This window comes from Gopherus flavomarginatus, chromosome 3 (assembly GCF_025201925.1).
Source record: "Gopherus flavomarginatus isolate rGopFla2 chromosome 3, rGopFla2.mat.asm, whole genome shotgun sequence".
Taxonomy (NCBI): Eukaryota; Metazoa; Chordata; order Testudines; family Testudinidae; genus Gopherus; species Gopherus flavomarginatus.
This window is the reverse complement of record NC_066619.1, coordinates 88,785,568-88,929,746: the sequence shown is the minus strand read 5'-3', so window position 1 is coordinate 88,929,746 and position 144,179 is coordinate 88,785,568. Positions and strand designations below refer to the sequence as shown.

Genomic DNA, 144,179 nt, shown 5'->3' with positions numbered 1-144,179 from the left:
ACGTCCAGCCACTTGAAGGATTAGGGCCCAACACTGTTAGTCTTAAGGGTTTTACAGCTACTGCCTTGGAATTGTCAAGTAGTTGTATGGCCAGAGAAGAGCACTTTGCTTTAATTTTTTTTTTTTTAAGTTTGAGGCCAGATAAATTAAGGAAATGAACACAAGAAATCAAGAACTATATTGGCAAATCTAAAAAATCACCACCACTTAAAAGTTAGAATCTCTCTGACCACTGTTTAGTTAAGTGCACCAACTCAATTCTAAACATGTACCAGGTTAATAAAATGCATGCCATTATAGGCATCAGTTATTAGAAAAACTGAATTCAAGAATAGCAGTCTCTGCTGCAATCATGTTAGATTTCTGAAACATCTGTCCTCATCTAATCAGTTTTTAAAAAAAAAAAATTACTCAAGTCTTAAATACTTTTCCCTCCCTCTCACACTAACAGGAAAAATAGCTCCCCTTCACATCTATATTTTCTGGTTGTGTTGTGATAAGAGGGAGGAGTCTATAGCCTGGGTAATGTTATGAACTACAGAAGCAGGTCAAAATTGAAGATAACTGAATTTGTTGTTAATAGGCACTAAACCAACAGCCTAACATTAAAAAAAATTCAGGAGCATGCCCAATTCACCAAATTTATTATCTGTTAGTATATTATGCATCTCTGGTTATATGCTGCTCAAAAGAAAGGCAAAATAAGACCATGAGACAAGCCTGTTGTATTGTAAGTCAGATAAAACCAATATAAAACATGAGGTGATGAGGATGTGCTGCTAAACTTGCTTTTCGGTTTGTGCTTGAGATCACTAAGCCGTGTTCTGTAACTTCATTTATTTGGGAAAGATATGAAACCACACAATTTAAACACACTTACAACTATCTCTGGAAGCCTAGTTTCTAGTTGAGCAGCAAATATTCTTCTGCAGTGTTTAACTGATAGCTGTACTACACTTAGTGAACACAAACTTGACATCTTATCCTGAAGTAAAGCAATAAGGTGGCTTTATGCAATTAAAAAAAGAATATGGAGGCTTCTATTTGCTAATATTCATATAAAAGCAGAACTTTAAAACGTAGTGTTAGCTAATAAGATTTCTAAATAGTTTACTACAAATCAATACCACCCTGTAAATACCCACTTTATTAACAAAACAAGTGCCAAATCTCATTACAGGGTCCAAAACATCTGAGAAATACTACCAATTGTTACCTTTATGTCTAGACTTTGCAAGGCAAATCATTCATTTTCAAATAAGCCCGACAATGTGCAAAAGTTCCCAACAGCATGTGCTAGGAATAACAAGTGCTACTCAGATCAAGAGATTCTACTGAAATCTCAAGTCTAAAATAAGATAGCGAAGTCAGTCTCATGCTATAGGCAGTCACAGTGAAGATCCTGAACTCTCAGTTTCTACATAACCAGTTTCTTCCCTGCCTCAAGTTAGAACTTTTGCCCTCTTCTCAGTGATACTATGCAAAATATATTTCCATTAAAGACTTGGTTGCATCATTGCTTATTACAGTATTATCAAACATACTAAATGTAATTTTGTTTAAATAGTCAGATAAATAATCCTCCCTGTTACCTGTACAATTCTCCTATTCATATAGCATTATGTTCAGAAAGTGCTTCCTGTGAGAACTGCTTCAAATGAATGAATTAACCTTGCAAAAAATCTTAACTTTCCACAATATGCAATTTGTCAACCCTGCATTGTGCAGTCCCATATTTACAAAATACTTAAAAAACATCACATCTATCTTTTACCATACAAAAAAGTGCAATTCTCTCACCCCATCTTGTGGGGCAACAACATTCTTCATGAATTCTACAGAATAGCAGCCTATGATAAGCAAATAAGGTGCTTAGCTTATGCCCAGGATCTAACTGGTTAAGTACCACCAGGCAGTACATTTTATATACTGGCAGATTCAGTTCCTATGCTACTGTCGCATTGGTGCTCCAGCCAGATTTGCAAGCTCAATAAGAGCCAGTGCACCATGCAGGCGTTCACGCTGCTCCTGAAGGCGACGGCGGGCAGCGGAGGGAGCACTATTTTTTTCCTCCTCATCCTCTTCATCGGACTGAAGATACTCCATGGGATCTTGCTGTTCCTGGTCAGCTTTCTGAGCTGTTTTGCTTTTCAAAGTAGGAGTGCGCTGCTCTCTAGTCTCCCAATATCTGTGAGGTCAAAGTTTTACATATTTTATAAGCATCATCCAGCTTGCACAACAAGTTTCATTGAAAGCTGACAATCTTCCAAACTAGAATCTTAAAACATGATTGGATCATTCATTTCATTCTGATTGCTAATTTCTTAGTCCTTATTTTGTAGCATTTAAGCAAACAAAGCTTTCCACCTCAGGAAGATGATGTATGTGAGGACAGTTTGCTGAATACCATTTGACCTCTACAATGCAAATCCTTCTACATGTTGTTCCTAAACCTCCATCATAGATTCTAAGGCCTGGAAGGACCACTGTGATAATTTAGTCTGATCTCCTTAATAAATACAGGCCAGAGAACTTCCCTGAAATAGTTCCTATTTGAACTAGAGTTTCTTTTAGAAAAACACTCAATCTTGATTTAAAAGTTGCCAGTGATGGAGAATCCACCACAACCCTATGTATGCTGTTCCAAAGTCAGGAAGATAGGGAGTACTGTTATCCACATTTTACAGATAGAAACTTTAATGTCTCAGAAACTAAGATTAAATGACTAGCTTAGAAGTCAGTGGCAGTCAGGAACAGAATTCAAATCTCAAGTCCCAGTCCACTGCAAGACCTCTCTCTCAAGTCAGTCAACTCTTATTACACCTACCACCACCTTCCCTCATGCATGAGTATTCAACAGCATGAACACTGCAGCACTAAAGGACAGCACTGTATTAACAGCTTCTGCAATAAGCACAGAGCCACACAAAGGGCAAATCATATAGAGAAGGGAGAACAGATGAGAAGGCAAAAATCTATCCCAATGGGAGAGAAAGCTGAAGCAACTACCACTAGAGAAGTTAATTCTAACTTCTGGAATTTAAACAAATAGCACACTAGGGAACAGCTGAATCATTCAACCTGAAGAGAAAATGAACAGAGGAAGTGTGTTGTATTGTCTTTAGAGTCCAATGCTTTTATAGAGCATGTAGTAGTACATTCATCAAAATGAGACATCTGTGTAACCATGGAGGGAATCTTAAGAACTTTCTGAGAAACGGTCATGAGAAGTGCCTTGAAGTTTGACTTGGGGCGGTTGTACCAGTGAAAGGTACTAAAGTCAGTTTCTGATACTGATCATTTTAATTCTCTCAAAGGCTCTATGGATTAACCTTTGCTAGATTAACTTTCTCATGGGATAGCTGTGAAGAAATCAATACATTTAAGAACTGCAAGCTAAATACGACCTAGAGAAATAATGAGTCTTTAAAAATTGTTTCACATAAAAGTTGTATTAAAGTATTGTAATTCAAGAGGCATTTAAAAATAGTCTGAGATGACAAAACACCATGAGTGTAAAAGATTTTGGCTTCTACTGAAATTTCAAAAGTCAGTGCTCTAAGCATCTTAATAAATCATTCTAGATGGTCACAGCTTAAGAGAACTTACTTTGCTAGCCAGTCAGCAACAGCTTTATTGTCAGCCGTTTGTTTTTTACTCAGTCTGCCTGTGGGTTCTTCTCTCTTCAGTCTTGCATAGGGATGCTTGGGGCAATGACGGTTTGCATGTGTGAATCTGCTTAAACATCCTTAATAAAAGAGCAAAGACAATAATCTAGAAAAGCAGTTGTCCAACACGTAAGCCCAAAATTTAAAAAACTGTCATTATTAAATTAAACTTTCTTCCCTCTCTAAAATCTGGATTCGATTCAGCATAGAATGCCCTATAATCAAAAACTTTAGTTATACTTTTAAGAACTTTGCTTTTAAACTGACAAACGTTTATGTGGTTGCACACAGATTTATTTTCCCGCTTTTTAAAAGAGTATCTAAAATTGAGATCTAGGGCACATGTGGATGGTAGTACTAATACTATAGCCAAACTTGCCCACACTCTGCTTACCATTTTCTGAGCAGACAAAAGGCTTTTCTCCTGTGTGAAGACGTTGGTGTGTTTTGAGCTGCCCACTCTGAACAAAGGCTTTCCCACAATCTGGATAGTCACACAAATAAGGCCTTTCACCTAAAAAGAAAAAATTGTGTAGAATTTTAAGAGTTATAAATTCAAAAAGTCAGGACACCATCTAGTGATGGTTCATGACTCAGTGTTTCTGCTGAGGATCCCCTAAACCAAAGATGAAAAAACACATTCTTTGTGGAAAGAATTGTAGCCCAGAAACTGCAATAATCCACTTCCACAAGGACATCAAATTGAAATTTAGTCAGTTGAGTTCGTGTTTAAGTAGTCTTAGGTGCTACATGTCCCCTAATTTTCTTAACAATTAGACTTTTACAGTGATATTTTGCAATTTACACAGCCTTTCCAATGTTACTATATGAAAACCCACACAAATGAGAAACAAAGTGACAATACAAAGGAATAATAAACTGAGTTAACACAAAGTAAACAGCGACAAATATTCTCTCAACTTTCAGTTGCAACAATCTAGGTGTTACTTATAACAGGTAAGTAATTTTCAGACAGAAGGGAGATATGAGTGTCCCTATGTAGAACTGATAAATGAAATTGTTTTCAATTGTTCACTTTATTAACATAACTTCTGTTCACCATTCACTACACTTGCCTACACTGTAACTTCTGTTCCATATTGTAATTCAAACCCCATTTTAAAACACTCACTCCCTTTTGTAAAAGCTTCCTCCAACCTTCATTTTTGCAAACCCTGCTGTAATCTTATTAGTTTAGATGTGTGAATGAGGTATGTATGAATGATGGAATCAACCTCCAGCCCCAGCCTGTCCTGATGAGATAAAGTTCAAATACCAACGGCTGAAGACCTAGACAACAGCCCTAAACAAAGTAAGAAGCATCCACCCTAAAAAGAAAAGGACAACAGAAGGAAGATCAAAGCCAGGTTCAAGGCTGAAAGTCACGCCTGCAATTGATGGGTGATCAATCTAAACCCAGAGGCAGCGTGACACAGCAAGACCTATAGACTTTGAATCCAAACTAAAAGCCTATAAAAAAGGGTGAGATGGGTAACATTCTGCTGCCAACATGGAAGAATATCGGTGTCTGCCCAACAGAGATCCAGCTCAGCCTTGTGCCCAGCTTTCCTGGCCAGTTAGCTGCCACAAGCTACGAACTTAAGCTATCTTCAGGACTGGTAACTATGCAGCAGCTGCAGAACACCTGATGAATGTATGTGTGTGTGTATATATATATATATATATATATATATATGGGTAATAGGTATAATGTGTGTGTATAAGAATTAAAATATTAGTTATTAGTCATAAATTGTTATCATAATAAATGTGGCATGTTTGCCTTGCCCCCTTTAGTAAGATCCTGCTGGTTTTTACTGGTCTAGTATAATTGGTACAACACCTAATACAGCAGAAGTGATTATTTTGTGGTAAAATGCAGAAATCCTCTTGGATAATAAGCACAACGGATGTTTATATTATGGGGTGACCGATTTAATTTTTGTCTAGCAGGGGTAGGGCTGGAGGGCTTGCGGAGGCTAGAGCCACTCCAAAATTTGGCTTAGCTCCCTCACCCTTCTCAGAACTGGGCACCTGGCCAGCAGCCAACAATCTCCAGCCACCCAGCTGCTGTCTTGGCTGCAGTCTGCCTTTCTTTGGGAAGCTGATCCATGGCTGGCAGGATGCTGTGGGAGCTTGCCCAATGTTAGAGGTGGCTGTGCCTGAGTGGGTTTCCGCTGAGCTGGGGGAAATAGGGAACCTGTCTGTGCTGGTGCCTCTGGCTCAGGTGTGGGAGCTGCAGCTGCTGCACTGAACAATTGTTCAGGCTCTTGAGTGCTTGGCTTAAAGAGACAGGGCACTGACACACTCAGGTGCACACAATCTCCCATACACTTCTTCCAACACATACTCTCACATACACATGTATGTAGTAGTAGTAGTAGTAGTATTTCTTGGTACTTGCTGTCAAAACGCACCTATATTCTGTCATTTTATTCTTTCAAAGTTCATTAAGGATTACAGTACTGTTAGTTTTTTGACTGGACAGTGCATTTCACAATTTTATTTCTCTTATGCTTAAATTTAATTATTTGAGTAGTGAGTTCTAAAATAACTAGCCTGTCCTGGCTGGAGTAATTATCATTACTTTTACCATATTGTGCTTTGTCATTAATTATTTAAAGTGGTACAAACAAGTGAGTGTCTTTCTAGAATGTACGTTTAGCTTATACTCACTTTAGTAGTACAAATTTTAAAAAAATTAGCTAAACAACTTTAAACACTGTGCAGATGGTCACTTATTTTCAATTTGTATTTTTAATTATATTTGTAAAGTAACTTAATGCGTACGAAAATAAATGCAGTTCCAAGTCTGATACTAATAGTAATGGAGTCCAGTGTTAGTGAGTCACATACCTCTACCCCAATATAATGGCGACCCAATATAACCTGGGTTCGCTGTAACGCGGTAAAGCAGTGATTTGGGGGGGTGGAGCTGCACACTCTGGCAGATCAGCGTGTCTGGCTCCGACACGCTGCTCTGAGCGGCGTCTTATGGGTGGGAGGCGGGCAGGCAAGTGGGGTGAGGAGGCGAATGGGGAGGTGAGCGGCAGGCGGGGGCTGAAGAGGAATGTGGGCAGGAAGACAGAGAAAGGCTGTCGGGCAGAGGCGCGCCAGACAGACGATGAGGAGGCAAGTGGCGGACAGGTAGGCGTGGAGAGGAGTGGAGCGGCAGCCAGGCAGGTGGGAGTGCTGGGTGGATAGTGAGGAGACTAGTGGGGAGGCTGGTTTGTCCCAGGCCCTGCATCCCTCTAGGGACGGCTCCGACAAATTGCTCTGAGTGGGTGGCATGTTAAGGGTGCCGGGCCACGGGGTTGGATAAGGGGCTGAGGGTCTCCCAGGGTGGTCAAGGGACAAGGAGCAAGGGGGAGTTGGATGGGTCGGGCATTTGAGAGGTCAGACAGGGGGCAGAAGTAAGTGGTGGGTTGGATAGTGGGTGGGGACAGGCTGTTTAGGGAGGCACAGCCTTCTCTACCTGATATAACAACACAGTAAGATATTTTGGCTCCCAAGGACCGCGTTATATCGGGGTAGAGGTGTACATGATCATGACTGGTAAACAAATGCCAAAATAATTAGAAAAATAAAAAGGAGGGGAAAACCATGTTAAAATTAAGTAAATGTTTTTAGTGGAGGAAAAGATTGACTAAGAGAGAGTAGATAATAGCGGTAACATAGGGTATGTCTGTTAAAGAAAATAAGCATATTTCCTCTCTCTCTACTAAAGACAGAGTTCAGATCATCTAAACTTGTGTTTCGGCTCAAATTTATAGTTCAAGGTTTGGGATTATCTCGCTGTATTATTTCCTGATTGTTCTAAACTTACATATAAACTGAAAATATGGCTTTAATTTGTGTCTTTTTTTAACATAGTAATTAGATACAGTCCTCCTATCAGTTATTTTATGTGATCTCCCCCCGCCCCCTAAAAAACAAACAAACAAACAAACCCAAACAGCCTAGAGTTTTCAGGTGTCTAAGCAGCAACTGGAATCAGAGTAAAAGTTGCCCCCGCACCACCACCAAAATCTGAAATGGCACCCCTGCTTCCTCCCTCTGGTTCACATCCCCAGTGTGGCTCCCTGCCTGCTGCAGCTGCACATGCTCCGGCTCAAGCCAACACCACTTTGGTTTGCAAACTAGCTGGGGCTCAGGAGCCACACAGACCCAGCATCCATTCCCCCCGCCCCTGCCCACTGCCGCTAAAGATTGAGCACAGAGCAGAAGCTGTCCAGGTAATGCCTTCTATAGCACCTATGTGCTCAGTTACCTCTTTCTCGCGCTGAGGCCCCCCTGCTCCAGATTGAGTTTTTGTATCATGGCTCTGAGTCTCCAAATATCTTAATCTGCCACGTGCAAATGGTTAAATTTTAAAATATAATACAGTACTTTCTCCAATTTAAGGTAATTAGCTATTAATATTATTTAACCAGTGATTTTTCTCCAGAAGTTTGCATTTGTTTATTTTATTGGCTTAATTATTTTTTTCCTATTGGTTTTCTGTAAATAAATGTTGCACAAGTGAGCTACTATAGATGAAGTTTAAAACCAATCTGTAAATATATTTATTCCCCTTCTGAGGATAACCTGCACTTAAATTGTGTTTTGTTAAAAAATAAGCATGTATGCCCATAGCACATATAGGGTCCCCTGCCCTCCCAACTTTCATTCTAGCCCACCTCAACCCCGCACTGGGAAGAGGCTGGAGCAGCCCCTGTTGTCTAGTACATGAAGGACGGCACTCGGTTGAAGTTATGTTCTAAATCTGTAGTACAGTTCACAATTCTACCACTAGGTGATACTCAACAAATACAAGACGCAAAATTGGCCAAAAGAAACATGATTGCTAATATTTCAGAAATAAGGCTCTGATTACAATGGAAGTTAGGAGTCTAAATACCTTTGGGGATCTGGGACTAAGTCCTAAGAGAAAAAGGGGTTGCGCAGAGTATTTCCTGGACTCACACAGAAGCAAGAGCTTGATATGGATTTGGAGGGAGTGACGTGTGAATGGGGTTAGCAATATGCTACTCATGTTAAAGGACAGAAGCCTTTTTGGAGCCATTCTACCATTGGTTGGGTTGCCATATGACTGCTTAGTAGTAGCTGCCAGAGGTTTTGGAGAGGCAGGAAATACAACTTTGGACTGTAGCATTGTTTCCCCTAAACCTCCACAATCAAATCTGAAGCAGGGCAAGGTTCACCACCACAATGCAGTTCTAATACGAATAGTAATGAAGTCCAATGTTAGTGAGTCACATACATCTCTACCCTGATATAACACGGGTTCACAGTAATGCGGTAAAGCAGTGCTCTGGGAGGCAGAGCTGCATGCTCATGCTATGTGCTACTCATGCTACCCTTTACAGAGCCCCAATAGCTAGGCAGTTCCAGGAAGATTGCAAAAAGAACTTCAGAATGTCTTCTCTTCCCAGCTATTTGCTGTCTGCTGTGCACAGAAAAGTGTTAAGACCTTCAGTTATACAGGCAAACTACCACTAAAGTCAAGGGGAGTTTGCCTAAGAAAGGACATCAGGATTTAGAGGCAGAATATTAGGTGAGCTGAAGACAAATGTGCAAATAATAAATACAGCTAATAATTTCTGCCTTCCTGTTCTACAGTGAAAATTCAAAAGTAAATAAAATGGGCAAACAGTCTTTTTGTGAGATGTAACTGGCCAAATCTAGTATTGTAGTAAATCTATACTAGTCAATGAAGTGTCATCACCAAGGATAAATCTTACCCAACGAGTTTTCCATCAAGACAATCTGAAGTGGTTAGCACTTCAGGGATGGAAGTTTAACATTAGCAAGGAAAATGAAATACAAAGACATCTTGTGTGTGACCAAAACAGAATAGAGAAATTGGTGTTTAATACTGGCAGGCAGAATTGCCTTATTTGATCCAGAAAAATAGACCACAGGACGCAAGTTATTTTGGAGGTATTATCAAGTATTGTGACATTTTATTGCAGAATACAATGTCATGTATAAAAGAAATCTGTTCAATTATTATAAAGGAAAAATGAATCTCGCTTTTCAAAAGCAAGATGGGTCCAGTTTGTCAATGCATAATGTTTTAGCAAAAAATTAGCCATTTTTCTGTAACACATTATTTTTCCCAAAAAAGATGCAGTTAGGTGCTAGTCATGTGGTCAAAGGTCTGTGTTAAGATAGGAGGAAAAAACTGCTGACTAATAGCTAGAGCTGAGCAAAACAGAGCATCTAGATAAAGAAAGTTTAAAAAAAAACAGAACTGATCTCCCTTAAACTAAATGCATGTTAACTTCATAATTATTAAATAACTAATCATAGGAAGAGATTTTATCCTTAAATTTAAGCCAGAAACATATTTCAGCATCAAATAAATACAAAAAGAAGGGATGGTAATGAAGAAAATGAGTGGGCAGGGTCTATTTAAAGCTAGTCAAAAAAATTAAGCTTAAAATATAGCTGGCCTAAGGCTCCCGACAATTTTTAGATTTATTAACATTTTCCTTCTCTGCACTCACCCTTCCATTGTTGTGTGAAAGACCCACACAAGAGGGAAACAGAGAAAAGAAAGTGAAAAGTACTGTCAGATATATAGAATAAAACTAAGAAAAAAAACCACTACTCTGTCTTTTTCAGTTACTAAGTGTAACATGTAACTAGAGCAGAGGGAAGCCTCTCTAAATGTTTCTTTTTACCATAACAATGCTGGTTGCTCTGCCACAATTACTCCAGTATAAAACACAAGCAGTTATACAAAGATGACATTTTTTTGAATTTTTGACCACACTAACAGGCCTCAGGGAAAAAAAGTAGTCCATTCAATAACTAGACCAGAGTACTAATTGTAAGAATGAAAAGTTCCAAGCTAAAATCTTAACTACTAGATAAATGTTTTCTGTGCACAACATTACATTCCTTTCACTTACCAGTGTGAGTTCTTTTGTGTGCTTGTAAAGATTTCTCTCGTGGAAACACCCTGTTGCAGATGTTACAACGGATTCGGCTGGATGAATGCTCTCCCTCACTTATTAGATCTCGCACTGTGTCTGCTCTTGGTCGGCCACGTCTAATACCATCCTATTAAAAAACCCACACTCTTAAGAAACTGCATAGTTTGTTTAAAAAAATATCAATATAGTACCTGTGGACACAAATGATTCAGTCCAAGGGAAGCTTTTCTAAACAGGAACTACTTTCTTGAAACAAAGTGAATATGTACCAACACATCAGGAAAATACAGTTGTTTAATAGCTTTTATTTTCCTCCATCATAATTATTCACCAAGCATTAAAAGAACCACATCAAGAAATTTAAATCCATAGCAACTATTTTTTCCTGAAAAAAAGTTAATCACAAAGCTCCAGTTTAAAAGGGATTACACAGATTTAACATTAACTCTTTAACCGGTTTGTCTGAACACCCATGAACAATTGTTTAAAAATAAGGACGACATGAGAGCACAGCAAATCTGAAGTCTGCGAATATCTGGCACCCTAAAGTATGTTGTTATGGTAGGAGTCACCAGATGGCCCTATTACATAGTTTAAAAAATAGTTCACTGTGTATGAGCTCTGTTCAGTTTTCAACTAAATGTTACATTGTTTTTAATTCTGTGATATAGTTTCTTTTTGGGGTAGCCACTGCAAGCAGCAGCACAATTTGCTCTCTTCCTTAGTCTCTAAGGTAAGTAAATTCTTGGGACAGAGTTGCTCCCTGGGAACCAGGTATTGGTGTTTGACTTAGATTCCTGAAAAAGAGGATTGCCTGTGCACTACTTGAGTACTCTTGATAAATATAGCGTCAATAAAAACCATCACTGATTTCATCTCCCACGATGAAACCTACTTGCACAGCACTATCATCTTGGCAGAGGGAAGACTATTGTATGATCTAGAATATTTTGGAAAGACTTTTTGTAACTTTTAAAATATATCAGACTAATTAATCTAGCTCCTATCTCAGGGAGCATCAGGATTGAGAGTCCCCACCTGCTAAATGTCTCCCTTTCCCTACTACTGACAGCATGAAATTATTATTGAAAGTATCAAGGCCATTCCAACTTTGGATCAGTTAGACAGCGCATAACAAAACAGGCAACATTTATCAAGACTGAACAGCTCCACTTATGAAAATGAAAGAACTACCACATCATGCATAGTCCTTTTAGCTGACAGATTGATTTGAGCACATTTTTAAACTTCAGGTCCAGAAAAGAGGTGGCAATAGCATTTGTATTAAAACAAATACAAGGAAGTTCTTCTTCACACAATGCACAGTCAACTTGTGGAACTCCTTACCTGAGGAGGTTGTGAAGCCTGGGACTATAACAGCGTTTAAAAGAGAACTGGAAAAATTCATGGTGGTTAAGTCCATAAATGGCTATTAGCCAGGATGGGTAAGTCTTGAAATGCATTGTTCTGAGATTTATACAACTCAGCTAAGTTTCTATTTACATTATCACTGTAATCCACATTTTTAGTAATGCCCACTTTGGAGGATTCCTCTTTTAACACTGGGACATAAAAGATTGTTTTAGAGGGGGCTGACTCTTGAAAGAACTCAGCCAGACAGCTGATTTGTAGAAGAATCATGTATTTAAATATCTACATTCCACCAACTGCAAGCAGGAGTTGAGAGGAAGTTTGAATGCGACAAAATTACCTCCTCACACTTCACGTTTGGCAGGGGTTGCAGTACAACAGAGATTATTAGCTTCCATACAGATTCAGCTGTTACCGAGGCTGGGGGTGGGAAGTAAGGAGCACAGCTGGACTCTCAGGGCCGGGCTGGCTTTGCTGGGTCGGCAGTTTGGAGAAGCATTTTTACTTGGAAGCTGAGCATGTGGTCTGGAATCAGCGAGAACAGCTGGCGTCTCACGGAGCATTTGTACAGAGGCACCGTGCGGGGCGGGCCTGCACTGCAGAGGCTGCAATGGGCCACGTGTTGCTAACAGGTGAAATTCTACCACTGTAACGACCCCCATACCCAGCTTACAGAGGCGGCGTCAGATCACCGGCCCACGTTCCCCGCAGCTCTGCTCCGAGCCCCGCCCCCGGCCGAACCCTAGGCTCACAGGCGGACATTCCGCAGCGCGCCTGCGCACAGGAGCGGAGCCAGAGCACTGTCGCGCCCCCCCAGCCAACATGTGACACAGGCAAACAGCAACCGAGCACAGCGCGGGTATTATTTTGGCGCGAGAATGTGTCGTCACCGGCGCACGAACCGCGCCCGGAAGTGACTTAACTTGAAATCGGGGGTGGTGGCCAGAGATTCACCCTTTAAACCCGACAGACGCTCGGCGCCCGCCCTTCCCAATGCCCACCAGGGCCCCGCGGCGGCAGCGCCTCCCCCATCCCCGCTCTGGCCCAAAGCTCCTATGGTTACTGGTTTAACCCCATCGTGCCCAGCTCCCTGGCATGCTCCCTCCGGACTCACCTTCAGGTGGCTGCCGCCGCCGCCGCTATCTGGGCTGCCCGCCTCCTCATCCTCCCCGCTAGAGGTTCTGACCACCCCCACTCGAGGCTGCTGGACGGAGGAGGGAGCGGTGGCGCTACTGGGGCTGAGGGTCACGTTGTGCGCGTTTTCCCCCCAGCGCCAGGGATACACCATGAAGTCACTGAAGCCGGGGCTGGTGGGGACAGGCGCGGCGGGTGCCGGCTCCTCGCCCCCCCGGGATAGTTTAATCGGGGTGGTTTTGATAACGGAGACTAAGACACGCTTCGGGGAGTCCTGGCAGAAAATCACCGGGGGCGGCCTCTCCGCCATCGCAAGCCCCTCGCAGGCAGCGGGGCGGGCAATCTCCGTGGCGGCTCAGGCCCGCCCTCCCGGGCGCGGAGATCTCACCCTACAGCCGCCCGATCCGCCTCAGCCACTCATCGCCGGCCGGTCCTCTCTGGGTCTCAGTGTCTCCGCTCCCGCTCCAGCCGCCGACCTGCAGACGCGCCGTGTCAGCGGCGACCGCCGGCCATGGCAGCAGCCCGCGGAGAAGCGGCTGTACCTGCACTTCTCTCGTTTGCGGCGGTGTCGGCTGCACAGTGACCTCGGTCACAAGAGAACCCGAACCGCCGCCGCGACCCCTCCGAACCTGCAGGTAGCCCGGCCCCTGCCGAGCCCAAGATTTTCCCGCGTTACATTTCGCGCCTGGGCGGAACCAATCACCGAATCTCGTTGATACATAACGGAGTGACAGCCAAGTCCAGGCAATCACCTGTGAGAAAATGGCCAGTCACGCCCAAGGGGGCGGGATGTGGGCGGGGCTAGGTAACTTCCCGGCCTCGCCGTTGGCTAGCGAGCTCTCCGGCAACAGAATTCGAAACTTCTTGGGATCGCGGGCCAGCGGCGGCGAGCCAAGCGATGCTCCGCCCTGCACTAGCGGCGCCTTTCTGAAGGAGCTGGTCGGGTGCTGATTGGGCCGCAGAAGGTAGGAGGCAGGGCCATCGTGGCGTTATGGTGGGGTGTAAAGAGGCAGGGCTGGTTGCGGAGTTTGGCGCGCGATGTTGTTTTATTGTCTTGGCCAATCATGGACGCAGAATATAGTTTCCCGCGCGCTTTCACCATTTATGACGTCTCTTGCTTTGTGTCACCTGTTCATCTTAAAGGAGATAGGTGGAGGTATTGCTGGGGCTGCTAGCGGCTTCCCCCCCCGACTAGTGTAACTATGGACCGCCCGCTCCAGCCTACACCCTCGCCTCGCTCCGTGCCAGGGTCCCGCTTGCTGCTGCGGGCGCAGCCCTTCTCTCCCTCGCTGGGCTAGGCACCGACTGGCCTCTGGGCCGCTGCAAGCGGCGGTACGTACCCTGTCCGGCGGGCGGCGAGCAGCCCTGCCAGCGCCTGCATACAGCCCTGTGCTGCGGACGTGGCCGCGTCTGCTGACTTCGGGCACCTAGTGTCCCAAGCAGTGTGACAGCGCCCCGCGACAGGAGAAGTAACAAGCACAGCGGGCGCGCTCTTCATCTGATGGTCCCGTACTCCAGCTTTTCTCCGCAACCTGCAAGGCTGAACCTGACTTTCATTAGACAAACAGGCAAGCCGGACCCTCCCATGATTCTCTCAGCTCTGGGAGCCCGAGCTTGAAGAGGAGGTCCTGGCAGGCTCTGATGGGCAGGCCGGGACTGCTGCCTTCTCCGCTCTGCCTAGAAAACAAAGTTCCCCAAGGGGATCTTTATTAACGTTGTGTTTGCCCCGAGACATGGAGGGCGCATTTTACAACGATTCGTTTAAAACAAAATTAAAAATGTTAGCCAGAAGAATAAATAGTTGCCATCGATATATTGGTTGATGCAAACTGCCCAGTCGTTGTAGATACTTCCATGCAGAAGTGAGTGTATGCTTTTCAAGTGTCAGAACCATTGTCCTAGGAAAGCAGCATTATCAAAAGGAAAAATAAAATTTGCCTGTGCTTTGAAGACTCTGTTCTCTCAAATATCTCACCAGAGATTGCATTTTAAAGTTATTCCTGTTCATATTGCAATGGCATCTAAAGTAGGGTGACCAGACAGCAAGTGTGAAAAATCGGGACGGGTGAGAGGTAATAGGGGCTTATATTAAAAAAAAAAAAAAAAAAAGACTCAAATCTACAAAATCGGGACAGCTGGTCACCCTAATCTAAAGGCTCCAATCAGGATAATTTCCTACATACTGCACATCAGATGCCCGGTCTTCATCTGTTTCAATTAATGTGTTTTTTTTTTTAAACGTGTGCAAGTCAGTTTCAGCAACCACAAACAAGCCCTCATCTTGATATACTTGGGAGAACAGTTTGCCACTGGGATGTACAACTCTAGTTAGAGCATCCTAAATAATTCAGAACTCTTATTGTGTACTGTCAGAAGTAACCCATAGCTGCAATGGAATTGTATTAGTGTGCTCCAAGGTGAACGCAGTTTGTAATCTATATCAAGAGAATTATTTGCTGAGTGAGTTAACCTTTCTAGTCTAATCAAATGTACAGACAAGTTTGTTCCATTCTGTGATTCTAGGCATGTAGCCAATTTCTTGCATTGTTATTTTGCAGTGTAATCGCTGCAATTAGTTTCTTGATATTTGTCCATTGAGATGTCTTCCCAAAATAACACAGCATATTGAAGGGTTCTAATCCAATTTGTTATTGATTCAGTTACTTCTTCTATCTTCACAATACGGAGTAATCATAGATGTGTCCAAAATATGAAAAATGTTGTTTTGAATAAAAGTGCTCCAGCATTGATTGAAGTACTTGGGATCTTTCTTTCATATGTATAACACACACTTCGTATTCCAAAACATAAATTAGTAATAAAGTTTCTATCTTTACAAGAGAGCACGTGATTCTGTATGACCAAAAAGATTCCCACGTTTCATCCAATATGTAAATTGTAGCAACAAATTGTCTGAAGATGGACAGTGAAATTGCTCTTGAATAATTTAGCATTACACCATGATTAATTGTGTAAAAAAATTGGTTGAACCAATCTAACCATTGCTAACATATCTGAGCATCTGCTACCATGGACACTTACATTCCAAAAGAATCTCATTTAAATTAATACTACTCCACATGGATCCAGCAATTCACACTAGCAGATTGCATTACAGACCCAGGGCCTGTATCAGCTTTTACTTTATCCATTTGAAATTTTCTTTTAAAAAGGGTTCAAAGCTGGTAAGCATGAAGACATAACCTGTGAAGCTTGTTCATCTTTAATACATAATAAATACTACCTATCCAGCTTATAAAAAATCAGTGGTTATATTAGAAAATGTATTAACAGATTAAGAGAAAAGATTTGGAAATAGATACTCCAGTATATTTGAATTTATGCAGTATATACCTAAAAGGATAATTGCATTCCTTTTTTACTCATTGTCATTGGTCTGGTCAAGCTCCCCCTTCTGGACATTCACCAGGCTGCTGTGTTTGGTTCACTTCCCACACACTGGACTCATATGATTTTAAGCTCCCTTTGTCTGGGCAGGCTTCAGTCATCTCTTCCATTAGTCTTTCTGGCACACTCTGGCTACGTCTACACTACAGGATAAATTTGAATTAGCTTAAACCGATTTTATAAAACAGATATTATAAAGTTGATTGTGCGTGTCCACACTAGGCACATTAATTCGGTGGTGTGCGTCCATGGTCCAAGGCTAGCGTAGATTTCTGGAGCGGTGCACTGTGGGTAGCTGCTGTAAAATAATGAGGCCAATAACTTCGATTTGCGTCCACACTAACCCTAATCCGATATAGTAATATCGATTTTAGCATTACTCCTCTTGTTTTGTAGGAGTACAGAAATCGATTTAAAGAGCCCTTTAAATCGATATAAAGAGCAGTGTAGTGTGGATGGGTGCAGCGTTAAATCGATTTAATGCTGTTAAAATCGGTTTAACAGCGTAGTGTAGACCAGGCCTCTCTTTGGTATCCCTGCTGGAAGTGGGAGCTCACAGCCCAGCTTCCTTAGGGCCCTATGACTAGTGTTGACCCTCTACTTTCCAGTAGCTTAAGCACTCCCTTTCCCAGAGGTCAGAGCTCCACTTTGTGGGCAATCTGGTGTACAGTTTAAATCTTCAGGAACATGTGATAGTTGAAGCAAAAATAGACTGAAAAAGAAATTCTAAACCAGTCATACTTTATGCAGATAGGCACAAGATATACACAGCTGTGTGGGAAAACAACAAAATCTGTACACAAATCCTGGCCACAGTGTCCTCACTCCAAGAGTCCCTCAGTTAGTGTCTGTTAAGAGGAGTCCAGAATTCCGCTGCACCCCATCTCCTCCTTCCTTCCTTCTGCTCAGTCTTTCCTTCTTGTTCAGGTCTCTTTTCACTCTCTGCTGCCCACAGTACTTTCAGAAATTGTATTAATTCTGTCTTCTTCTTAAAGAAGTTTCATACAATATCACATAAATATTTTCATTTTTAATACAATGGAGTTCTAAACATACTTAATTCAATAATGTTTAACTTAATTTAAGAAGGTTTGTTCAGGATATTGCCATATCTGTCTGTCATGGTATAATTCCCCACTCTGAACCTTAGCGTCCAAAAGATGGGGTACCAGCATGAATTCCTCTAAGCTCAATTACCAGCTTGGTACTTGTAGCGCTGCCACCAACCAGGAATTCCAGTGCCTGGTACACTCTGGTCCCCCCAAAACCTTGCCTGGGGACCCTCAAGACCCAGACCCTCTGGATCTTAACACAAGGAAAGTAAACTCTTTCCCCCCTTTGCCTCTCCCAGGCTTCCCCTCCCTGGGTTACCCTGGAAGATCACTGTGATTCAAATTCCTTGAATCTTGAAACAGAGAGGAAAATCCATCTTCCCCCCTCCTTCTCTCTCCCCCTCCCAGACTTTCCCTGAGAGAGAAAGTAATCCTAACACAGAGAGAAAATAACCTCTCTCCCCCTTCCCTCCTTTTTCCCCACCAATTCTCTGGTGGATCCAGACCCAGTCCCCTGGGGTCTCACCAGAATAAAAAAACAATCAGGTTCTTAAACAAGAGAAGCTTTTAATTAAAGAGGGAAAAACAGTAAAAATTATCTTTGTAAATTTAAGATGGAATATGTACAGGGTCTTTCAGCTATAGACACTGGGAATACCCTCCCAGCCTAAGTATACAAGTACAAATTAAAATCCTTTCAGCAAAATACAAATTTGAACTCCTTCCAGCCAAATACACATTTGCAAATAAAGAAAACAAACATAAGCCTAACTCGCCTTATCTACCTAGTACTCACTATTCTGAACTTATAAGAGCCTGTATCAGGGAGATTGGAGAGAAACCTGGTTGCACGTCTGGTCCCTCTGAGCCCCCAGAGTGAACAACAACCAAACACTAACAGCACACACACAAACTTCCCTCCCACAAGATTTGAAAGTATCCTGTCCCCTGATTGGTCCTCTGGTCAGGTGACAGCCGGCTCACTGATCTTGTTAACCCTTTACAGGCAAAAGAGAGATGAAGTACTTCTGTTCTATTAACTCTTACTTATCTGTTTATGACACTGTCACAAACAGTTACCCAACAAAAAAGTTTTAGTACTAATACCATTTTCCTTATGCTCTGCCAACATCCCTCACTGCTGGCCCATTCGCACTCTTCCTTCAACTAGTATAGTTAGTATCAAATTGCTTTTGTAGCACAGAGAGTACTTGTGTACCACTTGCCAGCCAGCCAGCAAGCTAGACAACAGCCAAGTGGAAATTACTGTGAGCAGTAAAAAAAAAACCTCTTAAACATGCAGTATGTGAGCCATGTTTAGGAATGCAAGGGTGATAAGTGTGAGGGGAAGAACAAGGTTTTCAGACAGGCTATAGGCAGCAGGCTAGATGTACTAGAACCCTGCATGGGACTAGTGTAGAGCCCTGCAGTGGGACTGGGATCCTGTGGGTCCCGCATGACCCGCTGCAATAATAGTGGAAGTGGGATTAAAGAATAATCCAATGCAGGGACTGTACCACAGAAGTACTAACAATATAGTAACTCAGCTTTCTCTCTGTCTCTGATTTTGAATATTACTACACTGAATTACTACATGAGAACTTTGCCATCAACTTCATGGGATACAAATTTTCATTGCTGATGTGGTGCTATGCCACCTCAATTAATTTTATAATATTTGATCATTACTACTAAGATTATTTCTAGTATTTTTTATTTAAAGGGGAGCCTGAACCAAAACCCCAACATTCAAAGAACCCTAAAGGGTGGTGAAGCTCAGCGTCAGATCAGAACTTAGTGGGAGGCCACTTTTCTAAAACAGAATGACCTAGAAACTCAGATCCAAACAAAGCCAAACTTCAGAGAAATTTTCAGATCCACTGGGCCCATCTCTAATTGTATATGTTGTTGGTGATTGTACTATAAGGAGAATAAAACATGCATTATGCGTACTAAAACATTTTCATGACTACTTATATGATTTGTATACTCAATCTTTGTAAATGCAGGTGAGGGCAGCAAGTATGCTGGTCTGGGAAGGCTTGGGTGCCAAGTGGGGCTCTACTGCATTGGCTTCCTCATGGTGAGGTTTAGATGCTTTCTTCTCTAATCTGTTTTATTAGCACCACAGGACAGAATGTGCTAGTACTTGCCCAAGTGGTAAGAAAATTAAGTTATATATATAGTGAGTTGTGCAAACTTTAATAATATGATTCTTCCTCTTTTTTTGTACAGGCTTTGATCTGCAGTGAAATAGTTAACAATGTTGACATTTAAATGTTCATTATTGGGCACCTGAGTCAACACCCCATTAGAGCTATTCTTTCATGCTATCAGCAGATGCAGGCAGTCAGTGAACACTGCACTGGTTTGTACTCAGATTATGTTTTTTCGTGGTTTTCTTTGCAAACATAAGGGCAGGAGATTTAGGTTTTATCTATATGGGGAGGTTATTCTGGAATAAGGTTGGGGAACGGAAAGTGCAATAGCTATTCCAGAATAGCTCCCTATGTAGACATTCTTATTCCAGAAAAAGTGGGTTTTTTTCCAGTTTATCTTAATTCACGTCCAGTAGCTAGTCTGGTTAATTTCTCTATGTAGACAACCCCTTAAAGAAAGCAGTTCTGAGATCTCTAAGACCAAGAGACCTAGACAGAAGAACTGACAGGCTAGTAAAGGGAGTGGGTGGTGGTCTGCCAGTGTTCTGGTGCCTGCTGGGCGTTTGTGTTGTGTTGTGTTTCTTGGACTACCAGGTTTTAGGTGGGAAGGCTATGACTGATACAGAGGTAGCAGTGAAAGAGACAATGAGGATGACTGGATGTGGAAGCTGCGGCATGTACATGATCCTGGAAGGGGTACCTGAAAAGAGTTGTCTGAATGAAGTGCCGCCTGATAGAGCTGATGGAAGAAAAGATCCGAGGGCTGGAAATGCAGGTGGAAAATCTGGTCGAGTTTAGAAGGGGGTTCGAGCAGATGATGGAGCACAGACACGAGGGGGCTGAAGGGATAAGCTCAGACTTGCAGATGGAAGCAGGACCAAAGAATTCTGAGGAGAGACTGCTGGGTGAGGAAAGTGGACGGTGGAAGCATGTGACTAAGAGAACCAGGCAGAGGAAAAGACGGGCCAGTGAAGGAGAAATAGAACTCAGGAACAGGTTTGCAGAGTTGGAAAATGAAGGGGCACAGCAGGTGGTCTCTGAAGGAGAGAGGGCAAGGAAAAAGAGAAGAGCTGTTAGTCCTGCTAGAGGAGGGGAGGAGTCAATGGAGGCAACACCAAATATAAGCCCCAGGAGGATTGCAAGGGTGAATAGGAATTGAGAGGACTTGCAGCCAGTGGGTGCAGGGGATAGACCGGAGAATCGCACTAAGAATAGACAGGCCTGTAACTAGAGCTGATCGGGAGAACAGAAGGGTGTGCTGTCTGCCGGGTGTTAAGATACAGGATGTGGACCTGAGGCTGAAAAGGATCCTAGTGGGAAAGAATCTGTTGATTGTCCTTCACGTGGGAACGAATGATACAGCTAGATTCTCGCTGGAATGTATCAAGGGAGACTATGCCAGACTGGGGAAGACGCTTAAGGAAATCGAGGCTGAGGTGATCTTCAGTGGGATTCTGCTGGTTCCTAGAGAAGGGCAACAAAGGTGTGACAAGATTATGGCGATCAACAGATGGCTCAGGCAGTGGTGCTATAAGGAAAGCTTTGGGATGTACGGCCATTGGGAAGCATTTATGGACAGAAGACTGTTCTCTCGGGATGGACTTCACCTGCGTAAGGAGGGAAATAGACTTCTAGGATGGAGGCTCGCCCAACTGATTAAGAGAACTTTAAACTAGGAATTTGGAGGAGATGGTTGGGAGATGTCCAGGAGAGCTCCACGCCGGAATTTAACCTTGAGAGGGAAGAAAACAAAGTAAGAGGGGATACAGCCGTGGGCAGAAGAATTGACATAAGGAGGAAGGGTAGTGTAGATACCAGACTAACAGGTGATGCTGGTGGTAGAATGTCTGTGCCTAACAGGGTAAAGAATGTCAGTGAAGCGCAAAAATTAAGATGTCTGTACACCAATGCGAGGAGCCTAGGTAACAAAATGGAGGAAATAGAGCTACTGGTGCAGGAAGTGAAACCGGATATTATAGGGATAACAGAAACATGGTGGAATAGTAGTCATGACTGGAGTACAGGTATTGAAGGCTATGTGCTGTTTAGGAAAGACAGAAATAAAGGCAAAGGTGGTGGAGTAGCATTGTACATCAATGATGAGGTTAACTGTAAAGAAATAAGAAGTGATGGAATGGACAAGACAGAGTCCGTCTGGGCAAAAATCACACTGGGAAAGAAAGCTACTAAAGCCTCCCCGAGATAGTGCTTGGGGTGTGCTACAGACTGCCGGGATCTGGTTTGGATATGGATAGAGACCTCTTTAATGTTTTTAATGAAGTAAACACTAATGGGAAATGTGTGATCATGGGAGACTTTAACTTCCCAGATATAGACTGGAGGACAAGTGCTAGCAAGAATAATAGGGCTCAGATTTTTCTGGATGTGATAGCAGATGGATTTCTTCACCAAGTAGCTGAAGAACCAACAAGAGGGGATGCCATTTTAGATTTGGTTTTGGTGAGTAGTGAGGACCTCATAGAAGAAATGGTTGTAGGGGACAACCTTGGTTCAAGTGATCATGAGCTAATTCAGTTCAAACTAGATGGAAGGATAAACAAAAATAGATCTGGGACTAGGGTTTTTGACTTCTCAAGGGCTAACTTTAAAGAATTAAGGAAATTAGTTAGGGAAGTGGATTGGACTGAAGAACTTGTGGATCTAAATGCGGAGGAGGCCTGGAATTACTTTCAGTCGCAGCTGCAGAAACTATCAGAAGCCTGCATCCCAAGAAAGGGGAAAAAAACCATGGGCAGGAGTTGTAGGCCAAGCTGGATGAGCAAGCAACTCAGAGAGGGGATTAGGAAAAAGCAGAAAGCTTACAGGGAGTGGAAGAAAGGCGGGATTAGCAAGGAAAGCTACCTTAGTGAGGTCAGAACATGCAGGGATAAAGTGAGAAAGGCTAAAAGCCATGTAGAGTTGGACCTTGCAAAGGGAATTAAAACCAATAGTAAAAGGTTCTATAGCCATATAAATAAGAAGAAAACAAAGAAAGAAGAAGTGGGACTGCTAAACACTGAGGATGGAATGGAGGTTAAGGATAACCTAGGCATGGCCCAATATCTAAATAAGTACTTTGCCTCAGTCTTTAATAAGGCTAATGAGAAGCTTAGGGATAATGGAAGGATGACAAAAAGGAATGAGGATATGGAGATGGATATTACCTTGTTTTGTCCCATTAAGCTGTTCAAGTTTGGCTTCTACCACATCTGAGGTAGAAGCCAAACTTGAACAGCTTAATGGGACAAAATCGGAGGGCCCAGATAATCTTCATCCAAGAATATTAAAGGAACTGGCACATGAAATTGCAAGCCCATTAGCAAGAATTTTTAATGAATTGGTAAATTCAGGGGTTGTACCGTATGACTGGAGAATTGCTAACATAGTTCCTATCTTTAAGAAAGGGAAAAAAAAGTGATCCGAGTAACTATAGGCCTGTTAGTTTGACATCTGTAGTATGTAAGGTCTTGGAAAAAATTTTGAAGGAGAAAGTAGTTAAGGACATTGAGGTCAAGGGTAATTGGGACAAGTTACAACATGGTTTTACTAAAGGTAGATCGTGCCAAACCAACCTGATCTCCTTCTTTGAGAAGGTGACAGATTATTTAGACAAAGGAAATGCAGTAGATCTAATTTACCTCGATTTCAGTAAGGCATTTGACACAGTTCCACATGGGGAATTATTAGTTAAATTGGAAAAGATGGGGATCAATATGAAAATTGAAAGGTGGATAAGGAACTGGTTAAAGGGGAGACTCCAACGGGTCATACTGAAGGGTTAAGTGTCAGGCTGGAAGGAGGTTACTAATGGAGTTCCTCAAGGATCAGTTTTGGGACCAATCTTATTTAACCTTTTTATTATTGATCTTGGCACAAAAAGCAGGAATGTGCTAATAAAGTTTGCGGATGACACAAAGCTGGGGGTATTGCTAACACAGAGAAGGACCGGGATATCATACAGGAAGATCTGGATGACCTTGTAAACTGGAGTAATAGTAATAGGATGAAATTTAATAGTGAAAAGTGCAAGGTCATTAGGGATTAATAATAAGAATTTTAGATATACATTGGGGACACATCAGTTGGAAGCAACAGAGGATGAGAAGGACCTTGGAGTATTGGTTGATCACAGGATGACTATGAGCCACCAATGTGATATGGCCGTTAACAAAGCTAATGCGGTTTTAGGATGCATCAGGCGAGGTATTTCCAGCAAAGATAAGGAGGTGTTAGTACTGTTATATAAGGCACTGGTGAGACCTCATCTGGAATACTGTGTACAGTTCTGGTCTCCCATGTTTAAGAAGGATGAATTCAAACTGGAACAGGTTCAGAGACGGGCTACTAGGATGATCCGAGGAATGGAAAACCTGCCTTATGAAAGGAGACTCAAAGAGCTTGGCTTGTTTAGCCTAGCCAAAAGAAGGCTGAGGGGGGATATGCTTGCTCTTTATAAATATATCAGAAGGATTAATATTAGGGAGGGAGAGGAATTATTTAAGCTTAGTACCAATGTAGACACAAGAACAAATGGGTATAAACTGGACACTAGGAAGTTTAGACTTGAAATTAGATGAAGGTTTCTAATCATTAGAGGAGTGAAGTTCTGGAACAGCCTTCCAAGGGGAGTAGTTGGGGCAAAAGACATATCTGGCTTTAAGACTAAGCTTGATAAGTTTATGGAAGGGATGGTATGATGGGATAGCTTAATTTTGGCAATTGATCTTTGATTATCAGCAGATAAGTATGCCCAGTGGTCTGTGCTGGGATGTTGGATGGGATGGGATCTGAGTTACTGCAGAGAATTCTTTCCTGAGTGCTGACTTGTGAGTCTTGCCCACATGCTCAGGGTTTAGCTGATCGCCATATTTGGGGTCAGAAAGGAATTTTCCTCCGGGGCAGACTGGCAGAGGCCCTGGAGGTTTTTTGCCTTCCTCTGCAGCATAGGGCGTGGGTCACTTGCTGGTGGATTCTCTGCAGCTTGAGGTCTTCAAACCACAATTTGAAGACTTCAGTAACTCGGACATAGGTTAGGGGTTTGTTATAGAAGTGGATGGGTAGGGTTCTGTGGCCTGCTTTGTGCAGGAAGTCAGACTAGATGATCATATTGGTCCCTTCTGACCCTAAAGTCTATGAGTCTAGGTTGCCAATCTGGCATTACCTAGCCCAAGTCAAGCCGTGTGTGTTCCTCGCAAGAAAGGTGGGAAAAACAGTATTTTGGTCAATCTCCCAGGATATTTATCAGGAATCCCTATTTCTTCCTTTTAACCTCTATTTTCAGCCTTTCAGTTTTATACTCAATTTAATTTGACTGTGTAAAGATATACAGAAGACTTCAACCAGAAGCCTTTAGACTTTCTAGAAACAACTTTTAGGGATTCTGTTTTTCTCTGCTTCCCCCAGCCATCCTCTAACCAAAATGACTGATTTCTTGAGTAATAATAGCATTATTTTCCCATTCATTGGGTCTGCACATTTGTCAGCTTGCTGGGATTGTGTAAAGAAAAACTAATCAAGTAATGCATTGCAAATACCTGTGCTTTACACTTTGCTGCATTTGCTGGCACCGTAATCTTCAATAGGCATAAGTGAAAAGGAATAGCAAATGTTTCACAGACAAATTCAACCCTAGCCTGATTGGACAGTACTCCATCGACTTCAATTAATGTATACTATTTCATTAATGTGAAAGGGTGCCTTGGAGTCTGCTGTTTTGACCTTTGCAAAGGTGACACCTCCCCTTTACCTATGGCATCTTACAGGAATAATTTTTTTTAATTAAAGCTAATATTAAAATTATCTAATACAAATGTTAAGGAAAGAGTTTCTATACAACTGGGTATAATGTACTACAAGATGAGCAGCATCAACCTTGTACTGGTTTAGCACCAGACTAATTATTATTACTGAGGGTACGTTTGCACTACAAGAAGGGGCAGGTTTACACCTTACGCGCCCTTAGGTACAGCATCTTCAGCATCCCCTCTGCCTACAGCTGACCTTTGTGTTGTTTTCCATAATAATTCAAACTTTTATCCCATTTTTAACTTCTAGATGTCCCTAGGCACGTGCCTAATTGGAAATCTGGCCCTCACTACAACAACAGTATCAGTGGCCCAGCTGTGATGCATACCCTTATTTCAGAGATGGATGGAAGGGATTTTCTGTGCTGTAGTAGAACCACCCTGTCCAGAGGCAGTAGCGGGTGGATGCAAGAATTCTTCATTGCGCCTAGCTTCATTTACGTTGGGGGTAGGCTGCCGACCTGACTATGGTGCCTTAGGAGAAAAATTTTTCATAGTCCTGAGAGTGGCAGCTAGATTGACCTAGGTTTTAGGTGTACTGTACACCATAACTTAGTAGTGGGGCCACGGAGAGCCCCGCCCTGCTAGGCACCCCCCCACCTCACACTCAGGCTGTGCTCGGACCAGCCCCTACCGCTTCCGGGCCACAACTGCTCATGAATAATTAACAACGTCATAAATAATTAATACGATGATTTACCACGGGGGTAAAAGCAGGCGGGGAGCAGCTGAGGCAAAATTACCTGCAGCGACGACACAGTCGCCGATCTTCGTTGGCGTGTGATTGACTGGTGGCATCCCACGGCTTTGATTGGCTTTCACGGCACGCAGCAAGTTGGACCAAATGTGTTGATTGGTTGCTGGAGCTTGCAGTGGCTGGTATTGGTTGTTTGAGCTCGGAGGGGGCGCGGCTGAATGCCTTGATTGGTTGTGCGCGTGGGCCGCGAGGGGTGCCCGAGCTTTGGCTGGTCATTGGCGCTCCCTCGGGGTGTAGGGAGGGGTCGAGCGGCGATGGCGAGCTTGTCTGGGCCCTGTTGAGCCGGGCTCGGCTCTGTGCCCGTCCCCTGTTCCTTCCCTGCCGAGCGGGTTGGTTTCGTCCTGCGCACTGGTAGCGCCCGCAGCTGCCGCCGCCCGGAGGTGGCGGGGCGGCCACGGCGATGATGAAGGGGGCGCTAGGGAGCCCGGTGGGCGCCGCCATGCAGGAGAGCTTCGGCTGCGCCGTCGCCAACCGCTTCCACCAGCTGCTGGACGATGAGTCCGACCCCTTCGACGTCCTCCGCGAGGCCGAGCGCCGCCAGCAGCAGCGCAGGAAGCGCGATGAGGCCGCGGCAGCCGCTGGCGGCAGGAAACCCGCCCCCGGCCAGAGACCCGGCCCCGCCGCCGGCAAGAGGGAGTCCCAGAAAGAACGCAAGGTCCTGCAGCCCGAGAGCCCCGCGGCGCCCGGAGCCCCGCCGCAGCCCGGTACGGGGAGCGGCCCGGCCCGCGCACCCTGCGGCCGGCGGGAGGCAGTTGAACTCTTCCTTGTGGGGGGCCGAGGAGCACTGGGGGCCGGCTGGCGGTGGGCGGAGCGGTGGGTTCCTGCTGCTCAGGGCTGGGGCCGGCCGCGGCTACCGCCTAGCCCTGTGCTGGCCGGTGTCTAGCTAGGCGCGGGAGGCTCTCCGAGAGCAGCTGTGAGCCTGGGCTGCGGCGCTGGCCAGGAGAGGGTGGGAACCGCTTGGCCTTCCGAGAACGGTTCAGGGATTGCAAGTAGGCAGGAAGCCTGCGTGCGGGACGGGACGCGGACAAGTGACTGGGCCCAGGTCACCTAGTGAGTCTGGCGAGCTGCCAACAACACACCGCCTGACGTCCAGCCCTGCCTGACCCGAACCATAGGACTGGCCCCCCTCTCGCTCGCTGTCTCTTATCTTCCCCAGGCTTTTCTCCTCCAATCATCTCTTGATGTTTGAGAGCTGAAGAACGTGGGGATCAGCTGGTTGTGACTTTAAAGAGACTACATTTAAGTTCAAATACATGACCAAGTGATTATCTTGGTTCAGTATAAAAACGAGGTTAGAAGTGAAGTTATACCGTTGTTCAGCAGTAGGTGAACCAGCTAGGGCTAAAATCTGTGTACAATTGAGTTTATACTTTTAATGTTTTTATTTTCATGTTCTGAACACCCAAATTGTTCAGACAGCAGATAATCAGATGCACAGACTAAACTGTGGTGATGCGACTTAAACTCTTTACATTTTATAAGTAAGTCCACTCTTTGTTGAAGGCGAGAGTGCTTCTGGTAGAAATGTAGTGAAACTACTCTAATAGCACTGGAACTAAAATACATAGAGGTAATACTGTTTCAAGTGCATAAGCCAAAATAATTTAGGAGAGTGGTGACATTGCGATTGAGCATTTATTAAGGTTGTCTTTACTTTTTAGCATTTTGGAGGCGAGCCTGGGCGATGTTGAAACACAGCTCAGTGATTTAAAGATCTAATTTAATAAAGAGAAACTACTGATGTCTGTAAAGTGATTTAGAAGAAGAGGACTAGTGTTACTAAATAAAGTTGACCACAAGCATTTGTGGACCCTATAATCAGATTGCAGTTATATAACATCAGTTGAACATAAACATTTTAATGGAGCCAGGATGTCACTTCTGTTTTTAAGTCCAGTGTTGCAGAACTCCTGCCAGAACAGTGTGCATCTGAAAGTTCACTTTTTTTTTATAGGTAGGTTCTTGTATCGTTTTCAGTACTGTAGTACCTGAGCAACTTACAGCTTATGTGTAGAATAACTTTAGATACAGGCTTGCCAAGGCTGTGATTTGTTTCCAGTACAAAATGAGCTGTGCAAATGTAAATATTGTATATCTGGTTCTAGATATTGCAATGGATTCTTTATATTTTGGAGCATTATAGTAGTAGTTGATTTACTAACCCCTCAGTGTAAACTGAACACCATGGGGTGGTTCTGTGTGGTGCTTGTCTTCTCAGTCCTTCAGCATGTGTTTTGACCAGTTTAGTGTTTTGCAGTCTCCCTGCACCTGAGGTGCTAGAGAGCTGACTCAGACTTTTGAAGAGCACAGCAGCACCTGCTTTCTGAGCTCAGATCTGTTTGTTTCATGCCTGCATTGGTGCTGTAGCATAATTCCAATCAAGGATAAACAACAGATCCCTCCTTTCAGTTGTTTTCTTTTCAAGTATGACATCAAATGAGGAAGGAGAGCCATTCTGCAATTTCAAACCTTGTCTGTGGCAGAGCAGTGCTGAAGACCCCTGACCATTTTTGTTGCATTGTCTACCTTGAAATAGACCAAAATGCTCTGGGGGCCAATGTCACTCTGAGCATTGAAGAAGCATCAGTAGAACCTCAGGGAGATTACAGTAAGAATAGCACCAGGCTGGCTTTGACTACTTTGAAGTGTAATTTCTTAAAGTTAAAACTTTGAGTTGGTCAAGAGTGCTAAGTGCTAAGATTTGGTACTAGAGCTGCTTACACAGTGCAGGCCCAACTCTTCTCTGTTAAATCTGGCAGGGCAGCTTTTCTATGAAAGTAGCTGGTAATGTCATTTTCAGAGCTGAAGGCTCTGCCAGGCATTTGTGGTCATTGGTACTGCTCTTCAGGTCACAGGATGAGACAGACAGTCTTTTCTAAAGAGAGAGGAATTCCTGAGGAGTGGCTCGCAGCACCCTACTGCTTGATATCTGCATTGTAGCCTCTATACCAAAGGTGGGCAAACTACGGGCCACGTCCAGCCCGCAGGACCGTCCTGCCCAGCCACTGAGCTCCCACCTGGAAGGCTACTCCGGCCCCTCTCCTGCTGTCCCCCCTCCTCTGCAGCCACGCCACCGTGCAGGCAGTGCTCTGGGAGGCAGAGTTGTGTGCTCCTGCAGAGCAGCGTGTCTGGCTCCAGCCGGGTGGCATGGTTGCCAGACATGCTGCTCTGAGTGGCATGGTAAGGGGGTTGGATAAGGGGTAGAGGTGTGGGGGGGCAGTCGGAGGATGGGGAACGGGGGTTGTGGGGGTTGGGATAAGTGTGGGAGTCCAGGGGGTCCTGTCAGGGTGCGAGGGTGTGGATAGGGAACTGAGGGGTTGGATAGGTGTGGGATCCTGGGGGGACTGTCAGGGAGTGGGGGTGTGGATAGGCATCGGGGGGCAGTCAGGGGTCTGGGAGCAGGGGGTTTGGATGGGGATGAGGTCCCAGGGGGTGGTTAGGGGTGGGGGTCCTGGGAGGGGGTGGTTAGGGGACAAGGAGCAGGGGGGGTTGGATGGGTTGGGGATTCTGAGGGGGGCAGTCGGGGTGGGAAGTGGAAGGAGGTGGATGTGGGGTGGAGGCCAGGCTGTTTGGGGAGGGACACCCTTCCCTACCTGGCCCTCCATACAGTTTTGCCACACCAGTGTGGCCCTCAGGCCAAAAAGTTTGCCCATCCCAGCTCTAGACTCTCTCTCCTTCCGTCGTTCATGTACGAGTAGCAAAAGGGGATACCTCTTTGAGACTAATCCTGTGCAAGGCTGCCATGAAGCTAATAGTTAGAGCCCTACCAAAATCAGGGTCAATTTCACAGTCAAAGAGTTTTAAAATCAATCAGTTTAACATTTTCAGATGTTTATATCTGAAATTTCATGATGATGTAACTGTGGGGTCACAGAGCTGTTGTAGGGGGGTTGCAGAATAGCCACCATCACTTCTGCACTGCCTTCGGAGCTGGACGTTGAAGTCAGCAGCGATGGAGCATCCTGCAGCTGGAAGAGGCTCGTGGAGGTGGGTCTGATTTCCCCCATGCAGCTGGGGGCTGCTAGCATGCAGGGGCTCCAGCTGCTAACCCTGGCTAGGCTGAGAGAGAGATGGGATTTCCTCTTTCCACTGAGCTTCCTGCAGCTGAAGAAGGTTCTTAGATGTGGGTCTGATCTTCCCCAAAGCTGCTGGGAAAACCACAGCTGTGGGCTTCTAGTTGCTAGTCTGGGTCAGGCTGGGGAGGGACAGGGCTTCCTCTTCCCCTGCAGCGTGTGTGTGATTAGTTGTTCCAAATACTTCCTGCTAATCAAAATGACAAAAGATCTCTGACCCACCCTAGATTTCAAGTAAATCAGTATGTTGTCAAAGAGAAGTTGAAGACTGACACCCTGAGAGGCAGCTGTTGATGCACTCTGGACTTAATTTCAGTGCTCAGGAAGTATTTCTGTGAGCATATATACAGCCATAATCTGATTTGCAGTTGAGGAACATTGCTACCAATTTTGTGACTTGTCTTCTGGGAGAGTGTTGGCTTCATATGTTTTCACAAAAGCCACAACTACCATCAAGCATATCTGCATAGGCAGGAACGGCATATGATGTCTGTCTTGAACAATTGACTGATTACGGACACTACTCTGAAGAGTTTTGGATGATTGATCTATATCAACATTGGGGTGTTCCTAATATTAGGGTTCATGATAAACTACCAAAAATCTAAACTTGCCCCTAATAGGCAATTAGAATTCTTTGGAGCCTTGCCTGGGTATGGTTTGACTGAAAGCCTACTGCCCGACCCAGTACAGGAGCCAGGCTGAATTTGGCAAAATTGTAGAGTTTTCTAATGATCCCCACATGTGTTGAAGAGTACAGCTTTATTTTAAAGATAAGTGAGGTGTTTTCTTGAATTGGCTTGTAATAGACTTCCAGGGACTTGTTACTAGACTCTTTGCAAATTAAAAGTTTAAGTACTTGAACAGCCAAGACTGATTCTGGTATTAGGGTTAAAGTACTACTGTGCAATTTTCATTACAGTAACTTGATCTAAATTATTTTGTTATGTAGTTTACTTTGACTAGAAAAAAATTGCTAGTTAAGAGCTGTTCCTTGCAACATGTAAAATCTGAATATAAACATTCAGCACTTTTCAGCAAGATTTGAATTTCACTCATCTAGCCATCCTGTGACTTCAGATCTTCAGCTAGTAAAACGGTCTCTCTGTCAGGCTGTGCTCAAAAGTTCTATGTAATATTCTTCAATATAACTCTTTTTGTGATTTGAATGGAGGTTTTATTGTATTTGCATACTACTGTAAATCAGCTGCCTTTTTTTTCTTTGTCTTGACTGGTTCTCAACCTTTATTCCTAAGTGAATTCCCACTTAATCATGGAGCTCACCTGGAAGTGAGTGGTTCATAAAGCAAATGGAAGTCATAAGTCCAGTTGTCTATTAGATGTTAGCCTTGCACAGCTTAATACTAAATCTTTTTTAATCCAGAATACTCTCTCTAGGTTTTGTTGTTAATCAGATGACACAATAACAAGAGCAGTACCATTGTTAATTGATCTAACCTTTTTTTTTAAATCTCTGTTCTTCAGACTACCAAGCTTCTGGTGCTTCCTTATTCTTTCAGGCCATGTCTACATCTAAAATTTTGCAGCGCTGGTTGTTACAGCTGTATTAGTACAGCTGTATAGGGCCAGCGCTGCAGAGTGGCCACACTTACAGCAACCAGCGCTGCAAGTGGTGTTAGATGTGGCCACACTGCAGCGCTGTTGGGTGGCTTCAAGGGGGGTTTGGGGAACGCGAGAGCAAACCGGGAAAGGAGACCAGCTTCGCCGCGGTTTGCTCTCGCGTTCCCGAACAAGCAGGTCTCCTTCCCTGCGGTTTGCAGGGTGGTTCGGGGAACGCGAGAGCAAACCGCAGCGAAGCTGGTCTCCTTTCCCGGTTTGCTCTCGCGTTCCCGAACAAGCAGGTCTCCTTCCCTGCGGTTTGCAGGGTGGTTCGGGGAACGCGAGAGCAAACCGCGGCAAAGCTGGTCTCCTTTCCCGGTTTGCTCTCGCGTTCCCCGAACCACCCTGCAAACCGCAGGGAAGGAGACCTGCTTGCTCGGGGTTCGGGGAACGCGAGAGCAAACCGAGGAAGGAGACCAGCTTCGCCGCGGTTTGCTCTCGCGTTCCCGGAACCACCCTGCAAACCGCAGGGAAGACCTGCTTGCTCGGGGTTCGGGGAACGAGAGAGCAAACCGAGGAAGGAGACCAGCTTCGCTGCGGTTTGCTCTCGCGTTCCCGGAACCACCCTGCAAACCGCAGGGAAGACCTGCTTGCTCGGGGTTCGGGGAACGCGAGAGCAAACCGAGGAAGGAGACCAGCTTCGCTGCGGTTTGCTCTCGCGTTCCTGGAACCACCCAGCAAACCTCAGGGAAGGAGACCTGCTTGCTCGGGGTTCGGGGAACGCGAGAGCAAGACGGGGAAGGAGACCAGCTTGATTACCAGAGGCTTCCTCAGGTATGCTGGGATACCTGCTTATTCCACGGAGGTCAAGAAAAGCGCTGGTAAGTGTCTATACTTGATTACCAGCGCTGGATCCTCTACACCCGAGACAAAACGGGAGTACGGCCAGCGCTGCAAACAGGGAGTTGCAGCGCTGGTGGTGCCCTGCAGATGTGTACACCTCCTAAGTTGCAGCGCTGTAACTCCCTCACCAGCGCTGCAACTTTCTGATGTAGACAAGCCCTTAGAATAGTGGTGGATGTTTACTGTTTGAAAATGCCTTGTTCTTTGGTTTTTGTGTGTGGTGATAGGGCAAGGGGAGGGGTATGAAATGTAGGTATTATAGCTTTTGTAATGGTCCCTTGATGTTAGTTCAGCTCACCCATTCTTAAAACAGTGATCAAATTGCATTTGCCAGCAATTTATTGAAAGGGCCCAGTGAAATGCACAGTTTGCATTCTCTACCAGTCCAGGCAAATAAAAGTTGCTGATTCTGCAGTAATAAAAAGCTCTGTTCAGTTTGTCTCTAAGCCTATTATGAACATTTCAGGTGATTTGATTCCTATCTTTAGCATGTACACTTTGAAGATGGTGTAGTTTAGACATCATCCCTGATTGCTAAAAGATTAATTAATATCCACCATTTTAGTGGGTAATAAGACACTGAATGTTTTGAAGAATCGAAGATCATGATGGTAGCTGTGAAAACCACGATTTTTTTTATGACTAACTTCAGTATAATTATTCCAGATATATAGGCATGAGGTTGTACAGGGGGAAACTGCTGTAGGTGATTCTGTTATAGAATGCTGGCATATTGAAAGCACAAGATCACAAGGTGGAAGTCTATCTCCATTTAGTTCACTGTGTTTATTGTATGAAATAGATATAAAAAATAGTTCTTTTTTAATGCAATTTCCTATCCTTTTTAAGGGAAAAATGAAAAGCAAATTCTGTTGGTTACAACAGTACTTCTTCCTGAATCATTAATGAATTAATGTCCTGTATGGTGCCATATCTTATGTCAGTGACCTTTGAATTATAGAGCACCATCCCCCCATCTCAATTCTAGTCAATCAAGACAGTAACCTTGCTTTGATGTTTAAATTCATTGTATTTTTAGCTTTCCCAAAATTTTCCGTTTTGGGTGCCATAGATTTTTTATATTTAAAATAAATGGCACTCAAGACTTGGGGATAAGGGGAGCGAGATATGATAACTGGATGTTTTAGCAACTGAGTAGGGAATCTTTGGATGGGAAGGGGTTGGAACACCTATTAAGTGTGGATGTTGGTTTTGTGTTTTGATAACCACAAGGCATTTGAGGCTTTAGCTAGTGGGTTTTTAATTCCTTTTTTTTTTTCCACTGTAATGTCATGACAGCAACTAGCTGCCCTGCTACTCACTCTCAATATCTGTTACTACATGCAACAGCAGTGAAGTATGTTAGCTTGACATTTCTTAAAAAATGGTCAGCAAAGTGACAGTCTTATCATTAGGCTTCAATGTCAACAGCCCAGTGGGAAGAATGGGGCAGCCGACCCCGTTCACAGCTAGTTGTTTTGATCTGCCTGCATGCTCATGCAAATATCACAATATCAGTTAGCATTTTGAAAGCTAACCTTCATAACACAAAGCTCGAGACTTTTCTTAGTTGTGCTAAGTTTTTACTGTTTAAGAATCCGTTTTCATTTTTGTGGCAAATTGAGATATATGAATGGGGCAATTTATATGATCATAATCACATATATAGGGCCCTGTGTTAAGTTTGATGATGGAATTGCTCTGTTAGATGGGACGTAATAGTGTGGCTCTGATCACTTGTCTTATGTAATGTTAACAACCAATTTGGACTAGATTAGGGATGTTAACCTCAGTTTCTGGCCACATTCCAACATTACTAAATATATTCTGCATATCTACATTTTTCCCTTTGGTTTCAAATCAATAGCATTCTTCACTTACTGTTTTATATAATGTGTATAATCTGTTGGCTGCGCTTCAGTAATGGGCAGAATGATTTGTGTACAGTTTTTAAATTGCTTTAGTTTCCAATTCTGTAGGACAGATATTACATAAAATGTTTGCTCTAAGGCTAACCTGTTTGGAGTTTTCAATTTAAGTTGGGATAGTAATTTTTAGTGTAGTAACCTGCATTATATTTCCTTTATGGAAGGTTGAGTGAACTCCCAGAATCCCATAAATTTCTGTGGCATACATTAGCTGCCCAAAAGTCAGAGAGTGGAAGTTAGTGAGGAATATGTGAATAGCTTAAATAAGCCACAATTGATGAAGATGTTGCACAGGAAGGGCTTGAATTAAAATTCCACAGGCATGTGTTGTGAAAGTCCTGAATTATGTGATCATATATGACCTTTTCCATGGGACCCCTGCCTCATTCATTGAGTGTCTCCAGGTGTTAACACTTGTCATGCAAACCCTACACTGAACCGGTTATTTTCCATGTGTGTTTCTATAGTGCCCTGGTGACCAGGGTCCCAGGGGGTGGCCACACTGAGGCACAATTAGGGCAAACTGCAAAGAATGGGGCAGACAATCCCCAAAGCTAATGGATAGTCCAATACTTAGATTTATCAAGCCAGCACAAACAGCTTCTATAATACCTTACTAATTACCCAGAAGTCAAAACACAGTTCCCTTAAAAGCAGTCCAGTGTTTGGGCTCCCTCCTAGGCAGCCAAGTCAAATACGAAAGTTCTACTAATCCCAAAGGATTGAACACATTACCTCCCAAGTTAATGAATATGCGCTTACAGCCAATTCTTATTAACTAAACTAAAAATTCATTAAAAAGGGGAAAAAAGTGAGTGAGTATTGGTTAAAACATCAGTATACATACAGACATGAGTACAGTTCTGATATCAGTTTCATAGTAGAGATGGTGAGCTTTGTAGTTGCAAAGAGTTCTTTCAGAATTAGTCCATGGTTTATGTGGGACTGAACATCTGTCTTATGGACTCAAGCTTCCCCTGCAAAAAGAATCAAGACCTGAGATCAAAGGATCAGGTCCCAAGAGTCTTTTATATAGTTTTCTAGCAGCCTCTTGAACAATAGGCTTTTGAAGTAACCTATTTCCTAAACATCACTGGTAATTAATGACATGGATTAACATAAGGTAATTATTCATTAAGCAGTTCATATACAGTTTACCACAGACTTCAAACAGACATATAGACTGACATTTTCACTCAAGATTCATCTAAATGTTAATATTCCCTTTTGATCTCTGAATCAATAGTTATTTTAATAGACAGGAACTGTCTAACATGGCTAACATCTAAGAAGATACAAGTAAACACATACAATTAGTATCACTTCTAATTCTCTAGCAATATAGGTTTGCATTTCAAAGTTCTAGTCTATTTAACATGGAATGGCCCTAATTACCATTTACATACTCTTCTAAAGGTTGAACCTGGGTCAATTAGCCTGTGAGCTGCTTAACCCTTTCTGGCCATGTTTCACAGCTCTCCTCATGGTGTCTACATCTACAATTTTGCAGCGCTGGTTGTTACAGCTGTATTAGTACAGCTGTATAGGGCCAGCGCTGCAGAGTGGCCACACTTACAGCAACCAGCGCTGCAAGTGGTGTTAGATGTGGCCACACTGCAGCGCTGTTGGGCGGCTTGCAGGGGGGTTCGGGGAACGCGAGAGCACACCGCGGGGAGCTTCCCCGCGGTGTGCTCTCGCGTTCCCCGAACCCCCCCGCAAGCAGGTCTCCTTCCCCGCGGTGTGCTCTCGCGTTCCCCGACCCCCCCCCCCGCAAGCAGGTCTCCTTCCCCGCGGTTTGCTCCGGTGTTCCCCGAACCCCCCTGCAAGCAGGTCTCCTTCCCTGCGGTTTGCTCTCGCGTTCCCCGAACCCCCCTGCAAACCGCGGGGAAGGAGACCTGCTTGCGGGGGGGTTCGGGGAACGCGGGAGCAAACTGCGGGGAAGGAGACCTGCTTGCGGGGGGGTTCGGGGAACGCGAGAGCACACTGCGGGGAAGGAGACCTGCTTGCGGGGGGGTTCGGGGAACGCGAGAGCACACCGCGGGGAAGGAGACGTGCTTGATTACCAGAGAGGCTTCCTCAGGTATGCTGGGATACCTGCTTATTCCACGGAGGTCAAGAAAAACGCTGGTGAGTGTCTACACCTGATGACCAGCGCTGGATCACCAGCGCTGGATCCTCTACACCCGAGGTTCGACCGGGTGTACGGCCAGCGCTGCAAACACGGAGTTGCAGCGCTGGTAATGCCATGCAGATGTGTACACCTCCTAAGTTGCAGCGCTGTTACCCCCTCACCAGCGCTGCAACTTTGTGGTGTAGACAAGGCCTGAGTGCCTCATAAAGATTAAAGAATTCATCCTCACAATGTTCCAGGTTAAATTCAGTGGTGGTATTACCCTCATTTTATAGATAAGGGAACTGAAGCACAGAGGCCAAAACTGCCAAGTGACCACTAATTTTGGATGCTCAACGTGAGACACCTGTGCTCTGGTTTGTTTTAAGATTGCTTAGGGTTTGTATAGCTCTTCATATGTCCAGAACTCATCTTCCATTGACTTCAGTTGCATTTGTATGCTCAACACATCTGTGTATCTGGGCCTTCGGTCACGTTTTGGGCACTCAAAAAAGACACCACTAGTAGCTAACTGTAAAGAGTTTGGTTGAAGTGACTTGCCCATTAACCCATTGGAATTCAGTGGCAGAGGCAAGGATAGAATTCAGTTCTCTGAGGTGGCATTAACTACAAGACCATCCTTTCTCACTTTCTGCAATCCCCTGCGTCATTCACTACACACTTTCCAACTTCTGCAACAGTTGAGGCAATGATATTATATACAATAGCCTTATTCATTTCCAGAGCACCATGCCTCTGCCACTGAATTCCAGTGGGGTCCTATGAGAAAAATAGTATGGGATCATGTAATTTAAAGACTGTATCATGGTGCTTACATAAAAGGGGAGAAAATTATGATTGCATGGGCCACCTTAATTCTGGCATTTCCTGAATGCTTGGCTTTGCAACCTTTGCATACACTCATATGTATTTTTTGTGTAATTTCCTAATTTAAAAAAAAATCAGTTTTTAATCATACGGTGTGATAAATAAAAGGGGGGGGATATCTCCCTTTGATGGACAGCCAGCCAATTAGCTGTAAAATCCCTCTTGGTAGCCGTTCTTTACTTGCTTTACCTGTAAAAGGTTAAAAAATCCCCCAGGTAAAGAGAAAAAAGTGGACACCTGACTAAAAGTGCCAATGGGAAGATAGAACTTTTTTAAATTGGGAAAGAAGCTTTCCCTTTGTTTTTGTCGGGCTGCAGAGACGCAGGCAGTAATGCTGTAACCAGCTTTAAGCCAGGTATGATTATAGATTATCAATTCATACCTTGAACCTACTTATCTGGAGCCTCAGATATGTAAGTAAAATTAGGGAATATCTAAAAAGATGCAAAGGGTTATTTCTTTTATTTCTTATTGGCTCGTGGACTCCTCTGTGCAAACCCGAGATGCTTTTGTTTTGGTTGTAACCTTTAAGCTGAACCCCCAAGAAAGCTATTTTGAGCTCGATTTTTGGACTTGCTCTTTTAAAATCTAGCAAAAGCCGAAGTTCCAGATGTGTTTACTTTCTTTTTGTTTTTAATAAAATTTACCTTTCTTAAGAACATGATTGGATTTTTGGTGTCCTAAGAGGTTTGTGCATGTTGTTTGATTAGCTGGTAGGCACAGCTAATTCCCTTTTTCTTCTTTCTCCGCTCTTCCCCAGAGGGGGAGTGAAAGGGCTTGAGGGTACCCCACAGGGAGGAATTCCCAAATGTTCCTTCCTGGGTCCAAAGTTTTGTTTTGTTTTTGTTTTTGTTTTGTTGTTTTGCATTTGGGTGGTGGCAGTGTTTACCAAGCCAAGGTCAGAAAAAAGCTTAGGCGTTTAATACAAGCCTGGAGTGGCAAGTATTACTTTTTAACTTCCTGGCGGGCTCCACTTCTGCACTCGGAGTGACAGAGTTGGGATTCAGCCTTGACATATGGCATCATAATCACACCCACATGTTTCATCAGTCCATTGCATAGACTTTTTCCATTTAAACTAATGGAGAAACTGATAGCCGTATGATTAGAGTCAAGGTGGGTGAGGTAATGTCTTTTATTGGATCAACTGCCATTGGTGTGAGAGAGAAGCTTTCACACAGTTTCTGCTTCAGCTCTGTGTAAGCTCGAAAGCTTGTCTTTCACACCAATAGCAGTTGGTCCAATAAAAGATAATCCTCACCCATCTTATCTCTTTAATATCCTGGGACTGATATGGCAACAACAACACTGCATACAGCAGTAGTAATTATCACTTTCTATGGACGACCACTAGAAAGGGATGACACTTTGTCAGTGGGTTTCACATCTGTTTACTGATTGTAGAGGAATGTAGACACAGGACTCCTGGGTTCAATTTCAGGTTGTGGTGGAATATGTTCTAAGGGGTATAAATCTGCCTGTTTTTGACCCCCTCTGCTCCTTTTACATCCAGCTTCCTGACTCCTGTTCCCCATCCTCTGGCTCCTGCAGCAGCCTCACTTCCCCTCTGCTCATCCCTCTGAGTTCCAGTCAGGCTGTTCTGCCATCTTGCTGTCTGGGTGACCACAGAGGGACGCAGAGTTCCTGTAACACTTTTTTTTTTCTTTTTTTTTTAAACAAGAGCAAAATGAGGTATTTTTCCTAATCTTGTTTTCTGAAATGGCTGCACTATGTTAGCCGAAACACTCCAGAATTTTCAGCCTAGGGCAGATGCCTGGCATGGTAATTTCAGCCTGAATTGCTAAAGTTTGGAGTTACAAGCAACAGAAAATATGGTCTTTTATGATAGGAAGTGTTAGGCAGCCTTGACCACAGGTGGTGCTACCAGCTCAGCCTATAGTAACTTGGTAGGAGTGCAAAACTAGAGGACTATATGGTGGCATAGTCATCTCTTTTGAGCTAGTAGTCTGGTAATTGCAACTAAATCTATTAATGCTGCTTATGTTTAGACTCGTCACAATTTTTTTGTGTGCAGGTCAGAAGCGAGCTCCTAAAAGGGGAGAACAACAAGGATGGAATGATAACAGGGGAACGGAGGTAAAACAAGACAAAGCTGAATGGAAACCTTCCTTCAGGGAATACCGTCCCTATGAAAAGGAGAGACAAGTGGAGTTCACAGTAGAAAAGTATGTATTTCTAAGAAGATGCAAGATGGCCCTCAATGAAGGGTTTGATGTCCTGAGAGGCTTTGATGGACTCCCATTTAGTTAGCACTTAGTAGTGTGGTAGCCTAGTTTTGGCTGTATAAAGACTGATATGACAAAGAATCAGTTCTCAGGTAAATTATCCTGTATTTATACTGTAGTCAGAATGTTTTATGGGTCTGGTGTCTTCATGTCAGTTAAATTTCTAATGGAATAATACAAGCTTTTTTGGTAGTTAAGCTATTGGTTTAAAGGTCTGGTTTCAGTGTCTACCATGTAGAACTTAATGTTTCATGACTTCTGCATATGAGTATTAACATCACCAACCAGATTTTAAGTAATTGTACATCTAGCCCCCATAGACTCTGAAGCAAAATAGGGCCAAATTCCGTTAACCCTTAAATTCAGTGGCAGTGCTCACTTATTGTATCTCCATGAAATACCTCTGCCCAGATGTATACAACTAGCTCGTAGCTAAAAATAATAGATGTACAACTTGTCATTGCTTGTTTTCAGAAATGGCTGTGTTTGAGATAGATAGAGATATATAGATCCCCTATGCCACCCTCTCCCTCCCAAGGCATCTCTCTGGGCTTCAGTGGTTAGTGTTGTCTCAGCAGGCAAGCTCAGAATATCCTTCCTGCCACATAAGTGCTAGGTGGGTGGGGAGCTTGTAGTCAGCTTCAACAATTCATTTCTCAGTTCCCTGGGTCCCAGTTGCTGCTCTATCGTTGCCTAGCGGTGCAACCTGCATTTCTTGTTATTCCTGTTCCTTAGCAGTGGCTCCTTTTTACCACCACCCCTCTTTCCTTCTCTCCCCAAAAAGAAATGTGAAGAGCATGCACTGTAATGCAGTTTCCTCTTGTGGGGAAACGTGCAGAGCAAGAGGTAGTTTCATGCAGACCCCAGCAGGGCAGGGAGACAGACAACAATGTGGATTGCCTGGCTGCAGCAAAGTAACACAAGCTGCAGTAAAAATTGTTGAATTCTGTGGTATCTTGGGGGGGTGGGGAGGAGGGAATGCTAGATTCCACAGAGTCAGAGTCCAGGGGCCCGAAGTGAGATGAATGAGACAGCTCACATGTTTCAGAGCCATCCCTTCAGATTCCTTGCAGACACTGAGGGTTATTGGTTAAGCATGGGTCACATTTTCAAGGTTATTTTCGCAGCCATAATGGTTAAAACTTAAAAAAAAATTAAATGAAAGCTGAGATTATGGAGTATAACCCTGCAGCTAGGGATGGATTTTGCACCCAATTCTACAATTACGAGAGTACGTGTCAGGGGGGGCCCTACTTATACCCACATTAGTTAATAAACCAGATCTACTCCTGACCATGCTGTATGCTGCTTGGTTAGTGAACTCAAATAAGTCAGTCTTGCTTTCTGTGTTTGTACTAGAATTCTTCGAGTTTCTTGTACTCATGGGGCTGAAACTCTTTTGTTAATTATTTCTCATGATTCATATTCATAGATTCTAGGACTGGAAGGGACCTCGAGAGGTCATTGAGTCCAGTGCCCTGCCCTCATGGCAGGTCCAAATACTGTCTAGACCGTCTCTGATAGACATTTATCTAACCTACTCTTAAATATCTCCACAACCTCCCTAGGCAATTTATTCCTGTGTTTAACCACCCTGACAGTTAGGAACTTTTTCCTAATGTCCAATGTAAACTGCCCTTGCTGCAGTTTAAGCCCACTGCTGCTTGTTCTATCCATAGGCGCTCAGGTGAACAAGTTTTTTCTCTCTTCCTTATGACACCCTTTTAGATACCTGAAAACTGCTATCATGTCCCCTCTGTCTTATCTTTTCCAAACTAAACACACCCAATTCTTTCAGCCTTCCTTCATAGGTCATGTTCTCTAGACCTTTAATCATTCCTGTTGCTCTTCTCTGGACCTCCCCAATTTCTCCACATCTTTCTTGAACTGTGGTGCCCAGAACTGGCCACAATACTCCAGTTGAGGCCTAACCAGCGCAGAGTAGAGCGGAAGAATGACTTCTTGTGTCTTGCTCACAACACATCTGTTTATGCATCCCAGAATCATGTTTGCTTTTTTTGCAACAGCATCACACTGTTGATTCATTTAACTTGTGGTCCACTATAACCTCTAGTTCCCTTTCTGCCATACTCCTTCCTAGAGAGTCTCTTCCCATTCTGTATGTGTGAAACGGATTGTTCCTTCCTAAGTGGAGCACTTTGCATTTGTCTTTATTAATCTTCATCCTGTTTACCTGAGACCATTTCTCCAATTTGTCCAGATCAGTTTGAATTTTGACCCTGTCCGCCAAAGCAGTTGCAATCCCTCCCAGTTTGGTATTGTCTGCAAACTTAATAAGCGTACTTTCTATGCCAATATCTAAATTGTTGATGAAGATATTGAACAGAGCTGGTCCCAAAACAGACCCCTGCGGAACCTCACTTGTTATACCTTTCCAGCAGGATTGGGAACCATTTATAACTACTCTCTGAGTACGGTTATCCAGCCAGTTATGCACCTACTGTATAGTAGCCCCATCTAAGTTGTATTTGCCTAGTTTATTGGTAAGAATATCATGAGACTGTATCAAATGCCTTACTAAAGTCTAGGTATACCACATCCACTGCTTCTCCCTTATCCACAAGACTCGTTATCCTATCAAGAAAGCGGTCAGATTGGTCTGACATGATTTGTTCTTTACAGATCCATGCTGGCTATTCCCTATCACCTTTCCACCTTCCAAGTGTTTGCAGATGATTTCCTTAATTACTTGCTCCATTATCTTCCCTGGCACAGAAGTTAAACTAACTGGTCTGTAGTTTCCTGGGTTGTTTTTATTTCCCTTTTTATAGATGGACACTATTATATTTGCCCCTTTTCCAGTCTTTTGGAATCTCTCCTGTCTCCCATGATTTTCCAAAGATAATAGCTAGAGGCTCAGATAGCTCTATTAGCTCCTTGAGTATTCTAGGAAAAAATATATGGAGCTATTCCTATCTCATAGAGCTGGAAGGGACCTTGAAAGATCATTGAGTCCAGTCCCCTGCCTTCACTAGCAGGACCAAGTACTTGTTTTTGCCCCACATCCCTAAGTGGCCCCCTCAAGGATTGAACTCACAACTCTGGGGTTAATAGGCCAATGCTCAAACCACTGAGCTATCCCTCCCCACTTGATAGTCTGACTTGAAAAAAAGCCAATGCTTACACCTTGCTACATGCAAATCTAACATACGAGGGCAGTAATAGTGCCTAATAAAATGCTTTTAGATGTTTGGCATATTTAGAAAAAAGCAAACAATTAATAGTCACTATACTAACATAAGGCTAAAAGAATGCAGACCTAAAATTCTTCTCACATTTAGCTTCTGTCTGTTTTTAATGCTGACAAAGAGCACCAGTCTGGGCATAAGATCAGTGTAGCGTAAGATGTGATCTAAAAACTTCTAGTAATAGTGAGTGAGTATAATAATTGATCTATTATGACAACTGCACTAAAGCATCCCTATGACACCAGATTTTTTCCTACTAACGTTTATGTAGAAGTAGTCTAACTAAAAATCTTCCTTGTCTTTCAGGCCAGTTGACAGATTTGACCGGGAAAGACCAATGAGAGGTCGTGGAGGAGGAAGAGGTGGAATGCGAAGCCGAGGAAGAGGTGGTGGGATGAACAGAAGTCTGAATGGCTATGACCAAAGAGGGAAACGGGAATTTGAAAGACAGAGTGGGAGTGATAAAACGTAAGTACTTTGTGTATCTACTGCTCTCATCTAATATATTGAAAACAAACACACACCTTAAACATTTCAATATCTTTTTGAAGGGTCGGAGTGGGAAAGGAGTATATTCAACAATTTAATAGTGCTTTTGGTTTGGTACATCATTGAGGGATGAATTTCTTAATTTGAAGAATACTGTTTCTGTCTCTAGAGGAATCAGAACAGAAGACAAAAGGGGTGGAAGTGGAGCTCACAACTGGGGAACAGTTAAAGATGATCTGAGGTACATGCAGATTTGTGCCCATTCTAGTTTATAATGATTTCTGTAAAGTAATATGCTTGATCACAGTTGCCTTTATTTCAAGCTTTATCCATTCACTCTGTCTTTAACTGTTATGGCCTCTTTGCTCAAGCTTACTGAGTAGATCCTGGCCTGAAGAAGATTCTTCATTTACAGCAGGCTTCTAAGTATATATTTGCCTAAGGCCAAGTCATCGTTTGACTAGAGTGAAATACAATTGGCTTTCCTATTTTAGTAAACGGTGGGCTTGTGTAGTAAATGGTGGGCACTGTGACTGGCCTGTGTCAATTTTAAAGAGAATTCTACAATTCTAATAAGTATCTAGGTCTTAAAAATTGTTCTGTACTGTTTATCTGGTTCTGTTTGAAATTGCCCTGAACTGGAAACAGGACTGCAAGCCACCTTTTCTACCCCTTGACACAGCTGGAGATGTGCTGCTATTTCAGCTAAATATTATTCTGGTAACTGCATAAGCCAGCTTTCCTCCAAGGGGACATAGCAGGACTAACTTGCTTATCTGAGTCCTCCTGAGCTGGCTTACCCTGGGGAGAAGGGAGGCAAAACTTATAATTTATAGCGGTCTCTGTAATGGCCATTAAATTCTATTCTTACTCATTGCATTGTCTAAATAACGTGCTATGTCTTTATATATAAACAACTTAATAGCTCACAAATGCATATTTTTGTAATTTGAACTTTAAAATAACAAGTTTTTCAAGGGTTAAAAATGGGAGATAGAGTTAGTTATAACTTAAAATAAATCAGTTGGGTAATCTTAAAGGCTTAGGGTAAAACTTTCAAAAGTTTGTACCTTCCATCAATAGAAATTGGTCCAATAAGAGATACTACCTCACCTACCTTGTGTGTCTCTCAAAAGCATGTAGGTCATCTTGGCATTCCAAGTGCTGTTGAAAGTCAATCAAAATGAATTAAAAATGAAACTAGGTATATGAAATGGTATAGAGAAGGTCAGTTGGGTATTTCTAGTTTACCTTTTCTCATAAAACAAGTGAACACCTATTGAAACTTAAATCAAATTTAAAGCTTATTAAGACATACGACATATTACACAGCACACAACTAACTTGTGGAAATTGGGGCCGCAAGACACTGAGGCAGATATATGTGATTCTAGAAAATTCATGTAAAGGCATTAGGTCTGTGGAATTTTCTCATATCCTGAACATGCACACTTTTGGCTTTCACATATTTGTGGATACCACTTCCTCCAGCCAAGGATTTCCAGTGCTTCCGACTGTATAATCCTGTATTACTAGCACACTAAACTAGTCTCATTTAATGGTTTTGTCGTGGTTTTTGGGTGATCAGTAGATTGGGAACTCTTATGATCACAGAGAAGTTCTGATAGTACCCTGTCTGGAAACATATAGATGTGTTCTATCTTCATTTGGTCATGAAATATGCACATTTACAAATAATGGAGTTTATTGAACTGTAAGCTTTCAGTATAACCTAGGGATGCTTTGTTGTCTCCCCCCCCCCCCATGTTCCTCCCCCTTCCTTTCTATTTTGCAGTGAGATGGAACAGACTGCTTCTGTGGAAGAGACTGCAGAAACAGAGGATCACCAAGGGGCACCTGAAGGAGAACTTCTGACCAAGTACAGTCTGTCTTGAATATCTTAATTCTAAAATGCAAACAAAATAACTGGCCAGTGCCCAAGTGTCTGTAAAGCACTTAGCAGACATTTGGCACTATATAAATATTTTAGAATGGAAATACATACCTGGCAAAATGGGACTCCAGTCTGAGTTGAGGCCTTCAGATGCTACAATACATACATACTAATTCTAAGTAGTGGCATTATTAACCTGTTTTTTTTTTGGTTGGTTTTTTTAAAAAACCCTCTAGCTCAGTAACTTAGATGATAAATTTCTGTAACGTATAAACTTGTATTTAAATGACAGAGAGTCCTCTCTAAGTTATTCGTAAACTCTATAAGGAATATAAATGATATAGTGGTGGTCTAGTTCCCAGTTTATTTTTAGATATATTACAACAGACATTTTACTTGTAAAACAGCCCCTCATCAAGATAACTGTGGAACCATATAGCGATAACACGACTGAAATACATTAACAAAAAATTCCCTTATGAATCAGTCAATAGGGGTGTCTCCTATACAACAGGAACTTCTCCCTTGAGATTCATATGGGGCAAGAGTGGCCTTCCTCCTCCAAACCCAATTTTAAAAAAAAAACTGCTTGGAAAGAGTGTTGTGTTTTTTGTTTTTTTTAAAGCTAAGGTAAATTAAGATGTTTGCATTCTGATACTCAGTGGTTGGTTCTGAAAATTAATTTTGCTTCAAAAGATCTTAATTATCAAGTTAGAAATTAAATCAACTCAACTGTTTTTAAATATCTCCAGCTTGAACACTACCACCACAAATAGCTTGTAGTGAAGGGGCAGTGACATCAAAGTAAGGAGCAATATTTCAGCCAACATTCCTTTGTTTGAAGCTGGAAAGAATATCACTCTGTGTTTGGGTCAGCCATTAGACAGAAGTTGAAGGCATCTAGTTATTGCCAACCACTTCACTATGATTTATGTACATCCATGTTCAAGTTGGAGATATTTTATAAGATTCTAAGCTGGCCTAATTTTTCAATTATGCAATTAACATATTTGGGTTACTCAATGGTTTAAAGTAACTGTGGACGAGGAGGGTCTCTTGGACAAACTTGAGTTAAGAATGTTGAGTTTCCAGAAACTTAGTTTTCAGCAGACTTAAATCATGTGGGCAGTGCAGGTAATCTACATAGAACTTAACTCTTATGTATGCACTACTATATACTTTAACAGAGCTAAATATTGAAAATAGTGGTTAAGCCTTTTTACTTGAGTGTCCTGGGTCATATTTCAGTCTCACATAATTTTCCTCTTTATGGTAATTTGAAATCAAAATCAAGTTCAGCTGTCCTAGCTCTTTCTTTGAAAGTACATGTGTTCTAACCTCAATTTTCTACTGAACATAGAGACATGAAAAGTACATCCAACTGTAGTGAGTAAACCTGGTTGGCTTTTAATTATGAAACTAATAGATGTGTAAGCTTATCACTCTGTTGCAGTTTCAGACTATTCTCTGCAGAATCAGTAAGATAGGTCTGTATTTTCTTACCCTGTTAAGGCTTTCATTGCGGACAGGAAGACTAGAAACTTTCCTCCTCAATGGAAGTTTAGATGTAGGAGAAGTCCACAGCAATCTGGAAGAAAGCAGTATATGCAAAGGTTCTGTGAAAGGCACACTATCGTATTTACATTGATGTAAGATACTATGACTCTCATCCTGAGAATTCTCAAAGCTGTGTGCAAACTAAATATGTATTAAATATATGGGTCTCACTGTGACTACCTCTGGTGGAAGATAGCAGCACAATGAGCCCACACTTCAGAAGAGTGAGTAAATATCATATCTAATAGAGGCAGAATATATAATTAGGGATTGAATTTATTCAGAACATCTGCTAACACCTACATTCTTGGACAAAGTCAGACTGGTACAGTACCTTTATGACCTTTGCTGTTCAGAAGCAGGGGTTAGTTGAATAGAATACTAGTTTTAGTCTGTTTTTAAATGACTTGTTTTGGTGATCCTGTGTGCCTAATGCCTCCCTTCCTCTTGGAGGCTCTGCCTTCCAGAGTTGCATTCTGTTGGCAGGTAATGCAGTAGCAACAGAGGCCTCCTGGTCAGGCAACTTAACAGGGGCCTCAAAATAGCTTTAACCTTCCCAGACTTAAATAGTTAATTTTGACTTTTTAGAGTTCAGTGATTCCAGCTGCCTTTTAATAACCACTTGCAGTCAGGCACTCCGTTTCAAGTGTCATCTGAAAGCTCTAACTATTTAGTCATTCCCTCCCTTCTCAGTTTATTAGAACTGATCCTTTTAGGAAAAAGACCCCAGAAATTGAGTATAGCATTTGTGAGGCTGTAGAACTATAGTTAACTTTCCTGGTCTTGCATTTAATAACCTGGGAGGCTTTTAATAGTATTGCACTGCAAGCCTGTATATACCTTTTCTGCCATCCTCACTAGATTCTTGTCCATCTTACTGTTCAGCTTTCATTTTTATATTGGTGCCAGGCAGCATAGTTTATCTTGTATTTATCTAAGTGTAACCTTATCTTAGTTCTATTTGTCCATATTTTTGAATTGTCTAGATTTCTTTCTAGCTTCTTTTTGTTTGCAGCCTCTCCTGACATAGTGTGCACACTATTAAGCTATATGCATGCTGTAGTATGAACATGTTCCAGGATGTAATTAATATATTAAACTATGAAAACAGTACTGGTCCCAATTGTCTTTATATTCCCATTTTTATAATTACCTGGAAGACTTCTATGGGGCTTGTCTGCACAATTGGTTTAGGAACTTGTTAAAGCATTTTTTGAATAGTAGCTAGTAATATTTACAGATATATTCCTCTATTTTTCTTTTTACCTCTTATTGAGATTAGATTTATTTCCTTGATCTGCTACTTAATCTTGGTATTAAATCTGTCCTTTTTCAGTTCTCTGGCACCTAATAAATTCACAGTTAATTACCACTATTCGTTCTACATTTCCTTCTTATCATTATTTCTTTAGGAAACCTCCAATTTCCATCATTTAGTTTGCTGATATGTTTATCTGGCTACCATTTTAATAGCTCTATACAGCTAATCTATAGGTTTAGACAGATCCTCATTAGCATTTAATTCAATATATTTCTCAGTTTTGTTTGCAAAACTGATGGTGTTGATTGTCTCACCTACCAGCTTGTTGGTCTTCTGGAACCACTTATTAGCTTGATTAACCTTTTTTCTTAATCCTTTGGCTAATTGTCTTAATTTTAATTTTGGCACTAAAATGTATTGTTGCTGTCGTTTTCTGATTTTTCCGGCCCACCCTCCCATCAGCTGGTTACGCAATGTAGGTTGAATCTTTTCAGTTGAAGGTAAAGTAAATAAAGATTTTGCTGTCACCAAATTCTGAGCCATGCTTTTAGTGTTTACCATCTCTTAAGGTTTGTCCCTGGCTTCTTTTAGAACTGGTAATGTGCTATCAGGCAGATATGTTTGTGATTCCAGCCCCAACCCCTTCTGTATATTACTGTTCATTCAAACAAAGCAATCTTTCTGCAACCAAGAGGAAAAGACACTTTAAACTAACGCTTAGTAAAGGGCTATATCCAAAAAATAGAAAAGAGGAACTGAAGCACAATTGAAAAGTAATGTGCAGCATTACTAAAAACCTCTTAAATGTATACAGGGATACCAAACTTATTTTATTACTGTCCTGCTGTGAGGCCCCAGTCGGGACTCTGCAAGGTATTGTGCAAACATGTTGTAAATGGTAAATCCCTGCACTCAGGAGCTTATTAACTTTAGTTAATGAAAACATTCAATAGCTGGATAAAATAAGTGGGTAGGAGTGGAGAGCAGGAGGATGATGTAACAGTATGAACATCCTTTTCAAGTGGACCTTTAGTGCGCACAATGTAGTTTGCCACAGTGATATCACTATCTTAAATCCAAATTGAAATTATTTTCTTCAGGTCTTTTGTTAAGCCCTTGGTGGTCTCAGAATTTTAGGTCCTCACGTGGACCTGCTTGTTACTTGCCAGATAAAACCCGTACTTCAAATAAAGGATCCACTCAGGCTGCCTAAGTGACTTTTATCTTTCTTCTGGAAAATCTCTAGAATGTATATCCCCATGCAATTCTTGGGCAGTTGGCATGTTGTGGTCAGCTTTGATACAGATGTAAACCTGTTAAATCTCACAGTTACCTCATTGCTTTCCAGTCTTCAGCATTTAATCTTCAGATTGGCCATTTGTACTTAAGTAGTAGAATCTCCTCCTGTTGTACTATAATCTGTAGCATTTTTGAAATGCAAAAAGAATTCAGGAAGAATCCTAATACTCTTACTGGCTTCCTTCTCCATTCCTTGCTTTCCAGAAGGTAGTATACCTTTTATATAGATTTCCAACAGATCCCTCTTAAACATAGTGAATACACCATATAATCTTTCCCCATACTACTTATTGCCCCAGGGTCACAGTTAAATCCTCATTCTCAGCACTACATCCAAAACTGTTTTAACTGCCTTCAACATTTGGCTTGTGTAAACTGAACATAATTTGTGGAGTTCCTAGACAAGACTATTGAGACATGCCAAGAGATGGGTTAATGTAATTCTTTTATGACTATTAAGTGGTGATTTCTTGTTTTAGGAAACCTTATTTTAAAAGCTCTTCAGTCTGAGAGCCCAAATTAAAATTTTTCCTTTTCTTGTTTTCCTATATTATCTTGATATTCAGTTAAGTGCTTTCTCCTTCTACCAAGATTCCCCTGCTAGATCCTGCAGTGAAGTGAGACACACTGTTGCTATGGAGACAGCTCTGTCAACATCATGACTTCTACTGCAGGATCAAGTTGAAAGGAGGAGTAAGCCCTTGCTCTCATAATCTAATAACGTAACCTTAGAGATTGTGCCTATCAGATGTTCATTGAACGCACTCCTATAATCTAAAAACAAATACATAATATGCTGCTGAAGTTAGTTCTGACTCCTCATGCCTCCAAGATAACTGTTCCCCCTTTCATAGTTCAGATTTCTTTTTACAAAGTACAAAATGAAGTAAATCTATTCTATGCCAAACCCTAATGATCAAAAGCGTTGTGCTTCAGGCCAACAGGAGAAGCAAAGTGCAGATCTTGAGGACCTTTCACCATAAAATGGCCTAACAAGCTTTAGGACATTCAAAACTTGTTCATAAAATGCCTCAATTAATCTCTACCATTGTGGCACATTGTGAGGAAAAAAACAGCTTCTCAGATGGCCATGACCCAAACCACATTTATATAAACACCTTTAATTACAACCAGAAACTAATATGATGAGCTCTCTGCAGCTAACACCACATGGTGAGCAATGCACTAGCTATAGCTTCCAAGTGCCCTTCAATGGTAGTCACATATGGAGCGTATTGTAAAAGTTAGCTGTACCAGACTGGATTGTGGCATGGTCTGCATCTTAAAGATTGTGGGAAGTGTAGCTGAATGTTAATAAAAAGGGGCTTTTGGCCACCACCTGTCTCATTCTGGGGAATCTACAAACGATGAGATATAGAAGCCTTTCAGATTATGAACTTTGTCTTTCCTGTGTATGCTTGCTTATTGTCAATCTGTCCTACTTCATATGCCTCCTGGGACATACCAGCATTGTCAGTCTTCAACCTGATTGACGTTTAGCCAGCTTGATCTCATCCGTGCCTTTCTTGGCCAGTTAACGAACCACATCATCCGGGTCTGACATCAGAGCTGCATGTTACGTGCATATTGATGACTACACAGCCCAAACTCTCTCCCTCGGTCTCCTGTACACATTTTTAAAAAAAGGGCTAACAAAGTAGAATCCTGTGATTACCCAAAATGATGTTTTGGGATCTCCCAAGAAGTGCGATTCTCTGAAGCATGATTCTGTCTAGTCTTGTCAGTCGGCAGGACTGGCCCAACAAAACCTTGTGGTCAGTGGTGTCCAAACCTGCTGACATGTTAGTCTGAACTTATTGCTAGGAGTAGCTCCACCAGCAAAACTGCAAGGTCTATGCTATACCAGATCAGATTAAGCCAGTCTGCCTTTTGGAGTTCATGTTCCTTGACCCTTGTTAGCTGTCCTGGCTATGCCAAACCTTTCCATGATAAGAGAAGTTAGAGACAGCAGTAGTTAATGATTGGTTTCAAATATAGCATGAAAAATTATGAAAAATAAATGGGTCTGTGCTTCAGGTATATTTTCTGTAGTACTGAAGCTCTTCAAATACAATTCAGAGATGGCAGAGAATCTGAAGCATTCAAAATATTGTATTTAGCAAAGTAGTCTGTCTTTAGGTTTTTTTGTTCTTCCTAGAATGTAACAAGCTAATGGTTTTTACTTTACAACTATAAACCTTTAGAGTTGCTGAAGGGGAGCCAGTGGAAGAAGTAGCTCAAGAAATGACTTTAGATGAGTGGAAAAATCTGCAGCAACAGAGTCGACCAAAGCCTGAATTCAACATCCGGAAGCCAGAATCCACTGTTCCTTCCAAAGCAGTGGTGATTCACAAGTCAAAGTATAGAGACGATGTAAGCATTGCTTTAGGATTCTCTAAATTCTGCTTTCACCCAGAGTTAGGACACTGGCTCCTTCCTGATTCTGAACAAACTGGAAATAAGTATTCATATTTCAAGCGCCTGTAATCGTGTGCAAAAAAACCATCAGATTCATTTTGTCCAGTCTCCAGGCATCCCTTTTGTATTATGAGCATAGGACGCTTGACATATCAAGTAGTAGTTAGCCCAGGTAAAGTTTCAGTTCTGCTTACTTTATGGATTAGTTTTAGGAGATTGAAGTCTGTCTCCTTGCCTGTGCCACCTTATGTACAATTCTGTTAACTGACTTGTAGGCACAAGTGAACTCTGTTTACTAAATGTTTTATATTTTAACTTTGAATCACTTTTTGATACACCTGGTGTTTAGCTTACTTGTTGCTTTACTAATGAATTTTTATCTGTGTATACTGGAAATTTAGTTTTCTAGCATCATCAGCATACCAAGTTGTCCTGAATCTGGTCACTATCGGTGAACCACTTGAGAACATCTGAACGATTTTTATGAGGACTATGGTTCTGCTTCTTAAAGTGATCCAGGAGAGCTTGTTTTATTTTCCATAACTCTTGTTCTGCTCAGAGCCACTACACTGTTTTAACTAAAGTTGTAGGGTGAAATCTTGGCCCCACTGATGTCAGTGGAACTAGATTTCTCCTATAGATTCTTGCCTAGACTTACTTAGACTGTAAGCTTTTCAGGGTAGGGAAGTCGCTGTGTCTGTTCAGCATCTGACATGATGGTGGGGGCTTGATCCTTGACTAGGACCCTTACACACCAAGAATCTGAATTTAAAAATTGATTCAGCATATGCTGGTCACTGTTGGAGAATTGGGTAGATTGTACTTTGTATGTTTACAATCCTACATCTGTGTTCCTGTAGTGTGGCTTTAGACTTCCCTCAATTACTAGCCTAGTGAGTTTAGGACCTGTCTTTAACAGAATCTGAAGAATATGCCTTAAATTTTATTTTACTCCTGAATAGACTTTATGTCCAACAGTAAAGGGGCCCTAGTATGGCAAGAAATGGGCCCTAGAGAAGTAGTGACTTGTCTGGTACAGGTATTCCTTAACATGGGCAATCTATTAGACTTCAAATTGGATACATGGGGAATATGATTTGCTGTACCTTTATAGCAGTACCAGGCACTACTGGTGGTGTATTGTAAAGGCTGTTATGGAAAATATTCTTTTAGTACACTAGCTATATTAATGCTAATTAAATTGTTGGTCTCTACAGCAACACTAGAGCTATAACTGTAGCAAGGCCAGTACTGGAATGGATCAGTGGTAGCAATTAAGTAGATGGCAGTGTTCCGTTCTTATTCCTTTCCAGCCCTTCCTTAGAGGGTATCTCATGAGTAAACGCCTTGGGCCAGATTGTGCGGTCCTTCCGGAACTGTTGAGCTCTTGCCGCCGAGGATTTTCTCCGTGTGGGAGTTCTCTGGCGGTATAGAGCTGGCATAGCAGTTTCCTATGTGCTCGTGCTTAACGGCACCTGAGCCAGCATAGAACTAACCTGAGAATGGAGGAGCTGCCATAGTTTCCCTTGTTACTCCCACTGCCACACAAAATTTAGGGGCTCCTGGGTATCCAGGAAGTCTGACTTTACTGGTGTGCTACTTGGTTTGTAATATAGTAACTCTTGTGAAGCTCTGAGCAGCATGCTAATTGCAGATAAATTCACTTTTAGATGTTAAAGGAGGATTTTGAGGATGACTCCCACATCTTCCGAAAAGCAGCTAATGATATAACTTCTCAGCTGGATATTAACTTTGGGAATCTTCCTCGTCCTGGGCGTGGAGCCAGAGGAGCACGAGGAGGCCGTGGACGTGTCAAAAGAGTCGAAGATACTGGGCCTAGACCAGAAGTGGTGGTAATTTGATTTTTGTGGCTATACGTTTCTAAATGACATGAGAATGCGAGGTCTTTATTTTTTTTTTGCTGAGGACTTGTTAGTGTTTTGCTTACAATGCTGTACCAGGCTTTCAGTCCATAGTATGTTGCTATACGTGGTGAAATTGCAATTCAGATTGCAAATAGCTTTTTTTTAATTTGTGAAGAGTTCACATTCAAAGGTCAAAGTTCAGGTCACTCTTATGACAGCTAGAAGGAGTAGTACAGGAGAAGTAACTTCTGGTTTCTGAAAAGAATTCTGATAAAATCAGGGAAATAACTCTGCACTTAAAATTACTAAAGGCTGTAGCCCTCAAGCAAAATTGCTGTGTAATAAGATTCTAATTCCTCTAGCTACCAAGAGTAAAGTTAATAAATGTTGCATGTTTGATCCATGCAGGTTAAGACGCAGGAGATACAATCCTCTATTAAATAAATGACAAGTACCTGCCACTTTCCATAGAAACCCGATTTAACATACTCAAAACCATTTTCCTCATAGAACTGCTTCTTTCACTGTTGGTATCATACCTGCCAAGGGTTGCTACTGTTGAGGTATGAAAACCAGAACATCTGAGACTATCCTGAGTCCATAAAACTGGGCAGCTGGCAGTGTGTGCTGAGCATCATACAGATTTCCTGGGGAAGCTACCTCAAAAAAGGGACAGTCCTGGAGATACCTGGGCTTGTAGCAACCCTATACTGCTTGAAGGTGAACAAACATGGAGGATTTTTTTTAATTAAGTAAAATCCCCAGGGTTCTTTCAGTTCAGCAAGGATAAAGTTTGAAACTTTAAAAGGGACATGGAATTAATCCCTCTGATGCTTTGTTCAGTAAAGCTACATTCTGAAAACACCTAGTAAATCAAATGTGCATCACTGTAGCATTTTGCACACAACTAAAAATTAACTCTTCAGTTTTTCAGTGTTTAAAATAACTTCTCATTCACTTTGAATGATGAGCTGCTTCCTGTGTTTGTCTATAGATTACCGATAGCTAGAATCTGAAGTATCAGGAAAATGTCACTATCCCAACACCATAAATATACCCATACCACAGTGACAGGTACAAGTCTAGTACCTGCATAGAAATAATGATGGATACAAAACAGTTTAGAAATAAGCATCGAATGCCTCTTAATGTAATTTAGCAAATAAATAAAATGGAACTAGTTCTGAGATAGATTGGAGACTTCAGATGTGTCCTGGATATGTGTATTTTTCTAAACTTACTTCCTCATTTTGTAGACACAAATCATTGCTCCAAATCCTGATGACCCTGAGGATTTTCCTGCTTTAGCTTGAAAGAACTGTCCTGAATGACAGCACCTCAAAGTAGCTGTGAAGAGACCAGTTTTATGTTGCTGTGGAAAAGGATCATCTAAGTCTGAAGGAAAAATGGATTTTTTTTTTTCTTGTGTGAAATAATTGCACTTCTATGGTATTGAGGGAAGGGGGCTCTGGAGAGATCAGTGGACTGGGATCTTGCTACAGATTCCAGCACCTCCTTTTGGGATAACTGTGTTAAGGCTTATGGTATTATACTCAAGGGATTTCAATAAAGTTCAAGAGTACAGTGTTTAAAATGTGTATATAAAGATAATTTAGAATTTTCCATGAAAGCACAGTGAAATGTAAGCTGTACAACATGGTCTGCTATTGGAAATCTGTAGCAAACCCTTGTAGACACTTGAAAGCTGCTTTCTCTACTCCACTGAGTGAAATGTACCTTTGCATATTTTAAGCAGTTATACCGCAATTTTCATTAAGTTGACAAATAAAGAAAACTGCTAATTGGTTTGGGTGTGAGGTGCTTCTCACTTACTTCATTGTTCCTTGGTATTGGAGTAGCAAAGTGACTGCTTCTGCTTTACTGAAGTCTGAATATCAATTTGCATTTCTCTTGCTTTTGTACTGAAAACAGCAATCTTGAAAATGTAGGAGAGGGATCTAAATTTAAACTAAAAACTTCTCTGTGGCACATTTACACTTTCAATTTTTTTAAAATGTCCTCCTTTAGTAGAGCGTGAGAAATGGAAATTCTGTTTATGTACTGTAGAATAGCCAGGTTCGAACCCCAACTACTTGTATGTGGAAGAGTTGTGTGAATTGAAATGTTTGGTTCAGCCCTTGCTGTAGAAAACTGTGCTTTAAGAAGCAACTCCAGCTTTTGGCAGTTGCTCCCATTAAAGTACATTCTAAGACTTCAGGTACAAGTGTACTCACTCATGAGGAAGCTGATTGAGTGTGGGGTAGAGGAAGAGATGGGCTCTGCTTTAATGCTGAGGATAAGAGATCTGAGTGGCTGCCCAAGTTGGGTACTAAGTGATTCTTTGCTTTTTTTTCCCTCCCCCACAACTATTGCAAAGGCTTAAATATGAGCTGCAAAAAGGACAAATTGTTAAAGCTGCACTGGAGCAGAGTTGGTGTTTGGACACTGTTTGCAAGGGAAGGAAATGGGGAAAAAGAGCTCATTAGTGGCCAACAGGAGCAGCTACCACCAGCCACCTCTGGTTACTGCTTCTGAGGCACAGAGAGAAAGCCTTTGAATTCCTGCACAGGCTGGGTTCCTTTCCTACCTGCTCTTACTGCACACTTATGCAGTTTTCTTCTTTCTGTGCTTTCCATTCCTTGCACATTAACTGCAACAGAACAATGGAAGGCTGGATAGGATGAATGTTCTGCTTTTAAGATGCAGTCACATGAAGACTGAAATGTGGCCAAATCTCACTGTGTAAGGATAGGGGGACCAAACTCCTGTGTGTCTGGTTTTTTTTTTGGTTTGTTTTGCAGAGGAAAAGTGGAGGATAAATTAACCTTTAATTTTCTTTTTTGGTGGTGGTGGGGAGGAAGATGCAGGGCAGCAGACTGGGAACAGAAAGGAGAGCACACCTCTGCCATGGTGGAAGAGAGGAATGTGGTCTCTGACTTCAGTCAGGACCTCTTTCTAGCTGCTTTTCTCCAGTGTTCTTGTTTCAGCAACACTTTCCATTGGAAAAGCAAAGTCATGTTACTCAACATAAATGGGCCTGAGTTCAAAAGTTGAAAAATCTTTTCTTTAGACCTCTGCAACATCAGTTGAACTTTGCCTGAGATCAGACTTTCACATGGAGGTTGTAAGCCACTTGAACACACACCTTTTGGTGAAGAGTTGAGACTACTACACATGCAGTGAAGCTGCAGAGCTGATCAGTACTGACTCCTCAGCCAGCTCCCACTCTTCCTCCTGTGGGGGAAGAGGAAACACTAGTTGCTCCATATGCCTAGGGAGGAGACTTTTCCTCATCACATGCAACAGGTGTGGAAGGCCAGTTGCCATTCCCTTCCAAACTGAAATCATCTCTGCTGGAGGACTTGCGGCAGGCTCTGGAAATCTATTGACAGATCTGAGCTCATTTTCTGCTTCACTGGTGTGTTCTAACAGCAGCAGTGAAAGCTGCTTAACATCCTCTAGTAATTTTACGAGGGGATTCAGGCTAGAAAATGACATTGTAAGCACCTAGAAGGAAGTTTTCAAGCAGGCAGAATCTATACCTAATACAAAGCTGACTGTGAGACAAAGGATAAAAACTGTGTTCTAAAAATTATAGTGGGCATGCTACTGGGGACTCCTGGACAAGAGACTGTGAATTTTCATCTCTTCTGATAGCAACACTGCTCCGATGCTGGAAATGGGTTCAGTATGGGTGCGTGGCAGATTCAACCTACTATATCAAACCCCCTTTCCTTATAGCAGCTGGGTTTTCCTTTGAGGTCTGCCATCAAACTTCTAATTATGCCTGAATCTGCTTAGCACATGCAATCTAATGAAACCAAAACCCAAAGTGCTAGGAATAAACTTGGAATTATTTTTTTCACTATCTTAGAACAATTACATTAGATCTAAAATTATTTTTCCAGAAGTGCAATGGAATCCTAGCCCTGAAAAATTAATGCTTAATTAATTTAATTCCTACTTCCACAGTCCTGATACTGGCGAACAGTTACTTGTTTGAGTCCTTCCTGCTGCCAGCATTGACTGTCTTTCAAAATTATATATTTTCTTCTGTTTATAAACAGTGGCAAAGGGTCTAGAAACTACACAATCCAACCATCTTGACTTAGCTATCATTTAATTCTTGGGCTCATTTCATGGCTACACAGATGCTCCATTCTTTGACCTTGCCTTCAAGTATAAATTTATAGCAGTCAATATATGTACTTAAACCATACCAAAATACTGCAAAGCCTGCACAATTCTGCTGATGAGGAGAGGATGAGAGAATGAACTGCAGCTGACTGATATGTTAGTTTCAGCACTTACTACCTGAGTACTTTTCAGTAGTGCATGATGGGAAGAGTGGTTTGAGTCTATGGAATAGAAGAGAAACAATCACCCAGGATTTGTTCACTTATTCTAGAGCTCCTCTCTTCCTCCAGTTTGTTTTTGCCCCCTAGCTGCTGCTGTAATAAATAGGTGGTTAATTCAGCTTTATATGGTCTGGTCAAGACAGACACTCCCACCCTTCTGGGCTTTCTAAGGCCAGGTTTCTACAAAGCAAGACTTCTACTTCCTTAACCAAGGGTAGCAGGATAGGGATCCTGTCTCTGAGTAAGAAAGGATAAGGAACCCAGCACCTGCACTTTCTGCCTGAGCAGCAGAGGAGGATATTAGCTGTTAGATGGAAATGCAATTTGCCTTTTCCAAAACTGCTAGTGACTGGAGAGCAGTTAACTGCAGTTGTTGTAGACCATAGAAGTTTGTGTGTACAATCCACAGCGATAGTGCTTCAGCCTTACTAGTTTTATCTGACCTGACCGCATTATTTACATAGAGTTCTGTGCAGAGCATTATATTTAGACTTAGCTTTTAAGACAAACCTTGAATATACTGATGCATGTTGTAGCAGGAAAGCTTGTTCCATTTCCCTCCCCCACAGAACATTATCTAAACTTAGCAGAGTATCAGATAAATTGAATATAAATTCTGATTTTTTCTCCATCCCTTTACCCTCACAGACCAGACAAACCTACTCTACAACTAGCATGCTTTGCTGATGCTGAAAACAATTTTTCCTCAGAAGACTTGGTTCACTTTCATATGAACAGGAGCTGGACAAGTATGGTATAGTTAGCTATAGAAATAATAGTTTTGCTCAAGTGAATGTATTCTGTGATGCACAGAATTGGAACCTGGAGTTTTAAATATAACTTGTAGAGAGGTAGCATGGAACATGCTTCAAAATGAAAGACTCAGAGCAACCTTTTTGTTTCCTTGGGACTTGTGTGTGAATATCTTAACCCCAAAGGGTGTGTGAATATCTTAACCCCAAAGGGAGATTAAAATCAGTGTGACCCAGCTTGAGGCCTAAACTATGTGAATGCTAGGAATGACAAAACCTTGGGACATGGAAACTGGCATGGAATGAGTAGGCAGTGTTGGGCAGCTGTACCCTGCAAAAGACAGTAACAGTTATTAAAGTGAGACCTCTTGCCCATGTTTCAGTGTGAGTATGTGTACATCTCATGCTTTGCATGTCTGGCAGGTACTTCTGAGTAGGAACTGGAGTGAGATTTACAAGAATCTCATTTACCATCTCTTCAGAAAGCTTTAGGTTGGATGGAGCTGTATGACTAAGGTGGTGGTTTTCCCCAACAGGACAAATGCCTTTGAATATGGAAGCCATAACAATGAAAAATATAACAGCTGGTCCTGCACATCTTCTGTTCCTTTTCCCTTTGAGTGTCTACCAGTCAGGGAGAAGGTTATTTTCAAGGACAAGTTTCCATTAAGCAGGAAGACCCTCCTAGCAAAAATCTTAAATGCTCCATTATATGAATAGTTCACCCTACAAAACTTATTGCAGTGGCTAAAGCTTTTCAATAATTACCAGAATCCTGAATACAGTGCCAAAGTAGAACTGTAAGTGTTGCCATGAGGGTAGAGAAAAAGCACTAAACTTCCCCACACACCTGCAAACATACACGGGAGTTGATTCCTTTCATTTAAATTCCAGTACCTGTATCCTCAGCTATATAAGAGGTGACTGGCATTACCATAAGGTTTCTGGTTTTGACATGTTTTCTTAAACAACCACTCATCTTTTCACAATCTGCATAAAAACTGCAAAATTGAATAGTTCAGGTAGTACAGCATTCTCTGCCTGACAGCATCCAAATCTAGATGACTCAGGAAAGAACAAAACCAAACCAAAAGGACAAACTGAATGGTCATTTAAAAACAAAAAACTTTTTCTAGCACATGCAGTTAAGCTGTGGAATGTACCAGTATGGGATATGATTGAGGCACATACCTTCCACCTGCATCTACTAGAGAAAAAAAATAAGAGAAAAAAATAAGTGTTCTCCATCCTTGTGCTTCAGGCTAAACTCACCAGTTGGAATCAGGAAAACACTTTCCTCTCAAGACCACAGATTTCCTAATGCATCTGAAAAATAACCCACACCACCTTTGTTATTTTATTCTGTCCTGTTTCCTGCACAGACTGTCAAGTGTGGAAAGACAAGGAGTCTGGTGGCACCTTAAAAACTTAGATTTATTTGGTCATAAGCTTTTGTGGGTAAAAAACCCACTTCTTCAGATGCATCAAGTGTGGAGACTTGGCAATATGGACAACTATAAATTATAGGCAAAACAAAATCTTTAATTCCAGAGGTGACTGTGGTGGTGCAGAGGCCTCTACTCTCATTTGACCAAGGTAACAGAAATCCAACTCAGCCTGGTACACAACTGTTTTTAAAAGTTAGAACATGTCAAAAGCAAATATACTGGTATAAACTGGATTGTTTAGGTTCAAAGACTGATAAAGAATATTCAAGGCTGCTGGTGAAGTCACCAGCGGACTAGGGTGCCGCAAAGAGCTAAAAGATTGCAGAAATGGGAGGAAGTGTTTTACAATTGATGGGTTAATGTGATGATGTCACCCTTTCTTGGACATTGTTGGGGGGGGGGTGTCACAGTGGGAACAGGTGGACTGAAAGGAGCAAGCCTTATCACATCTGCCACCTCATGGGACAGACACCACCACCATTAGACCTTCACCATCCTGATCGTGAAAGGCATGCTGTGCTTACGCTATCAAAGTGGGAACCAGTGCTATCACCAACTGCCTTGGTTGACTCCTGAACATCTGGAACATGAGATGTGCTGCTGCTACCTCCTTTGTGCATCCTTTTCCTTCCCCACTTAGTTTCTTCTTTCCTCTCTCTCATCCCATTTAGCGACACTACTGAAAGTTTGACCAGTGAGGCAGTTGAACCTGTGCCATAAACAGCTCAGTGCTGATGTAACTTTGATATCGCAGTGGCTAAGGGGGAGCTATGCCTACCTCTCTCCAACAGCAAGGGTGCAAGATACAGTCAGTGCTAAAGGCAGAAGCTGCATTTTTTCTAATCTTTTCTGTTCTCTTTTGTATTTCTTGTTTTGTCTAAAACTGGACTTCAACAGTAGCTTCAGCCCGTTTCACCTCACTACTTTCCCCCCCAAAATTACAATTAATTCCAGCTTTAAGACTCCCAAACAGGGATTTTTCTTATTAAAAACTCATCACAGCTAAAGGGAATAAAAGATAGTTATCAAAGCCTTACTTAATATTTTGTTTCAAATGCATTAATGCACTGTTTCCTTTTTCCTGCATCTTTAGTAAAAGGTTAAAAAGATCAATCGTCATGGTTACAGTGCAAGTAAGCCAGCAACTTGACAAAACCCCAAACCCTCTTAACTATTTCGTGTTGTAACAGTAAATACAGGATTCATTAATATTTTATCCCATTGGGCCTGAGATAACGCCCCTGCTTTTTCAAAACAACACAGCAGAGTGCCTAACTCTTAACAGAGAGTAAATGGTTTTGATAGGACAGCACATTCTCCCTTGGGATGCCCATCATTTTCATTTCCTCCCTGCAGATCTGGACTATGTATAATTTATTTTTAAAAAGTGTTTCTGCTCTGTTGGTCTTTGCAATAATAAGCCATCACTGATTGACACGCAGGCTTAGAACAATTACACACAGTGATAGATCTATTGACGTGAGACTCATTCATTCTCCAGCATGCAGATTATTCAGGTCATGTAAAACTTATAAAAGTGTATAATTATCTTTAACCAATTTCAAAGCAGAAAAGGGTGAGAAGTGCTGTACAAGACCAACAGGATGATGATATACGCATGGGAAACATATCAGGACGACGGGAGGAAGGTTTGTTTATGCTTTTGAGAAGAAAGATGAGTCTGTGTTAGAGTTTTAAAAATCTGCAGATTAGCTGAGTCTAGTGTGTTTTTGTTGTTTGACAGAGGCAACCACCAGTGGCACAGGTTGACTTTAGGCTAGCCCAGCTTGACCATTGTTGAGTTTATACAAAATTGTAGAGTTGGCCCATAGAACAATTTTTTTGTGAAATTTTCAAGTTTTCAGTTTAAGAGTTTGCAATGGACCCTTCTGCAACATTGTGTATTGTATTACTTCATAATTTCAATAAAATTTGATATTATATATTTTGCACTTGATATTTTTATCTTGCAGCACTATACAAAGTATGTACTATCCCCACTTTACAGGTGAGGAAAGATGCACAAGAAGGTTAAGTGATTTGCTCAAAGCAAAGTCAATAGCGGTGTCAAAAAATAAAAACCTTAGCTTCCTGAATCTCACTCCTCTAATCTTGCTGTAGGTAAAGCATCTTCACAGAGCAACATATTTAACAAGGCAAGAATCATTCATGAGAATTAAGAGTTTTCATCATTTTAGTAAATGAAAATTTATCCCTTATAATTGTGCACTTTGTTGGTCAGCGAGGCAAGATTAATATATTATGCATTTCAGTGAATATCACAAAAATGTTACCATTTGTTGATCTACTGTTGGAAGCCACCCACACCAATGCAGACTCTGACTAATCTGATTGTCAAGGTTGTTGGTAATAAGAAATATCAGGTTAATAGTTTTATTTGTACACAACTCATATTTACAATTATTACTATTCAGTATTTTGTATAAAACAAGTTACAATATGTAATATTTCCAAATGACAAATGCATATCAAACTAAGTTTACAAGACATCATGAAGCTTTATCTTAAAAATACCTTCAGCAAAATAAAACTCCCATTCTGTCATTCAATCTGATTTAAAAAAATATGAGTAGAAATATACAATTTAAAAAAAAATCAGGATGAGCAGTACTGATTTCAGTACGTTTTAAAGAACTTTCCAGACTCTGTACACAAGACAAATGAAAGTCTGCAAACCATTATTATAAAATTGCAGAACAATCTGATTAACATAATTGTTGATTTTTCTTCCACTTAGAATGTGCGTCTCATTTTATACAAATCCTAGCTTAATAGTTTTTGTCCAGTCTTTAAAAACTGCAGTACTTTCCTATTTACAGTTGGAACAACAGGTCAAGATCTGGGAGTAACTTTAATATAAATTACTGACACTTTGCTGAAAAGCAGCAACTTGACCCAAGATACCCAATAGTTACTATGTATTTTAAGTAGGATTTTCACTATATATATCAGTATAAAAGGGCGGATGGTGAAAAAATGATGGGCCACTCACCCAGAATTATACATCCATCACAGCAGAGATAATTAGCTTCTCAGCACACACAAGTACTAGGTCTCCAGCTGCCTGTTTTACATGTACATTCCATTTGGCACACTTTCACAAGTCTTTAGAAAAGAAGCACTTTCTCCCCTCGCTTTCAGAATTGCGGGTAGACAACTTTGGTACATATGGTGCAAATGCAAGGCAAAATGTCAGATTGAAAATACGAGCTAAATGTTAAAATTACATAGGCTCTGAGGAGGTAATGTTGGTCACTAAATAGTAATGCTGATTTGAATAGTCAAATACAGAATGGCAGTAGCATTTGTACGTTTCTCTGCAACTGTAAGATGTACGGAAGTGAAAAACGGTAGCCCAGAATCTTCATACCTAACAAAACTGTGAAACTTTGTTTAGAGACTTTCACTATATGTAATAGACATTTGTGATGGGCTTTGTTTTTCAGTTAAAATCAGTATTTGATGTTTAAAACAATGATACAAAATTGAAAGTCCAAGAGTTCATTTGGTTTTTTAAAATGTAATTTCAAAGTTTTCTAAAACTTCAAATGTTGGGGTGATTCTTAAAACACAAACCCTAGTCTGATTCTTTTCAGGTTCAATGGACAGTACAAACAACTCAACCTGTGCATATGTACAAGCAATTTATACTTATTACATTATTTCGAGGCAGACTTTAACTGAACAAATCAGTTCAGTATTTGCCAACAGACAACTCCTCAGTTTCACTTCAGTGCTGAGGTAAAGCACAAACATGTACACAAAATATGAAAATACTTAGGAAAAAAAAGAACTGGGAAGGCAGCTGGGAAGTTAAAACTACTACATACTGTCCAAAAGCCTTATTGTGTTTTTTTTAATCTATTCCTCCCAACCACTTACTATCACCTCATTCAGCTGTTTAGGCTTGTAAAAAGTGGAACTGTGACCTCCCCAGGGTTAGGACATTTAACTTTTTTTTTTACCTGTACAGCACCTAGCACCGTGGTGTCCCTTTCAGCTTTAGAGGCAAACATTTTAGTTTTTGAAAAAGATCAAGGAGCTCCAGTTGTTACAGTGGAGGCAAAATCTCTTGCCTTGCATCACTCAGGTAATAAAAGAAGTGGAATCCCTCACAATGTCCCTGCTGGGGATTCTACTCATCTGGAGTGCATGGAGCCAGTATAGCAGGGCATAGGTGGCCCGAGGAGGGGAGGGTGAGAGTGTGGAATGTGTTATGCGTCAGCTATCCACAACAGGCTGACAGTCCCATTGGGACTGTTAGCTGGCACAAGTTAAGAGCAACTGCTAGGCTGGCTCTGACCAGGATAGGGGTAGAGAATCATGAGTTTTGAGTGTTGTCTCTGTTATTAACTCCCCACTCTCTTGGGCTGCCCTGGCAGCTGCTGGAAAGGATGGGGCAGAGGGAAGTCACCCTTTACTAGGTGCTCCCCTATGTTCAGGCAGGCAGCTGCTCAGAGCATTCCAGGCTTATCCAAGAACTGCAGCTGCAGAAGTGAGAGGTATGGGGGAGGCAGCCCCCACAGGGCCTGGGCTGACATACACACTTTGGTTTTAAAAAAAAAAAATCCACAAGATTGTTCAGGGAGCACATTTTCAATTAATCATTAATTGCACGTTCTCTCTTCTAGGTCACTGGTGGAAGTTGGACTCATCAGTCTAGCACAATAGGGCCTCTAATTCTTGATCTGTGTAAGGAGCGCTCTGCTACCCCAAATAAAAACACAAAGGGGCTGTATTAGCAGAGAGGGAATTGTTTTAAAAAACCCATTGACTCATTTTGTCCCTCCTCCCCTCACAAGGTTAGCAAGGCTCTTGTCCCCAGAATGATGTGGCTCAGCCCCTCGCTCCCAATTGCCCTGAAAGATAATATAAACACTAAGATTACCATTTCCCTGGAGACAAGAGAGTCTCTCAACTGTACAAAGAAAGGAGCAAAGTCAGATGAATCAAAGGGGTTTCTTCTTACAAAAAAAGATATTAAATAGCTGTTCAAGGTTTTGATTCCATACTGGAAGAACCTTTTCTTCTATCTTCTTTACATTCAAGTTGCATAATTAAAAGTTTCAGAACAATTTGGGAGGTGCTTCTGTTAACTTAACAAGTAACCATAGCCTGGACTAATATTCTTCTGCTTTTATAGCATCAAAAGCTAATCAAGCCAATATATTGTTACTTACACTAGGGAACACCCTTCAATTCCATGATGATTTTTTAATGCTCTAATAAGGGGATTAAATTAGATGTAAGTGTCGAACCTTGCCTAGCACTGTTTAAATTTAATAGAAACATTCCCTCCCACTGCAAGACAGTAGGTCTTTCTTCAGGACAAAAAAAACTCTGCTGAGTAACATTTCAACCTTCCTCCCCAGATGTATTTATACAGAACTCATAAAAACAAACTTTTTTACTGTTGGCTATGCAGTAGCAGATCTGTTCTGAGGGGTGTGCACATGTCAAATGTGATGTTGGCAAACAAAGATACTGGGGGGGAAATAAGCTGTTCAAATATCATACGATAAAGCTGGAGGGAAACACGTTTCTGATTTAGAAGAGAGTACTGAAAAGGAAATAAACAAAATTTCAAATCCTAGGTCACCTTTAAAAAATTACAGTGACATTTAACAGATAATTAGGTATCTAGGGCTTTTTTTGTTTTGGTAAACAAAAGTACCTGGATGTTTAAAGGAGCACCGCCACCTTGAAATAACCATTTTTTAAAAATGACTGACTACACCTGCTCCCCACTGCCAATTTCAGTGGTTTTACAATCACAACTCATTTTTTTTCAAGTGCCTCAATTTCCCCCAACCCCCAGTATGGAAGAAAATGATTAAACAAGAGAAACTATGACAATGACCATAAAGATGGTCTGATGCATAAACTTTAGGAACTATTACCATGTCTGAAAGATTGGGAACCTTAGATATTACCTGTAGCACAAGTAGATAAAAAGTTTTCAACTAGCCATGTAATCTAAGTTGATGGTGCTGCTTCAAATTATAAACTCTGGTAGAAAAATCAATGTTTTCAAGCAATTTGAACAACTAAAAGCTATTACTAATAAAATAGTTAACAGCTTTTAGTTAATTTTTTTTTAAAAAAACACTTTGAAATAAAGCAGTCTTTGGCATACAGTAATTAGTCTGGGTATTTAACATTACAGCTTCATAAAAAAATCCATACAAAATAAGGAAGGCTATCCAAATCAACAGGAAAGTACAATGTTATGAGAATAAAATCTTGCCTTCCCAAGATTTGCTCTGTATTGGAGACTGAGATCAGCTTGGACGGACAACAGTGAATTAAATATTTAAAAGCTCCCACCGCATCTTCACTTCTTATGGTGGCCAGCAGCTGATTGCCATCACAATTACACACATGCATCATACCCACTCGTAAACTCTCTTTATAATAGAGGGTTTAGATAGTTACACCTGAGTCTAAATTTACAAGTTTTTTTTTAACATTTGAGAAAACGTTTAGAATTAGAAAGCTGAACTGTTTGTCAAGCATCTTAAACAGGTCATCTTCTACAAATTAGGAGGAGTTTTTCTGCTAAATCTTAGCTGCATTTTGCAGTTAATTTCTTTGAAAGGAAAGACTTTTTAAGTTCCATAGCAATATTCCATTTCCCCCCCCGTCAGCATCCTCTTCAGTCACTTCTTTTTACTTAACGCAGCACTGTCCTGGTCCTTGGTATGGAGTGACCACTGAAATGATAAAAAATAGATTTATGAGGAATAAAAACCATCCCATTTGAAATTCAAAAAACAAAGCAAGTGCAAAATCTAACATTTCTGCCAGTGTAAGCTAAGTTAAGCATAATAGTACAAAGAAAAAATTGTAAAGAAAAAGACTTGATACTTTTATAGAGAATAAATTATCAATTGTAAAGAAAGCACATACTACTGTTCTGATTACAAAGAGTAGGAAAAAAGCCTTTGTAAAGAAAAAGCAGAGGATTCAAAGTACCATAATTTCATTAAGCGCATTTGCTGTAAAGCATTCCTTTTCCTTTTCTCCTTCTGAGGTATCAGACTGTGGGAAAATTAGAAAAGAATGGAAAAGAAATATTAATTTTTTTAAAGCTAGAATTAGATCACAAACAGACAAAGCTCTGGTGTGCTTCTCTGGTGAGAAAAAAAGCTAAGAGACCTATACATTAATTGTTGCATATATTTCCCCTTTCCTGCCAACAGAGTCACAATTATTCCTTGGCATAATGATTCCTATAGTCCAATTCCACTGAGCCCCCCAAATCCTCACTACACTATTTCCTCTCTTCTAAATTGCTAACAACAAAGGAGCTCAAGAACTTGTTAAATACTTGGAACACTAATAATGTAATGAGTGGGACAATAGCTTAATTTCTATCCATTTTGAAGGGAAGAGGGTTCTGTTAGTTTCTTTACTTCATGCAGCTGGTGTTGGAATTTCTCAAGCCTCTACTGGATAGGTTACAAGGGGGGAAGATGAGGGGGGGGGGGGGGTTTGGGAGACAGGGGTCCTTTTCCTGGCTCAGACACTGCCTTGCTGTGTGCCTCAGTTTCCCAGTATGTAAAGTGGGGATATGAACACATGCTGTGTCCATCTCTGTAAAGCACTTTGAGTTCCATGGATGAAAAGCAGTTTAAGTGTTCAGTAGTAGGATTATTCCAGTTTTTTTGTTTCAAGATGGGATAAGTATTAAATGTTGCCTCTACTGAAAATGGTCCAATTAAATAGATTAACAATAAGAATTTAAGGAGTGTCTGCATTCTGAAAGGAAGAGAGAAGAGGATAAAATTTCACCATAAAATGATCTGATAAATGCACTTTGTAAAATGTGAACTCTGACCTATCACTTATGGACCAATCTACAACAGCCATGTCCTAGCGATGAGAAAGTGAGGTGCCAATTGACCAAGTCAGTTAACCTAATGTCACAGAGCAGATCATGACCCTAGGCTGCAATATGAATCCCTTGCAGTTCCATTACATTCTCCCATCCACACTACAAACAAAGTGCCATGTTAATACCTCCTCTCATTCTGGACAGCCAGGCATTGACAAAGGCAGATATATAGCGTCACCTGAAGGAAAAGGCAAAATATTGTACATATTGGCTTGATTGTTCAATCATGAGATGGCTTCATAAATCTCATGAGAAAACTTGAAGTAAATATTGTAGTTTTACTGGGAGATGAGTCATTCTGGACCCACTACTTAACAATTTCTTCACCGTTTGAAGGATGAGGAAGGACTCAAATCTGAGGATATAATGCTAAGAATGAATTTTTGATCACAGACTGTGATTCAGCTACAACAAAACTGAAATCTGAAGAAATCAATGCAAAACCTATAAATAAAATGAGATTCAATGAAAAAAATGGAAACAGTGGTCATATAGGAAAGACTATTAAAATACACAGACACCAAATAAAAGAGTACTGGCTAGGCAGCGATGTCCAAAGAATCAAAGGGTTTATATTGGATGATAAAGTTTACATAGATACAATAATATTGTGTCACAAAATACATGCTGAGTTAGATTAACAACAATACTACAGTATTAATAGAAGACGGAACTGTTCTCCTCTACTCTGCATTTATTAGGCTTGAATTGGAATAATGCAGTCAGTTTGGGGGACACCCTCCCCCCCCCTTTTTTTTTTTTAAATAAGACAAGTTGAATAAACTTCAGGCAAAAAGGATGAGAAGCCAGTTTTTGTTTTGTTTTGAATACACTAATGGAAGGTCCATGATGTCACCCATTGATTGCATATCCTTTACCAAATGGAGAGCTGCAAAAGCCTTCTCATTCTGTGATAGACTGGCTCCATACAAGATTTCTCCAGAGGCTACAGGTAAATAAAAACACATCCATATCGTAGGGAGGACATTCTTTATAATGCCCATGAGAGGGTATAAATTTAATCACATGATGCTTATATGAACTACAACCAAGCTGCCTTTTTTTTTCGTGGAAAAAGAACTCCAGAATTGTGACTTTATTGGATGGCACTATTTTGCTTTGAGATATCCTGAATGGCAGGATCTGGTCATCAACTGATTGAAGCAGTATGGTCTCAAAGTTAAGTATCAGAAACATGATCAGATACAGTTTAAAGTGAAAAATCTGGGGCAGAAGTTTCAGAAGCAGTGTCAGAAAGACAAATTACAAATACTCTACAAAGTTAGTGCTCATTTATGAACTGAGGAATCCCTCATCTGCAAGAGCACAAGTCTTTCCTCAGAGCCAGAAGGCATCATGCCAGGTTTGTAAAAGATATCTCCAAATGGCAGCACTTCTTCATATAATAATTTATCAGAAGGTCTTTTTTTCATTGTGACAAATGAGAAGAAAGGAACTGGGGAATGCCTGCTGTTCTCTAGAAAGGAGGATCTATTCATAAGGATGTTTTCCAGGAACTGAAATGGTATGTCACTGAACGGACAAATAGCTACAGAGCTAAGAGGCTCAAAAACAGAAGAGGCATGAAGAATATAAGAAATAGCCAGAACCAGAGAGGTCAGCATGGACAGAAATCAGTACTGATAAAAACAACGCAGTCAAGGAGACCTAATCAAACCAAACAATTATACAAAAACTAAATATAGCTTTTAACTATTTGTTAATATGAATCAAATGGTATATAATACCCTGAAAATTCTCTCAATGTTACATTAGAAGTGACCTGCAGGTTATCTTTTACCAACCATTAGAAGTGACCTGCAGGTTATCTTTTACCAACCATTAGAAGATTCATTTTGTTTGTTTGTTTTTAAATAGTTTTCATTTAAGGATAAGGGCAGAAGGAAGAGAAAAGGAAATTCTACAAAACACTACCACATAATAAGTTTGTATTTATGGCACATAAACACCATCTCATAAGTCCTAGCTGCAAGTCTAATGATTCACTCCTCCCAACAAAATAAGGCTCTTCTCGTCAGCATTTACTGATAGACTAATTAAAAGATATTCACAACAAGCACAAGACAAAAAATTGTCACTTTAAAAAATAAAAAACTATTTGAAACTGCTGTATGACATATAAGCCACAGATTATATGTGATTTGGATTTAAATTTGTTTAGATCTTTTGTTTTCAAACTGCAAGTTGCAAGCCCTCTTGGCAGCTTCACTCCCAAAAAAGAGAAATATATATTTGCTATCTCTCTTCCACAGTGTACGAATATCTGTGAATGTGAAAGAGGACAGCACTAGAAAAAAAATACTGATGGCTTTAAATTCCCCTAATTAATGGTTGTGTAACCTACAGATGTGAGCTAGAATCTCAGGCTCATTTCCAGCACAACTTGGGAGGGTTTAGGTCTGCATACCTGCTTTGCACATGGATGGATACAAGAACTCGTGTGGTAGCTGTCAGAAATAAATAAATATACTTTGTACCCTTACACATTTTTAATTCTCCATGTGCTTGTAGAGCAGACTATCTAGTTTAAATTCTGAATTCTTTTCCCATTATAAAATCTCATTACCAGCACTATATCTCATATCATATACACACACACACTTTCTACGCATTTTCTACACCTCTGTGATACAAAGCCAGTGTGCTTCTATGATTTATTTTCTCATATCTCAGTGGTCAGTCCAATTCCTCTTAGTTTTTATATTTCTTTCTCTTTCCATATTAATCCTTGCCAAGACAAAGGAGGAGTCCCTCCCCCAAAAGAGAACCGTGAAACGTTGTCTAACATTTTCGCTCAATATTGAAGATACCCTCTTTTCCACACAAGACAAGGAAATAGATCTTTTCTATGCTGAATGGTTGGCTTCAATCATCCAGGTTCTTTGACTTTCCAGACAGAGTGGAACTTTTAATGTTTATTTTCTTATTGGATGGTTAGACCAATAGAAAAAATGATGACAATACATTTGATCTTACAGCAGTAGAGAAGGGTGTTACAGAGGAGATATTTATGAATATTTGACAGAAGTTAGTTCTTTGCCATCTGAATTTCTAATTTGTTGCACTTGTACTGTTTCTCAGCTGCCCCCTGCACCCTTCCCTCCACCACACTGTCATATACAATCTCTCACCAGTTTTTTTAAAATTAGTTTCTGGAGAGGTTTCTTCATAATACCTGTAGATATTGTGATGGGAACTATTAAATCAGCAAACTCCTAAATTCAGTAATCCTTAAATCATACATCAGACCCACAGTACAAGTCTTCCAGTTTCCAGAATTCACTCAGAAATGTATGACACAAGAGATTCAAAGCTCCAGTCTCATTATATGATACATTTTAAAATATTTTAATTAATTCCTTGTCACTAGGAGGCTAATATTCCCTCAGACAAAGTCCATCACCAGCTATGGACATGCCAGCTCAAAAGAGTAACTCTCACCTTTTTAAACTGCTTTTTCTTGCAGCAGACCTGGTAGTTCTTTTATTAATGTCTGCACTGCCAGAAATGCTAGGTTCAGACGTTTTACTTTTCTGAACACTGGACTGTAGAATTACTCTGAAAAGAGTCGGAAAAAGAAAATTATATAACCTGAAAGTTTACCAGAAAAAAAACTGATAAGAGGATATAATACTGTAGCACAAAGAACAGATATATTGGTATGTGTGTCATATGGCTCTCCACAAATAATTCTTGAAAAAGGGTTCTTTGCAGACTGAGGTATACAATTTCCTCTTGGTAATGCCTTGTTAATAAGTTAATTCTTGCAGTATTACTAGTTTATTTTTACTTTACTTATTTTACATTCAATAAGATTGTCAAGGCGCTTTTCTTTTAGCATTATTACCTTTTTAGGAAGAAGGGGAGAAGGCAGAAATGAAGTGAACAAAAAGCTGATATTTTAAGTGCTTTGTACTGAAAGAGCGAGCAACATGAAGAGCCTAATAGAGAAGCAAATGTTATTTTCCCACAAATGACATCTCGGCTGATGCAAAAGGAATCACAACTCTCAACAGCTCCTGAAGATCAGAGTCTAAATCTCCAACCCATAACATGGTCATTTGGAACACACAGTCTGTAAAAAGCTTTGTTACAGTTGACCCGGGTTCAGTTTTTAGTTGACAATGCTGGTGTTTTGCTGTTAGAAAACAGGGAGTGACCACACCACACTTGTAGCATGCTTTTCAAAAATGCTGACCACCCGGCATCTCCCAGTAGACACTGGCAGCAACAGGCACAAAACACTCTTTAAAAATCAAGTCACTTGTACCCTTTGCCATCCCCCATTTTCCCTATCTCTTTCGTTTTGCCTTGCCACATCCCACCATGTTTCTGCTTACACTATGGGAGAGTTTGTTTTTTTTTAAATTACTCCATATGGCACCTGCCACAGTTTTGGATACTCAGTTAATAATTATTATATAACAGAAGGGTAGGAGGGACCCTCCTCTCATGACATCAATTAAATCATTTTAGCAAGGCATTTCCCACTCAATTTGAACTCTGCCCTCACAGAACCAACTAGATTCTGAAACTATTATAAGTCTAATTTGTCCATGAAGTGAAATAGTTCATTGTTATGCGTGCCACACATTCTGGTTACTTTACCTTACAAAAGGTCCTGTGGCACTTTATAGACTAACAGATGTATTGGAGCATAAGCTTTCATGGATGAATACCCACTTCAGTATTCACCCACGAAAGCTTATGCTCCAATACGTCTGTTAGTCTATAAGGTGCCACAGGATTCTTTGCTGCTTTTACAAATCCATACTAACACGGCTACCCCTCTGATACTTTACAATAACTTGTTCTTTGAGATGTGTGGTCCCTATGTGTAGTCCACGTGAGGTGCACAGGCATTTGATGTGCCTGAGACCAGAAGATTTTTCTTTAGTAGTGTCCACTGATCTGTGTCTGCACACTCTGAACATAAGGCATAAGGGCTCAGCGTGGACAGGCTGCTTCTCCAGCTCCCATACCACCAGAAATCACTTTAGGAAAGGATCTGAAGTAGAGGGGAAGGAGAACAGGTAGTGGAATACATATAGGGACCACACACATCTTAAATAACTCCAGTAACTGTAAGGTAAGTAACATGAATTTCTTCGAGTGATGGTCCCTATGAATATGTCACATGAGAGGACTCAAGAGTACTACTCATTGAGGACAACGGTGTGAGGACCGCAATGTACTACAGATTGCAGGACACATCTGTTGAAAAAGCTTGTACCAGGGCATAATGTCTAGCAAAAAGATACACACACAATCACATGTTGCTGCTCTACAGAAAGGAGATATCCTGAAGAAAAGCTACTAAGACAGCCTGGGTTCTGGTCAAGTGGGCTCTCTCACTTTGTGGAGGAGGTGTCACCATTAGCTCATAGCAAAGCAGGATGAAACCTGAAATCCATTTGTAAAGTGTCTGTGAGGAAATTACTTCCCCTTTCATCCATTCAGTAAAGTAAACAGAGTCAGACATTTCCTGAAGGGTTTTGTCTTGCAGATACAACACCAAGGCTCAAAAGACATCCAAAGAATGGAGCTTCCTCTGTTTTCTGGTGGTGTGAGGTTTTGGGTAGAAAACAGGTAGATATATGACCTAATTTAAAGTGAAATTTGGAGGAAACCTTTGGAACGAACGTGGGGTGTAACATCAAAGAAATCTTATACTTCTGGAAGACCATGTAGGGAGAGTCTCCCATAAGGAATCCAAAGTCACTTACTCTTCTGACAGAGGTGACTGTGGTCAGAAAGGCCACCTTCAAAAGACAAATGAAGGGAGCAGGAAACTACAGGTTCAAAAGGAGGAGTAATGAGTGCTGACAATGAGAGACCGAAGACTCAAATCGGTATAGGTTTCAGTACTGGGAGGAAAGGTTCTATCAAGGCTGTTTGAAAACCTCACAATGGATAAAGACCAAAACAGTTTTCCACTACAGAATGGAAGGCCTTAATCATTGCCAAATGCACTTTCAGTGAGCTGAGTGATAAATCAGACATTTTTAACATAAAAGGAACTAGTCCAGAATGGTAGGGATCTGAGCCCTTTGGACGTATCTGAGGATGCAGACATCAGATAGAAAATTTCTTCCATTTCATCATAGACACTTTCCTGCTATTATTGAGAATGGATTGTTCTGCCTCTGAACCTGACCTCTCTAAGCTCATCATCCATCCAAATACCAGGCTTAGACTGAGCGATGCTGGGTTTGGATGAATGGTCTTGCCCTTCTCCTAAGTCAGCTGGTTCAGAGATAGACAGGAAGCGATCTGAAGGAAGCCGGTGAACCAAAATTGTCTCAACCACTAGGATTGGCCAATGCTTTTTTCCTGCTTGATTTTCCTCAGGCTTGAGGTAAGAGGGGAATGGCTGGCAAAGCATCCATTAGTGGTGCTGACCATTTTACTAGGAATGCCTCTTCTCAGGAATTGTACCCCTGAGCTACCTGGGAACACTAGACTAGGCATTTCTAGTTTTCCTGGCACAAAAAAGACATCCCACAACAGGAATCCCCACTGTTAGAAAATGCTCCGTATCACTGAGCTGTGAAGTTTTCAATCCTGGTCTGTGGAACTGCCTGCTGAGGCTGTCTGCCAAAGTGTTCATTACTCCTGGAAAGTGCACTGCCCAAGAGAGTGATCTGATGTCAGATAAACCAATTCCAGAGACTGATCATCTTCATGCAAAGAGTGGTGGTCTGCTCTGCTTCATGTTTGTTCATGCAGAGCTGCCGGGGTGGGGGGCAAGTGGGGCAATTTGCCCCAGGCCCCCCCAGAAGAATATAGTATTCTATAGTATTGCAACTTTTTTTTAATGGAAGGGGCCCCCAGAATTGCTTTGCCCCAGATCCTCTGAATCCTCTGGGCAGCCCTGTGTTCATGTACTATACTGTAGTCATACTGCTCAACATACTGAATATGTAGGGCATGGATGAAAGGCAAAAGCCTTCTGTAGGATTTGAGTACTGCTTGCAGTTGGAGGAGACGTGAAGCTTGAATCTTGCCAAGTCCAAGAACCTTGAGCCACCTGTTCATCCAGATGTGCTCCCTAGCCTGATAGGGAGGCATATGCAATTAGTTTTTTCATGGGTGCAGGGGGAACAAAGGTAACCATTATGCCCACAGCTTCTCTTTTCCCACCAAGTCGAAGATCTTGAAAACACTGTGTGGAACTTACACTCGCTTGCCCAGCTTGTCTCTACTCAAGAGCATAAACTGTTTGCAACTACACCTGATGATTTCAGAGAAGGAGTCCATATGAAGGACCATATGGCCTCTGATCTCCCAGGGCTCAGTCAAAGCTGGGAGATGAGGTCCATTAGAGCTTGCAATCCGTCCTGGGTAAGTATACTTTGGCTGTTATAAAATCCAAAAGCTGTTCTAGTAAAAAAGTCTATAGTTTGCACAGAAACTAAAGTGGACATTTCTAGGTTTCCTTCGAGCTATAAGGATTGAAGGAAGCTGAGCAGTGATAGAGCCACCAACTGTACCTCTTTCCCAGTATGACTGACTTATGAGCAGCCAGTTGTTTAGGGAGGGAAATACTGGGGTGCCCTGGAGATGCTGGTATGCTACCACCATGGATAGCATCTTCAAGAAAACCCTTGACCGATCAAGAGACGGAAGGAAAGCTTTCTGTACTAGTAGTGGTCTAGGCTCACCATAAAGTGAAGCAACCTCCTGTGTGCTGGGTGAATGTCTATGTAAAAATAGGCCTTCTTCAAATATAGAGTTGCAAATCAGTTGTCTTTGTTTAGAGAGAGGATTATAGAGGCCAGGGTGACCTCTCTCAATCTTGATCAGAGGATGAAGATATTTGAGATCCACCGGTGGTAATGATCTCTAGAACCATCTGTCCGACATGATCTGATGTTGCACCTGAAAGAAACAGGCTAAGTAGCCACCAAATGGAGCATAGGTTTCCCAGGCTCAGGGCTGCTTCCCCCATGGCTCCTGCCCAGGCTCGAGGCCTCCCAGGCTCAGGACTTCTGCCCCCACCCCGGCTCCTGCCCAGTCTTGGGGCTTCAGCCCCCGTGTCTCCTGCTGTGGCTCCTGCCAGGGCTGAGGCACCCATTTTTCAAATTGTTCATGGCCTCTGGGTACAGGCCCCATGGGCCCATGCCTTAATCCACCACTGACACTAATTAGCAGCTAGGTGCCCACGGTTGGGGCACTCTCACCAGTGCTGGGGAGATCGGACCTACCTCCACCTCTGGGAGCCTCCTTCAGCTGCAGGAAACTCCGCAGCTGCTATCTTCAGAGCTGGGCACAAGAGTGAGCATGGCAATGCTGCAATCCCCCTACAACGGTTTTGGGACTCCCCCACAATCCCCTTTTGGATCAGGACACCCACAGTTACACCATGAAATGTCAAGTGTGAACATCTGAAATAGTGAAATTGACCAATTTTAAGACCCTCTGGCCATGAAATTGACCAAAGTGAACTGTGAATTTGCTAGGGCCCTAGTTAAAACCATGAAGAGGAACCAGATAAAGCTGGAAGGGCCAGTTTGAAGTTCACTATATTGACTCAGGAGTCAAAGTCTCTCACCAGCTCTACCCATTCCTGATTAATAAGGCCATAATCCCCGGTAATGAGTTTCTGGAATATCAAAAACAGCAGGATTTTTTCTTTTAACATGGAGAACTCTGTGTTTAAAATGGTCTGCTGACCACAGGATATTAGCAGGAACTTTAATAGTTTCCAAGAGTTATACAGAAAGACCCCACTTTCTTCTGGAGAAAAACAGGGAGAAGGCTGCTCCAGAGACATGGACTCATCGCCAGAGAAGTCAGGTAACTGCAGTTGAAGCCCGACTTCTGCAGTGTGGAAGGAGCCAGCCAGGCTTTGTGATGGGTCTGGATGAGGTTAGCCCGAAGAGGCTAAAGCTTGATGTTTTCTAGCACTGCTAAAAGCTCTCTCTCTAGATGGAGATGCAGTTCGATAAGAGGATGAAGAGCCTAAAGAAGATAGATTACAAAGAGGAAAAGAATGCTGATCCAGTGCAATGTAAAGGCTCAGCAGATGAACAACAGACCTACTGCTGCAACGGTAAATGTTACCTCTCCAGATAGAAGAACTGAAAAAGGCTGGAGACAGCCTTATTGTACCAAGGAACCCCAGAATGGATCTCAGACTCCATTCCACATGGTAATAAAGTTTACTCTGGAGGGTCTCAGAACTAAGGCATCAGAACCCACAATCACAGAAACCTCAAGAGGTATTACTGGGGATGGCCCCCTGCCGAAGCATATGATAGAGAAAGAAGAGGAATGGCTACCAATTGTCAAAAGACTTATCCCCTTGCACAATCTCAGCACTTAATTGTAACAGAGCAGCTAACACCTATATAGACATCAATGAAACAGAAGTACACAGTACCCAGACATTACCCAGACCTCCCTTGGCTCTGATTAGTCCCTCTGATCCAAAGAATTATTTGGTAGAGATGACTCTCTTGTACACTTGGCCCCAGAATCCTCGCTGCAAGACTTCTGTGAATAGGACTGAAAGGAAATGTCACAGTGAACAAGAAAAACTCTTAAGTGTCAAAAAAGGAGATGAGCCTCCAGCTCATTACCCTTTGTTTTCTTGGGGGTTGTTAGGTCAAAGATCCAGTCTGCCCCTACTTTGGAGCCACCGCCAGATCTCACTGAGTTCCATGCTCAGAATGGCTCCTCTGCGGATGCAGGAATATTTGCCCCATAGCCTTCTCCATCGATGGCAGATGATGGATTCTTCAGCATCCTCTCTTTTCTGGATCTTTGGGTGTAGTGGGAAGTGAAAGCCACACAACCTATACACTGCCTCAGGGACTGACCCTTGTGCAGACACCAGAAATGCTGGTCAGTTAGCAACATCTTAGCACTGACATACAGTTAAAAAAAAAAATTCCAAGGCAGATACTTTATCTCTAAACTTTGATTTAGGAATCAGACAGGATTTACACCACAGGTACCTGGAGACCGCACCAAGTTGAACACAGACACTTTCCCAACAGAATTATACAAAGAAGAGGAATGAAATTAACACAGACTACTCTATTAATAATAAAGCAAACATTCACAACAACTCATAACCATACACAAAGTAATGGAAGAAAATGGCCCAGACAGTTCTGGAGTAAAAAAAACCTCCAGATTCCAAAAATGTAAAGTCTCTTTGCAATCTATATTGCATTATCAAATATTATGTAAATTCTAAGCTTTCATATTAAAAATAAATGCTGTCTTTTCACTGCTGTGGAACAATCGTTAGAATGTGAACCGATCTGCTGCCACTTTGTTAATTCAGTTTGGCAAGAAAGTTGTCTCCAAGCAAACAATACTAACAGCAATGAATGCTAGCATTCCCTCTCCACCAAACTTAACGCTTCAAAGCCTAACTGGAACAAGAGACCCTGCCTACCCTAAAAAAATAATCACTCTTAAATATGTCTATGGCCAAGTCATGTTACAATATGGTTTATGCTTGCTTGTGTGGACAGAAAGGAAATAGTGAGAGAAACCTGTTTTAGTCTTAGCAGGGCTTAAATATTAACATTGAAGCAGCATAAGCAATCTCCCCATAAGAACATAAGAATGGCCATACTGGGTCAGACCAAAGTTCCATCCAGACCAGTATTCTGTCTGCCGACAGTGGCCAATGCCAGGTGCTCCAGAGGGAGTGAACCTAACAGGTGATCTTTCTCCTGCCATCCATCTCCACCCTCTGACAAACAGGCTAAGGACACCATTCCGTACCCATCCTGGCTAATAGTCATTAATGAACTTAACCATCATGAATTTGTCTAGTTCTCTTTTAAACCTTGTTATAGTCCTAGCCTTCACAACCTCCTCAGGCAAGGAGTGCCACAGGTTGACTGTGCGCTGCATGAAGAAGAACTTTTATTTGTTTTAAACCTCCTGCCTATTAATTTCATTTGGCAGCCCCTAGTTCTTATATTAAGGGAACAAGTAAACAACTTTTCCTTATTCACTTTCTCCACATCATTCATGATTTTATATACCTCTATCATATCCCCCCCTTAGTCTCCTCTTTTCCATCACACATAAAAATAAAATTAGAACATCTCCAGAAATGTCAGTCTGTAAGTAGAAAAACTTGGTGGCTAATGCAACATCAAGGTTGCTAAGTTAAGGAAGCTAAGTAAATGTTCCCACATTCCCTCTGCCACATTGTACATTCTTTATACTTTATGGCCTTGACAATGTAAAACAGAGAAATTCAGGTACACATTTAGCTAGGAAAGCAGGAATATAACTAGGTCCCTACCAAATTCATGGTCCACTTTGGCTGATTTGACAGTCAAAGGATTTTAAAAATTGTAAATTTTATTATTTCAGCTATTTAAATCTGAAATTTCACCATGTTGTAATTGTAGGAATCCTGACCCAAAGAAGAGTTGCAGGGGGGTTGCCAGGTTATTGTAGGGGAGATTGTGGTATTGCTGCCCTTACTTCTGCGCTGCTACTAAAGGCAGTAGTGCTGGGCAGATGAAGAGCGGTGGCTGCTAGCTGAGAGCCCAGCTCTCAAGGCAGACCTGTCTCCAGCAACAGTGCAGAAGGAAGGCTGGCATGATATGGTATTGCCACTTTTACATCTGTGCTGCTGCCTGGAGAGCTGAGACTTCAGTCAACATCTGCTACTCTCCGGCCACCCAGCTCTGAAGGCAACAGTGCAAAAGTAAGGGTGCAATGGTATGGTGTGGAGATCTGTACTTCTGCGCTGCTGCTGGCAGGGCACCACCTTCAGAGCTGGGCATTCAGCCAACAGCCGCTGCTCTACGGCCACTCAACTCTGAAGGCAATGCAGAAGTAAGGGTGCCAATACCACGACCCCCTAAAATAACCTTGCAACACCCCCCACACACCCCCCACAACTCCCTTTTGGGCCAGGACCATCAATTTGAGAAATGCTAGTCTCCCTCATGAAATCTGTGTATTATAGGGTAAAAGTACATGAAAGACCAAATTTCACAGCAGGAGACCAGATTTCACAGTCCATGACACATTTTTCATGGCTGTGAATTTGATAGGAACCTTAAATGTAACATATTACTAAATATCCATAACGTGGCCAAATTAACATCACTATAGGAATCTTACTTTTTGCTTTTCCTGGTTTTATATTTCAATTGTGTAACCTTAACACTTACTTTATGTTTTGTGCAGTTAATACAGATCTGCAAATATACAAAAAAGCATTAAAGCAAATGTGTTAGCAATTTTGATCATCTGTTGGTTGTGAATTTTATCTGAAGGACGTATGCTCTTCCATGACACTATGAAGTTAGGATGACTGTCCATAAGAAATTTAATCCTGCTTCTAGGTCTAAGGCTTAACTACAGGAAATGGTACAATTCTATCAATTACACACACATCCATTATTTCACACATTCATAGATTTTAAAGCCAGAAGGGACCTTTCTGAACATTTAGTCTGACCTCTTATGTAACACAGGACATCTCGGTATCAGCTCCTGCTTCAAGTTCAATAGCTCTGGCTGAACTAGAGCATATCTTCTAGAAAAACATCCAATCTTGATCTGAAAATTGCCAGTGTTGGAGAACCCCCACATCCCTGGATAAGTTGGTCCAATGGTTAATTATTCTTACTTAAAAGTTTGCATCTTATTTCTAGTCTGAATTTGTCTAGCTTTAACTCTTCCAACCACTGGTTCTTGTTACACTTTTGTCTGCTACATTGAAGAGTGCCCCTATTATCAAATAATACATGTTCCCCATGTAGATACTTAAATACTGTGAACAAATCATCCCTTAACCTCCTCTTGATAAGATGAACAGATTGAGTTCTGTAAGCTTATCACTACAAGACATGAGTTCCAATAATTTAATCATTCTCAAGACTCTTCTCTAAGTCATCACCAATTTATCAACATCCTTCTAGACTTCTGGACACTGTATTTGAGCAGCAGTTGTACTGTAGTGCAAAAAGTTTCCATTTATAATTAATCTGTAATGGAACCTTCACTTTGTTGTTCCATTGCCCAGAACTTCATGTTTTCAAAAGGTACCCTATATTAAACAGAAGTACCTTCATTACTCAAAGACACTGCTTCTGTTCCAGCAAGTACACAGCACCTTAACAAGCCAAGAATTGTTAAACCGGACATAAATGCAACAGCAGCAAGGCTGGTAGGTCCAAACTTCATATTTTTTTTTTTATCAACTAGTATGTCAGTGCTTTAAAAATCCTCTAAAATGCTAGTAACTAATGTGGGAATGGGCGACAGGGGATAGATCACTTGATGATTACCTGTTCTGTTCACTCCCTCTGAAGCACCTAGCACTGGTCACTGTTGGAAGACAGGATACTGGGATGGACGGACTTTTGGTCTGACCCAGTACAGCCGCTCTTATGTACATGAAATGAAGGCAGGAAATCAGCAAAGGTAAGAAAACATTTTAATTTTAAGCTTCACTGGGAAGAGATATACAGGAGCATCTCTCCTCTGGACTATCTAGAGTTTGTAGAGATTTCTTATACGCTATAGGAAAATGAAGACCAAGGTTTTAAAAGAATGGGTGCCTAAAGTCCAGTTTTTAAATCTATACTTAGGCAGTAAAAGACTTGTTTTCAAAAGTACTGAGAGAACCTAGTACCTCCTACTAATCTCAATTCAGAACCTTTGAAAATTAGGTATATTATTTAGGTGCCTAAACGGGTGCCTATTCTCTGCCTAAGTCGCCTTTGTAGACTACTAAAGATCTTAGCTACCTACGATTAAATATGACAATTGGGTTTTACCAGTAGCATGGCACCATTTTCTTCATTCAGTGGATGGACATTTAGTCTGAATTTTCTTCCTTAATAAAAGATAAATCTTTCTTTTTTGATCATACGGTTTCCAGTTATAGGAGTGTGCCACCTGATCAAGAATTGCCTGCACTCCAAGGACTCTGATTATTGTTTGGGCATTTTTCTTCCTTAACTTTAGAGCAGATTCTTACTTTTGTGGGTGCTGTCATGAGGTCAAAGTAGCAGCATACTGAAAGGCTTAGCTTTCATGTTTAACATGAAAGCCTAGAAGACTGCTTTAAACTATGCTTACCACTCTAGGATATTACATTTTGGACCCACTTTTTCTAGCAGCAACTGAAGTTTCTAGTGTGCTACCAGAGTAATTATTCTTGCTGGATCAGAGTTCTCTGCACTAGCAAACTCCATAGTGACAAGACTTACACAAAAGGAGAGGAATGTGCAGTGGGTTTATCAGGCAAATTTCTCTGGTGCATACACCTTACTTATCCAAAAGTTTGAGATTTTGCGGGTCTTTTTAGGGGTAGGAAAAAAAAACATAAAAAAATCATAAATTCAAAGTGAAAACTACGTTTCTTTGGCAAGAGCTATTTATTACTGTGATCATTCTGACAAAAGAGGTAGTCAAAGGCATGAAAATGCAGAAACCAAAATGACTACTGCAATCTGAGTGACAGAGAGGATCACCACCACAAAATTTCATTCAATGATTTTTTTCAATCATACAAAAGGGCTAAATTTGTAATTATGCATAGCTGGACTAAATACTGCAGGCTTACACCCATGGCAGACAGATTTTAGAAAATATTTTTGTCATGTTTTACTCTGTTTCCTGTTGTACACACAATGTAGTCCATTAGCAAAACCAGATCTATTGCCAGAAACTGAAAATCCCGACTCCAGGTATTAAAGCAGTTAACACGGGCAAACTCATCTGTGGGGAAACTAAGCAATTTCACAGCCAGTTCAAGAAATCCAAACTAAAATGAGACCTAAACCTCTCCAGATGCATATGTGATAGGCAAAGGACAAAAAGCACACTTTAAACAATGTAATTTGTTTTTAAAATTATATTTCAGAATATTTGCAGTAGCATGCAGAAAAGAAAAAACTTCAGAACTATGAACTATCCTACTTGTAATTGCTCTCCATCTTTCAAAGAGATATTGCAAGCCAGCCACACAATTACTTTATTTTAAATCACTCAAGAAATCTTTTCTTAGAAAAAGGTAGAACAATGAAATTTACCCTTGCAACAAAGCCAAAAAGCAAGCATGCAGTTATGAAATATATTGGACAGAAAAAGTGAACTATTGTAGAGAAATGGAATGGGACACTTACACAGTGGCTCTTTCTCAGGGGGTCCTGAGGTTACTATGTTCTTAAACCATCTAGACTGAATAGCAGGCTGGGAAGAAGGGAGCCACAAACAATCCACCAGATGACAATGCTACACAGTGTAGAGACCAGCATAGCTAGGAGCCATCTAGAAAGGGTTGGGAGGGGGAGGAAAAGATGAACAAAAATTCAAACGGGAATGCTATTGGTGCACTTTAGCCAATTACAAGTTTTAAAAAAGCAAATCATCCTTTAAATTGGGCCAAGCATTTTCTCCCTTTCTGCTATTACAACAGTCATGCAACCATTTCATGTGGAAAGTTTTATCCATGTGTTACTTGGGTCCAACTTGAACTAGGTTTTCTGAGAACCTGAAATAACCCCATAACGGCTTTCAATTCCAAGGAAAGTCTACTGCACTATCTTAGAGAGAAACAAATTCTGAAATAGCTTAATACAACAACAAACATTTGTTGCCCTCTCTTCAACCATATTAGCAATACAGGCTGGTCAAACTAAACAGTCTCAGTGAGCCACTGGATTCACTACTACTGCTTCACAGCTGTATGTTGTTGTAATACCAAAGCATCAAAGCCATAACCATCTACTAAAAGAGCAAACAGAATTATACAAGATACCCAGATGGTGAGGGCCAATTGCCTTTATACATTCAAAATTACAACTACTATTCAGTAGGTCGTTACCTCAGGTACAACATATTTCTAAGTATGACACACATACAAAGGATACATTCATCAAGGCATAGAGGATTTATGCAAGTAACTTTGATAAACTCTAAATGAGCATTACATACAAATCCCTTGTGCCTTAACAAGAAAACACCAGAACTAGCTTTTAATTCCTCTCCCCGCATATTCTACCTTTTTGTAAACAAAGTGTTTTGTTCTCTGAGATAGTCTTACACTAAGGAAATACAAATCTCATTCTGCTTTCTTCCTATTAATAACCTTGCTGTTCCAATGATGAGACTTAATTATGTGTTGGAGAATCTGAACTTAAAAGAAGTCTAACAGCTATTCAACCTGGAAGGATACCCTGTTTGATTAGGACAGCAAGAGAATATTTTTGTAGTATTGTTATTTTGGGAGTGACAAAACTGATTACATATCATTTAGCTCCTCGATGCAAATTATTTCAGTATGTACTGCCAACACACATGATGTCGGGCATTGGAAAGGGAGAAGTCAAACTCCCCAGAAGAAAGGATTTAAGAGAATTTTTTTTCCTTCTAACCACAAAGCACAGTAAATAAGGACACTATTAGCTTTAGCTCATTTATGTTAATCTTATGAAAAGGCAACCTAGTAAGTTATCTTTGATTAAAAGTCATGTTATGAAAAATTTCCTTATACACGCTTATTGACTAGAACCGCCTATAAACCAGCAAAGAAAAAAACACATTTAATGCATCAATATGATGGTTATGAATGTGTTCTGTATCATACAATGAATACTCATTCCAATGGTGATTCTGCAGATGCAGTTTGTTATGTGACAGAGGGATAATGCTTATTTATTAGATTATTTGACTTTAGAAAAGTGGTTTTCTTGCAACTGGAGTGTGAAGGAGCCAGGCGCAGGCTGTGTTTAAGGTAACTATATCAGAAGATTCTGGCTGTAGACCTAATTTTGCAACATTTTGTAGTTTGTATTTTCTTCTTTATTCACAACATATTCTATAGTTAGCTTACGATGTATTTTCATTGTATAAAATCCTTTATTTACCTAGTTTCCTAGGGCACTTAAGTTAAAATATTTATATTTTTATGCATTTATAAAGATACTTATCACTACATTATCTATGCACCAAAGCAATATTTATTTGGTATACAGAATTAGCTGTCCATGATAATGTAATGGAAAATACACTTAGGACACTGATAAAACAGAGTAGTTTGGGTGTTTTAAAGATATATTCCTTTACTGTTAGATTACTGTATAGTTTTTACTGCTATTTGGCTCTCTGCTCTCCTGATTCAGAAAAGGATCACAATGTTGTTTTTCTTCTATAGAACTTGTACCATTTTTCTGTCAGTCCAGCCACAGCACGGTGATATGAAACAGAAGAAAGGAAGGCCAAGTTAAAAAAAAAAAAAAAAAGGCAGCTGGCTATGGGTCTCAGAATGTAGCTCCTAGGTGCAAAGACAACCAGGGTAGAGCCTAAGTTTCCTTTATTCTTCAGTTCAGGAGGCATGGTGGCTGTGAAATCTAACAGGTAATGATGAAGTAGATAGTAACAGTCCTGGCCATCTTCTCTCTAATTTTGATAAAGGAGCAAAGAGTTCCCCTGCTTCTGCAGAGGCTCTTGTATTTCTCTTTTACTATATGTGAAGGCACCAGGAAACTGATCTATCCTGCAACTGTCAGCAACAGATGCTAAGGTCAAAGGTAGATATGTCGCTTCCCTTGTAGCTGATGTTGCATTGTCTACCAGAGATAACTGATAAATAGCCCCTGGGCAATGCTCTCTTCCTGGTCTGTAAGCAGTGTCTTGGGATCATCATAGGTACACACATCCCCCTTTTGAACTTATCCAGTGAGAGTTCTCTTGAAGTTTTACTACTCCTTGCCTAGGCAGAACTGCTTACATGAAACTACCAGCAGTTCTTATAAAACTAGCAGCATCTAGAGAAGGACCTTCTTCCAGATAGATGAAAACAATAGGAGTTGGAAGTAAAACACATTTTAAAAAGAAATAGTTTCATCTTCTAATATTTATTTTATACTTATTTTAATAAATTAACTACACAAATTGAGTCAGTTGATCAAACACTACGCCTTAGAGAGAATGACCTCTAATTCTTTTAAATACCATAATACTGAATTCAAAGAAATGTGTGTGTTCTAATAGACTGAGCTGTCAAGAATATGCAGATACACAACCAGGCTAGTAGGCACATGTAGCATATACTGGCAGTGGGTCATTCTGGTGACAGAGGAGACAGACAAGAGAAGGAGAAAAGTTGAATACTATTGTTTAGCCAAAAAATCAAAACAAAAACAACCAACCAGTCACTAAGCCTACAGTGAATTAGTGAATCCATGCTTCCTTTAATCAATGTGAGCATAGCCTTTCCAATGAACCTTCAGAATGGGCAAAATGGAAGACACTTCCCCCTCTCTCTTTTGGTATTTATATACACAAAAAGTTGACTTACGTTAGAGGAACTGTGGCTGCAGCCTTTGCCTGCCTTTTACTCTTCAGGGCACGAAGCTTATCACCTTGTGTTACACAGTTTGCATCATCTTCATCACTGTACTGGATAAGTAAACAAATGATAAGACAAGGATTTTAAGTTTTACCCATTAATATCATAGTTTTATTTTAAAAATTATAATGTACACACACACTAACTTCTTCAAGAACAAAATTTGCAGGTGTAAATTAAAGCACATTTACTTGTATAAAAATACAATTATATCTTCCCTAACTCATACTTACTGCATTTAAATGTGAAAAGCATTAAACTCATGAGCTATTCATTCAGTATACCACCTGAATTCGAAATACTGGAAGTATTTTCAATAGTGCTGCATAAATATAGTATCATCTTGGTTTCTATTCCTTCTTGGCATTCACATCTCTTTTCCTATAGTTGGCTTTTAAAAACCACCACATCTCCTTTTCCACTGGATGCCAGTGACTAAACAAAGGTATCAGACAGTGTTACAGAAGTCAGCTGTCATGGTAGGAAAAGGCATTTCAACAATTTAAAAAAAAAAAAAAAAAGCACATTTGAAATAGATCAAGGATTGCAAACTTCCGTTTGCAAACTTCAAAACCTTGATTTGTGTCTGTTTTAATATTTACCTAGTGAATGAAAAAGTTTAAAATACAACAACGATGCTCTTATTTCAATGGCAGAGTGCACTTCCATCTTTCACACTTGCTGTCCAGACCTTTTTGCCCCCAAATCTTTTAGTATGAAAAGGAACATAGCAAAACATACAAAAAGAATCTGACATCTTGAGCTTTATTGTACCCATAGCTTTGTCCACGTCCTAAGAGGTCCTCAACAGCAGTTAAAACTTTTACAACAGCAGAACAGTCGGACGATTACCAGTTCAGTGTCTTTTCTGTTGGCTTTCCGGTTTTTTGCATCATTAATTGAAATATCATCTACTCCTGTGAGGATTTTTGTAACAGCAATTTTGCGATTTTCCTTTAACTTTGCACGGAAAATATCTCCTTCTCTCCAAAGTTCTGTCTGTTTCCTATTATGGAATGTAAAAGATAATGATGTTATAACTTTCCAGAAATTAGCAGCGTTGCGTGCTTTGTTTCTAAAGGAACTAATGTCTAATTTTTCTATTAAAATACAATTTTTAATTAGTCTTTCAAATTATTAATTATAACATAGGAACAGTCTACTTACTCTACAAGGAAGTGTTGCTGTGGTCCAATTACTGAGCCAGGTCTATTTATTCTAATCCAAGCAATGGTTTCAGCAGCTGTCATCCTATAATGCTTCATAATATAACAGGCTATAAGTGTGCCAGTTCGGCCAAGACCAGCTGTGTAAGATACAAGAGAGGCTTCTTTTTATATACATATTTTTACATGGAGTTTAGTTTTAACTAAACTCTTAAGAACTAAAACTAAATCACTTGTGTTGCTGCTTCTATGATTGACAAATATTTAATTGCCCATCTTATTAAATCTATCGCTAGCCAAACTTACATGGCGAGCAAGGTTTTAAAAAATTATGTCCAATATTTGTAATGTAACTTATTGTTTGAATAAAAGTATTACACAGTTTAGGTTTAGAAAGTGACTTTTCAGTAAATCACAAATATGCTTTTGTAATCAAGCCTTTCAAAAAGTCAGCTGCTTTTTATGTACAGGAACAAATTATAAAGACAGTTGTCTACAGCACTATGCATCATAAAATACTTTTAATATACCAATAAAATTTGCATATGAACATAATATTAAATGCTCAACTAAGAGTATATGAACTCAAAAATTGCCTTAAAGTTGGATAACTTCCAAGGCATTCCCTTATCAAGATCTCAGGGGGGAAAAAAGAGATAAGCTTTACAGTATGCCCTAAAGATAAACAAATCCAAGTCTCTAGTAAACAAAGGCAGGGAGAACCTTTCACAGAAAATGCCCTGTCAATAGTTGTCTCCCAATTTAACTTGCAAGGCAGGAGGAGAGAGAAGAAGGGTGTGAAGAAAGAGAAATTGGCTCCAGCATAAGTGCCTGGACTGATCACAACTGTTGCCTGGGATGAGAGACTGTTTGGTGATCAATTTACTGATCAACACCAATATCTTCAACTCTACCTAAAAGTTAACAGACAAGGCAAATCATGCAGCACTGATGTAGTCAGGTTTGACAGAATTAGATTTCTATTTTTCGTAATTTTGATGGCTGAAATCAATACTTAATCATTTTTTTCAATTTTTATCAATTTAAATGTTTACAGTTGGACAAAGTTATAGGGGTGGGGGTCAGACAATTATTTAATGACAGTAGATACTGAGATTCAAAAAGTTAAAGCTTTATAACTGCCAAAACATCAATTGTCAATATCATATGTCAAAATATAGTCAATATCCTTAAATCAAATTCTAAAGTTCTCAAGCAGCATTTTTCTTACTTTGCCCATCTGTAAATTTCTATCATAATTGATGGAAATATTTTTTCGATAGTTGAGTGAGTATAGCAAAATCAATGTTAACCAACATTTACCAATAAAAATGTAAGTCTTCCAAGCCTAGATATGTGTGCTTTGAATGTGCTCCTAATGTAGGGTTGGATGTAAGCCTTATTCAATAATGAACACTGTGACAGACACAAAATTATCACCTCCAGTCAACAGAAGGTCTCCTCCTGGCTCCCAGACCAGCACACCTTTCCTTGGACAAAGAAGGCAGGAGGGATTTCTGCTGTGCCTGTGTCTCATCTGGGCATCTACATCTACCTTGTAGAAGGCTGAATAGGGCCTGGGGACATGCTCAGTGAAGTTATGTAGGAGATCCATAGAGCTAGAGAATGTTCAATGCAAATGGACTGTCCAGGTATTTTGTCAGCAAACCTCTAAAAAGCTTTATTAAATCTGTGCAAACGATTATTTTAAAAGTCTTATAATTTAGCCAGATTTGGCTAGCTACTAAAGAAAATAAAAGCAGCTATCTCCATGGCACTTAGGACTAACACTGCCAAATTTATAGTTTCTGCTGAAAAGCACCGAGATGCTAAAGCTCTTCAAAGAGATGGTTGGAAAAAGAAGTTAACATTGACACCAGGGAAAGATAGGCTTGCTAATCTCATAAGCAGCTGAAAAGATTTGCCAAAACACACACAAAATCATCTGAAGCAGAGAACGAAAATGGTTGCAGTTTGGCTAACTTATAATCAATTGGAAATAAGGACTTATGATGCAAAGTGTCAGGTAAACTTAACTATAGGCTTTGCTATCAACTCTCAACTCCATCTTGTAATATAAACTGTGCACATAACATACCTTTGCAATGAACTGCTATAACACCTTCAGCATTTTCACAAATATTTAAGAATGTTTTGACTATAGTATCACTAGGTATGCTTCCATCAGCAAAGAAGAGGTCATAATGCTCAAAACCAGCATCTGCAAATCGTTTGGCATCATACATTTTTCTGTTAAGACGTATTATGGTAGTAACCTTGTGCCTTCTGAAATATGGGAAATAGGCCTCAGGAGCATGGTGCGGATAACCTGCAGGAAGAAACAAAGGAATTAGTCATGAAAATTGCACATCCAAATGAAAAAAACAAACATGTAAAATATCTTATTTTAAAGTTATGTCCAACAGAAGAATTCAATTTGTCAGTCAGTGAATTTTTAAACAGTCTAATTCAAATAGAGCTAAAGGAAGTCTTGGGCTTTATTATCGCCAAGTGTTCCTTCACCCCACCCCACCCACAAAAAGCTAAGAAAAACATACCATTGGAGGAACAATTTTTTAAAAATGATAAAGTTGCTGTTACTCATAACAATCAATCAAATACACAGTAGCAGCATATGGGTTTGTGTCCCCAAAGCATACCATTTTCAGTTTTACTTCTTGAATGAGGTCCACTGAAAGCAATGAATTTGTTTGGTATTATCCAGTTAAAATCTCCATTTTCTGCTTTCTGTCAAGAGAAAATGTATGATTTACCATTATCCCTATACTTCAGGGGTGGGCAAACTACAGCCCGCAGGCCACATCCAGCCCGCCAGCCGATTTAATCCAGCCCTCAAGTTCCTGCTGGGGAGTGCACTCTGGGGCTTCCTCACTCCTGCCGGGGAGCAAGATCGGTGGCCGCTCCGCGCAAGCCTGCTATGGCTCCCGGAAGCAGCAGCAGCATGTCCCCTCTCTGGCTTCTATGTTTAGGGGCAGCCAGGGGCCTCCACGCGCTGCCCCCACAGCTCCCATTGGCCAGAAACTGCGGCCAATGAGAGCTGTGAGGGCGGCACCTGTGAACACAGCAGTGCACAGACCCGCCTGGCCATGCCCCCGTGTAGGACCCAGAGAGGGGACATGCCACTGCTTCCGGGAACTGCTTGAGGTAAGTGCAGCCTGGACCATGCACCCCTCAGCCCCCCCACACCCTAATCCCCAGCCCTGATCCCTCTCCCACCCTCTGAACCCTTAGATCCCAGCCCAGAGCACCCTCCTGCACCCCAAACCTCTCATCTCCAGTTCCACCCCAGAGCCTCCACCCCCAGCTGGAGCCCTCACTCCCTCCTGCACCCCAACTCCAATTTCGTGAGCATTCATGGCCCACTATACATTTTCCATACCTAGATGTGGACCTTGGGCCAAAATGTTTGCCCACCCTTGCTATATTTGCTTCAAAATTACAAAGCCAAATACAAGCCCTGTCAGTGTAAGCACATGTCCAGTCTGCCCTTTGCTTCATCAATAATATGCCAAACGCTCTCAACCTCTCCAGCGTTTTTCTTTCTAAAACAAACTTCAAGTGATGCAATTAAGTTCCCCCAAATAGAGCCACACTTGGATTTTTTTTAAAGCTTTTGTAAATTGTCTCATTCCACCTTTATCTACTATACTTCATGCAACTCCAAAAAGTCCTGAATTTTCTGTATAGATGCCATGCTGCTTTGCCTTTAAGAGAGTACATGTATCCAAGTGTTATAGTACTTTAGCTGTACAGTTACACACAAGGAATTTCCCATAAACTAAGGTGAATTTAATGGGGTTGGAATTCCCACGATCAATTACTACTTTTTTTAAAGGAATAATGGTGCTGCACTTCTGTCATCTCTTTATTACTTTCCACGTAAGTTTCTTTTAAATGAATGCCAACTGATCTAGTGATTACCTATACTTGAATTGCTCATTAACTTCTCCAAGAGCAGATCTCGCCTATGAGAAGTGCTGTTGGAACTGAAGTTTGCCATCATCCTACAATGGATAAAAATCAGATGTGGGAAAAAAAGTATCTTTAACTAACTACCTCTTTCTAGATACCTTAACTCCACTTTACTTCCTATGCTCTTTCATCTCTTGAGACTACAGCCACAAATGCAGCCTTCTAACTCCCCTGTGTTTAAACTTAAATTACCTATCTTGTTCTCTTAGATCCTTAAATAAAGATGTATGGTAATAGCTGTTTTAAAAGCAGAAATGGAATGACAGCAACAAAGGCAACAGTGCATTTATAGTAAGAGTAACACTACCACCATCTAGTGCTTATAATTCATCAGTAGATCTCAACACACTTTAGCATCTCAAAGAACATCAATATCATTATTCCTATTTTAAAAATGGGGTAACTGAGGCACAGAGGGGAAATGGTTTGCCTCAGGTAACCCAGCAGGACAGGAATAGACCCCAGGTTTTCTAAATCACGGTTCAGAGTTTATCCCCAGGCCACATACTTACCTCATAATGCTCATATTCATTTACATCAAAAGCACTGAAATCCAGGAAGCCATATCGCAAAGCCTAAAATCCACAATACAATTTTTAACAAAAAGAACCTTCATCAAAAGACAAAATGCATCACCATTTTAAATGTCTGCATACCCCTTATATTGGACTCTCAAGGTCCCTTTCAGTCCTATGATTCTGTGATCTATTTTTCACCACTGTGCCAGAGTAACATTAACTCCATTAATTGGACTGAACTCAATTGAATTCATAAACATTTTAACACTTGTGAAAATGCTGGCGTTGTGGAAAATATTTAGCATTCAGCAGTGCCAGGTTTACAATGGAGCCAGTGGCTCCATGGAGCCGGGCCCATGCTCAAAAGGGGCTCCAGCCTGCTCCACTTGCACTGTGTCCCGAGACCTCCCCAGGCCCCCAAAAATCACTTGCTCCTCAGGCCAAAGGCGCCTCTTCACCCCCTGGCCCCACCTGCCAGCTCCTCTCAGCCCCCTGGCTGGACCCAGTGCACCTCTGGCTCTGGGCAGTCTTTGCTTCCCATCACCTGTGGCGCCCTGCCTGTCTCACTGGAGCTGAGCCACCTGGGACTGGAGGAGAAGCCTGGCCAGCCTCAGCCAGGTAGAGGTGGAGGGGCAGATGACAGTATGGGAGGCTTGGCTGGGCCCCTCCAGGCAAGTGCGTCTTGAGAGAGCCTGGCTGGGGCAGGCCCTGGCCGGGCTGATCGTGCCACTCCCAAGGGGCCGGAGTGATTCCTGGCCCTGGGACCAGCTCTGGCTGCACTGCTGGCTCAGTCCATCAGACAGTCACCTCCCAGCAGGGTCAGTAAGTGCGGCCGGGAGGCAGGGGGTGAGGAGCTGGGCTGTGAGGTGGCAGGGAAGATCTGTGTGTGCTGAGGCACTAGGGAGTGGGCGTTCTCTGGGGGGTGCTGGGCAGTTTTGGTGGGGCTGTGGGCAGGGGGTGTTGGGCAAGGGTGGTGTTGTGCAGGGTTCTTTGCATATATGTGTTGGGGGTGCTGGGCATGGCAGACCTGGGGGGCTCTGGCCACAGGGAATTGGGGGGAGGGGTTCCAGTGTTGGTGGGGGGCAGTGGCGCATCATGGACCCGCCCCAAGAGAAAGGGGTATGCTGTCAGTACAGGGCAGGCCCGGTCACTGTGCGTCCGGCAACTGCTGGTTTGTAAATAGTGCCCTTGCACTGAGCTGGGTGGAGTGGGGCCATCCCTGTCATGCCATGCCCCATTGCCTCTGCTTTGCCCCTTGCTCCGGAGACTGACGTCCCCGCAACATGCTCCATTGCCTCCATGGGGGCCCACAAATATATTTGGTGCTGGGCCCACAAAAGGTTAATTCAGCCCTGCTTTCAGTCTTGGTCCAAAACAAACCCCTCCATTCCTGTATCCATGTTATATATACACATCAATACAATTAACGATAAATAAGCAAGCCCACTTTTCTGATTTCACTTAAAAATAAAACCAGAACCAGGCCACAGAATCATTAATGACAACAAGTCCCAGAACCCCAGTCAACTAATTCAGGCTCACCAGGCTTCCTCTATGAACTAAAAATAGCAATGCAGACATTCCTGCTGGGGCTGCATCTTGGGCCCTAAATAAAATCCCTCTGATGGGTTTCAGAACCCGAGCGGGAATACCTATACTGCTATTTTTAGCCCTAAACCATCAGCCTGAGTCAGCTGACCAGGGTTCTGAGGATCGCCACAACTATTACTTCTCACTGCCCCTCCCTCCCAGTGTAGATATACTCAGAGTTGCAATAAACCCTTGGATGACTAAATTAGTTGTGCAGAAGGAATGAAGGGGCCTGGCAACCAATTACCTGATTCAACTATTTTGCCTTACAAGCTCAGAAACAAATGTTGGAATAATAAGGCCACGGAGTAATGCAGGCTCCTTCCTACAGTCATCATTAAGTTACACACAACTTCTTTATAATATTTACCCTGCTGACTGTTTGCAAGACCAGTCATGGAGGGCTGTTTGGTCCAACAACTTACCAATTTCCACATTAATATCAGGATATTAGAGGTAAAATGACTGGCCTGAACAACTCTGCCCATCTGACTCCATGGCTACTGCTAAGATGATTTCCCTAGATAACTCCGATCCAGGGAAGAACTTGCTCTATATTAGGGTCCCAGACCCCACCCAGACATGCTCATTTGATTCCCTAGATATCAGTCACAGGAGCTCAGTTACTATACAACAAGGGGAGGCAACCTATGGCACAGGTGCCGAAGGCGGCACGAGAGCTGATTTTCAGTGGCACTCACACTGCCCAGGCCCTGGCCCCCAGTCTGGGGGGCTCTGCATTTTAATTTATTTTTAAAAGAAGCTTCTTAAACATTTTAAAAACCTTATTTACTTTACATACAACAATAGTTTAGTTATATATTATAGACTTATAGAAAGAGACCTTCTAAAAACGTTAAAATGTATTACTGGCACACAAAACTTTAAATTAGAGTGAATAAATGAAGACTCAGCACACTACTTCTGAAAGGCTGCCGACCCCTGCTATACAAGATGTATAGACTAGGCAGAGTCAGACACATTGCTATAATGAAGGTCTAATAATTAGGTCCTTAGTTTCATGAGCTAATTTTGGCTGTATTATAATTAGCTGACAAACGTATCACAATTTTTTTTGAAGTTTTACTTACCTTATTTATTGCATGAAAGCAGTCAAGCAATGTTAGATGAAAACTGCAAGTACCAAATGAAGCATCCCTGTAACACAAACATGTGAAATCAATTTTGACAGCTGACAGCATTTCTAGTTTCATAAGCAAAACCGCATGAGTTCCCTCATGCAGATCCAAGACTAAATGAATTAAAATGTTATTTTCTCAAGAGCCAGTGTTAAAAAGATTTGATTATTAGTTACTTTAAAATATTGTTTTCCAATCCTGAAGTTTATTGATTTAAATTTTAACTTATATTTGATTGCTTTACTGGTATCTTATGTTAAAACACAGACGATCCAACATTAAGTTTATTTTAGCCACCTTTTTTCCAACAGAAATGCCACTTTCAGTTTTTGTTGGGAATAAAAAACTTTGGCAAAGTTTAGTGAATTTGGTCACCACCACTTCCTGAAAGATTTTTATTTTTAAACAAAATAGTTTGTATACTGTGATTCCTTGTGTACTGTAAGATTTTTGGAATCTGATAAAAACACTGCATAAGTGATGGATAAGACTCAAATTACGTCTGTTACATATATGGCAGTTTAACCTTTCTAACCAAAAGATTAAAGAAATAGGTATAGTAATATTTAAAAGAGAATTTTCCTAAATTTAGAGCTTTAAAATATTTAGTTGGACTATGCTTAAAAATAACAGGCTGGTTTCCATTAAAGCTCTTTTTCCTGCCATTCTTCTTAAACCATCTTAAGGTAGGAATAGAATGTTCTTGGTACTATGTCAGTTATTGACAAAGAAATGACTCAATGAAACTGATGAAACCACGAACTTAGAACTGAACTAAGGTTGAAAAACACTTTTCCCTATAGTATAAAAAGTCTCTGAATTTCAGGATTATATATTTTAGTGGAATAACTGTTGGGTTTAAAAATTAAAACATTTTAGAAAGCCAGCAATTGTACTGTCAATGGCAATTTATAGTGGCATGCAACACTTCCTCCCCTCTCTCCTCCATTTCTGCCACAACATGGAAAGAAGCACTTTAAATTGTCCACTTCATGCTGCACTATGGGATTACATATTTGGAGTGTCACTGATTTAAAGTCTCTCTTCACCTTACCACTCCTCTTTGGTCATGTCTATCCCTCATTGTTGCTACAGATTTATTACCTACTACTCTCACCAGCAACTGTGCTGTTTGAGGCAGCAGAGTGAAGTAGTGTCTGCTTTAGGGGTTTTTTAAATGTGTAACAAGGGACACTGTTATAATGTTCTGACTAAAAAAGACAAAAGTGAGAATTTCAGAGGTCTGGCTGCATCTACTCCCTCTGCATTCTCCCCTCCTCTAATGAGTTAGTGTGAAGGGGGGAGGAAGGGGAAAGGGACGTAATAGAAAGAAAAGGAACTCATTCAGGAAACTGACAATAGGATACAGAGAATTTCTCTAAGACTTTAATATAAATTCCTCTATTATGAAAGAGCACAAGTAACTATTATCTGATTGCAAAAAGAAATTCCTCTCACTGGCTAATGAATAGTCAGTATGGACATAATCTAAAAAGAACAGGACCCTAAAGCACCATCTCAACTCACAATTCTCTTCAGTGGCTTCCTCCTCCTAGCTGCATCAGGCTTGAACATCATAGACAAAATCCTGGTCCCACAGAGCTCAGTGGGAGTTTTGTCATTTACTTTAATGGGGCCTGAATTTCACCCTGAATCTTCATTCCAAAGGCTGTACACAGCTATGCTGCTGCCAGAACTCAGCTCCTCTCATTCCGCCTCATGTCCTCCTCATTCCTTTCTCCCTAAATGATCTCTTTAGTCTCAAATGTTATGCTTCTCATCATACCACATTTACCCTTGTGGAAGGTCCCCTCTGGCATGATAAACAACCTCACATTCCTCCAAATCCCTTTGCAGCTTAGGTTATAAGCTTTTTGGGGCAAGGTCCATTTTTGTCATACACATGTGTGTACCTAGCACCATGGGACCCCGATTAAGGCCTCTAGGTACTACTGCAATATAAATAAACAATAAAAGTCAGTGGTGTGAATTAACTCATTTTTCCATCACTAAACTCTGTTCAGATGTTCTAAGGTATTAGAATAGAGAGATTTAAAAAAACAACATTAAAATTAATTCTAAAAACAAACATGATCACCTTCCCTTGAAATATAATACATTATCATTTGTCTACTGCAACAGCTTCTTTTCTATGTGCTCATCCCCAGCGCAGTCTGTTTTTCACTGTCATCCAATTTAGATTGGAAACACCTCAGACCAAGGACCTGGTCTTTCTAAGACACCATATGTATCTGTAGCACTATGTAACTATAGTAAAACCTCTCTTAGGTGACCAGAGGAGAAGACCAATAAAAAAAAAAAAAAAGAGGATTAGGTGGCCTCTTCTACAAATTTATTTGCAACACTAATCACAACTGACATCACCACTCTTCTTGACGGTCTCTGACGCATGGAGGATTCAATAGGTATGAAGGCTGAACGCCTCTCAATCCCAGTGCACATTGACAAAGCTTGGAGAACCTTGCACTGTTCCACTGCCTGTGTAAGACGTATTTTATGGATATATAAAGTCACTATTCAGTGTCACCAAGTCTATCAAACAACTTTCATAAACACTGAATTTACTCTATGCACTCTAAAAAGTTACTCCCAGAAACGAATGCATGATCTGCTGGGAGGGTAAAAACCACAGTAAAAAAGAGTGGAGAGGAGAGAGAGAGAAGAGTTTGGTAGAGAGCTATTCCTCAAGAAGAGTCCTATTACTGTCATTTATTGGAATGCTGAAAACAGGCAAAAACAGCTCCCAAAGGCCTATTACTGTTGATAAGGGAAAGGGAGCATGTCAGAAAACCAAAGTATTATAGAAAATCTTGATGCTCCCATGAAAGGGAGAAAGACATGAGAGAGTTGCTCTGATAAAAAACGCTCACTTGCTTTTAGAGTCAGGAGTGAACGGATCACATTATAGATCTACATGTCTAGATAGTAAACTGGAACTTTTTGGTTCTCCCTTTAACTTCCTGCATTTTATAAAAGCCTGTTTGATTGCTGGATAGTTTTATCTAACTTTTGAAAGCCTTACTGTTTTAGTTCTTAGGCGAACTCTACAAAATTGTTCATGGTCAGGACCTATCAACTTTGTTTATCTACTGGATAAAAACAGGGTGGCAACAAGAAATCTGTAGTCTGGAATACCTAAAATTATATCCCTTCAGAGGTGAAGCAACCATGAAGCAACCTTTTTATTTATTTTTAGCTGTTTCCTCACTGGTAAAAATTTCATTTTACACAAAAAAGTACTACATAATAAAGCATTTATTTTAGGGGAGTTTGTTCATCAAGTGACAGAAAAGATGTCAAAAATATTGCAGTCACCACAAAGTATTTATATAAATAGATATTTTAGTATGTGGTTAAGAGAATCCAGACTGGGTGACTAATGGTATTAATTTAGAATTCATTATCGTTAACTGTTCCAATCTCTCTCTTTAGTGTGAATTCAAAAGGGGGAAAAAAGCTAATGAAAGTAAATAGTTATGTAAGCTTCTTCATATACTGTAGGTTTGCCAGCACACCTCAGTACTGACCTGCAATATCCCTGTCACTCCACTATCTGACCTTGTTTTCATCAGAGACTGCCAAATATGTTGAGATATGCAGCAGCTATAGGCAAGCGATGCAAACTTGGTGCCTCTGAACACTGTTCAGAGATAATGACACACAGAATTCTAACATTTTTATATTTACCTGAAAGGAAGATAAGATGCGTTTCCTGCCAATAAGAGCCTGTACACATCTTCGGGTGATTCTTTTAAGTATATTATCTATTTTTGGAAGAAGGAAAGAAAATAATTTTTAATGATAACTTGAAGCTACCTATTAACTTTCAGTGTTTATTGTAAAATATTAAACTAAATGCCATAAAAATACCATATGCTTGATAATGTCTTTTTCCTATAAGCACAGCATCAAGAATAAAAGAATATAAGCAAACAATTATAAAATATGGAGATATACCTATACCTATCTCCTAGAACTGGAAGGGACCATGAAAGGTCATGGAGTCCAGCCCCCTGCCTTCACTAGTAGGACCAAGTACTGATTTTTGCCCCAGATCCCTAAATGGCCCCCTCAAGGATTGAACTCACACCCCTGGGTTTAGCAGGCCAATGCTCAAACCACTGAGATATCCCTCCCCTCTTAATGTGGCAGACAGAAGCAAAGCATATATTATATAACATACTGGCCATTATTAATGTAAGAATATGAATCATAGCATCCACTGTATAAACATCAGGATTTGTGTTGAGTTTCAGATCCCAGCGAAAGTGCTTTTGTGACACTATTGTACTAAATATACAATTTTTTGCTATAATTCTCTGTAACACATTCTCATGGACAATTTTGTATAAACTTTAAAGTGATTAAAATTTAAAAGAAATGTAAGAGAACATAAAACCTCTAGGGCACCAGCAAAGCAATAAAGCAGCCCATCTGCAAAGCTCCTATACAGTAATAAGGGGGAATGCTGATCCTTCTAACGTTGGAGCTGTAAGAGATCACAGTATTCCAAATTTTGCATCGCCTTCACTGCACAACCTGAACACACACTAGGTTAAAGCAGTGTCCATTAATTAAATCCAGATGCCACCAAAAAAAAAAGATGAGTATAGCAGCCTAAAATGCAATAGAAGGTAAGAAACCTCAAGAACATAATGAGGGCAAAATATATCTTGTATTAATTACTGAAAACATTTTATTGTTAAAAGAAATCAGAAAAGGATGCCAGCTTCACAAAACCCCAGTTTATTACAGATTATGTCTAAAAAGCTGTCTGCATCAGATTGATCCCTAGCTGCCAGCCACTGTCAGCAATGGTTTCTCTTGAACCAGTACCATAAATTGTTTTTCCATCAGTTATCCTTTCTGAGACTGTGCTGAAAACAATTCTGCCCTATTACACCATTTTCAGCACTGGTTAAAAGGCACCTATTGTTGACAGGAGTTGTCAGCAATGGGTCAGTTTCCAACTGTAAGATGGGGCCAGAGAATTTACAGTAACCCTTCTGACGGACATTTGCCATCTCTCATTAGAACCACTATGTTATTAAATATAAAAGAAGCAAACTTTATATAAGAACACTGTACTTTACTGAACTATAAATCTTAAATGTTTAAATTGCTGAGATCATGTTTTAACATTTTAAATTACTTCCTAAGTCTCTTTGTCAATAGTGGAAATTAAAAAACAAACATTGAACTAAATACTTTAACAGCATTCAAATTAGACAAACAATTCGCATTTCTTGTACTAACAGCCACTTTTCCCAAAATTTCTTGCCAACAGAATTTTTAGTTTGTTTTTAGACAGAAATAAAAGTAAAAAAGTATCGACTTAACTTTCCCTCACCATTTGAGACTTTCTAAGCATATTTTCTTTTCTTTTTTTAAAAGTTGGCATTGCCTTGTAATTACAGTTACACAGCTGTAAAGCCAAATCTGAAGTTTAACAAAATCATGGGTGAGGGGAACCATGTTGGTAATAAAGCTGTAAACATTTCCAAAAATAACATAACATAAAATGACATAACATAAAACAACATACAATGAAGTGTTGCCTTTTATTGTTTTTCCTCTGGCAAGGAGAACAAACAGGAAAATATTTAACACTGCTGGTATCAGAATGAAACAAAAATAAAACTATTTTTTAAATTTTAGCTTACTTTTGGTCATTTAAATACTCTGAATCCCTCCTTCTTTTACTCAAACATCCAGGGACAAAGAGACTAAAATTAAGTACAAAATATTGTTCAAGTACTATTCCTCAGATGTCCATCCAATTAGCAATCCCAGGACGATGTAGTTTAACACTATAATTATAAATTACATAGCTTGGATGTATAGGTTGTATTCCAAGAATAGTCAAGCTTGTTTTGATAAAACAGACAAGAAACATCCAGCAGTACTACAATGCAGGTTATTCTCCACCTTTAACATAGCGCCAAAAGCTGCACACAGCACTCCACAATCCATCGACTGTACTAGGAAAACAAGATTCTCTTCCTCACAGAACAGGGATAGCAACTGGAGGTGCAAGCAAACAGTAAGGGTCTACACTAGGGCCTAGTCTACACTAAAAAAGGTAGAAATGCATCTTATTCCATCTATCCTCCTTATATAGATGCAGCTTATACTGGCAAAAGAGTACATTTGCCCAAATGAAATAAACTATACTGTCAAAAGTACTTTTTTGCCAGTACAGAAGTGTTATTTAAAAACAAATAAATAACAAAAATCACACCTTTAAACAACATTGTTATACTGGCAAAAGTTTTAAATGAAGACCTGATCTGAGCAGTAAAATGGTTATAAAAATGATTTTAAAAACACAAACACACAATCTTAACGCTCAACATACAGACAAGGACAATTGTTTTTAAAGTTATGTCAGTGAATATGACTTTCAGCACAGCAGTCCTTAACTACACTTACGTCTGACATGTCTAATATTTGCACACACATACACAGTAACAGGATGTCATCTTCCAGGGTAGACAAGACCTAAAGTATGAATCAGTGTGGAGCAAAAGTCACTGTAGAAGGAAGCTTCACCAAATAGTTGAGTTTTTCAGAACTTGTGCAGACAGGGAATGATCCTGATGAACTTCAGGAGGGAGAATGTTCTAGATCATAGATCGCGATCGACTGGTCGATCCTGGAGCCTCTACCAGTCAATTGTGATCTCCGGTTGCTAAAATCTGGCAGCGCAGAAGGGCTAAGGCAGGCTCCCTGCCTGCCCTGGTCACACACCGCTTCCAGAAGCGGCCAGCACACCCCCGCAGTCACAGGTCTCCACACACGATGCTCCTGCTTGCAAGCACTGCCCCTGCCGCTCCCATTGGCTCGGAACGGGGAACTGTAGCCAATGGGAGCCGTGGGGTCCATGCTTGCAGGCAGGAGCAGCACACAAAGCCAAGTGCCCCCTACCAGGGGCTGCAGGGGCGTGCTGGCTGCTTCCAGGAACGGAATTGGGCCAGGGCAGGCAGGGAACCTGCCTTAGCCCAGCTGTACCAGCGACCGGAAGCTTCCCAAGGTAAGTGTTGCCCAGCGGAGCCCACAACCCATACCTCCTCGTGCACCCTGAACCCCCTTCCACACCCCAACCACATACCCCAGCTCTGAACCCCCTCCCAGACCCAGCATCCCATACCCCCTCCTGTACCCCAATACTCTGCCTTGGCCTGGAGCCTCCTCTTGCACCCAAACTCTCTCCCAGAGACCACACCCCATCCTGCACCCCAACCCCTGCCCCAGGTTCAGCCCAGAACCCCCTCCCCACACACTCCAAACCCCTCAGCCCCAGCTCTGAGCCTGCACTCCCTCCCGAACCCTAACCCCAGCCTGGTGAAAGTGAGGGGGAATGGGGGAGAGCAAGTGACGGAGGGATGGGACCTCAGGGAAGGGGCAGGGTAGATCCTGGGTTGCACTTAAATAAAAAAAGTGATCTTGTGCGTACAAAGGTTGAAAACTACTGTTCTAGATAAGAGATGACACATAAGAAGTTGCAAAGACAAGTGCTGATGAAGGAGTTCCATTGTTCTATCAGTAAAAAGTGGCTTGCACAGAACTTGGATACAGGAGATGGTGAGTAGGTGTGATGTTATGGGGTGCTTTAGAGGACATGAAGAGAGGCTAAGCCTTTACACCAGGGTAGTCAATAGTGGACCATGTACCAAATCCAGACTGCCAGATGTTTTTGAATGGACCTTCAAATTTTTGTTTACTTATTATCATTTTTTATTCTTATTTTTTTTTATCTGGAGTCTGGACATTGACTACACCTTGACCAAGAAATCTGGACCTTGACAAAAAACCAATTACCTCTGCTTTACACCATAGATGGAAGGCTATGAAGAGATTCTATACATGTAAAAAAAAAAATCTCTATAGTTGCACATTGGAGGAGGTTATAGTAGTTACAGTGAAGAGCGGTACAGACTGGTGCCTTGCCAGTGCAGATTTTAACTAATGGTCAAATTACAGAAATACTGTCGAACAAGCAGCAATGAGATTTGATGATGACTAGATGGGGGGAAGGAAGACTATAGACAAAGATGATGCTGAACTTATAGTGAGCTTGGAGTACAGGTAGGATGGTCTCTAAACAGTGACAAAGCCAGAGGAAGAAGAAGGGTTTAGGGAAGAAAAACAAGTCTGACACACTGAATTTAAGATGGCAAGGGAACATTCAAGAGAAAATCTTGGCCACATAAGCAAACATGCAAGACTAAACCAGAGGATGAAAGGTGCAAGTAGCAATATAGGTTTGTGAATCACTGGCACAGAGCGGTTGATTGAATCTATGGGAGTAAGCACAGGGCAGAGGAAGCAGAGGAGAAGACCGAAGTATGCTGACAACAAGAGGGGGTGGGATGGGAGGGGAGACGCAGGGCCGCCCAGAGGATTCAGGGGGCCTAGGGCTAAGCAATTTTGGGGGCCCCTTCCATAAAAAAAGTTGCAATACTATAGCATACTGTATTCTCGTGGGGGGCCCTCTGGGGCCCGGGGCAAATTGCCCCACTTGTCCCCTCCCCCCAGCGGGCCCTGGGGAGACAGGGGGAGGGGGTGAAGCTGCATCCCAAAGGAAACACTGAAGAAGAGTTTGAGGACAGGATATAAAGAAACATGGGATTTGCAGAAACCAGGGTGCAGAAATTATGGAGGAGATTGATCAACAGATCTGAAGATGGCTGAGAAATTTAAGAACTTTAGCAAGTGACCATGAGACATGATCAAGAAGAGGTCATCTGAGAGTTTAATGAGAGCAGGTTCATTGAGGTGAAGTGGGTAAGCAGAATGCAGGGGACTGAAGAAAGAACTGGAAAAGAGAATTAGTGAATGGGAAAAGACCACTTGCTTCAGGAGTTTGAAGGTAAAGGGGAGTGGGAGCTGAGAGAAGATTTCTTTAGGAGACAGAAAACATGTACTTGCTTCAAGGAAGAGGCGAAGGAACTAGAGAAGTGTGACTATAAGGGGAGAAGAGGTAACTAAGGGCATGTCTACACTTCCCATGGATCGACGCTTCTAGTGAAGACCCACTAAATCAATTACAGATTGCTTTCCTGTCGACTCTGGTACTCCACCGGAATGAGAAGTATAAGGTAAGTCGACGGGAGAGTTTCTCTCATCAACCCAGCACGGCGTAGACACCGCAATGTCAATCTAAACTACATCGACTCCAGCTATGTTATTCATGTAACTTACATCGACTTAACCCAGTAGTGTAGACCTGCCGTAAGAGACATATTGTAAGATTAGAAGTACATCTGATATTTCAGAGTACAAAATTAAAAAAAGGATTAAAATGTTGGAGTGGTGAATAGTGTAGGATGAAAACAAACAGAGTTCCTAACATGTTTTGCAAATTTAGGAGGCAGGGAACTAGGTCTTAGGCCAAAAAAAAAAAAAAAAGAAGACTGTTTTCCTTTCAGGGATAAAGACACTGAAGTTGAGATTGGTTTATGTGGTGTTAAGATGTGCTAGTAATTATTAGAACTGGGAGCACTGGCTCTTAGGAGTCTGAAAGGACAGGAAATAGGAAGGAGGGGGGAGGAGCTGAGGAGGCTGAGTGAGAATTACAGAGTATGCAGCAGCAGCAGCTTGGTAAAGAGGTTTCCACTGTAAAAATAAAGTCCTGTTGAAGCTTGTTAGTACCTTGCCTGCTTGATACAACAGTTTATTAGGATACGTAACGTAAGCTTTTTCTAGTAAAACCCCTGGGTATTTTCTAGTATTTCAGATGCAAGCCCCCCCTCCACCTTGCATACACCTTTTTGTGAAATGTATAATTTCACAAATGCAACAAATAAAAGATAGTATTAGAAGAGAACAGGCTGCAATAATTGAGCTGCGCTTACATCAAGTGATACATCCAAATACATCTTGCTGGTAAAATACAAGATCATACCAAAAGTGAAATGGGAAACAAATCTACAAAAATTGCACATGTCCAACTTTTCTGAAAACTGTTCATTATCAATCTATTCATTTTCCAGGAAACAGTCTTTCATTCACATGTTAGCTAGTTGCTCAAATATTTAACACCTTTAATACAATATCTGTACAATACATATATATTTATTTTAAATGTGAGTGTGCATGCACGGAAAAAAAAAGTTTCACTCCAAAAGACTAGGGGTTACTGTTATACAAAAACAGTTTTTAAAGGTTTTATGTTTTTTTTTTTAATATGGTAAGTAACAGTCAGTTAATTTATTAACACGCAACAGACATTTTTCAGTCAACCATAATAATCCATTGCAGTTTCATCAATGGATCCATGTATATAAAACACTACTACTGTTCTAGATAACCTAAATTCCCCTGCTGGCTTTATATACATAAAAAAAATCCTCATCTCAGAATACATAAAGAATATGCTTCTAATTAACAATGGGAGCATATCATCACCCTAGCTAACTACCTTTATAATTATGGCATCTGTTTCTAGTTAAGGCATATGGGGTGCAAGTTTGCTAAAGGCTGAGAACAGAAGATTTTTTTTCCAAATAAGTGTACTTTTCTGCAGATGCCTACAAACAGCTTGTGCAATCCTTACCCTTGTACATAATCCTACTGACATCAGATGGATTACACAACAGAGTAAGGATATGCAGACTAGGCTATCCACTCTCTTGTCGAGAAGAATGAGCTCTGTAAGAAAATTTTGGAAGTGATCTTTATGTGTAGCAATATATACACCATAGGATGAAAGAAAGAATTGTTCTTTTACTAGAACCTGTTAAAATTGTAGATTATCACCAAGAAATTGTTCAAACCACAGTTCAATTATTAAATACACGTCTCATGGGATTAGTGATATGACTATTAAGAGAGATGGGACAAACAGTTAACAGCAGCAAGGGAAAGGAAGTTCCATCTGAAGGAGGCATCCTAAACTTTAGTACACAGGGTTATCAAAGAAGAATTTTACCTCATTCTGTAGTGTCACCATACAAGTTATTTTACACTGCTACTTTCCCTTTTACAGAAGATTAGTCTATTTAAATCTAATTTAAAACAGTTACAATTACAACAAACCAACTCTGTATTCTAGTGATACACGACTTTTATAGCATTTGAAATGAAACAGTGCTCATAAAGCACTCTGAACATTCAAACTCCACCTCCACTCTCTCCCCTCAACAAAAAAAATCCTTAAATTTTAAAATCTACTGAAGATAACAAATTAATCACACCATTTACAAAACTCAAGCACTTAAAACCAAGAAAATAATGAAATGCGCTTGTGGGAAGTGTAAGATTTATTGTGTCATCATGACACAACTGCTTTAACACTTACCCAAAATAATAATTTTAACAGCTATAAACTGCAAATAAACATTACAATTCCCTTCTGAACAAACAAAGAATCTACAGTATCTATATAGCACTCAATAGTTTTTTATACTACAGTATCTATACAGCCTCAAATGCAAGTCCACACAGATGCATACATTTTACCATAAATTAATATTGAACAGTTCTATTACATGGATGATTACGATTTCTCAAGAATATATAAATACTTTACAAAAAAGATTCTCAACATCTGATAGATTAACTGATATTTCCCACCTAATCGTATATCTTACAAGAAAATATTTAGATAGCAGAATCAAGATAAAGATACATCAATTTAACCTACAGGTCAGAGTTATATTTGTTGTGTTGTCATGAAACACATAGGTGGCCAACGAAAGACAATTTTTTTTTTAAATTAAAGTGGATCAAAACAGGCTCACAAATAGAGAGACCCTACCATCTCCGAAAAACTCACTGCTAATCATAAAAAAGGAAGAACCTTAAAAAGTCTTGCAAGTGAGGAGGGAAGATAGCCCAAGAAAGCCATTAGCTGCAGAGTCTAGTGAGGACACCATAGAAGGGAGCACTGTCTTAAATACAAGCATATCCTGCGCAACCTTACTTCTACCAAAGAAAAAGGGGCAATCAGGTAAGTATAAGAGGGAATAAACTTCAAGGCTACTGGAAAAACTGGTAGAGAGAGATGAAATTAAACTGCTACTGTGAATGCTAGCTATGGTAACAGTTTTTATATAACGTTTTAAAATAAGTCAGAGTAGGGAAATGTTGTAAAGGGCAAATTCTTAAAGATAAGACTCAAGGCAGGTTTTGCTTAAATGAAGGATAAGCAATGGAGTCTTATATTTCCTCTCTCCAAAAATACACTACTGCCAACTCCTTTCCACATACACCCATATAGCCTTAGCCAAAGACTAATCACTATGCAAATACTAAAAGAGAAGCTGAGCACCGAGTATCACAAACAGAAGGGTTATTGCTTCTACAGCTCCCTCCTTCTCTCCAAAATACTATTTTTCCTAGGTGTGGCATTTTCAAAACAGAATAGCACTATGGATCAGAATGGGTGAAAAACACTGCTTACCCTGAAGAAAGAAGATGAGAAATAGACAAAGTACAGAGATGAGTCCTGGAGAAGGTGACCTGAATTACAGCAGCTCTTGGGGCGTTACCCATGGAGGATTGCCCTCCAAGTACATAATTAGTGCCAAGCCTGAGAAAAGAAACACTGTTACTAAGTTAATGCAGCAAAGGGAGGTAGGAATTAGGGAGGTGGGGCTGGAACCCAGGAGGTTAAATTTGGTTTATCTGAGTATAGACACAATAAAGATGGAAGGAGGCGGCTTTCTCCATCCACACCTAAGTCCTGGTGAGGATCAAAAGAAGTCATTACAGAAACATTATAGATCATCTCAAAGAATCTCTGTTTGGTAGAACAGTAATGCCTAAATAATGTAGATTGCTTCCAGATAAAGACAGTTCTGCCTTAAGGATGACACAAAGCTGGTTTTGTTGTTAAATAATTAAACCAAATACTTTTAGCACCCAGCCTTTGGGTTTCAGTAAGATACATATTCTGTGCTGCTGATCATGTTGGGTACACCCCAATCTCATTTGGTCAGAAGCTTGTATCCCTGCTGGTACATTCTGACCACTTCAATGACAATTTAACAGACTGCAACATTACCGAAAGTACAGGGGAGGACCAGAAGTGAAAAGGATCAAGATTCCAAATCACTAACAGAGTAAATGTAGTGATAGAAATACGCTTACATTTTGTTATAGATTTAGGATCTTAAAGGAGTTAGTTTAAAAACAAAAACTTTGCTTTTTATCTTTGAGATCGTGTTACATTGAAGAGCTCCGGCTGCTTGAGTTAGGCCTGGCTGGCACAGGAGGCACACCTGGAAGAAAGCAGTAGATATAAAAAGGAGTGTTTAGGCTGGATGGCCCATTCAGAAACTAGAGGGAAAAAAAAGTTGTTAAATGAGAAGGGATGGGGGTTAAAACATTAAAAAAACATAACGATGAAGAAAAGAATTGGAACAGCCTTTGCTCATAAACCAAATCTTTGTGTCTCAGCCTCACAACGGTTAACTAGGACTTTCATAATTAGTTTAGTAAGTCAGTGACAAATTTTGCTATGGTATGCCTTGATTTGCTTAAGTGGCAGTTACAAGGATTACAGGATGCAACAAATTATTGATCATTGCAACTTTAAGGACAAACAGGTTTCAAAGCAAGAGGCTTTCAAGTTAATAGTACTGATGTATCACTTGAATGCTTACTATTGATTGTTCCTAGACAGAAAGGCTCTGAGGAGTACTAATTATTTTACATTTATTGCATTATAAACTTGGGGTGCCACCTCAAGTTTTATACAGCTTTTTAAGTGTTAAAAAAGAGCAAAAATCAATGTCAGTTCCCTAAAACTGGAAAATCTTTGTAGATGCGCTAAATAAAAATTGTTTATCACACGGAGATATGGTTTATTTTTAAAAGAGTTTACTTAAAATTAACACATTCAAGTGTGATCATTCCCCTAAAAAGTAAGTCTTAAAATGGGCCCAAAAATGTTCCTCATAATCCTCCAAATTAAGAGCTACAACAGTTTTAAAATCCTAGTTACGAGGGCTCAGTGACCCAACAACAAACCCAACTTGCTGCATATTTTGGCAATGTAACTGAGTGTATGACTATTCTATTTGATAGCGATAAGATGGGTGAGGCAATATTTTTTACTGGACCAACTCATGTTGGCAGAAGAGACAATCTTTGAGCTGGAGAGAGCTCTTCTTCAGTTCATTCAACTCTATTCTTCTGAACTGGCAAGAAGTGTGAAATTATAAGAAACTTGATCTCTCTCATGAAGAAAAAAAATCCTTTTTAATTTCTGTATTTTAGAACAGACTTATTTAAAAGCAAATTGGTGTAACAATTTAACACATTTTGGTTGTATTCCTCTACATCCCATAGAGTAAAAACACAGCACTATACATTTCACTGTTGCATCTCTGATGACTTCCTCCCCTATCTAATTTCGTCTGCTTCCACCCAAACTCCTCACTTCCCCAATCTGCAGTGTGGCTAATACATTTCCAGAACTGGAACAGAAGCGGGTTACAGAAATGAGATCTCTTCAGGCATCTAATATGACTCAATTGACAAAAAAGTCAAAATGTCATGAAGGACTCACAATCTTGACAGCCTAGGAAGCAAGAAACTAAACCCAGATCTTTAACATAACAGTGAAAAGCATTACTGATAGGCCAATGACTGGAAATCTTAAAAATATATATATACACAAACTTAAATTTTGCATTCATTCCATTCACACTTCCCTGTACTGAACTTTAGAGAATTTTACCCTATAACTGAATATACTCTTGACTACTAGAATAATGTAAGTTCTTGCCTCTAAGTACTGAGGCCTTGTTGCTTAAACCCATTTAAGTTTAATTCAAACAATACATGCTTAAATACATATATTTCTCTGAGATAAAAGTAGCACAGAATATTTTACAAATTAAGTAACTCTCTCTGAATATACATGTATCATATATACTGGAGCAGTTTCTAAGCCATTTTCTCTTAAAGCATGATTCAGTTCCCAATACAGACAATGGAACGACTTGAGGGGGACTCCTCATACAAATGTCTGGGTAGTTTAATGGCAGGTCTGCCTTTGGGGGTACAGTTCTGCCAGGTGTGGATGATCTTCACATAGCCTTCTCAGTCCACAAAACTAGCGCTCCATGGAAGATCTTCTATGGGGTTAGTAAGGAGATATCCCCAGAGGCAGTATTCTCTTTATCTGTTACTCCTAGAGGAATTCCACGACACTGCACATGCACCAAATTCAGCCCCCGCCCGATTATTTTTCTCTGAAGAAAATACATTCTGCCTCAGAGGCACTGCAGTTATGCCTTTCACCCACCAGGGGCTTCAATGGCAACAGAACAGAAGGCAGCCAGCACACTGGCAATAACAGTCAGCAGCCAATAGGGAGGAGAGGCCGAGTTCCTCGCAGCACCCTGTCTGCGGGGCCAGGTGAGAAGCAGGGCAGCTCCAGGCACCAGCACGCCAAGCACGTGCTTGGGGTGGCAAGCCCCAGGGGGCAATCTGCCAGTTGCCGCGAGGGCGGCAGGCAGGTTGCCTTTGGCAGCATGCCTGCAGAGGGTCCACTGGTCCTGTGGCTTCTGCGGACCTCCCACAGGCGTGCCGCTGAATCCACGAGGCCAGGGACCTCCCGCAGGCAAGCCACCGAAGGCAGCCTGCCTGTCATGCTTGGGGTGGCAAAATACCTAGAGCCGCCCCTGGTGAGAAGGCATGGGATATGGAGGGGGACATGGGGATACTGGGAGGTCACAGACTGGGGCTTAGAAGGGCTAGTGGCAGGGACAAAGTGGGGTGGGTGCTGAATGGGAGTGGGGATGAAGGTGGCTGAATGGGGATGCAGGGATCCATGAGGATGGGGGAGATGTGCCTGACTGAATGGGAGACACTAGGGGTCAGCCAGAGTCTGCACGGGGGAGGCTCCCCAACTCTCAAACAATCCCTCTCACCCCCAAAATCCTGTTCCATACTTCTCCCACCCACACCTAATAACCCTCCAGGTTCACTCCCAGGTTCCTTCTCAGCAATTAGTTCCCTCTTGCTCAGCTCCTCTGTTATCTCTGATTACCCCAAGCCTTTCTACTGTTTCTGAGGGATGCAGGAAATATGTTTCTGTACTGTAGTTTAAATGAATTATTACTCAAAGTTATATATTAATACGCCTACTAAGTAATCTATTTGTCAAAAAACATTTCCTGAATCTTTTTTTGTTGTCCATATTGTTACAGACATACTTGTTAGCAGGTATTTTGAAATAAATTATCAAAATAATTGAACTGGTATGATTATATTGTACTATTCTGACAAAAAAAATATTTAGAATTTTAAAATACGGTGTGCATAATTTTTAACTTTTTGGTGCAGAATTCCATCAGGAGTAATCAGTGCCCTACCCACCAGCATCCAACTGAGAGGAGAAAATATGGCCCTATGTATTTATGAAGGTTTATACAAATAGTCTCCTCCAACTGTGTGCTCCGGTGTATGGTGTCCTGGCAAGAAAATTGAATGAATGATCAGAAGCAGGATCGTTAAAAGTTAATTTAAAAGAGGTAGTTTACAAGTTACTGAAATCATGGATTACTTTGCCACTGATTACTATTATTTCTGCATTTTGGGTGCTGCATTGGATGACCATGGCTATGCTGATGCCATGGTACTACACACAAGACCAAAAATAAAAGAAACATTCTATAATAAAAGCAGTCCACATTTACCTTTTGGCCTACTGAGTAATCAAATTACTTCTAAGGACTGGGTTTTTTTCTTGCTTAAAAACTGTGACCGATCAGTTGCTTTAGTATCTCAACACCAAACAATTAAGCTGAAGCAAGATATGTTGCATGTTTCCATTCAATTTCAGAATGCTGCAATGATAATGTAACATTTCTAAACTCTTGGAGGTGTTAGTTGGAAAAAAAAAACACTCACATTTATAATGTCAAAAGCTTCATTTATAAGCAAAGCAGAACAGGCAACAGGAAGACCCCGGGAAGCTGGAAACAGACCTATTCCTAACATAAACCAGCAGCAGGGAAACACTCAGAAATGCAGGAGCTTTATAGCTCTCCAGAGCTCTTAAATGGGAACGACCCAGGGGGTACGTCTACACTACGGGATTATTCCGATTTTACATAAACCGGTTTTATAAAACAGATTGTATAAAGTCGAATGCACGCGGCCACACTAAGCACATTAATTTGGCAGTGTGCGTCCATGGTCCGAGGCTAGCGTTGATTTCCGGAGCGTTGCACTGTGGGTAGTTATTCCGTAGCTATCCCATAGTTCCCGCAGTCTCCCCCGCCCCTTAGAATTCTGGGTTAAGAGCCCAGTGGCTGATGGGGCAAAAATCATTGTCGCGGGTGGTTCTGGGTAAATGTCGTCAGTCATTCCTTCCTCCGGGAAAGCAACGGCAGACAATCATTTCGCGCCCTTTTCCCTGGATTGCCCTGGCAGACGTCATAGCATGGCAACCATGGAGCCCGTTCAGCTTTTTTTTTTTTTTTTTTTTAAAACACAGTCACCTATGTGTACTGGATGCCGCGGACAGAGGCGATACTCCAGCACTACACAGCAGCATTCATTTGCTTTTGCATGATAGCAGAGACGGTTATCAGTCGTTCTGTACCATCTGCTGCCGGTGTAAATTGGCAATGAGATGACGGTTATCTGTTCTTCTGTGCTGTCTGCTGCTATCATGGGTGCCCCGGCTGAGATCCACCGGGGGCGCAAAGGCAAAACTGGGAATGACTACCCGAGTCAATCCCTCCTTTATGGTTTCTAAAAATAGAGTCAGTCCTGCCTAGAATATGGGGCAAGTGTACTAGAGAACCAGTGTATCAGACAGCACAGCTGCTCCGTGTCAGATCCTTCAGAAATGATGAGCTACATGCCATTCACAGGGGGTGCCTCTGCAACAACACCACCCGTTGCTTCCCTCCTCCCCCAACCTTCCTGGGCTACGGTGGCAGTGTCCCCCCCATTTGTGTCATGAAGTTATAAAGAATGCAGGAATAAGAAACAGTGACTTGTTAGTGAGATAAAATGAGGGGGAGGCAGCCTCCCGGTGCTATGACAGTCCAGGAAGGACATTAAGCGGTGCTGGGGAGAGGAGCCCAGCATGCTGCTGCTATGATAGTCCAGGCAGTACAGAATCTTTCCTTTACACAGGAAAGGGAGGGGGCTGATGGAGCTCAGCCCCCAGTTGCTATGATGAGGACGGTTACCAGCCGTTCTGTACCGTCTACTGGGAATGACCGAGAATCATTCCTATTTTCACTCAGGCACCCCCGGCTAGCCTCACCCTGAAGCAAGCCAGGAGCACTCATGGGGTGATAATAAGGACGGCTACCAGTACTACTGCACCGTCTGCCACCGGGCAGGGGAGAGGAGTGGATACTGCTCTTCACTGCTGCAGCATCGCATCTACCAGCAGCATTCAGTAGACATAGGGTGACATTGAAAGAGGTCAAGAAACGATTTCTTTCCCTTTTCTTTCACGTGGGGAGGGGGCAGTAAATTGATGAGCTATTCCCTGAACCACGCTGGACAATGTGTTTGAACCTACAGGCACTGGGAGCTCAGCCAAGAATGCAAATACTTTTCGGAGACTGCTGGGGACTGTGGGATAGCTGGAGTCCTCAGTACCCCCTCCCTCCCTCCATGAGCGTCCATTTGAGTCTCTGGCTTCCCGTTACACTTGTCACGCAGCACTGTGTAGCCTGTAGATTTTTTTTTTCCAAAAGCTTTGGCATTTCATCTTCTGTAACGGAGCTTTGATAGAACAGATTTGTTTCCCCATACAGTGATCAGATCAAGTATCTCCCGTACGGTCCATGCTGGAGCTCTTTTTGGATTTGGGACTGCATTGCCACCCATGCTGATCAGAGCTCCACGCTGGGCAAACAGAAAATGAAAATCAAAAGTTCGCAGGGCTTTTCCTGCTTACCTGGCCACTGCATCCGAGTTCAGATTGCTGTCCAGAGCGGTCACAGTGGTGCACTGTGGGATACCACCCGGAGGCCAATACTGTCAATTTGCGGCCACACTAACCCTAATCCAATATGGTAATACCGATTTTAGCGCTACTCCTTGCGCCGGGGAGGAGTACAGAAACCGATTTAAAGAGCCCTTTATATCGATATAAAGGGCCTCGTAGTGTGGATGGATACAGTGTTAAATTGGTTTAATGCTGCTAAAATCGGTTTAAACGCGTAGTGTAGACCAAGCCAGGGTTGTATGGACTCTAAACCCCCTCTCAAGTCACCAGTAAGATGAAGAGCACAGGTCCTTCACCTCATTCTTTACTTTTAGTCAATGCTCAAAGAGAAATGAAAAAGTCAAGTGCAGTCAAGCTACAACACAAGTCAAATACCACAATCTTAACAATCTACAGTCTGTTGCATCTTTATATTTCAAACATTCTGCATTTTAGATCTTCGCTACACGTTTTTGAGGTTCCTGCCTCAAACTTAGTCTTTCAGAGATTGAGTAATATGAACGCAACCAGTTATGAGGTTTTTCCCTTCGTGGCCAAGCACCTGACCCAGTGCATCTTCAGGCACTCTATCCAAAACCCCCTCTACACCTTTGGATATTATATCCGTTCTGAGCGAAGGACATAAGGCTTTTTCTTCCTTCCTCTAAGTTCCATTCCTGGCTTGGGTCAGGAAAGGGATAGGCTGGAGAAGATACATTTCCCAACATCTAAACTCAGAAATAAAACATTTGATGGTATTTGGCCTTTACAAAAAGGATGAAATATGATAAGGTATCAAGAATTAGCCAATTTTCTTTTAAAAAATTAAATATTGGGAATAAAAGACAGAAAGTGCATTTTCCAAAAGCACCTAAGCAACTTTAAAAGAATGTATAGGATTTGTGCACCTATATCAGGTGAGGGATTTTAGAAACACCCACCCAGAAGATTTTTGTGCAGCAGAGGAATAATAAACTCTTAGGGGCCTTTCCTGTCACATCAATCACTTTGCTGGGGGGGGAAAAAAAAGTTTGGGTAATCTCTATAGTAAAGAAAGTTGTCAAGAGCAACACCAGGAAGTCAAACTCTTAGCCCTCTCCAGCACCACTTTTTAAAATAAGGGGGAAAAAAGTATCATTCTTCGTATTTTAAGGACTGCATATGGGGAAATGATAAAAAACACAACTTAGCAATTCAATTTATAGTAAAAGGTTAAATACTTACTGCGTAAGAGCCTATGAGGAATGCAGCATTTGCTTGTTTTTTCTGATCAAAGCCAGTATAATGAATTATTTTCTTCCTTATCAATGTAAATGACTGCATCAAGAAATGAACAACAGTGTTATAATTTGGCACTTCAAACTTAAATTTGCATAGCCTGATAAAAGTAAGTTTGAAATCACTGCAGCAGAACAGCCAACTACACACAGAAATTGGCCTCACTGGAAATAAGGTTTCCAAAATTAATTCCAACGGTTAAAATGCCTTTCTGGTTAAGATATGATCAAGTGTGTTATTCCATTTTCAATCCTGAGAAGTGCTCAGCATCCAGGCAGGATCAGGGTTTTAGTGTACTGGTTGATGACAAAGCATCGAATCTGTTGAAAATCTAGTTACACTGGACCATGTTAAGCCATTCTAAATAAGAGTGGCAGAGTGAACTTTTTTACAAATTTCAAATGTAATTTTTAGGGCAGTCAAGCAATTAATCGCATTGTTAAACCAGAATAAAATATCATTTATTTAAATATTTTAGATGATGTTTTCTACATTTTCAAATCTATTGATTTCAATTACAACACTGACCACAAAATGTAGAGTGCTCAGTTTATATTTCTTTTTATTACAAATATTTGTGCTGTAAAAACAAAAAAGAAATAGTATTTTTCAATTCACCTCATACACGTACTGTAATGCAATCATGAAAGTTGAACATACAAATGTAAAATTATGTACAAAAAAATAACTGCATTCAAAAATAAAACAAAGTAAAACTTTAGAGCCTACAAGTCCACTCAGTTCTACTTCTCGTTCAGCCAGTCTCAGACAAATAAATTTGTTTACATTTGCAGGAGATAATGCTGCCCTCTTCTTGTTTACAGTGTCACCTGAAAGCGAGAACAGGCGTTCGTTCACATGCCACTGTTGTAGCCAGTGCCACAAGATATTTACATGCCAGATGTGCTAAAGATTCCTATGTCCCTTCATGCTTCAACCACCATTCCAGAGGACACGCGTCCATGCTAAACAGTATTTTGCTCGATAACGATCCAAAGCAGAGTAGATTGACACAAGTTCATGTTCATCATCTGAGGGCTTGTCTACATCAGAAAGTTGCAGCGCTGGTGAGGGAGTTACAGCGCTGCAACTTTGAAGGTGTACACATCTGCAGGGCATCACCAGCGCTGCAACTCCCTGTTTGCAGCGCTGGCCGTACTCCCGTTTTGTCTCGGGTGTAGAGGATCCAGCGCTGGTGATCCAGCGCTGGTAATGCAATGTAGACACTTACCAGCGCTTTTCTTGACCTCCGTGGAATAAGCAGGTATCCCAGCATACCTGAGGATACCTCTCTGGTAATCAAGAAAACTCCTCTGCCCTGTGCTCACCTGACCCCTCCTTTAAATCCCCCGGGAAATTTAAAAAATCACCTTCCTGTTTGCTCAGGAAGCTGAGGATCGTGCTCGTGGTAAGTAGATTGCAATGCTCTGTCCGTCCCCCACCCCCCCTTCCAAGCGTGAAACCTGCCCTGCGGTGTGCTCTGTCCGTCCCCCACCCCCCCTTCCAAGCGGGAACCGTGTCCTGCGGGGTGCTTCTTCCTCACCGATCCCCCCTTCCAAGCGGGAAACCTGCCCTGCGGTGTGCTCTGTCCGTCCCCCACCCCCCCTTCCAAGCGGGAACCGTGTCCTGCGGGGTGCTTCTTCCTCATCGATTCCCCCTTCCAAGCGTGAAACCTGCCCTGCGGTGTGCTCTGTCCGTCCCCCACCCCCCCTTCCAAGCGGGAACCGTGTCCTGCGGGGTGCTTCTTCCTCACCGATCCCCCCTTCCAAGCGTGAAACCTGCCCTGCGGTGTGCTCTGTCCGTCCCCCACCCCCCCTTCCAAGCGGGAAACCTGCCCTGCGGTGTGCTTCTTCCTCACCGATCCCCCCTTCCAAGCGGGAAACCTGCCCTGCGGTGTGCTCTGTCCGTCCCCCACCCCCCCTTCCAAGCGGGAACCGTGTCCTGCGGGGTGCTTCTTCCTCACCGATCCCCCCTTCCAAGCGTGAAACCTGCCCTGCGGTGTGCTCTGTCCGTCCCCCACCCCCCCTTCCAAGTGGGAAACCTGCCCTGCAGTGTGCTTCTTCCTCACCGATCCCCCCTTCCAAGCGGGAAACCTGCCCTGCGGTGTGCTCTGTCCGTCCCCCACCCCCCCTTCCAAGCGGGAAACCTGCCCTGCGGTGTGCTTCTTCCTCACCGATCCCCCCTTCCAAGCGGGAAACCTGCCCTGCGGTGTGCTCTGTCCGTCCCCCACCCCCCCTTCCAAGCGGGAACCGTGTCCTGCGGGGTGCTTCTTCCTCACCGATCCCCCCTTCCAAGCGTGAAACCTGCCCTGCGGTGTGCTCTGTCCGTCCCCCACCCCCCCTTCCAAGTGGGAAACCTGCCCTGCAGTGTGCTTCTTCCTCACCGATCCCCCCTTCCAAGCGGGAAACCTGCCCTGCGGTGTGCTCTGTCCGTCCCCCACCCCCCCTTCCAAGCGGGAAACCTGCCCTGCGGTGTGCTTCTTCCTCACCGATCCCCCCTTCCAAGCGTGAAACCTGCCCTGCGGTGTGCTCTGTCCGTCCCCCACCCCCCCTTCCAAGCGGGAAACCTGCCCTGCGGTGTGCTTCTTCCTCACCGATCCCCCCTTCCAAGCGGGAAACCTGCCCTGCGGTGTGCTCTGTCCGTCCCCCACCCCCCCTTCCAAGCGGGAACCGTGTCCTGCGGGGTGCTTCTTCCTCACCGATCCCCCCTTCCAAGCGGGAAACCTGCCCTGCGGTGTGCTCTGTCCGTCCCCCACCCCCCCTTCCAAGCGGGAACCGTGTCCTGCGGGGTGCTTCTTCCTCACCGATCCCCCCTTCCAAGCAGGAACCAAGGCATCCCACTAACATGGGAGAATTTTAAGCAAAAGTACTCACCCCATTGCTAGACATGTCTTAGCTTTCTTGAACTCTACAGTGTTATGTGAGGTATGTGAGAGGGATGCTACCTACAGTTTCCAATGTCCTTCAAAAGTTGATAATAAACAATGATGCCCCTGTGTATTACATGTCTCTATCTCTATTTTTTCTAGACAACTCGAGTAATGCGGCTGTGTCACCGGCCTCACGTAGATTGCAGAATTTGAGGCGCAATCCTAGGAAATCAAAAGAGGAGCTGATCAAGACCGTTCTGAACCACTACAACAGGGAAAGTAGGAAGACTGAGGAGTGGAGAAAAAGTGTACAGGAATGGAGGCTGACTGAAAGCAGGAGACAGGAATTGTCTGCCAAAAGAATAGCCAGGCAGATGATGAGACTCCTGTCTCGCCAAACCAAGTCTTTTGAGTCTCTTGTAGCCATGCAGGCAAATATATACCGTGATAACCCACAGGCTTCCAAAAGCAATGTTCCTTGTCCCCCTGTGTATCCTCAAAATAGCTTTATGCAGCACCCAGTTCCTTATTATCATCAGCTGCCCCCAACACCTATAACATCACCTAGTAACCAAGATATGTTTAATTCTTACCCAGTGCACTCCACCCCCATCATTCTGCAGCAAAGTAATGGTGAGTTGCATCAGACGGTTACAATTGAGTAAAATAGGAAATAGTAAAACCTCTGAATGTACTGTGAACCACCCATACCCCCTTACCTGTTTTTTACTGTATGACAAATAAAAGGTTTTGGTTTGTATTTCTTTCCATATGTTTTATTGGTGATAGAAATGGCTAATTATACACAGCAAGGTAAAGCAAAGCACAACACATGCACCAAACATTACTGCTGGCTCTCAGCATCAAATTGCTCCCTTATAGCATCCCTAATCCTTGAAGCCCTTTCCTGGGCCTCCCTATTAGCCCTGCTCTCTGGCTGAGCAAACTCATTCTCCAAACGTATAACCTCGGAGGTCCATTCCTCACTGAACCTTTCACCCTTCCCTTCACAAATATTATGGAGGGTGCAGCACGCGGATATAACTGCGGTAATGCTGCTTTCCATCAAATCTAGCTTCCCGAACAGACTGCGCCAGCGAGCTTTCAAACGGCCAAAAGCACGCTCCACAGTCATTCTACAGCGGCTCAACCTGTAGTTGAAACGTTCCTTGCTCCTGTCAAGCTTCCCAGTATATGGTTTCATGAGCCATGGCATTAATGGGTAAGCGGGGTCTCCCAGAATCACGATGGGCATTTCCACGTCCCCTACTGTTATATTGTGATCTGGGAAAAAGGTCCCGGCCCTAGGCCTCCTGAACAGGGCACTGTTCCTAAATATGCGTGCATCGTGCACCTTTCCAGGCCATCCAGAGTAAATGTCAGTGAAATGCCCACGGTGATCCACAAGCGCTTGCAGAACCACAGAGAAGTACCCCTTGCGATTAATATACTCCGATGCCAGGTGGGGTGGAGAGATAATAGGAATATGCGTCCCATCTACTGCCCCTCCACAGTTAGGGAAGCCCATTTCTGCAAAGCCATCTAAAATGTCCTGCACGTTACCAAGAGTCACGGTTCTTCTTGTCAGTGTTCGATTAATGGCCCTGCAAACTTGCATCAGCACCATTCCAACGGTGGACTTTCCCACTCCGAACTGGTTCGCCACAGATCGGAAACAGTCTGGAGTTGCCAGCTTCCAGATTGCAATAGCCACCCGCTTCTCCACAGAAAGGGCATCTCTAAATCTCGTGTTCATGCGCCGCAGGTTGGGGGCGAGATCATCACAAAGTCCCATGAAAGTGGCTTTCCTCATACGAAAGTTCTGCAGCCACTGCTCGTCATCCCATGATTGCAGGACGATGTGATCCCACCACTCAGTGCTGGTTTACCGAGCCCAAACGCGCCGGTCCACGGAGCAGAGCACGTCTGTTATTGCCACTAGCATTGTACTGTCTGCATATTGATGCGATTCAGTACCATCGTCCGACTCCTCAATGTCAGTCACACGCACATTTAGCAGCCTAAGGATTAGATCCACAGTAAGGCGAGATGTGCTGGAAATAGTCATTAGTAAGGTATTCAGTACCTGAGGATCCATTCTTGAAAGATAATGCAGAAAAACCGCTTTAGAGTCACAATGCTGCCACAGTGCTCCGCATGTGTACCAAAGCAACGCTGGCCGTTGGAACAGGAACAGGAAGCAGAAGGACAATCACACTTCCTTCCCCTTCCCACAAGCCCCAGCGCCGCTGTGGGACGAGGTGCCCTGTGGGATAGCCGCCCACAATGCATCACTCCCAACAGCGCTGCAGTGTGGCCACATCTAACAGCACTTACAGCGCTGCTAGCAGTAAGTGTGGACACTCTGCAGCGCTGGCCCTATACAGCTGTCCTAATACAGCTATAACAACCAGCGCTGCAAAGTTTTAGATGTAGACATGGCCTGAGTCAGATGCCACCAGCAGATGGTTGATTTTCTTTTGTGGTGGTTCGGGTTCTGTAGTTTCCACATCTGAATACTGCTCTTTTAAGACTTCTGAAAGCATGCTCCACACCTCATCCCTCTCAGATTTTGGAAGGTACTTCAGATTTTTAAACCTTGGGTCGAGTGCTGTAGCTATCTTTAGAAATCTCATATTAATACCTTCTCTGCGTTTTGTCAAATCTGTAGTGAAAGTGTTCTTAAAACAAACATGTGCTGGGTCATCATCCGAGACTGCTATAACATGAAATATATGGCAGAACGTGGGTAAAGCAGGAGACATACAATTCTCCCCCAAGGAGTTCAGTCACAAATTTAATTAATACATTTTTTTTTAAATGAGCATCATCAGCATGGAAGCATGTCCTCTGGAATGGTGGTCAAAGCATGAAGGGGCATATAAATGTTTAGCATATCTAGCACGTAAATACCTTGCAATTGCGGCTAGAAAAGTGCCATGAGACTACCCGTTCTCACTTTCATGTGATATTGTAAATAAGAAGCAGGCAACATTATCTCCCGTAAATGTAAACAAACTTGTTTGTCTTGGCGATTGGCTGAACAAGTAGCAGCACTGAGTGGACATGTACACTTTAAAGTTTTACATTGTTTTGTTTTTGAGTACAGTTATGTAACAAAAAAAATCTACATTTCAAAGTTGCACTTTCATGATAAAGAGACTGCATTATGGTACTTGTATGAGGCGAACTGACAAATACTATTTCTCTTGTTTATCATTCTTACAGTGCAAATATTTGTAATAAAAATAATAATATAAATGAGCTCTGTACACTGTGTTCCGTGTTGTAATTGAAATCAATATATTTGAAAATGTAGAAAACATCTAGAAATTTTTAATAAATTTCATTTAGTATTCTATTGTTTAACAGTGTGATTGAAACTGTGATTAATTTTTTAATCATGATTATTTTTTTGAGTTAATTGCATGAGTTAACTGCAATTAATCAACAGCCCTAATAATTTTTCCATTATGAAAAGTAGTAATATTATGACGAAGGAAAAAGCTCCTGTGTTCTTTTTGGTGGCATTTTCTTCAGTTATTTTAAATATTACAACACTGATATTAAATATGTGATATTGAAACATTAGAAAGTTGTAGTTATTTTAAAACAGACATACACAAGTAAATATTTTTCAAAAACTCCAAAAATTCAAACTTATATTTCCACAACCAACCTTAACTTCTGCCCTGCATACTTGCCCAATCTCCTCCTCTCATCTAATGTGGTATTTGTATCCAGTGCTGCTAGTTCATTCTCATTAGTCCCATCATTTTTCAGCATTAATACTGCCTTCTCACAAGTTCCTGGCAGCTCACAATTTCTACTTGAGCTGAATGAAGCTCATGCAAAAATTCTGGCTGCATCCAACAGAGACAGCTGTCGAGAGCCTGAGCTGCAGGCAACAGGCTGAAGTCCCCAGCTGCCACCGGCAGAGGCTGCTGCTCTAATTGCTGCCTTCTTCAGAATCTTTACTCCTCTCTGCTTTTGCTGCAGAGCAGTCCATGAGGACAGGCAAAGAAAAGGGGAGCTGGATCGGGACAACAGGTAGCTCCTACCCATCAACGGTTAGCAAAGCAAAGGCAAGCAATGGGCAAGGGGAGAAAGGGTCCAAGGAGTGTGTCTCCCCCCATCCCCTTCTCTCCAGCCTGCTGGGAGTAGGCTTTAGCCCAGTTGCACTCTCTCCTCCTCTCTTTCTCCCACTTTCAAAATCCTATATAGAGGGAAATTGTGTGTGGGCAATACATGGGGACAGAAGGAAGGAGAGGAAACTGGGCAGGGGCAATATCTTAGAGTTGCTAACTCACACTATTTTAATTGCAAGTCTCGGGATATATCAGGGGGTTCTCTTAAAGCTCCTTGAGTCTAAAAATTACATTAGATGCTTAGCTTTCATTTAAAAAAAAGTTTTCAAGGTTTTCTCCATCACCTAGAAACATGAACATTAAAGGCTCAAGCCAGGAAACAAGAACAAACCACCCCAAATTTACTCATTAAAAGCTCATGATTTGGGAGAGTGGGGGGCTAACTTATGATTTTTGAACACTTGGCATTAGCAATCCTGATATCCTAAAGGGAAGGGGGAGTCCAAAGAATGCACAGCATGATACAGGGCAGAACAGCAGGAGTTGCAGGGATCCTAGGACAATACTTTGGGATGGGATCAGCCCCACCTATCAGCCAAAAAGAAAAGGAGGTCTCCCAATTTGTATTTATTACACATCAGGAATTCCCACCTGATAGGGGCAATTCCATCCACTATTTCAAATATCTGAGAACAAAACATAAATCCAATGCAAGTTTTAAAAAAAAAAAAATCTTGTTTTTTTTAAACTAGTCACATGAATATTTTTGTCTGTCTCATGGTTTTAGAGCTTGTAGAGCTGGCAATACTGTGAATCTTATTAGGAAGTTACAAGTATGTGCTCTATTACAATCAGTAAGTATAACAGAAGTTGAATAATGTAGACTGGATTCTTCAATTCAATGGAATCTGAGTATTTTGGCAAAATTTAAGTCTATCAGACCTTCTGAGACAGGCCTTCTGCTGCTATTGTCCATGACTCACAAGCAGGCACTGCTCCTCTCTTTTCCCATCTACACAAACACGTTCCCCAGTATTTCTTAAACTGCCTGGCTGGAGAAGACATTCCTCCCTCCCCTTTAGCAGAACTCTCACTCCAAGGAAAGTTTACGGACACTGGGGGCATAGAAAAGGATAACTGTATTGGCTCACATACTGATGGCGAATGCTGGCAGTTTCTACTGGTAGCACTGCTGGTAAATGCTATGAAGTCTAGAATGGGTATCTGAAGGAAATTTTCGGAGATTAAGATTATACTGCACCCTCTACCCACCCCTGAAAGTGAATGGAGGAAAAAAATGTACACTGCTAGAAAAAAAACCTGAAACAGCAGCTCTGGGTAGCTGTTACTGGAGAATATGGGCAGGCAAGAGGCAACACCAGCAATGACAACAAGTGAGGTAGAAATTCTCGAATTTCCCCCATAAAGTTAGAAAAACTAGCCATAACACAATAACTCCCATTACAAGTTCATATTTTGAAGCAATGCACTGCAAAAGAGGGTTCTATAGAGTATCAGATCTTTAGCAATGGTTTTAAACCTCTACTAGGACACATATGAGGTTTCAAAATATCTATACGAAATTACTCCAACATTTTTCACTTACCAATCATAGTCCTGTACACTAGAGATAAAATGTTCATAAGCACTCCAGTCCCATTTTCAAAAGGGAGATAGGCTCAGGATTTGTCTTAGCCAAGGGTCCTGGGCAAGATTGGGTAAAATTTCCGAAACAGTCTACATTTTTAGTGCAAGCTATTTCTGTGATATAGCTTGATCAGAAACCTCAGAATAATTTTCAAAATATGAATTACCATCCATATTTTTAAAGTCCTAAATCAGAAACCACTTGTGTTTGAATCACCTCAAATTTTGCTAAACCACCATCCAACTCCATGATACACCTTGTTTGGGGGAGACAAAACTGGATTTTCAATAGAAAATTACAAGCTTACTAATGAAGTGATTGCAATATGTTTTTAAACGTGCACTACTAATGAACAATTTCTCTTATCAGCCCACAATGCTTAAAAGTGAAATGAGTCACTCAGATACCATTATGATCAGTGTAGAATGAGTTCTGCACTGAACATCCCTTTAAAACATCTAGCATGCAAGTATATTGCTCTCACAAACCAACCATTTAAAAATAAATCACAATATGGAAACTTCCGTGGAATAATTTTCAAGCAAAATCAGAGCAAATTGTCATAGCTAACCGAATCTACACATAGTAGTGTATATGGCACAATGAATCTGAAGCAGACAGCTTGACACCAGAGCTAGACAGCAAGGAACATTCACAAAATGCTGAGATTTTCTGTTAAAGAAATATTGTATTGCATACTTCCAGTTTTCACAGTTCAATGCAGGGTTTCAAGATCTGACTAATGGGCTCTTGAACAAGCTAAGAGCATATGAATTTTAGTAAGATTTTTATTTTCCTAACACATTTTGTACTCCAACCTCTGTTAGAGGTTGACAAACTTGCATTGATATAGAAAATGTAAGGCTTTATTATTTTGATTCATAGAGATACTATAAAACATAACATCTACCAAGAGCCCAATTCTGAATGGTACAGAGCGCCTCCTCAGAGATAGCAAGTTACCTCAACTGCAGGAGTAAGCCCTAAACATATTTTTAAAAAGAAAATGTGGCTCCCTACAGAAATGTTGTGAAGACCAAAAAATTAAAAAAAAAATTAAAACAAATCAAACAGAAGCCATATCAAATCAATGTGTCTCTCACTGAGCTCTGAAACTCACTAGACCTTGGCAGATTTCCAAGGAGACTGAATTCCAGAGGAGGGGGCCTTCTACTGAAAGAGACCTTTGCCCACTAGAAGTTCTTCTAGTTCTTTCTAACAGCACTAATACTTAGAAGTTGCACTTTCACAATAATTACTGTAGAACTACTATATCCTAAAGGCAAATAGTTCTCCTCTTACATCCTTCACTCTGTCTCTTCCCTCCATTCCACACACGCGCCTGAAAATATAATCTGGCCTAATCTGAGAACACAAATATATACTGTATACAGTTTAGTGTACATATCCAAAACACAAACCGGAGTGGAAATCCACACATCAATCTGAAGATATTTCTCAAACAAGGAACATTTTTTCACCTTGCTATTTTTACAAATGGGCTAATTCCAATATTTTATATCTATTTGGTACAAAACAGTTTTTACCTTTAATTTCTTATTTAGCTTGCAACAATATCTGTAAACCATTGCCAGATTGAGAGGTCCAAAATCTGCGTAGAAGCTTGTGGGGAGGGAAAGAAAGAAAACATTTTGCTTGCATCTGTTTTGTAGAAATAATTTTAAAGAAATCCACATGCACCAAATGAAAACTAATAATTAATGCACATATTATACTAGATACAAAACGTCTTGAAATTGCCATCTTAGTATAGTTCTGTAGTTTTTCATCAGCTTTTAAAACATTTTAAAAATTATTCTGCTTTCTTCTCCACACAAGACCTCCTAAAAGGTCAATGAAATGATGCAGTGATCAAACTTTTGAAAGCTCACAGTAAGCTAACATTTTTTGGCATTGCATTAGGAACTCTTGATTTTACTGACAACGCAAAAGCATGCCTTCAAAAACAAGGTTATTGACTAATTCCAAAATGCTTCTGCTGGCACTAGCTAAAAGCTATGAGAATCACATTAAAATATTATTTATATTATATTACTCATTAATCCTCAAAGCACTCTAACACTCTAGTGTATACAGAGCCTCACTGAAATACAGAAAATGAACAAAACACAACTTGAGTAAGGTGAGCATAGAAATTTTTTTAACTAAAGATATCCTTATTTTTTTCAAAAGTACTAAGGGACCTTTAATATCCATGTGGGATGTCATGAAATAAATAATAAAAAATGTCAAGGACTTATTTGAAAGACCTATGCTGTTCACTGCAGAGTACTTAATGCATACATGCTGGGGTCATGAAGTGTTGAGTCAGCAACTGCCAGGTTTTGCCCCATCTATTATTCTAGGAAGTTTAGGTATTTTACGCTTGGTATTTGGGCAACTAGAAACATCCCTTCTGGCTAAATATTTCAGTTAATGCTTCTAAATGTTTTTTATCTTTTAGTAAAGTATTCCGATATCTTCAGTAGGAATAAGGTATAAGTAAGAAACAAAGTTTCTGAAATTTTTCAAGATAGAAATTGGTGAGGAGCCACCAGGCCCTCTCACGTATAAACTGCCATTGCAAGTGAAATTAGCAGGGACTAGTACACTAGTTTTGAAAATAAACTCTATACATAAACTTCTATAATAGGTACAGAAGTTTTAACTACCGCTAATAAAAATAAACTAAGAATTACATCACTTGCTTATTAGTGCTTTTCTTACCAATTTACTGCAATGTTCTGTAGAATACAAGAATAAGGACTGTACTTACTTCTCATATACAAGTTCATCATCTATGCAGAAATAGTGTGTATTTGCAACACCACTCTTTGGTTTTTGGCAGAGAATTGCAAAATAAAGGCGACCTGAAATGCAAGAGATTTTAAACTAATACTACCCTTAACATTACAAATTTCCACAGAAAACTTGAAATGATGTTCTTAAATGTAATAACTTTAAATGGTCACAATTTAGTATCAAATTTTCCTTTCAGGGTTTCCGGATTACAGGACATTATTCTTCAGGTGCTAGGCAACAAGGAAGAATGATTAAGCTCAAAGGCTATGTTTTGGTTACCAAATAATTTAAAACTTACTTGTGATTTAGTAAAAAGCTCTCTATGGTTTTCCTCCAGTAAACAAGTTGTTCAGAGGATAACCAGACTGCCCTCCCATAACCAGTTTGGGAGGCTTTGTGTGCGTTTACACAAATATATATGTATATGTCTATTGACTACTGCAGTTCGCAGAGGTGCAGACTTGGCTCTCCTTTAAAATCAGAGAACAACCAACCAGCCCCACACGCGCACACACAAACATGACCTGGACACTTCTTATTACAGGAACCTAAAACAAGATATTTTCAGTCCTTTAGGGGTGTGCTGGTGAAGGTGGGAGGAAAGAGTAAAAAGTGACCAAGAAGAGGGAAGACAAGTACAGTAAAAACTGATAAATGACAAATAGAAAAAGAAGGTCTTAAGTTTGGATTCTTCCTGTGAGATTTCTTTGTTTGACAATGCACATGCATTTGTTATGCAAGATGTGATTTACTTGTATTAACTTTTAACTAGCTTCGGTAAAATATCAACAGGCTGAAAAAGGCCAGGAAATTATAGACTGCTGTTGTTTAGTGTCTCCCAAATCCACTTTACATTCACTCATAACAGTTCAAACAAAAGAAAACGCGTTTTGTTTCAAAGAAGCAAACGCGACAAAAGCGGTGCAGTAAAAGTTATGACGATGTCATCGGCAGGATCTCCTTGTTCACATGCATGATTACAAAACGAGTTTCGAAAACTTGTTTCTTTAACAAACCAAAAACAGAAAAAAAAATCACTTAAACTGACATTTTAAGTTGCTCACCTTTGACGAACTCCACAGAGGGGCGCGATTCCTTTCTGACGCTCATCACTTACAAACACTGAAAAGGGGGCCAGCCCCCACAACGTTACCGAGCCCGCCACAGCCCACTCCGTTTGTCACTGTAGTCTGACAGCGCGGAGGAAACGAAAGCGCCACTCCCCGCAGAGCTTTAAAGATTAAAAGGCAGCCTCCACTCGAGGCACATCCAAATGCAGCGTGAGCCCCGGGGTGTCTGCCCTGGGCCCCGCTGGCCAGCCCGCCGCCCGCGCTCCTTCAGCAGGTACGACGACCAGAAGTGGGTCGCCAGCAGCTGGCGGGCTCGGCCCGCATCTGTCCCTTTCCTCGAGAGAGACTTTCCGGCTCCAGAAGCTTCCTTACGGGCATTCAAACAGAAGCGTCCTCGGGCCCGAACGAGCCTGATGCGCCCACAAGACAAATCCCAGCCCTAGCCAGGCAGAAAACCAGAGCGCGTCGCGCAAGCCTCGGCAATCGCTGCCCCCGCCGGGGTGAGCGAAGAGCTCTCGCCAGCGAGTCCTCCCATCGCAGCAGCCATTGGCCGGCAGGCGGCGCAGCCAGTGGGGCACAGCAGGGCCCGGGCCGCTCCTCTCCAGCTTACGGAGAAAACAGCTCACCAGGGGAAGCCCCACCCCGCGGCCTGCGGCTGTAGGGGAGACCGCCCGGCCTCGCAAGGCGCCTCCGGCCCCGGGTGCTTAGAAGGGACTGTGTTAGTGCCCGCGGAGCGCGGGACAGCAGCGCGCTCCTTGAGTGTTATTTTTAAACGAGGGCCTGTCCCTACACTGTACGGTGTGACTATAGCCTCTTAATCAACCACCGCGCTGCCAAGTGGGCATCTGCCTGCAGCGCACGTTCCAGTGTGGCGTGGCCCCTCTGCTGTTCCCTGCAAGCGGTGCGCTCAAAATCCTTACGCCCCGGGCCTTGCAAACACACAAAGGTGCGGCTATTGTTAAAGACATTAAGCTACTCATAAACCATTTTCGCTCCGCTCAAAACAGTGATGAGTGTCCAAAAAGAAACTAAAAAACCCCAATTCCTTGGTTTGAAGGTGGGCCTTGTGCCTCACGTTGCTCTTCAGTGGCCACCTGAAGGAGCAGCATCGACAGGTTACAAAAAGACCTTCCCGTTCCCCATGCCAGAGAAGAAGAGTTGCTCCAGTTCCTAACTTTTTCTGGGAGTGGCAGGACTAAACTCACTCCCAGAAGAGTGGAAGGAAACGTGAAAGGGAAGACCCATGTCGGAATTGGGAGAAAGGGCGGGGCAGGTTGAAAAGGAGAAATAGCAGAAAAACAAAATGCAAGAGTTAAAGCACCAAGGAGCTTTAAGCGGAGCGGCGGCGGATGGAATTGACTGACGAGGCTGGCGTTCAGTAGTTTGATTCCATAGTTATTTCGGAGTTTACCCCTGTAAATTTTCGCTCATTCGAAAAAGCATGGTGTACCAATACACAAAAAAGAAATCCCTGAGAGTTACGTGAGTAGCATCTATTAAAAATAAAAGAACATGCATCCCTACATCTTTTCACATTTGTATGGTTATTTTAAGAACAGGCAAAATGCAATTGCCACTAATTCATATCTGAATTTGTTTTATATTGATGCTATAAGAGTATCAAATTGAACTTCAAAATTTTTGTAAGTAGCAGCTGTATGTTGCATTGCTGCTGGTAATCAGGCCATAAAAACTGCCTTGCAGCAGTATACCAATACTTTTCTTCTTTGGAAAAACAACACTGTAAATACACAGATAAAATCTGAGCCCAAATGATGGAATTTATTTTTTACCCTGTTAAAGTGCATGAAATGACAGATTTATTGCAATATTAAAACAGATATCTAAATAAGTGTAAATGCATATTTTTTCATAAATTACACTACTTCTCTTGTATTCTCCCTTCCTCAAAGATTTTGCTCATTCACTTATTACATCTTGAGCTACTAAATCTTCATTTACTATAGCCTCATTAAAATCTTGAAATCTTTAGCTGTGTTGTGAAACTGCAGTAATAGAATGTATAAGCCAACATTTGAGCGTAGAGTACAAAGTTACCCCCAGTATTTTTGATCCTCAAGTGAAATTGTGAAATGCACAAATGTGCAGCAAAGCACTATTTCAGAATAGCATAAGCATTTTTAAATGGTCATATATAAATGATATCTTCAAGTCAAAAGAATTTAAATGTTCAAAAATATCCATGTGATTTAGGAGCCTATGGGCCAGATTAAAAAATATATTTAAGTGCCTAATGATGCAATAGGCATCTAGCAGGACTTACAAAAACTCGATGTGATTATGTCTCTTTTGAAAATGTCACCCAAAAAGTGTGTACACTCAAGGAGAAAGAATATGAAGATGTGATGACAATACAAATGTTGCCACTCTCGCATGTGCAGGCCAAATGTTTAGTGTAGTTTAATATTTCATAACTGATTTGCAGTAAAGTAACAGGTTTTATCAGGACTTGTTTCACTCAGCCAAAATTTTTTGCCATGCTCAGACCCATATGTTTGCACACTAATATCACAGGTATTAATCAATGCTTAAAAGAATATTTTACAATTGCCCTAAAACTTTGCAGAGTATCTTTTTCACTCAGCTTTAGAATTTATTTTAAAACTACAAAATCCAAAGAATTTAGTTCTCACTCATGATGATAATCCACGGACATTATTAGAATTCTTGACCAGTACAACATAATTTTTCATTCAATTAGTCTGCAAAGCTTAGTTGGCACTGCAGCCAAAAACTTATTGATTAGACTGAAACAGCCTCCCTTCTCTTATGTCCACTCATTCTCTCATTCGTTTCTAGATTAATCAGTTCAATTTATTGATGCATAAAGAAAGACAATTAAAAATAAAAACTAAAAAAAAAAAACAAAAAAAAAAACAGCCACCAACCAACCACACTAACAACCAACAAAAAAGAAATAATGTAGGATTTCCTCAAGCAAGATAGAAGCTTCCAGCCAAAGCTTTCCAAAAAACAGGAAATTGGGTTCTTGGAGTCTGTATTTAGAAAATTGGGATAAGTTTTTAAAGGGAGCCCATGGAGTTAGGTGTCCAAATCCTGCAGAAAATCAGTGAGCATTAGGTGCCTAACTCTCCTAGGCCTCTGAAAATCCCACCCTAAATAAGTGATTTGGCATTTCTGAAAATAAAATAACTTGTTTAGGTATATAAATATAGGGCTTTGGGGCTGTTTTATGGCTCCAGAGCAAGCTCCAGGCAAAAACCTGCAGTTCCACTGCTCCGGACTCCACCCCAAAGCCCTGTATAAATATGAACTAATGAGCCTAACTTTAGGACTCTGTGTTTGAAGATGTGCGCCTTTCATTTTGAAACACAAGAACTAAGGGACACCAAATGAAATGAATAGGCAGCAGGTTTAAAACAAACCAAAGGAAGTATTTTTTCACACAACACACAGTCAATCTGTGGCACTCCTTGCCAGAGGATGTTGTGAAGGCCAAGACTACAACAGGGTTCAAAAAAGAAAAATTCATGGAGAATCAATGGCTATTCACCAGGATAGGCAGGGATGGTGTCCCTAGCCTCTGTTTGCCAGAAGCTGGGAATGGGTGACAGTGGATGGATCACTTGATGATTACCTGTTTTGTTCACTCCCTCTGGGGCACCTGGCATTGGCCACTGTCGGAAGACAGGATACTGGGCTAGATGGACCTTTGGTCCAACCCAGTATGACCATTCTTATGTTCTTATGAAACAAACCCTTAGGTTAGCCTGGGAAAAAAATCCACTGTCAAATGTTGATCACATTATTCTTTTAAAGTACTTACATCTTCCATAAGTTCCCCAAAATTGACATTTAGTGTAAGATACAATTTATACCAATAAAAGAATGCTTTTGCAGGTATAACTTATACTACTAGTTTCCTGAATTAAATAAGCTATACAAACGTTTTTATTGGTATAACTGCATCTAGGATAGTTGCTTGTACATCTAAGTCAGTCAGGGATGAGGGAAAAATAAGTCACCCTGACTGACACAGCTATGCCAGCAAAAGGTAAGCATAGACTGGACCTTCATTGTACATTAAAGGGAAAAAAAAATTCCCTTATTTAAATGGAGTCACTTACAGTGTTAAGCTAAATCAAAACTCATAATATGTTAATTCTAAATTTTGTGTTCATACCACAAACAATTCCAAAAGAAAAAGATTGACTGGAGAGTCTCTTAATATTGTCATTACAAATGCTATTTTTCTTACTGAACACAGTGTAAACAGCTTCTGACAACCTATTAAAAAAAAAAAGTATTTGGCTGGCTTAGCTTTTCCCCTTTATGTCCATTCAAGAAAAAGACTCAATGATTTGTTTAAAACACAGATTTTTATATTTCAAATAATTAAAATAATCGAATAGTAGTTCAAAATAAAGTAGAAACAGCAGTTTAATAGTCCGGGTATATTGTTCACCCAAAATCTGAATCTCATTTCACACTTACTCACTTTAATAGCATTCAGATTATGTGTGAACAATATGCATGGACTATTAAATGGCTGTTACCCCTTTATCATTCATTGCTATCTCTGGATCATTTTAATTGTTGCTGTATTCAGAACAGCTGAATACATTTAAGAAGTGCAATCTTAATATTCTTAATTTACACATCAGCCTAAAAATTAAACCTGTATGTATTAAATGCCATCACCCAGAGAAGCTGTCAGTACTCACAACAACTGATCTGCAATAAAACTGCAAATAAACTTCATATTTTTAAGGTATTCCCTACTGGAAAATTTAAAAAAAGGAATATAAAATGAAGTAATTTCAGAACAGAATTACGTTATTTACTTTTGCCTACTCAGATTGCTCTCTCACTACAATGCTGAGTATTTTGGCCTCAATGACAGTGTCAGCAGGATGAGAAACTACTCAACAGAACTATTTTATTCAGGTTTCCTCAAAAGCATTTCTGGCTCTGTTTTATGATAACCATGTAAAACCTGTTACAGTTTTAAACAGCACTATTATACACATTATGAAATGATTACAACTGAAATTAAGTCAGTGGGACTCTGTAAGGGTCCTGATTGCAGGAGAAGAACTTATGTTTTCTTCCACTTATTTAAATAAAAAAGTTGTGCATCTTAAAGTTAAAAGCCAGGCATTTTGTTTTATTTACAACAAATCTGAAAACTATTTTTCATATACATTATTTCAATAGAAAAGAAAGTTTTAGTGATGAAAAATAAAGCTTAATTTTACACTGGCAGAAGCTAAGGGGAGCTTGCTAATCCTGTGTCAGAGGGATGGAAGAGTAGGGCTGGTTGCCTCACAGAAGGAAGTATTTCTTGTCTCTACAAGCAGGCAATGAGCTATGAAAATATCTATGCAGGGTATCAGCAGGATACCAGCAGCTTCCCCGTCATTATCTTATTTACTTGATTCTGGGGCCATGGCTACACTGGAGAGTTGCAGTGCTGGTGATGGGGTTACAGCGCTGTGAAAAGGAATGAATAGCACCTCCTAAAAATATTCTCCTTTCTATCACCCACAACAATCCTGATGTCTCTAGGGATCTCCAAGTCAAAAGTCTTTATAGCCAGAACTTTGAATTCAAAAGGCAGCTAATACACAACAGCACTTTCATATCAGACAGCAAGTAAACATGCCCGTTCTTACCAGAGAGACTATTCTGGTGTCTGAAGAGCGAAGATTCATTTTGTCAAAAGAACAAGTGTAAGTTCTTGAACTTGATGGTAAGGCAGCTAACAAGTCCCTCAGAAGATAAATGTGTAAGAGACTGCATTTTTATATAAAAAGATATTACAGACTTTTACAAACCTTAAATTATTTTAATCTGAAATGGTCTTGCTCATACTGAATTATAAAGAATATTATTATCCCAGAGGTCTTCATGCCTGGAACATTGTTGATAAGAATGGTTTGGATTGGTTTGACTGCACTGCATATGCCAAATAATAAAGAACATAGTCTGGGAGTAATTTGCTGTACTAGTAGTAAGTGTTTTATAGATCTGAGTTATGTACACAATATTTATTAAAAGTTAAGGTTCAGATAATCCAAACAATTCTTTCTAAACCTAGCAGTTATCAAAAAGATGCAATAGATAACATATAGGTATAACACCATGTGATGCCATACTAATTTACATAAAACTGAAGTTTTTCAATCAGTCATATTATAAAGAATTCACTCATCACTGCAGAAATCAAAGCCAAGAGATGATAAAACTGGTAACCATGATAGAAACCAAGTATCAGCATACTTTCTGAACAAGAATATGAGGACACAGGTTAAAATTAAATATAAAGTTAAAGACATCGTTTGAATATAAATAGGGTTTTTTCCCAGACTGAGCATATCTGTTCCACAATCATGGCCCTACTTTCCCTAAAATAATATATAGAGAAAGAGTCTCTGTTCTCTGCTGCTCCCATGTAACTGAGTTCCCATACTTTCAGCACTGGATCAGACAACAAAAGCCTTAACCAGTTTCTCAAACCAAGGAAAATTTTGAAAGAGTCGTAAGAAAATGAGGTCATGCTGATAAATAATTACATACTTCTCCTGTAATGAGAGAGATTTATAATGAAAACTCACTGAAAAATGTTTACAAACAACAGTCTGAAAAACACAAGTCTCAATAAAAAAAATGTTCCTATCATTCCAGAAAATTCTGTTTTCTCCATAATGCAACAATATCAAGAAAGAATTGTAAATTACGTTGTTTAAAAAGAAATTATCAAGGCATATTGTAAACCAACAGAATATTTCATTAAAATTCCAAGTGACAGCTTAAGTAAAAAGAGACAGAATTAAAGCATGAGCATATTGCAGACTTTACAGTACTTCTTAAAGTAAAAAAAAAAAAAATGTACACCATCCTAAATAAAAGGACTCCAAGCAGGGCTGTCGATTAGTCACAGTTAACTCATGCGATTAACTAACAAAAATAATTGCAATTAATTACACTGTTAAACAATAGAATACCAACTGAAATTTATTAAATGTTTTTGGATGTTTTTCTACATTTTCAAATGTATCAGTTTCTATTATACAGAATACAAAGTGTACAGTGCTCACTTTATATTATTTTATTACAAATACTGGCACTGTAAAAATGATAAACAAGAGAAATAGTATTTTTCAATTCACCTCATATAAGTACTGTAGCACAATCTCTTTATCGTGAAAGTGTAACTTATAAATGTCGATTTTTTGTTACATAACTGCATTCAAAACAAAACAATATAAAACTTTAGAGTCCACAAGTCCACTCAGTCCTACTTCTTGTTCAGCCAATCGCTAAGACAAATAAGTTTGTTTACATTTGCAGGAAATACTGCTGCCTGCTTCTTAATTTACAATGTCAACTGAAAGTGAGAACAGGCATTCACATGGCACTTTTGTGCCGGCACTGCAAGGTATTTACATGCCAGATATGCTAAACATTTGTATGTACCTTCATGCTTCAGTAACCATCCCAGAGGACATGTTTCCATGCTGATGACGCTGGTTAAAAAATATATTAATTAAATTTGTGACTGAAACTCCTTGGGGGAGAACTGTACATCTCTTGTTCTGTTTTACCCACATTCTGCCATATATTTCATGTTACAGCAGTCTCAGATGATGACGACCCAGCACGTTTGTCTTAAAAACACTTTTCACATCAGATTTGACAAAACACAAAGAAGATACCAATGGTGAGATTTCTACAGCACTCGACCCAAGGTTTAAGAATATGAAGTGCCTTCCAAAATCTGAGAGGAATGAGGTGTGGAGCATGCTTTCAAAAGTCTTAAAAGAGCAATACTCAGATGCAGAAACTACAGAACCCAAACCACTACAAAAGAAAATCAACCTTCTGCAGGTGGCATCTGACTCAGATGATGAACATACATCGCTCCGCTCTGTTTTCGATCATTATCGAGCAGAACCCATCTTCAGCATGGATGCATGTTCTCCGGAATGGTGGTTGAAGCATAAAAGGACATATGAATCCTTAGCGCATCTAGCATGTAAATATCTTGTGACACTGGCTACAACAGTGCAATGCGAACACCTGTTCTCACTTTCAGATGATATTATTAACAAGAAGCAGGCAGCATTATCTCCTACAAATTGCAACCAAACTCATTTGTCTGAGTGATTGGCTGACATAGGACTGAGTGGACTTGTAGGCTCTAAAGTTTTACATGGTTTTATTTTTGAATGCAGTTTTTTTTTATTCTACATTTGTAAGTTCAACTTTCATGATAAAGCAATTTCAGTACTGTACTTGTACTGTACAGTACAAGTACAGTAGTGAAACTGCTTTATCATGAAAGCTGAACTTACAAATGTAGAATTATGTAGAATACATAATGCAGTGAACTGAAAAATACTATTTCTTTTGTTTTTTACAGTGCAAATACCTGTAATCAAAAATAAAGCGAGTACTGTACACTTTGTATTCTGTGTTGTAATTGAAATCAGTATTTTTGAAAATGTAGAAAACATCCAAAAATGTTTAAATAAAAATGGTATTCTATTATTGTTTAACAGCACAATTAATCACAATTAATTTCTGAAATTGCTTGGCAGCCCTACTCCAAAGTATTGCAATCATTTTGCAAATTGCAATTATTGCTAAAAGTCTAAATAATTTTGTTGGAAAGTTACAATGCAACACAACATGCTTTAGAATCTTACTTCTCAGGTAAAGCTAGAGAACTATACAGAATATACATACCAAAGATAGGAAATCAAAAACTGCCTACTCATCTTAAATAAAATCTTTACAATTTCTTTGGATTGTATATAGCTATCATTTGAAAGACATGGGAGATTACGTCTAATAAGTGGAGATGAGTTTGTTCAGTTTTGGCAAATAAAATTCACATTATCTGAGTGTTACGCATTAGCTGAAGAAAAAATGATGAAATCTGAAATCCACTGTAATATAGCACAATGGAAACTTTAAGGAATTGTATTCTTTAGTCAATCATTTCCCTAAATCCCTGATGTTATTCCTGGAATGTGGCAAGTACCTACCATGCATTCACAGGAATATGGGAAAATCTGCAGTGTTTTCTCAGCCAGTGCCCCTTTTTACACCACTAGAGTAAACATCTCAAAAGATGTTAGGACTGCCCTGGAGATAGTTAAGGTAAAAAAGCAAAACTGAATATGAGAAATATTTTTTTAAAAGAATACTTACTGAAGCTTATACTGACAAAGAGTAAATTGTAGTATTAAACACCCAAATTTAATGCACAACAGAATTTGTAATCCATGCATGCCACATCAGACCACCATGATTTGTTACATCACAGATTACAAGGATTTAAAAATATTTAGGTTTCTTTAAAGCTGTTGCATTAGGAGAAAAGGAGAGGGCAACATGCAATGTGCACAAGTATTTTGGCACTGATTTTGCAAATAGATGCTTTAGAGCATATTTGTTAGCCTGGACAGAGTCCTATTTACTAGTATGTGTATTTGCAGGATTGGGGCTTTACGTCTTTTGTGTCTTTAGTTAGATGAACTAAGGGTTGTGCATTGTGATGCCATGTGAAATGGTAGGAATGCTAGTTGTCTAGCTGCTAACAGTTGTCTACATGGGGAATTTACCAGCAGAACTATTATGCTAAAACTCCCTGTGTGGACACTATTATTCCAGAATTAAAGTGCGTTTTCCAATTAAGTTTGTGTCACTTTGGAGGCAATATAAAAAACCCTAGGGAAAAAGACACTAGTATTCTGGAATACAAGTGTCCACACAGGGAGTTATACCAGTGTAACTACAGAAGTGTATTTGTATCAGTACATTTCCTTTTGTAGACAAAAGCTAACTATTTTTATTTTAGATTGGACTATTTTGGATTACTTTCCAACACCATTTGTTTGGTTTGTTTTAAAATGGGAGTCTGGCACTGTTTGAGTTTATATACTCGGTCCACCAGGCCCTGTCCCCAAAATGTTATATGTTTTTCCATGATAAAATTGTGTGAACCTTAACACGTCATTTCTAGCTTTGTTTTAATTTAAGGGAAACCATCAACTAATTGGAAAAAAAAACAAAAACACTTCAATCTATTTTTTTAAACCAGCTATTGCTACAAGTACCACCTACAACACTGTAACAAAGACTTTTTTTCCCAGTTTGTTTACTTTGTCTATAGAAGAGAGTGAAACTGAGAATACACAGTTTCCTATTTGCATGGGTCTGTCACACAGGAAGAGGAAAGGGTTTTGTGTTTGTTTTTTAAGTAAGGGTATGGCTACACTTGAAACGTCAAAGCGCTGCTGCAGCAGCACTTTGAAGTGTGAGTGTAGTCGCAGCGCCAGTGCTGGGAGAGAGCTCTCCCAGCGCTGCACGTACTCCACATCCTCATGGGGTTTAGCTTGCAGCGCTGGGCTCCCAGCGCTGCGGCACTGTTTACACTGATGCTTTACAGCGCTGTATCTTGCAGCGCTCAGGGGGGTGTTTTTTTCACACCCGAGCGAGAAAGTTGCAGCGCTATAAAGCGCCAGTGTAGCCATGGCCTTAGTCATATCATTCTGAAAAGTTGGCAAGGAGACTGAAGGGCAGCTACAATACCCAACTGTATTAACAATTTTTTAAACTAACTAGAGTTCAAATATCCCTTTAAACTAGAAAATAGCAACCCAAACCCTGCATACTGCTCCGCAGAGGCAGACTCCTTTGCCAAAACGAAGCACAACTGAAGGCACTGAGACTCTGTGCAGGTTGAGCAGTTTGTGCAGAGCTACCTAGAGGAGTGGAGCCTGGGGTTTACCCACCATTTTCTTTGGTAAGGCAGAGAGCACGAGATAAGGGCAGACAAAGAAATAGAGTGTTTTATGAAAAAAAAAGCATGATTTTAATTCTTTTCCAAAGACCAAATATCAATTTTTAAAAAACATACAGTTACAGAGTTTAAGGCCAGAAGGGACCACCAGATCATCTAGTCCAGGGGTACTCAAATTGGCAATTACAATGCAACCTCTCACAGGGTGGCAAGGTTATTACATGGGGGTCACGCGTACCTGCATGAAACATTTCAACTTCTATAAAATATATAATTTAAATTTAGCGTTAAAGAAAATTACACACACCTTCCCATTGCAATGTAGTGTATTTACTTCAAAAAGTATTGTAAACATATAATGCAGTAATCATTGATCCTAAACAAAATATATACTTGTATTTTCAACACTTTAAGGAAATTGGACTCTGGGATTGTAGTATCATGCAAGCAGCTTTGTTGGCTTGTGACTGGAAAAGTGGGGCCGAGACAACATTAGAGAGCTTGACTGTTCAGCAGTTGAAGAGCTGCATTAAACTGCAAACCAAGCAGAACACTGGAATCAACAAAAACAAAAATTATAATTTACCAGTTAGACAGCCAGGCAGGGCAGCTCAAGGGGGGCTTGCAAGGGCTATAGCCACCCTAAAATTTGCCTTAGCCCCCATCCCAGCACAAAGGTCAAACTTTAGGCAGAAATAGGAATGGCATGGCATGACATTGCCACCCTTACTTCTGCAGTTCTGTGCTGCTGTTGGCAGTGATGCCGCCTTCAGAGTTGGGAGCCTGGCCAGCAGCTGCCACTCTCCAGCTACTCAGCTCTGATGGCAGCGCTTGCGACCAGCAGCAACCCAGAAGTAAAGGTGGCAATGAGGCACTAGAAATGTTCCCTCTAATTTTTTTCATCCACGTGCGGAATGAATTTTGTTATGTCCAGCACCAATATTGAGATGATGTGCACCACCAATACAAAAAACAAACCTAAATTGCTGGTCATACTTAAGGGTTGCTGAAGCTACATCTGAAGTTGACCTTGCTATGTATTCATTCTCACTAATCAATATATTAATTTTTGCTAAAAAGTAATACAGGGCCTTCTATAATGTCTGTTACAAGAGATATGTAGATAACTGCCATTTAGCATGTGAATTGTAAAAGCCAGTTTTCTAATTTGCAAGATTACATTATAATACTTTCTGCTAGGGAAATCAGATCATGGTTTTGTCAGTAATTGAATGGGACAACATTGACTCTTTTCCTATGCATCTAGATATACTGAACATGTCAAGGCACCAAATCCTGTTACCCTTCTGTATAACCCAGCCAAACTGGTGTGGTTCTACTGCAGAAAGAGTGAGCAGGCGGCAGTGGGGAAAAGCATCTCTCCCCGCTGCAGTCCTGGGCCTGGGGGGAGAGGCATCTCTCCTCACCCTAGCCCTGCATGCCCCAATCTTCCCATCCACCACTGTCCCAACCCACCCCTACTCTCCCACACCTCACCTTACACATCCTCTCCAGGGTCCAGGCCTACCCGTGGCTGTGCACCTGCTCCGCTCCACTAATTAAGTTCTTTCTTGTGCAGCCGCAGAGGCGCACACCTTAGAGCAGTGGTGGGAAACCTGCAGCCCTGTCAGGGTAATCCATTGGCAGGTTGTAGGACAGTGTGCACATTAACTGTCCACAGGCATAGCCACCCTGCAGTTCCCATGGCCGCGGTTTGCCATTCCTGGCCAATGGGAGCTCAGGGAAACAGCATGAGCCACAGGGATGTGCTGGCTGCCACTTCCCGCAGCTCCCATTGGCTGGGAATGGCGAACCGCGGCCACTGGGAGGTGTGGGTGGCCGTGCCTGTGGACGGTTAATGTAAACATTGTCTCATGGCCCTCCAGCAGATTACCCTGACAGGCTGCCCACCATTGCCTTAGGGGAACACATAGCACTAGTAAGTCTGCTCTGGAAAGTGATATTTGTATGTTTGTTAATATCATTTTTCACAGCCTCTCAGATCTGAAGGCAGAGCAGCTCAGAAGTAAGAGTGGCAGTGGGGCGCTAAGTCTGCTGTGAAAAGTGATATTGACAAAGTTTCTTCACTCCCTGCTCCCAGTATTGAATAGTAACTATTTTAAAAACAAATCTGCTCATAATAATTTGATAAAAAAAAGTTTGTCTTAATTTAAAAGTAGTAAGAAAAGATTGATTTATTTTAAACAATTTGGTTATAAATTTAGCATTTAAAATAGCATTAAATATATAAAAAAGTGTTTTTAATTTATAAGGAGAGGCTTGCTATCTGAAAGGAGTTGCTAATACAAAAAGTTTGGGAACCACTGTTCTAGTCTGACCTCCTGTATATTACAGACCACACCATATGTTCACACAGAAGACTAAGAAGGTTGACAGGCTGAACTATATTTCCATTCTTCCTTTCCATCAGTACTGTAAAATAGTGCAAGACTGCCGTTTTCTAGTGCTGCCCTTTAAAAGTGGCCCTTTCTGGACTTCTGTGATGTGGATAAGAGTGCTAAATCAGAGGCACTTTTGTCTATATTTTTTCTGTTATGGTAAAAACATCTAGAATTGAAATTTGTGTAAAATAATTATTGTATCCACAACAGCCAGTCAGGAAAGCATTTATTAACTGAGTCGGCAAAGGACAACAAAGCATTGTTTGCCTACACTGGAGGCTGCCCTGAGGAAAAGGAGAGGAGGGTGGGAAGGGAAAAAGAAAAACAGCAGGAAGAAGCAGGAGGTGAAAGAGGTGGTTTCCTTTTCTTGCAGGCACTCCTTTCATTTAGGACTCAGGAAAAGCAAAACCAGGAATTTCACGCAGAATATTTTACACCCGATTCTTTGTTGAGCCCAAAATTAAAGTCAGTACTGCAAGACAGGATGAGTAGGCCACTCCTATGCATGTTTAAAGCATTCGGCTAATGATTTTTAAACGGCAGAAACTCTGCAGAGCCATTTCAGGCCACGAGAGACCTACATATTTTCTCTGCGCTGTCAGGGAGACCCCTGAACCACCTGCCAAGCCCCCTCCACTCTGGGGCTACCGTTTCAAACAAAACCCACGACGTGGCGGCTCCCACAAAGTTTGACAGCAACTTGTAACGTGCACAGCGAAGCGCGGCGGGGGCCGAGGCTGCTGCGAGAGGCAAGTGGACGCAGGGAGAAGGGTTTTGCTCTGATCCATTATTTTGAAGCCTGGTGAGAGGAAAGACCTGGCTGGTGCGAGACGAGCAAATTCCGCCAATCCCGCCACAGAGACCCTGCTGCTGCCCCGGGACTGACGCTAGGGACAGCTGCCCACCGCACACACGGTGTCAGAGAGCCTGCACGGGCACTGCAAGCCGGGCGCAGGTGCCTCCCGCCCCCGGCTCCCCCGCTCACCGGTGATTTCCATGCAGCTCTCCGGCCCGGACGGGGGCGGCTCCTCTTCCACTCCCGCAGCTGCAGCCGCCGCGCTCCGAGTTTTCTTCACGGCCGGCGGCGCCGGGGCCGAGTGTCGCCGAGCCCCGGCCCAGTTCTTCCGCTTCATGGCGGCGGCGGCGGCGCCGTTACGGGGGGTGCGAGGCAGCCGGGCTCATCCCCGCCGCTCTCCTGGGCCGGGGCTCGGGCTGCCTGAGGGGAGGGACCCCGAGCCAGCAACAGCAGCGGCTGACGCTCCTCGGCCGCCTCCCCGCAGCGGGGGCTCCCCGCCCCCTCCCTGCGCCTCTGATTGGGTGGGGGGAGTGTGACGCCATCGTGACCTGATCACGTCGGCTACAGTGACGTCATAATGGTAAATGCTTATTACGAGTATGCTGAGGCAAAGGGCTGTGTGACACTTCCACATGCCTGCATTCACCGTGTCCATGTGGCCCTCGATGTGGCTCCATGCATCAACCTCCGGCAGCCACACACCCTGTGTGCCACTTCACGTGTGTGTGTGTGTGTGTGTGTGTGTGTGTGTACACACACACACACACACACACACACCCCATATTATTTCTGTTGCCAGGTTACCCAGAGACTCGAAAGCCATTGTGCCATGCACCATACATACATAATAAAAAGTTCCTTCACCTTCGTATATCCCCACACAGACCACTATGCACCACCTTATGGTCCTTTATTGGGGTGACCATATTTCCCAAAGGCTGGGGCTGGTGTCGCTGCTTACTCAAACCCTACCTGCTCTCTGCATAAGCCCTGCCTCCTCCCAGCCCCCAGATGGGGCTGGCATCTCCACTCACCTTCCTGCTCATTCCTCTGCACCCCAATTTTTCACAATAGTGGGCATTTGTCCTGTTTTCTCTTGCCAACTGATCAAGTTGGCAAGAACAAACCAGACAAATACACTATTTTGCCCAAAAAAGTCAGGATAGCCAGGACGGCTTCAAAAAGGGACTGTTCCAGCCAAAACAGGATATGATCACCCTATCGCTTGTACATATAAACATCACAGTACACACTGAAATACACTCTTTCCTTACACCATTTCATATACAATGTCCATGTACACTCAGACATCTTCCCACCCCCATACAAGCCTACACACACCTCAGATACACCCCTCTCTATATAAAATATAACCTCACATCTCTCTCACGTCTTCAGAGGTGCTGGAACTAGGGGTTCTGGAGTTGGCTTGAAATGGTTTCCATCATATATGGGGTTTACAGTTTGGTTCAATGGCTCTCAGCACCCCTGCCGCTATACAGATTTTTCCAGCACCACTGTATGACTTCATACACATATCCCCCACATCTATTCAGTCTCTCTATACTGCCCCATATGCACACCCATTCATGCCCAGCATGCCACACACACATTTTACTAGAGCTGGATCTAGGAGCAGGCAACCCAGACAACCGCATGGGTACTGGGCTTGAGGGGGGCTGGGCTCAAGGTGCTGTAAATTATTCAAAAGTATAACAAATGGAGGGGGGCAACGAAGACACTTCTTGCCTGGGGCGCCATTTGGTCTAGGTCTGACCCTTCATTTTACACATTCATATACCCCCAACACACCCATGTAAGCTTTTTGAAACAGAGACTGCCTTTTCATTTTGTATTTGTACAGTACCTAGTACACTAGGGTCTTGGTCAATGAATGGGGTGCCCCTATAATTCAAAGAAAAAAAACCTCTCATACATCCACACTCACATACAAAACCTTTTTATCCTCTCTTCTTAGAGTACCCTAGATAATGTTTTATGTTTATATAGCACTTACATACCAAAGAATTCCAAATAGAGTCACAGACTACACATACTACGCCGCTGAGATTCAGCTATCTCTGGAGGTGGAGAGTGCCAGCGAACTGGCACACAGTTTTATCACACAGCAATGTAGGGGAAGGAATTTGCTATTATGAAAAGAACATCTGTTTCTACATAAAATGGACTTTGTCAGAATAGAATATTTTAGATTTATTTTTAATTACCTATTACCATA

At 41.3% G+C, this 144,179-nt stretch overlaps 3 protein-coding genes and 2 long non-coding RNA genes across 19 annotated transcripts; 1 reads left to right on the top strand and 4 right to left on the bottom strand.

Annotated features, from left to right (window-relative positions):
* Window positions 1-627: 627 nt before the first annotated feature.
* Window positions 628-14,312, bottom strand: ZNF367 (zinc finger protein 367). The gene is made up of 5 exons (XM_050945939.1): window positions 13,098-14,312; window positions 10,589-10,739; window positions 4,063-4,182; window positions 3,610-3,748; window positions 628-2,188 (listed from the first exon to the last, which is right to left on the bottom strand). Exons 1-5 carry the CDS (start codon window positions 13,425-13,427, stop codon window positions 1,951-1,953), a joined length of 978 nt encoding a protein of 325 aa, XP_050801896.1. The 5' UTR covers window positions 13,428-14,312; the 3' UTR covers window positions 628-1,950.
* Window positions 14,313-26,518: 12,206 nt separating this feature from the next.
* Window positions 26,519-55,803, top strand: HABP4 (hyaluronan binding protein 4). Of its 2 annotated transcripts, XM_050945904.1 has the most exons (8): window positions 26,519-27,001; window positions 39,795-39,945; window positions 43,521-43,682; window positions 43,873-43,944; window positions 45,499-45,582; window positions 51,919-52,087; window positions 53,803-53,985; window positions 55,254-55,803. In XM_050945904.1, the coding sequence occupies exons 1-8, from the start codon at window positions 26,698-26,700 to the stop codon at window positions 55,308-55,310; spliced, it is 1,182 nt and encodes a 393-aa protein (XP_050801861.1). In that variant the 5' UTR covers window positions 26,519-26,697; the 3' UTR covers window positions 55,311-55,803. The 2 variants fall into 2 exon arrangements, with proteins under 2 accessions (XP_050801861.1, XP_050801862.1); XM_050945905.1 differs by lacking the exon at window positions 43,873-43,944.
* LOC127047627 (uncharacterized) lies at window positions 35,021-49,206 on the bottom strand. Its single transcript, XR_007773427.1, has 3 exons — window positions 47,101-49,206; window positions 44,821-44,867; window positions 35,021-35,738 (listed from the first exon to the last, which is right to left on the bottom strand). It is a non-coding gene; the product is annotated as an uncharacterized LOC127047627 (long non-coding RNA).
* Window positions 55,804-62,916: 7,113 nt separating the features above from the next.
* CDC14B (cell division cycle 14B) lies at window positions 62,917-142,420 on the bottom strand. Of its 10 annotated transcripts, none has more exons than XM_050945839.1 (15): window positions 142,130-142,420; window positions 126,852-126,945; window positions 125,623-125,698; window positions 115,417-115,509; window positions 98,964-99,040; window positions 95,208-95,274; window positions 92,521-92,583; window positions 90,676-90,763; window positions 90,114-90,344; window positions 88,017-88,155; window positions 87,702-87,855; window positions 86,799-86,899; window positions 71,936-72,052; window positions 67,552-67,617; window positions 62,917-67,289 (listed from the first exon to the last, which is right to left on the bottom strand). In XM_050945839.1, exons 1-15 carry the CDS (start codon window positions 142,275-142,277, stop codon window positions 67,250-67,252), a joined length of 1,554 nt encoding a protein of 517 aa, XP_050801796.1. In that variant the 5' UTR covers window positions 142,278-142,420; the 3' UTR covers window positions 62,917-67,249. The 10 variants fall into 10 exon arrangements, with proteins under 10 accessions (XP_050801796.1, XP_050801799.1, XP_050801800.1 ...); XM_050945842.1 differs by lacking the exon at window positions 142,130-142,420 and adding an exon at window positions 127,942-129,237; XM_050945843.1 differs by lacking the exons at window positions 67,552-67,617; window positions 71,936-72,052 and adding an exon at window positions 83,623-83,767.
* On the bottom strand, window positions 116,902-118,187 carry LOC127047618 (uncharacterized). Of its 5 annotated transcripts, XR_007773415.1 has the most exons (6): window positions 118,089-118,187; window positions 117,984-118,036; window positions 117,879-117,931; window positions 117,564-117,616; window positions 117,354-117,511; window positions 116,902-117,301 (listed from the first exon to the last, which is right to left on the bottom strand). It is a non-coding gene; the product is annotated as an uncharacterized LOC127047618 (long non-coding RNA). The 5 variants fall into 5 exon arrangements; XR_007773414.1 differs by lacking the exon at window positions 117,354-117,511; XR_007773417.1 differs by lacking the exons at window positions 117,354-117,511; window positions 117,564-117,616.
* Window positions 142,421-144,179: the final 1,759 nt, after the last annotated feature.

Bases quoted from the DNA above. Each gene is read 5' to 3' on its own strand.
- ZNF367 (XM_050945939.1), bottom strand. From the start codon at position 13,427: ATGGCGGAGAGGCCGCCCCCGGTGATTTTCTGCCAGGACTCCCCGAAG. The intron at 3,749-4,062 runs GTAAGCAGAGTG...TCTTTTATTAAG, and splicing joins TTTTGTCTGCTCAGAAAATG to GATGTTTAAGCAGATTCACA. The intron at 2,189-3,609 runs GTAAGTTCTCTT...TTGACCTCACAG, and splicing joins GTTGCTGACTGGCTAGCAAA to ATATTGGGAGACTAGAGAGC.
- HABP4 (XM_050945904.1), top strand. From the start codon at position 26,698: ATGATGAAGGGGGCGCTAGGGAGCCCGGTGGGCGCCGCCATGCAGGAG. The intron at 43,945-45,498 runs GTACATGCAGAT...TCTATTTTGCAG, and splicing joins ACAGTTAAAGATGATCTGAG to TGAGATGGAACAGACTGCTT. The intron at 45,583-51,918 runs GTACAGTCTGTC...ATAAACCTTTAG, and splicing joins GAAGGAGAACTTCTGACCAA to AGTTGCTGAAGGGGAGCCAG.
- CDC14B (XM_050945839.1), bottom strand. From the start codon at position 142,277: ATGAAGCGGAAGAACTGGGCCGGGGCTCGGCGACACTCGGCCCCGGCG. The intron at 99,041-115,416 runs GTAAGTATTTAA...TTCCAAAAATAG, and splicing joins TCCTCATAGGCTCTTACGCA to ATAATATACTTAAAAGAATC. The intron at 90,764-92,520 runs GTAAGTATGTGG...TTCTCTTGACAG, and splicing joins ATGAATATGAGCATTATGAG to AAAGCAGAAAATGGAGATTT.